Raw genomic sequence first — 134,886 nt, forward strand, 5'->3', positions numbered from 1 at the left:
GGGCGCGCAAGGATTTGGGGGGCCGCGGTGGAGTTTTTTTGACTGCGACGGCGGCAGACCTGATAGGCTTTTTCTTCTTTTTTCCCCTGCGCGCTGTACCTGGATTGTTGGTGGGTTCGGGTCTATCCACACACGCACACCCTCGTTCCTGGCGGTTGTGAAACACTAGGTGGAAATATGCTGTGGACTGGGGGGCTTGGGGCTAGGCTGGGGAGGCGGATTTTCGGATGCGTGACAGTTCAACGGTGGAACGGTTGAGCCGGTGGGGAGGGGAAAAGTTAGGGATATGGAAAGTGGATGCGTTTGCACGTTTATTTTGTTGGGCGTGGGGAGGGCATGGAAGAGGGGAGATGGGCAAAAACTAAGGTTTGTGCTTTTGACAGCGGATAGGGTGGTGCTGTATGCAAATGCAAGAAGGCCGTCTCGAGTCAATTGGTGGTCATGCGCACGAATCAGATGGCATTTCTTGTTTTCTCAATGCGGGTAGATGGGGGTTTAGAGGGCCAAACGGTGTAGAGAGGGAAAACAGCATCACTCGAGTGGGAATAGGAGGCGTGAGGAAATTGCGATGGTCGCTGAGATTCGGCATGGAGGATATTTTTTCTTCTTCTCTTATTTGTGAGCCATTTTCTTTGGGCGGGTGGCGGCTAGCGACGAACGCGATATGGGGGTCCTGTTTGTTTTGTTTTGTCTGCATTTGGTTTTTTCCCTTTGGCATAGTGCCGTGTGTAGTGGGCTTGTAAAGGGCGCTAAGCTGGATGTGAGGCTAACTATGGTGAGTCGGAGGGTCGTGCGAAGGACTAACTGTGGTCCGATAGTCCGCTCTCCCACGGGCGAAAAGGGCATCGATGCATGCAGGGATCAAAAGTAGGGCGGGAGGCAATGGAGCAAGAAGAAAAAAAGAGATTACGCCCTGCATTGCACCAGGGCGCAGCAGTGCATCAAGAAGGAGGGGGAGGAAGCAGATAGACGAGACAATGGTACTCTGCTCTAGGCGAAGGTCGCAGGTCGGAGGCCGAGTGATGCGCGGGTGCGGATCTTACAATGTGCCGAGGCGCTTATTCAGACGACGAGGCGGACAACACAGTCAGCGGACGCCTTTTGGTGCGCGAGCCGGCGGATAGCAGGCGTGATTGGTAACCAGGGTCTACATCAGAATGCGACCTTTTGCGAGCGAGGAGGGGGAGGGGGGCGGCATGGAGAGTCAGCGGTTTCAGGCGTGGCATTGTCGCGGCCCAAGAAAGGCGTGTCGGACAAAGAGGGCTGCCTACTGTCGAGAGCGGTGGAGGAGAAGAACATGCTTTGTGTTTATCGTCAAGGCTGGGATGCTCCTGGCGGCAGACGAAACATGACGCTGCCAAGTCACAGCGACAAGGTGAGGCTCGCCTGCACAGCGGTGGACTGCTAACGAGTATGTTGATATGATATGGTCATGGCGGATGGAGCCTCCGCCGCGATGCCATGCCATGCCATGCTGCCATCATCGGCGGTGTGTTGATGTCATGGCGAGCTAAAGTAGCGTCCAGCGCATTACCGCATCATCCTGGCGCCAGCCAACGGACGATTTTTTTTTCTTTCCTCGTTGCAGCGACGGGTCCCGTACAGTTCCATGGCCGATAGGATGGCCATGGACGATGCTGATGCTGATGATGCTGCAAGGGCATCGGTTGCTTCAGGCGCGCCATGCATGCGCATGTATGTACACTGCCCTGCTGTGAAGCTGTGGTGTACCAGTAAGTACGCCTAGTAATTATTACTTACTCTGCCCCGGGCTGTGTAAGTACCATAGAATGACACTACCGTCTCGTCTACGCAGCCATGGCACCCACGGTCGGCCATGGCATGCAATCCGGCAACACGCATCACGCAGGCATAATGGCAATCGAGGACAGCAGCGTGAATCTTGGAAGCAATAGGCAGAGGCGGCAGGGCGCCAGGGCTGGAAACGAGATTGGGTGCACCCTCGTCCTAGCCCGCTCCGTCGTAGCCGCTCAAGTCGCGGACCTAATTTGACCCCCCGGCGCCCTGCACGCCTCAGCCATCCGGAGCTTCCCCTACCAGGTGCCTGCCTAACCTACCTAACCTGCCTCTCTTAATCCTCTAGCCCGCCCTCTTCCGCCCTGCCCTGCCTACAAGCTTGCCTGCTCCAAACTTCCTCCCATTAAGCTCGTCGTCCCCTTGCACAAAAAAAGAAAATCTCCCCCAAGAGGCTCGACGACGCTCGCCCCCAACCAAACGCCCCCTTCCTCTTCCTCTCTCCCTCCTTCTTCTCCGCCGTCATCGCCCGAACTGCTGCCTCTGGTCGCGTGTGTTCCCGTCGCTCTACCAACCCGATTGCGCCACAGCCCGTTCCCCCAGGCGACCGAGTCCCTCCCTCTATTCACCATGACCAACAAGAGCTACCTTGCATTTCTTGAAAACACCACGGCTTCAGACATGCTCTCGCGCACCACCGTCCCGGGCCTCGCTGCCTTGCCCAGTCTTATCCCCCACCGCGTCCGCAGGAAATGGAGAGCCACAAAGTCCCGTATACGCAGTCGCCAGTCCGTCACCTCGTCCATCGCCTCGCTCGAGACGTCCTTCTCCCCCTCGGACACCCTGCGTTCGCTGCGCACCCACTCGTGGTCCATATACGACGCCCAGTATCTGTTCCTCGCCATTGTCGCCATCTTCTCCCTCTCCGTCAGCGAGGCTCCAGGGCCCTTTGCCAAGACGTTTGTTGCGACGCTGCTCATGACGGGCTTGTGTCTTCCCATTACTCGCCAATTCTTGCTCCCATTGCTTCCTACTCTTACCTGGCTATTCCTCTTCTCGAGCTGCAAGTACGTATTACTGCCTACTACAACCTTTGGTGACTCTGTGTGCTGACTACCATGTCTAGATACATCTCCGAAGACTACCGACCTGCCATTTGGGTCCGCGTCCTCCCCGCTCTCGAGAACATTCTCTACGGTTCAAACCTGAGCAATATTCTCTCTGCCCACAAGCACACCGTCCTTGATATCCTTGCATGGTTGCCTTACGGTGTTGTCCACTACGTATCGCCCGTCATTGTTAGCGGATGCATGTTCATCTGGGGTCCCCCAGGAACCCTTCCCATTTGGGCTCGTGCTTTTGGATACATGAACATCACTGCCGTCCTCATCCAGATTGTTTTCCCATGCTCCCCGCCATGGTACGAAAACACCTACGGATTGGCTCCCGCCAACTACAGCATTCACGGCGACGCTGCAGGTCTCAAGGCCATTGACAAGCTTACCGGCATCGACATCTACACTTCCGCCTTCCTTGGCTCCCCCATGGTCTTTGGCGCTTTCCCCTCTCTGCACTCTGGATGGGCTACTTTGGAGACCCTGTTCATGGGACACGTCTTCCCCAAGCTGTTCCCAGTCTATGTCTTCTACACCATGTGGCTGTGGTGGTCGACCATGTACTTTTCCCACCACTATGCCGTTGACCTGGTTGCCGGCAGTCTTCGTGAGTTTTCAACTCTTCATTTTCGTCTCAATCCTTGCTAACGATATCTCCAGTCGCCGGTATCTGCTACTTCTTCGGCCGCGCAAACTTCCTGCCCCGCCCTCAGGCCGACAAGGAGTTCCGCTGGGACTACGACTTTGTCGAGATTGGCGACCCAATGGACCGTGCTGGCTACAGCATGCTCGACATCTACGAGGAGTTCCCACCCAATTCTGATTCAGATGATTGGGCTACCGGTTCATCGTCATCCTACTCTACTGGCGGTCGCAGCCCAATTGGTGCTCGTTCACCTACTGATGACAACCAGAGCCTCTGGGATGGAGACACAGTCGGATCCGATACCGAGCACACTCTCCGCAAAGACTAGAGCCACACCCATCTACACCTTCCGCCTCATAACCTTACACCCATCTCTAAACTCGCACATCACCTAATAATCTCCCCAGGTGACGGCCTTTACGACCTATGCATTTGACCGGAGTTTTTTGTTTTGCGCAGCATTTCAGCGTTCCATGGATAAACATGGGCATTATGGTATAGAAACACGGGCGTCCTCTACAGTGTAGAATGACGACATGCATCCCTGTTCAGAACCACTCGATATTTTTTTCGTAGTGGATTTCTTCTAGCGCCAGAGAGCGTGGTTTTATTGTAACCCCACTTTTTTCTTTTGATACCCAAGTCAATCGCTTCCTATTGGCAGCTTTTTCTATACAAGAAAAGTTCCATTTTTATACACGTTCGCTTCAGCGCTCAGCCGCTCAGCCGCTTACCCTTTGGTACGCATGGCATATCTGTCCATGGGCAGGTCTTTCTTCTTCTCTTTCTGACGATGATGTTGGGATAAGGGTCAAAGGGGGGGAAAACGGCTGGGATTGCATTGGTTGAATCAACGCATGGATTCCGACACGTACCGGAGCAAGCACAGGGCCCTGGTGGAATGAATTTAACACGGGCCTTTTGTTTCTTCCTTTTTCTTCCTCTTCCTCTTCTTCTTTTTTTTTACCCGTCTGCAATTGCACGGACGCGGTTCATACCACATCACACACACCCTAACGTAATGCTTAATGGAAATCAGTCATGGTTGAATGAAATCAAACAATTCACAAAACATGACAACCAATACAATTTGGTACCAAAGTCTCCATCTCTCTCTTGTGTGTGTTGTCTGCCCACCATAATGCTGACATGTGAAACGGGATCGGCGTGACCTTGTCCTGTTCGCGGACAAGTGCTTAGCTTACGTTATTCATCCTTGGGGGCTGGACCTCTCAACAAGCATGCTTTGCTACTTACTTTACCACACTTGTGTACATATGCAACCCACCATGGCTTACTCAGGTGAGGTGGCCTGGCTGATTAACTCCATCTACTTACTTACTAGTCGTAGTAACAACCCAAAGCACACGAGAACAACTTGACATAATGACCGACCAAGTAAGAACGTGTGTTGTCCAAGTACCTACTATTCATATCTTTCCAACCCCCCTCCGTAGCTGAATCTTAGGACTTGTTTTGGGGGGGGGTTGCAGCTTACACAGATGAGATGCGGAGATCGTTACGCTCGCTCCTATCAGCATAACAGCATGTAAGCAGCCATTGAGCTGAAATCAACTTTAAAGTAGTAGGAGCTTAGATTTGGATTTGGGGAATCAGCTCATGTGGGGGTGTATAGTACTACTACTTAGTCCACTTTAAGCTGAGATAGGAGTCAGTTGGTTGGCTGATTAGAAGCGAGTAAAACGCTCAGCTCTTCTCGGCCTTGAATGGATTGATTGATTGATGGGGGTCTGTCTGCTTTCCAATCATCACCTCTCTCTTGTATGAGGAAGTGCTTGCATTCGCCAAGACAAGACAAGTCTCCACGCGGAACCCGGCGGAAGACTTGTGTATAATTGCGTGCTTGACTAGTGCAATTGGCTGATGATAGCAAGCTTGGTTATGAGATGGTCACACGACTACTTTTTTTTACCTGTTATCTCAAGTATCGTAGTATCATTCCCTTAACCTACCGCATGCATGCATGCATTGCATACACTTTGTCATACACAGATAAGAACCATGTTCGCTAGCCGCCTATGGAATACTCACTCACACTTCCCAAGAGGCTACTCTTTTTTTTGTTCCCTGCCCCCGCTAACCCAAGTACACGTACAACCCACACCACTACCCAGCCTAGAACAAGTCGAGAAGATCCTGGTTACTCTTCTTACCCTGCTCACCACCTGATATTTGCTGGGCTGGCGGTGGCGGCTGATTCGTCTCCATGCTCATGCTTGCAAATCCATTCATAATGTCATTATTGCTCATTTGACCCGCAGGAGCAGCGGGTGCACCACCTCCATCGCCGAATAATCCTAGCAGGTCATCCATATTGGATTGTGCTGGAGGCGCATTTGCCACGGGTGATGATACGCGTTGAGGCGTACCGGCAAGGCCTTCCAATCCAGACGCCCCGTGTGTGGGCTGCTTTTGCAACGAAGCAGGTGCAGAACCATCGAAATCAATGTCCAGGAGATTCTCCACGTTAGTGGGCGCTTGTCCACTAGCTGCGGCGGCAGCTGCAGCTGCGGCAATGGGATTCTCCCGTGCTTCTTCTTGCTGCTCCTCGATTGCCGCTCGTTGCATCGCCTCCGCGCCGAACCTGCCCTGTCCAAGGAAGGCCTCTGGTGGCTTGTGGTAAACTGACGCCAAAGTCGACAGCTCTGCAAGCAGGTTCTCCAGCAGTTGGGGAGGCAGTGACCGTATTGTCGATGTAATCGGAGGCTTGTCTGAGAGTACAATTTCCTGATTAAGTCAGTAGTTGTCCAAACCCCATATTTCAAAAATTGCATACCTTTGTTATCTGTGGGTCACTGGAAAGCAGCCGCCAGTAGACATAAGCTCTGTCCCGGATATCTGGGTTGTCATTGTCTGCTGTAGCGGCTTGTAGGACCTTTGTGACTAAGCCCTGTGCTTGATCTGGCTTCTTCAAGAACAGCTTGACGACAGCTGTGAGGATCTGAAGTTGTGTCTGGACACTGTTAGCTTTGCCCGCGCAGACGTATCACCAAAACTTACCTGAGTGAACTCTTCAGCAAATGTGTCAACGAAATTTGATAGAATCTCGCCAGCGTTGTTGATCTTCTCTGCATACTCTCCAACAATCCAGATGAGAGAAGCCCGTGCATTCGGCTCATCCAGCTCGTCTATGCACTGGCAGAGTGTCGGTATTATACCCTCGTATCCAGGATACTTTCGGAATATGTCCTTGATGACAACAATCGCCTCCTGGACGACATAGTTGACCTTGGTGTTGATAAGGTCGAGCAGTGTGTTGACGCACTTCTCGCTCGCGCTTTCGATCTTGATGGCAACTTGTCCAATGGCCTTGACGGCTCGTCGCACAAAGTCCATGTCCACCTCCATAGCGTACTCCTTCAACTCGGCCAGTAGTTGATCCACGTTCTTATCGTTTGCTATCCGCACCATGATTTCAAGCTTTTGCATCTTCAAGTATGGCGGGTCGTTGTATTTGCAAAAGAAAACACGCATTTCCTTGCTGAGAATGTCGGGCTGCTTCTGAAGGAGGAGGTCAATGTTCCGTAGTGCAACGTACTGTACTTCTGGTGCAGACGACACGAGTGTAACTGTAGTATATCAGCAGCGATCACATGATTTCTCAAATTCAATACGCACCTAGCGGCGGTGCCATCTTCTTCTGGTACGACTTCATCATCTCAGGTGAGATATGCTTCATGTGCAAGAAGACGACCTTGACGGCTGCCAGCACCACACTGGGATTTACATGCTGGAACTGCGGGACAACCCTTTCGCAAATGTGCTCTGCCTCCTTGATATCCGCTGCCTTGTAGTCTGCCAGAGTGGTGAGCAAAGTCACACGACCCCACTCTGTGCACTCGTTCAAGGCCAGAAGCATCTTCTTGAGTTGTGACGAGGTAATGACGAGAGCCTTGGTTTCCGGGGCGGTCTCCTGAATTTCCACCAAGGCTGTAACCGAGTTTGCGACGACCATAGGATTTGGGTCTCCGACTAGTTCCTGGAGCTGCTCGAGGAAGCCATTCTCAATGCACATGGCGGGAGCAAGATCGAACAGCTTAGCCACACATAGCGCTGCGGTCTTTCGTACATATGGCGATTCGTCTCTCAGCGTTTTCCGCAAGGGCTCTTCCATGTAGTCCGTCATCTTATCAACGCGAATACATCCCATTGTCCGTATCGCCAACGCTCGTATGAGGGGATTCGGGTCTTCCGAGTCTTGAACAAAGGTATTCACGGCGAGAATACAGAGGTCGGGGTGTGATTTGGCATAGTTCCTGAGGCACAGAATCAGTATCTTGGTAGTACCCCCGGCGTCGAATGCACGCACATGAGGTATAGATATACCAGCTTCTTCTGGTCCAAGTCGGCGGTTGCGATATTCTTCAGTACATCAGGAAACAGCGCAGACACATCCTTGCCGAGCGTCATTGACATGATGGTCTTTTGAATGGCCTCTTTTCTGCGACAGTCTTAGTGCTTTGCTAGCCTTTTTACTATCCATCGTGGTACCGGGCGCTCACCGTTCGTAGGCATATTGGGAACTAGAGGCAATCGTCAGTTGTGAACAGCTGTACTTGTGCCTGGGGTAAAAGCGTACACCAGACCTGCCCGCAACTCGAATGTTTCTCCCTTGCGCGGCGGCGCAAATGCACCCCTTATCCTATTGACAGCCATATTTGTTGTAAGAAACGCAGCAGCCGATTGCTCAGCCTAATAAGCCAAACCCCTCCGATTGCGGTTCGTTCAGATGTGAATGTTCGTAGACGGTCGATTCGAGGCGGGTGTCGTGATTCAGATTCCCTGATCGTTCTGGACACAGCAGTCGGGAAATTGTCGTCTTTCAAAGTCGAGTGGCGTCGCGGGGGAGTGAATTGCTAAAGGGACAATGTTGGTGGAGCTTCGCGACTGCCACCTTGATGATAAGGCCCGTGCGTTGGGATGGCATCTAGCCCAACGCTTCGATGCTTTCGCCGTCGCCGTCACTCCGCTATCACAGGAGGATCATTATGGTGAGTTGACAAGGGGAATAGTTACTCTAGGTCATGGTTCTGATGCAGACTGATAGCCTTCTAATTTGCCAAATCTACGTCGGCTCTTTGTCGACGCGCGTAGCGAAGCCGAAGAGAGCGCGTACTCCAGAAAGGCTGTATGTTCTTGCTCAGGCACGCGATAGGCCTCAATTGTTGAGCTGATTGATACTACAGTTCTACAACCTCGCCATTTTCATTTCTTCTGTTGCTGTATTCAGTCTGATGGCTCAGCGCATGGCTTCTGCAAAGACGATTACTTCGTAAAATAAAATGCATTGTGCGAATGGCATGTTCACCAAGTTGCACAATGATTCCATTGCCATGGAATGTGATGACGGTCTGGTTCTTTTGAACACACCAAGAACTTGAATTTATCACTTCCCCAAATCCAAAGTCCATAATAGATGCGTATGGGCTGACGTGATTTTATTCCATTTCTCAATACACAAAATGTACATACTAGAACACACATGGACAGCAATGTGTCATGTTCGTCCAATAGCCTCAGCAAAGAACCACCACTTTGTGAGAAACAGGTTTAGTAAGTACCCTCATCAGAGCACCCGCAAAACCCTACCAAAACAAAAGCAAAAAAAGCCCCTTCGCACATCATAAATTCCCAATCCTTCATTGCTATAAATCATAAGCGCAAGATAAAATCATAAAGTCCGTACGTTGCCAAATCTCGATCTGCCCCCCCCCCCCTTCCCCCTCGGCTATGTCGTTCATCCAAAACCCAGCGCCTACCTACACCCAACCCAGTTTCACCCCGAGACACACACACCCTGCCAACCCACTCCCTCCCTTTCCCATCATCATCATCTCAACCCCCCCAAACCCAGAGAAATAACGCAATCAGAGGTTGCCCTGCATCGGAACGTCCTCAGCCCGAACGATGCTATTAGCCATGCCGGGTAAAGTGTAGGAGGTTGTCGCGATACATATGCTGCAACACCTTCCTGCCTGATCGCCATCCAGGTTTTGTCATGTCTGCGTTCGTCATAGTGCGACGCATACTACGTTTCGGTCGGATTTATGAATAGTGTGCTAAGGTGGAAATTTATGCGCCGAGGAAAAACGGGAGGTTTTTTGACTAGTAGTAACTGGAACCCTAACAATAGTAAAGCTAGGGCTATTGTTGTTGTGTGTATGTGTGTGTCAATTCTGTCAGAAAAGTCTGCCCCCCCCCCGTTCTTTGACAGACTTGACGTAACGTTATTGTTGTCACTATAGGAAAGTGGCGAAGGGAAGGAAGGAAGGAAAAAATAAAGTGGTATGATTCTACATTTCATCAATTCGCATAGGGCAGTGGGATATTTGAAGGGGGAGGGATACAAAAAGAGCTACATAGGGCGCAAAGGGAAACAGGATGAAGAAACAAAGAAGAATAAAACAAAGAAAAAAGACTTCTCTCTCGCTCGCTCGCGCAACCTTTAGAACCAGTCCAATGAAGCGCTTTTGCTTCAATCTCCGTAGAGCATTGACATTCCCTCTCTCTATCTCTTCCTCTTCCTTTGCACCCTACCCTTTGCTCCCTACCCCCCCCCTCAAACCATCATTCCCATATGTGTGTATGTATGCTGTTTCTGTGTGATTGTTTTAAAACTTAACCAATGGATAAAAAATTTGGTTCCTGTTGTGGGATTTCAAGAATAAAAAAGCCATCCATTATAGCGGCGTATAACCGCTCTTAGACTCCAAGCCTCACTGTGTTGTTACCAACCTCCCCTAATCATGCGTTACTTCTACACTCTCGTCAAATCCGCCTGGCGTGTGGGTATGGATGGAGCCGTTTATGCGATGTAGTGGCGGCGGGAGAAGCGGCCACGACCGCGGCCACGACGTCCACCGAAGCCACCTTGACCGCCCTGACCACCTTGGCCTCCCTGACCGCCCTGTCCTCCTTGACCCTGGCCGCCGTTCTGACCGTTGTTCTGACCGTTGTTCTGTCCGTTGTTCTGTCCGTTGTTCTGGCCGTTGTTTTGTCCATTGTTCTGGCCGTTGTTGTTGCCACCGTTGTTCTGACCGTTGTTGTTGCCGCCATTGCCGCCGACGGTGAACCTTACACAGTCATCCTGGCCACCACGCTGAGCAACGGGCATGATAACAGGCGCATGGTTGCTGGATGAGGTAAGAGTGCAGGCACGGTAGACGCCATCAGGAAGACCATCAGCAAGGTCGGCGGTGAGTTCACCCTGGCCGTTGGCAGCGGTGTTGACACCCTTGAAGAAAGCAAACACCTTTGGGTCAGGAGGGTTCGCGGTGTTGATGTCGTTATTCAGGTCCTGGACAGTGATGTGCGTGTGGCCAACAATATTTCCGCCCTGCAGAGTCTGGGGAGCAGCGTAATAGGTGTTGTCAGGGTTCGTAAACGAGCCAGCTACCAGATTGTTGGTCTTGACGGAGAATGTGATTGCCTGGTTGGCCTGAATAGTGTCACCATTCTTGGGGTTGGTAAAGACAGTTGAGATCATGTTATCGACAGAAGGGATATCTCCATAGACTGTGTAATGGTTAGAAAATGATGCAGACATGAGGAATAGAGCACACTGACCAATGCCGTTACAAGAACCCTCACGGACCTGAAGACCGTTGGTCTTGGTCTTGCCTTGACAGAAGTTGATAAAGTTGGCATCATCGCTGGTGATGTTAGTACTATAGACACAGGGAATTGTGGGTATGAAAACTTACGTGTTGGAAGGAGCCTGTCCGGCCTCCGCTTGACCTCCAAGTCCGTTGGATTTACTGGCATCCTGAACATTGTCCGCGTTGAGGCAGAGTGCGTTGTTGTTGCCACCGTTGTTGCCGCCGTTGTTATTCTGGCCGTTGTTCTGACCATTGTTCTGTCCGTTATTCTGGCCGTTGTTTTGTCCATTGTTCTGGCCGTTGTTTTGTCCATTGTTCTGGCCGTTGTTTTGTCCATTGTTCTGGCCGTTGTTTTGTCCATTGTTCTGGCCACCGCCCTGTCCACCAAACTGGGCATTGGCGACACCTGCCGCGAGGAGAAGGGGGACGAGAGTCGAGAACCGCATGTTGAAGTCTTGAAGTGAGATCTGGAGTGAGGAAGAAGATAAAAAAGGGTTATAAGGAGTGGCGATCCGACTGGCGGTGGATTACAATAGGGAGCAGAGAAGAAGAGACAGATACGTTCAACGTAATCTGGTAGAAAATAATTAAGAGGAAGAGAAAGGAATGTAACCCTCAACTGCAGAACCGGATTGTGAGAAAAAACAAGCGACTGATGATGGCAAGAAGTCAAATACTTGTCGAGGAAAAGGTCCCTTAAGTGCTTGGCGATGTCCATAGGCTAAGGACAGCAAAAACAACCTGGCAAGGCGGCTCCTCGTTCCTTGGGCATGAAACCCGCGATGAAGGCAGACATGTCTCACACCCACATACTCCGGCAAACATGGGCTCACGCACGGGGCGCAATTGACTGAGGCTGTTGTGGCAGCCACGCCGATACAGGAATGCGCCAGGCATTGAGGAGGAGACGCGAGAAACGGATGGTGTTAGAGGTTGGCCATGTAAAGCACAGAGTGCCGCGAAGGTTGTTCCCGCTAGCCGCATTCGGCTACGGCCCTGCCTCATTGGGCTTGACGCTGCATGGCGCCAGGCACTTTTGCCGATCCTCCTCGTTTTCGAGCATATTGTAGTATACCCCATATAATGCTTTGACTGCGTATTCAACGGTAACCGAGTGCGCCGCAGGAATGTGTAATAGATCCCTATAGCTTTCACCAGCGTCGTAACTAGCCTTGCGGAAATTAGTTGTAGCCCCTCCGCCACGAATATGTGACCCATGCCTCCTCCTCGTCGAGCCTCACTACCACACTGTGGTGTGTGATGTGTGATTCGTGCATTATTGACAAGGCTAGTTGACATTGTCGTCATCTGTCAACAACGGTCGCCACAGGTGACAGGCGGAAGGCCCCAAGGCCGAAAACAGGCACTCCGCAGCGCTCAAGTGTGACCTGAGTCGCACTTTGCACACATGCACACACCAGCACTCGACAATGGCGGCAAAAGCAAAGCCCGTGTGCAATATCTCTGCCCTGTTATCAGCAGGTATTATCCAAGGCGCTAACCCACCCTTCCTGCTCTTGCATCGCCCACCAACAACTTGCAGGCTCCGCAGTGGATGCAACCATCGCCGCACCCGTATCAGCGTAATTCTTGTTTCTTGAAATCCTCCGTGCTCGCGTATACACAAAGTCTTGGTTGTATCTTTCTGAGGCTCGACCCAAGACTTTTCCAAGGGAACAGGTACCCGTTGCTCCCGCATTGGCAAAACGTGCCCTCTTCGGAAACGAAAAGCTGACACGCGTTGCGTTGAACCCGCACAATGCGTTTGGTGTGTACCTTGGGGAAGATTACTGAATCAACGTAAATTACCCCATGCGGATCGGCTTCAATGGGTCCCTCGGCGGGCCTGAGGCAAGGTGGGTTTTCAGGCACGATAGATCTACATCTGTAACGGACTTGCACAAAAACAACTCAAGTTGGATTACTCTGAAGCAGGCTGGTGACGTTGGCTGGGGGGAAAAAGGTGGAAGGCTGGCGCGATCCCTTGCTGAATAATTTCGACTGCGCTTGTTGTCTTAGACTCTAGCCACGCGTTATTCTTCGGAACTGCGAATATCCATGCCTTGGAATTGTCGAATGCTCTACCATGATCTAGAAGACGCTACCTTTGCGATTTCAGACAACCACTTGCCCCTTCATAACCTGAACCGCGCCACCTTCGAGACGGACCTCCGAAATAGACCCGTTTTCATTCATGTCGACATCGATGAGAATCTCGCTACGCCTCCCCATCTCTACGCCTTGCACGATCTCGTACTGGAACGTCTTGTTGGCTTCACATTCGGTCAGTGAGAGATAGGCTGCCAGATCACTGGCAGCACTTCCAGTAGCTGGATCTTCCAACGGACCCTCGATCATCCGCGTCCTCAGTGCCGTCACTCCTTGGTCCTTGTTTGCCACTCGAACAAAAAAATACATGCCAACAAAGGTCTCATCCCAACCTTCATCCAGGCCATTGATCGCAAGGGATTGGCCAGCCAACGACACCACGGCCAAGGCCTCGACGCTCTCCAGCTCAACCAGAACAAACGTCATGCCTTTGACAATGGAAACTATGGGGAAGTCATTCTTTACTTTGATCTTGCCCTGGCTATGAGCTTCTGCCAACTGAGGCTGTACTTTGAAGAGCATCTCGTTGGTATATCTCTTTTCATGAACGTGTCTGTACTGGTCAGCCTGCATGGAGCGCACTCGAGTTTGCATTTGTCAACTAAAAAGACAGACAGAGCACAGCATTGAACGAAGATTCAAGATAGCATCGCCACCACTCGGATCGGGTTGAATAAACCGAAATTCCAAATTCGCAAACACAGACCTGACAACAAACGTAAATAAGGGAATCAAAAACGTACACATCGTGAGGTATCGAAGCCTTGGCCGTCTTCTTGGCCACGTCGTATTGTAGCCGTACCGGTCCAGATTTCAAGCTGAAGGCAGCCTCGATGACGCCATGGTCCAGGCCCTGAGCCTGAGCAGTTCGTCCTAGGACGTAGCACGCCGTACCCACTGTGGGGTGTCCTGCGAACGGTAGTTCCCGCGATGTCATGAAGATGTCCACGGTCCATGCTAGATTGGCTTCACCCTCCGCATTCTCATGCAGGAAAGTTGTTTCGGAAAGGTTGAATTCTCGTGCAATGGCCTGCTTCTGTTCCTGAGTTAGTGTGCGGCTGCTAGGTATGCGCACAATGGCTAGCGGGTTGCCTTGGTATGGCTTGGAGGTGAAGACGTCTAAGGTGACAAAGTCGAGCTCAGTGCTTGTTGCCATTATGCAAGGAGGTGGCGACGTAGGCACTGTGTGGCAGATGTGATGGAAGCAATCCGATGTGCTCTGGAAAACATTTGTGATATGCACCTGCCCTGGTTGGGGTGACTCATCAGGAATACACGTAGGGCGCGCTGCCGACTCCTGCTGACCCTCCCCCTCCCCCATCTTCCCGCTAGTTGCCCACAGAATGCAGTCAAACACCCTAAACCTGGGGTATGGTTGTGGCTTTCAATGGATCTCCGGCACTCTACATTTGTTACCACTGGCAGGTGTCATGACGTATAGCTGGTATCGATAAGGACCCAGCGATGATGGCTGGTCCGATCAGTAATACACCTGGGAGGAGAGTGGGGTCTAGAAGGCACGAGGAGTAGCTAACAGGCACAGGATCCATTCATAGTATTTGAGATAATTGCCCATCTGGACCTGCACCGAAGTCGATCGGATTGTTTGCTTTTTTTCCATGCGTTGCGAGGGTCTGCTCAGCTATACTTGACCTACGGGAAATGCGCTAAGATGCGCTAGAAGCTATTAGCTGGCCTTGACGTGCAGCGTACCTGATATCGGAGGTTGGCCGACGCACAAGATTGCCTGTTTGGTAGCACGGCTTGGGGGGCTAAGCCACGTTCTTAGCTACGCACATACTTTGGACGCACATGGGAAGTTGGAGGTGTTGGAGGCAATACCAGACGGGCGTCCCCCTGAAGTTCGGTACTACAGATGACTATTGTGATGTGTGACGACAAGAGAGCGATTAAGTTCCTGGTAACTTTTTCCATGTCGGACGAAACTCCGCCAATACATGATAGAGCGCAGTGCCCCGCGGAGCCCCGTCAGATTGCGGAGAAGAGAGGTAGCCAAGGGAGAGTAATGATTATCCTCTAGCAACAAGCCAAGTCAAAGGGAGAGTAGTGACTATAGGGAAAAACCCCCGTAGCAATGGTAACATGGTGTTTACTTGAGGGGGACCCAGTGATTAGTGCTTTGGCGTGACGCGCAACAAGTTGAGACTTTACGAAACCGAGAGCGATGTTTGTCGCGTGCGTAGTGATGAGACGACGAGTCTCACGCGCGGGCCAGTTCCCTTATGGTTGGCAATGAACAAAGGCTGAGTGCACGATGTATACTCATTGGGGTGCAGCAGCAGCGGTTGTGTTGATATCAAGGGAGAGGGGGGTTAATAGAAGCTCTGACGAATCAGACCCACGGACGTTTGGCGGGGAGATGGTGGGAAAGCCGGGAAAGCGCGGAATGCTGGGCACCCCCCGCCAGATTGATCGCCACGGAGATTATTGCAACGGCCCAATATGGATTCGAATATGCATGTTTGGCTTGATGCGTCTGCGTCGGTGTACGCCGGCTTGTGCTGTTCACCAAGGCCGATGTCCGTAACATGAAACTGTCATCTATAGCTTACCTCGAGCGCAAGATGAGATCTACACCAGGAGTATGATTCGCTGAGACTACGATGGGCATGCTTGGATACGGAGTATCCCACTCGCCAAGGGATGACAGGTTCTGGACGGATTAGGTGAGGCGGTCCTGGCTGAGGCGACGACGGGGCTAGGCTTGGGCTCCGCCGGAAGCTCAAATGGGGATGCAGTGCGAATATTAAGACTGTGAAGACTATATTTTGCATTGTGTTGCGCTCTGGACGGCCGAAACGTATCGGCAATGCACTTGTTTGCAGCATGAGGAGCATGGTTGTTGGTGCCCAAGGATGTGCTTGCCAAAGCCTATCGGACTCGGTCCGACGGGGCAGCTAGCAACGTCGAACCGTGTCGTATTAGTGTGTAGCGTGGATGCACGAAGAAATTGCATACAAGACGGGATGGTGAGATGCGTGTATGCCCATTGTGGACACGACTGCATCTCTCGAGTGCTTTTTTGTCAGAGAAGCCGCGTGTGGTGGATGGTGGGAAAAGAAAGGCAGAGCGAGGGAGCACTTGCAAGGGCTGGCGTGGGATTGCAGACAGGGGGGTTTAGTGACGAGGGTGCAAGGGTGGGTGCAGGACGACGGCTGCAAGGTACACGGTTACATAAGTAGATGGTCATATGTAAGCGGACAGAGGGATGAAGGGGCGCTGAGTGCTATTAGAGCAGAGTAATAGGTGAAGGTCGTTTTGGGATGTGGTGCATGTCGAAGCAACTATTGGCGGGGCTAGGATGCGAGGGGAGGGTTGGGTTGCGTGCGTAAGTATGTAAGGACGAGGGTCCAGGCAGGACCAGTGACAGACGGGCTAGACCCGGCGACCCAGTGTAAGGAAGCAAATAGTGCAGCGTTGACAAGTGGCTGGGGGGGGGGGGGGGGTGTTAGTGGTGTTGCAGTCACGACGGTTGGAGGGATCATCAGGAGCAGGCCAGTGCAAGAGCAGCAGTGTTTGCAGCAGCCAGCACAGGCACACAGGCACAGACAGGTACAGACGCAGGCGCATGCTAGCGGTTTGGAAACAGGCACAGGCAATGCAATTTTGTGATTGGGCCGGGGCAGAAAATGGCGGGCGTTGAGTGGTGCATGGCGGAGCAGTCGAGGGGAGGGTGCATGAGGAGGTGCATGTGTAGTCTGCAAGGTGCGGCATTGACACGGTCGCCGTTCAGCGTGGAGTTTGCAGCCAAGTGGGACCGATGGAAGCAACGAGAGACAGGCAAAACAGTAGTTTGAGTTTGCCCTCGACACTCGACTCGCACGCCTTTGGGCTTTGGTCGCCCTGACTCGGCCAGGGAGGCTCGATACAGCCGGAACGATGGACCCTGCTGTTGCTGCTTGGCCGTCAACCCGCCATCCGTCCGCTCTCAATCTCAATCAGTCAGCCAGTCGTCAGCCCGCCAGCCAGAACGACCGACCGACTAAGGACTTGTAGTAAGTAGTATCATGATGATGCCGTGGCTCATGCGCAGCGCCGACGGCCGAGATGGAGGAGACGAGGCATGGATGACGTCGCAAGGGTCTGCGGTGGTGGCCAAATGAGGCTGAAAGGGCTGGAGGCTGAGAGGGCTGCGTGTGCTTGTGCTTGTGCTGGCTGGCTGCTGGCTGAGCGAGAGGGCTGCACCATTGTCTGGATCACGATGACGGTGCGGCGAGCGTGTTTCCCAAAGCGTAGTCTGCTGCACCGGGGCAGCGTCGGCGTGGAGCCGGGCAACCTGGGAGCGATGCAGCGCCCTAGGCCCAGCTGGTCATGGTTCTCGGGGAAGCTGGAAGCCCCTGTCACTGACGCCACTCATGCAAGTGCGACTCTGCCCATCACGGGCCCCCCGCGCAGGGATGAGGCCCGCTGCTGCGACCGTCGACTAGAGCAAACGCAAAAACCCTTTCTGTATACCTATCCGCGCTCTGCCCGTGCCTTGTCCTAAGCCTCCCCTTCGGCCACTACATACCCCAAGCTCCTCCCTCTTTTCTCCTCCACCACACCCATCTCCATCCGCGACCCGACAACGGCTGCGTTTGCCCTTCCTTTGTTGACCCTCGCGCCCACAAAGTGCCCGGTAACACGACTAAACGCCGACCCATCCCCACCCACTCTCGACTACTCACCACCACCAACCACCACCACAACAACAACAATAACAACAACCACCGCCGCCATAACAACAACAACAACAACGCAACCACAACCACAACCACAAAACCTCGACCACCGCATCTTGCTTGCTTGCTCTGCTTGCTTTTCTCCCCGTCCGCCTCGGACCTGGTTCCAGTTCCTTCCTTTTATCGGGCTCCGCTCCCGGTCGTCGCTTCCTTTCCCTCCCACCACACTGCGGCCCCCTCCCACCTCCCCCACCAAAACCCCACGTCCACCCAGTTACCTCTTGCTCTTCACCACCACTACCACCACCACCAACCAGCCACTGCAACTTCCGCGGCCTCGACTGCGCTGCCACACGCACTCTAGTGCTGCTGCGGCGTCGCCAATCTGCCAAAAACAAAAGGCGCCCTCGGTTTCCCCTCGCATTGACACACTACAAAGCCTTCGCCATGTCACCCAGTCATTCACGCAACGCCTCGGACGAGTCCAATCATTCCTCCATGGCCTATGTTCTCGAGCACGTTTTGCAATACCCCGGCAGCTATGACATTCCCCTCAAGACCATGTACGAGCTGAACCGCGTGGACCGAGCTCACCCGCTCCCCAAGAATCCATCCAGGTCTGGCAGCACATCCCCCGTCAATGGCCAATTCACCTGGAACAGCGCTGAAGCTGCGACCATGAGCTTCACCTCGTCCCTTATGAACCAGCTCAAGGCCCTGCCCACACGGACCAGCGCCCTGCCTCCCGCCTTTATCGTCAACTTTGTCACCCGCACCTTCATGCCCGACCCCTCAGAGGTCGACTGGAGCCAGGCCTTGACCGCCCTCGACTACCTCAAAGATCTCGAGACCCGCCGCCGTCGCGAAATGGCGACTACCTTTGAAGCTCTCGACGTCCACAGGGACACGTGGGAAGCCGACATGGCCCGTGTTGCGGAGACAGCTCCCGGCATTGCTCTGTGGATCAACAACCTCGAGGGCAAGAACCAGAAAGCCGAGTCATACTACGCCCAAATCTGGCTCGGTCTTCGTCGATGGGTAAGCATTCTTCCTAGTTCCCTTGGCATTGCTTCGTGTACTAACGCCAATTCGCAGATTATGATCAACCACCTTTCAGACGATGAGTTTAGCAAGCTCAACTGCATCAGCTACCTCAACACTCTGTTTCCTCCTGTCCACAGCCAGATGAAACTGCCTTCCCAATATCTGGATCACGAGGCTCTCAGGCAAGAGCGCCAGGTCTTCTTCGACATGATCAGCCAGGTACAGAGAAGGGGCCCGGATGTGCTGCTCCCATTGATCAACCGTGACAAGCGCCCCGAAGACGCTACTGGCTGGCCCTCTGTTCAGCGCATCGTCGACAAGTACCTTCGTGTAGCCCAAAACATGATCCAGGACTGCATATCAACACACGGCCCAGAGTCGTTTGACCGATACATGAATGGTCCCGGAAAAGAGAAGAAGCACGACTCTGGTGTCAGCTTTGGCTCTGAGCGCAGGCCGAGTGTAGGCTCGAGCGTGTACGAAAAGCCTGCGGCTGAGCCCGTTCCAAACTATGCAACCTCGACCAAAGGCCCCAGCAAGTTGGAGAGAATCACCCGCGAGTTCAAGCGCATGCGCGTCAAGCCTCGCCCTGAAGTCGAAGAGATTACTCGCATCAAGGAACGAAGTGCTGCCGACTACGTACCTCAAACCGGCGAGAATGCCGGCAAGAAATCACTTAAAAAGGCACGGTCGCTGGCAAGCCTCAGATTCGGCAACGGCAGCTCCGCCTCACTTTCGAGCCGAAAGGGCAGCGATGCTATGCCCTTTGACGCAGAAGAGATGAAGAAGCACCGCTTGATGTACGAGGCCTCAGTCAGCAAGAAGACCAATGGCCAAAACTAGGCGGTCCATGGATCGCCCACGACTCCATTACGAATTCACGACGAGATCGTCCGGTCACAGACCAAGGTCACATGTCAAGGGTTCCAAGAATGCTCCGGCTGTACCTTTCCCGGACCGAAGCCTGTACGCTGTCCATCAGGTGCAAGGAGGGACCCAGTGTCCACGGAACAGCATACTGGATGTGTACCGTTTCTTTTATTGATTACATATTGTTTAGTCACTTTTCTTCTACTTGTTTTTTCTTTCCTTCTGTTTCTCTTTCACGAGGCATGGGGGAAAATATGCCGAGGTCCTGGCTGCGGCCACGACCGCGTTGCCTCTGGGTTTAGCGGGCGTTATCATGAGAAGCATCAACCTTTGCGGGTCAAAATATTTTCTTTCTCCTTTCGTGTTAGTACGTTAGGACTTATGTGGTCTATGACGGATAAAGCATGGTGTTCAGGAACAGGGTGCATGGTAATGGCGCTGTAGCATATATTTGTTTTGGGGGGTGGCTATATTGCTTCTCGCGGGCTGTACAATACATTTACATCAACGTAGGCGTAAACCTGATTCAATGGCGGGCATACTTCAAAACATGGCAAGGGCGTAGTGTAACGCTGCTATCGAGTCGAAAGTGCTCGAGTAATGAAAAGATATCTACCAGAGTCAAAGAGGCCCACGCGCATACCGTTTTGTGTCTAGTCGTCATGGCGATCCTACGGGTGACTTCCTAATGCATGCAGCCTCGCAGTTTTAAGCCGAGCGAGCATGGGTTGGCGTCGGAACTGCATGGCTCTTTGGAGCACAAAGTTTGTTTTGCAGGATTCGCGTCAAAGCCGACTCAGAACCCTGGCAAATGGCGAGCTTGTTTTTTTCTTTTTCGTCACGCAGTCAATAGAACGGATGGAGGCCGTATGCATGTGCTGCTCCAGACAAGCAAGTAACCCTCCGCCGACCCGCTACGCCTTACCGCTTGCAGGCGCCCTCTCAGAGGTCCAGGCCGTTGCAGCACCATGTGCTATGGACTGACTTGTTGTCTATCGCCCTTCTCCACACGCGTTTGACGACCCTTACGCGAGGCGCAGCAACACCCGATATGACCGTTGACGACCCGAGTAATACCCCGGCTCCCTTCTCGTACGATGCCGGTGATGCTGGGGGTCGATCGCGCCTAGCTGTCCCGTCCGGACAAGTGGCGTACGCATCACAACCATCCGCCCCCGCCAGACGTGCCTTTTTTGATCCCTGGAACAGTTCCAGCACTGGTTATCAGCGTGCCGAAAATCGGCTGTCCGGCTCGACATCATGGCGCGCGTCACGTAACCTCAAGCTGGGGGAGCAATTCAAGGGTGGTCGGCACGGCGGCAAGAAGATCGCAGACACGGTCGGCGCAGGCAGCGACGACTCCGCCAACGTCGGTCTCCACAGCCTCAGGACCGGTGGACAAAAGAGTCTTGCCGAAGTCTGGGCCGCAGGCAAGTCGTGGAAACAGGCTTCCGAAAACAAGGGTAATATATACACTTTGTCTTGTTACCGATATACTATGTACCTAAGTTCTAATATGCACCCAGAGTCAGAGTTTGAACCAGATACATACTCCGAGAGCAACGTTTGTGAAGATACTTCGGTACCTCCGGAAAAACAGTTGTTCGCGGGCCTCTGCTTCTATCTCAATGGCTCGACTGCTCCCCTTGTCTCAGATCACAAGTTGAAGCAAATGCTCGCCACACACGGCGCCACACACTCTATCACCTTGGGCCGACGGACAGTCACACATGTGATTCTCGGCACGGTAAACGAAAGAGGAGGAGCAGGCGGTGGTCTTGCTGCAACCAAGCTTCAAAAAGAGATTGTCAAAATTGGTGGCAAGACCGTCAAGTTCATCAATGCCGACTGGTAGGATATGCAGCTCCTCCATGCAGCCACAGCTTAATTGTGTTGCTCGCCACGTGCTATGATATGTCGTGCTGATAATATGCAGGGTACTCGACAGCATCAAAGCCAATCGACGTCTACCCGAATCGCGGTATTCACCACTAAAGTTTGTGACAAAGTCCCAGAGCACCATCTTCAGCACGATGGGCGCCATGACCACCCCAAAGTCAAAAAATAAACAAATCTCAGGATAAGCCACGGCTGCGCAATGTGAATCTGCCGTTTTTTAATACCGCATTTTTTACAAAATCAGATCACATATCACGTGACAGTCATTGTGTTACAGGGTCCCTCCAACTAAACACACACACAAAACTTTATCGCCTATAAACTTTCAACGTTACTTCAGCATGCGCAATCCGCTGGACCCTTTTGCGCCTTTCAAGCCACATACACACAGGAAATGGCCCTACGCAAGGGAGGCGGGGGAACCGGGCACAAACAACCGTTCGTTGCAAGCCGTTCTAGCCGTTTACTACCCTGAAAGTTGACGCTCAGCTTTCTCGCCTCCCCTTACCTCAAGGCAACAAAAAAACGTCTCATTTCGCGCATATGCATATCACGAACGTCTGTTTCTCCATAGGGGTCCCCGTACCCCTCCCTCCCTTGCCTCTCTCAGCTGCGGTTTACCCGCTTGGAAACTTTGAACCCTTGCCACACACGGCATACTCGGCATACCTCACGGCAAGCCCACGCAAAAAATCGCCCATGTTTTACATAGATAGACTCTTCGTGTTTTTCTTCGTCTCGTGTACTAAGATCTAGACCCTTGTGCCTATCACTTCGTTTTCTTCCCTTTGCCCCGACCCAATCGACTGGACGGCAGAAGAGGGGGTGTAGGCGATACGACTACTGAATAAACCTTCCGAACATGGTATTCTCTGCATACCCTTTACACGCACGTAGCGTGAATACAACGTAGGTTGGTGCAAAGTAAACACTCACATACGCGCATTACATTCCTCACTTGGAAATCGATCTTCACCCCCTCCCCCTCCCCCTCTCTCTCGCTCTGTCTGCCCTTTCCACCCCCCACGCTAAAATGTCTAGTTTGGACGATCTCACGAAACTATAATCTACTTTTCCTTCCGCAATCTTAAACTTTCACTGACAACTTATCCGAGCGTTGGTTTTTTTTCCTCTCTGGCCCTTTAGAACATGCGTTCGCTTTTCTTCCGCTCTAAGCCATTTTTTTGTTACCTGCTCGTATCCGCTGTATGAGTATATTATATATGTATGTGTGTACCTCGATACGGTGGCGCGTAGGTGCTTCTCCTAGAGCGATGGTCTTTCTGCTATGCGGGGGGGTTTTTTTTAAAGGAAAAAAAAATACCCGAGACGAGACGAGAAGAGTTTACCTTTCACTTTTTGATAGGCTGCTGTTTGCGTTGCTAAGGGGGATGAACTTGACGTTTGTTTGATGCTGGAGTATGCCTCTTGGAAATGTACCGAAGTTTTTTTTTCCTTTCAAGCATACGGTTAAACGAAGACCAAAACAAATGATAGCTTTGTTTTCTTCTTCTTCGTTGTTTATATCCCTTTCTTGCTTTTTGGGTGGTTACCAGAGGGCGTGTGTACCTGCCGCACTTCCGTCGTCATTATTTCCTAGTGAAAAAAAAATCTCTTAGACGCCATTTTGTTCGCGTTTGGCGCTGGCTGGGCTTAGCTGGGGCTGATTCTAATGGTCTGACCTACTTTAGCTAGTCTAGCTGCTACCCTTTTTTGTGAGCTTGATTGGCTTTAGTTGGGCTGGTGGGTTTTTTTTTAGTTTCTCTCTATCTCTCTTTTTCAACTGATTGGGCTTAGCTGGCTAAGCTTGTGGCACACAAAGTTTAATTCCTAGCAAGGCAAGAAAACGCGAGGGAGGTTCTGGCTCTGGCTCTCTCTCTCTGTGTGTGTCTCTCTGTCTCTGTCTCAGGCGAGTGAGCGCGCTTTTCCTATTTTGGGGGTGTGTTTCGAGGGTACAACTTTGGTACCGTGGTTACAGCCAGCAACTTTCCCCCACACATTCCCCGGGATTCCCGCAACTGGTTGGGATGTGTACTCCGCGGGGAGGAAAGTGTCAGGTGGTGGGCTGGAGGCTTTTCTGGTTGGCTGACCTGGTTTGGTTTGGGAATGTTTAGTGCCTGCATGCTGCTGCCCGGGGAGCGCGAAGGGATGGGGTGATGTTGACTCGGGATGGAAGATGTATTGCAAATATTCGGGATAGGAGTGTGGATGATTTCAGTTTGGCTGTTTGCTTTTTCTTCTGATTTGTGGCTTGAGGCTTCGGACGCTCCGGGAATATGATATCCGAACTTTCTCGCCTTTCTCCGATACGTGTAGTAAGCTTGCATTCCTTTGTATGTAACCTAGTGACTCCATTTTTCCTCGGCCTTTGTTACAGGTAATTCTAGAACTTGAGTATGGCCGGAAATTATAGTCGTGATTCTTTCTCTGCATAACATCGTCTGTGAGGAAGAAAAAAAATACCCGCTAGAAAGTAGTGTTTTCGCATGTCCTTATCGCACAGCTTGGCCTAGTAATTACTTTACAGAGAAATAAAAGAAATACACAGCTGAAGTGAGACAGCACATATGCACGTATCGATTACGGGATGTACACGTACTTGAGCCGTCTTTTTTTGTCCTATGTGCGGGCGAATACTAGATGCTGTGGTACGTGGGATGGGTCCAATGTCGTGATGATGATGGATGTAGGGAAAGGAGAGGTGGAGCATATAGAATATTTATTCACGTAACATAGACAAGATTACCGAGTTACCTTTTAGCGGCATTGATATTGTCTGTATATTAGACCTGCAACTATCTTTGGTACAGTTCTACAGAAAATTAAGATATATTGTATATTTTATGGAAAAGAACATATGCCACGTAACATGGCAAACATTGCATCGTGCAGATCGAAGTCGACTACGAGCATTTCATGTGCATACATCTGATACAAACGCCACTGCCTATCGGTATCACAATCCCATAAACGCCCTTTTTCCTTGCCTCAAATATCGGCATGTGCTTGTAGATCCCAAACCAACTCATTAACCAGCAGTCCTCGGCTTGGACTTCGCCTCCTTCTTCGCCTTTGCAGCCTCCTTTTGCTTCTTCTTCTTGAGCTCAAGTTTTTCGTCGGCTTTGCGCTTTAGGGTAGCCTTTTCCTCGGCGGTCTTCTCAATCGGCTTGAAGAAACCCTCCAGCCTACTTTGCTGTGCCGTCTTCATGTTTTTTTGCAGCTTGGCCGCTCCATTTCGTACTCTGTCCTCGTTGAAATGTTTCTCTTCTACCAAAAACTTGACCAGTCCCTCCACATCTGGTGCTTCCCACTTGAAGTCACATTCTGGAGCGTCGGCAGGTAGTACGTCGGGCTCGAGGAAGAGAAGTCGTGCATCGGCAAACGGCCAGTCGTCGGGAATGGTGAGTTTCTTGGAAGATTGTGATTTGATGTGCTCGACTACACCCTCGAGATCCTTGTGCTCGCGGATGAGCTTGAGAGCAGTGCTGGGACCGATGCCCTTGATGGGGTCGAGGTAATCGCAGCCAAGGAGGATACACAAGTCGATGAACTGGAGGCTGTGAGTATAAAACCATATGATACAATGTAATCTGTCGTACCTGTTTCTGGTCCATTTCCAGACCCTCAAGTACCTTGTCTAGATGTATTTCTAGAATGGGCTCCTTGCGCTGCTCGCTAAAGGTCAAGTGTCGTAGCAGAATTGGCGATGCAAAAGTCAATGTATCCATATCCTCTGATGCAGCAGCATACACCTTTCCTCCCTTAGCCAGCGCAGCACATTGGGCCTCAGCCTCAGTTGGTGCAACAATATACGGGATGCCCATGAGCTTGAGCAACCGTTGACACTCCGCATTGTGTTCTTTTGTCACCCTGACCGTTCGTCGTGAAAACTTCTCGACATCTTCAGCCGTGCCCGTCTCCTTTGCTTCCTCTGCTGCAGCCTGTGCTTCAGTCTTGCGCTGGAATCGCTTTGCAAGCTCGCCGGATTTGAGCTTAGGTGGAGCACCGTCAAAGACGTAAAGGGGTTTGATGCCATTGTCGACCATGCGCATTGTGCGGTAGAACAGACCCATGAGATGTGATGTGGTCTCGCCCGTTTCGTTCATGAGTTGCTGGCCATCGGAGCGGACTGCGATGAGAAAACTGTAGATGCTCATAGATCTACACAATGTCAGGCTGGGTCAATCATGGTATGTTTGCATCGACGTACGCATCCTGGCCAAGTCAGTGACTGATACGATACAAAATAGTTATCTTGGACATACTATAGCGACCTTGCGACCAAACTGGTTCTTGATCTCGCCTTTCTTGACTGCCTCTGGTGTATGCTCATCGATGAGCTGGTAGAGGTGCTTAATACCCATTGCGGTCGATTGTAGTATGTATTCTGTTGGGTCTTTCGGTTTTGTGGTGTTCAACCGGCGATGTTGAGTGTGAAAGCGTAAACAATTGCGCGGAGGCTGGAAGGTGACGCAGACGATCGTCACGTCGCGTCCGCGTCCTATGGCGCGCAATCACGGTGAGCATTGCTTGGCGTGATTACCCCACATATTGCTTGTAATCGCTTATGGAGGCCTCGCAAACTGCGTGTGGCACATGGGTATTCTGCACGACATTTGAAACATTAGCAGGAACCTGGACAATCCAGTGCCCACATGCTTGACGGGATGATGCGTGGTCTCTTGCCACTGCGGAGTGCTTCCGAACCGCGGTTATGGGGTTTCCGAGGCGGATCTAAGCCGACGACGGATAACTTCTCCTCTCCGGGTATAACAATTCCTTTTTCTTTCTAGGTTCTTACCCGACTGTCATACATCGTCCCAAAATGCTGCGCCCAGTATATAGACATGCTTCCATGCAATTCCGCACCCCGGCCCCGATTGCGGCTATCAGGAAGCGAAATATACATGCTCCCGTGGCCTTTGACTGGCAGGATCCACTCAAGGCGAACGACCTATTGACCGAAGAGGAGCAAGCCATTTCCGAGACTGCAGAGTCGTATTGCCAGGAGCGCATGCTCCCAAGAGTGCTAGGTACATGAGATGCTCAGCTCACCTCTACACTTGGCTAATATTCTCTTCAGAGGCATACCGCAATGAGGACTTTGACAGGAAAATCATTCAAGAGATGGGAGAGCTTGGCCTGCTTGGTGCAACCATCAAAGGCTATGAGTGTGCCGGCGTCAGCAGTGTGGCCGGTGGTCTGATCACCAGAGCAGTCGAAAGGGTTGACTCAGGGTATCGTTCGGGTTACTCTGTCCAGAGCTCGCTTGCTATGGGTGGTATTGAAGAGTTTGGGTCTGAAGAACTCAAAGAGCGCCTTCTACCAAAGATGGCAAAGGGTCAATTGCTGGGTTGCTTTGGTCTTACCGAGCCTAATCACGGATCAGACCCTGGGTCTATGGAGACGATTGCAAAGGAGCATCCATCAAAGAAGGGCTACTACTCGCTATCTGGTTCAAAGACGTGGATTACGAACTCGCCTATTGCCGACGTCTTGCTCGTGTGGGCAAAACTGGAAAGCACAGGCAAGATCCGGGGTTTTGTCATTGAGCGGGACCAGTGTCCACCGGGTACTCTCGAAACCCCGCCAATCAAGAACAAGAACGGACTGCGAGCATCCATCACTGGCATGATCCAGCTTGATGAATGCCCAGTTCCCGAGGCAAACATGTTTCCAGAGGTAGAAGGGCTGAAAGGGCCCTTTAGCTGCCTAAACTCGGCAAGATATGGTATCGCGTGGGGTACTATGGGTGCCTTGGAAGACTGCATCGCTAGAGCACGCACATATGCACTAGAGAGGAAGCAGTTCAAGAACAACCCAATTGCCAAGTACCAGCTTGTGCAGAAGAAGCTAGCTGATGCTACGACCGATGCTGCGTACGGAATTCTCGCGGCTCATCAGGTTGGACGACTCAAGGATGAGGGCAAGGCTGCACCCGAGATGATTTCAATGATTAAGAGACAGAACTGCGATCGTGCCTTAGTCAACGCTCGGACGTAAGTTACAACAAGCATGTGTGTGCACAGCACAAGTTGACCATGACTAGGCTACAGGAGATTTTTGGCGGAAACGCAGTCTCAGACGAATACGGCATCGGACGGCACGTTGCCAATCTGTTCGTGACGCAGACGTATGAAGGACAGAGCGATATCCACTGTGAGTGTCCATGATGAAGCTGCTGGGATATTGGCTGACATTGCATAGCGTTGATCCTAGGTCGAGCAATCACCGGCCTGCAGGCGTTCTGTTGATTAGGGTAACTGATTGTAAAGCATCATGCTTGGCTTGCTTTGACGTTGCTGCACGACCAGAATATTTACTCAAAAATATCATCCAACTACATGTAGCATAGCGTATAGGAAAATGGTGTTTGCTTGGAGATATGTAGTAGAAGTAGTAGGTAGACGCATGCCAAACCCTGAGGCGACGGACGCTCGCCTCGAACGCAGCAAGTATCATGTCCTGACTCCTCGTGGCCACAGCGCAAGTCGCCACTACGACAACCGTTTGACGAGTGAGTGATGTTATTGGATCGTGGTGGGTGAGTGAAGGGGAAGAGCCGTAAATGTCAGCCGTGATGCATCTTCTGCAGCCTTCGATAGGTTGCCACCCAAAAGTGGCTTCTGCGCAGTCATGGCTCGGTGAATTTTGTGGGCAGTGACAGTTGGGCGGCTGGGCTTGTCTCGCCTCCTGCGGTTGGTCCCGACACATGATAAATGCAACCGCCCCTGCTCAGCCCAGTTACACTTCCTCCACACTCACCTTTGCCATTTGTCTTTTACTTGTATACGTGAAAAGGCACAGGTATGTCAAGTTGCGTGGCGGAGGCGCGCTGCGCCGCTGAGACGCCGCACTTGCTTTCTTTGGACCCCCCGCTAACTAACCGCCTTGTCTGTGCAGACATCCCACTTCAACTCTTCAACACCACCGACTCTCTTTACCGCAACTACCGCGATACCGCTCGACTTACCCATACCACCCACACCGCCCACACACAGTAGCCATGGCTCTCAAGCGCATCAACAAGGAGCTCACAGATCTCGGTCGGTGCGTGGCATAGCCGCCCTTTCCCCCTCCTGGCACGAGGCTCGCACTTGGGCTCGCATGACGGCCGCCGGATTGCGGAGCGCTATAGCAGACAAGACGCAGCCTGCGTAGCCTCACGGCCTTGCAGCCCCACAGTCTGGCACAAATACGGTTGAGACGTTTGGCTAACATGGCACTCGTAGTGACCCTCCCTCTTCCTGTTCAGCTGGTCCTATCGGAGATGATCTGGTACGTCACTCTTTGCACACAACGCCTGTGCAAGGCGCCCCTGCCAACACGGCCGTGGGCAAGCAAACTGCGCTGGACACTGATATGCTGACTATCACTGCAGTTTCACTGGCAAGCAACCATTATGGGTCCTGTACGTCCGCCCCTGGGTTCTGCCACTTCCTAAGGCCTTTTTAGCCCGGCACGCCATCCCCTAGCACATGCAGCAACTAACAAACGCAGGGTGACTCACCATATTCTGGCGGAGTCTTCTTCCTAGCGATCCATTTCCCAACCGACTACCCCTTCAAGCCCCCGAAGGTCAACTTTACCACCCGCATCTACCACCCCAACATCAACTCCAACGGCAGCATCTGTTTGGACATTCTGAGAGACCAGTGGAGCCCTGCTCTAACCATCTCAAAGGGTATGTTTTTGGAAGGATGATGGCGTTTTGGACGAGGCCATTGCTGACAGATTTGCCTAGTGCTGTTGAGTATCTGCTCGATGTTGACAGACCCGAACCCTGACGACCCGCTTGTTCCCGAGATTGCACATGTGTACAAGACTGACCGGTCTCGCTACGAATCGACGGCACGCGAGTGGACCAGGAAGTATGCCATCTAGAGAGAGAGGAGAGTAGAGAGTAGAGTAGGAAGGGGAAGCAGGAAAGCATCTTTTTGTCAGGATCTGCTATGGGATACAACGAGTGTGAGGAAGGATGATCATCAAGAACACATGCCTTTTACGGCATGGTGATTGAGGGGAGTTTTCTGTTCTACGACATGCATGCTGGATGGGTTTCATAGTACTTGCTATCAAGACGCTTAGCAGAACAGGTGCATTTCTCTTTTTGCTACATATGAGTGTTTTCTTTTGGTGTGACACGGGCAATGCTAACAGTGCATGATGGGTTGTTTGATGAAAGAACAATAAAAGGCAATAGTATTGCTAAATGGCAGGAATCTATTGCTCTTTCTGGAAAGGCTTTGCAGACTGAACACTATCTATGCTGTCCTGAGGAGAGGCCATGTTTTTATAGTCAGACTCGGGCTTTTTGTCAGCGTCTCTGATTGCCTTTGCCATTGCAGCCAGAGACTTTTGTTCCTCGAGCTGTAGGCGCCTGCCGTACTCCTGCAGCTTCTCGCGGGGCTTGTAGTTGAGCATGTAGGAAGGGCCGACGAGCGGGCCGAGCAGGGATGGTCGCGTGTTCTTTTTGATGTCATCGACCAGCTGGCTATGCAGGTGGGCAAACGTTGCTTGGACATGCTTGATGGCTATGCCTTTCCGGCCGAGGTCGTTTGTGTCATCGGCCGGGTCGCGCAGGCAAAGCATGTATGCAGGCAGGGGTTTCATCGTTCCGTTCTAGTGGGCACGCACAATTGTCAGCAGGTCCGAAACCCGGATACCAGGGTATATAATGGCTGGGAGGGGGCTTCGTCTTACATCGAGTTTTTCCTTGACTGGCTTGGTGACGACGGGGTGTTGCGTCTTGTCGAATAACTCTACGGGGTCAATCGAGATGCCGTATTTCGTAGTGTCGAAGTCGCGGTAGAAACTGAGGAAATTGAGGAGCGCACCAGCTGCGTCTTGTCGTTCGTGGGGTGCATGCTTTATGCTGGCCACTAACATCATGAAGATGGAGTATGATCCGAAGCCACCCCGAAAGACGTCTGATAAGCCGCGGATGCTGAATATGGTCTTGACTACGTAGTATAGTTTGCGCAGGTAGGGGATCTCGTCCATGTACTGCTTCATCATGGCGGCGGACAGTGATGTGTCGTTGGACAAGACAATCTGGACGTCCAGGCCCGATTTGCAGTCCTGGGCGGAGATGAGGGGGTAGCGGGCGTGACGGAGAGTAGATAAGAAGTATGCCTTGTTGGTTTTAAAAGTACGGTGAAATAGGTTCAGAAGAACTTTGAGTCTTCTGGATTGCTCCTTCTTTGCGGGTGGTAGTCTGTTTATCTCAGGATCGGCGACCCACGACGGTTGCATAAGGCGAAAGTCAATGTCTGAGGTAGCAAAAGCCAAGCCATTACGTTCCGAGCCGAAGACTTGGATATCGTATTTTGATGAGGCGGCTTTTACGTGGTTGCGCACTTGCTGGATGACGTGCTGCCTGGCTATCCGCTCATAGTCTTTGGGCGTAACGTATTTGTAAAATCTCTCGATTTCCTTGTCTAGCCTGGAGGGTATTGTTAGAGGGTCGATTTAGCATTATAGGTTGAGGCTGCACCAACAAGTCCATGGCCGAGCTGTCCCGCGCAGTCTTATCCAGACACCACGGCAACGAACTCTCTTTGATGGCTATTGTGCTGACCATGGGCTGGACAACAACACCCGTGTATTCCTTTGACTGTGCAAATGCCTCTCTTGCTGTAGCCAACAGCTTCTCGGACCCAGTAAGCGACTCTTCCTGGCGGGCGCTCTTTGCTGCTTTGTTCTTGGCAATTGATACTTGGGCCTTGTCTGGCAGCCAGCGTCCTTTGACTGTGGTCATCCTCCTTACGTGGGGTGCCGGCCCTGCACTGGGCTTTTCTGTTGTTTGCTGCGCCTCGGTGTCCGACTGCTGAGCGCCATTGTCGTCTTGGGGATTTGCAACCAGCTCACTGGTAGTTGCGCCGTTGTCGAGGACATGTTGCGTGGGTCCGGTCGCAGTCGAGGAAAAACGCTGTAGTAGGTGGGGACCGACAAAATGTTCCCACAGGACAATTGACGGGGTGAAGCGGTTATGGGCGCGGCATATCAGGCGTGCGCGCGAGTGCTGCATAGGGAGCCAGGCAGCGGGGGGAGGGGAGGGGGCAGCGGGCGACAGCAGGGGAAGGATGGCGGTAGGTGTGCAGTGGGTTGGGTGAATTGAAGGACGGTATGCACAACTGCTGACGGTGCCAGGGCGCTAGTCCTGTTTGGGGGCAACAGGCACTCCCGCGGCATCGAGTGTGGCTGCTGGGGCTGCTGGGACGGTTGTACTGGGGGGCCATGCTGGCCATTGCCGGCCCAACATTGGCTGCATCTGGCTGCGACATTTGCATCGCAAAGTCGCCAGAATAGCATCCACATAGTACTCCTACACCCACCCTAGTCGCAGCATCGTCCACGCCGCTCCACTGGCTGCACATGTCAAGGCCCACCTGCGCATTGCCATATGAAAATGGCCTGACATCATGTTGACCGGCCCAGCAAGCCTTTGCAGAGCGGTCAAGCTGGCGGCGCGCGTGTCCATGTCGAAGCTCGACCACGATGGGAATGCAGCAGCAGCCCAGCAGCCACTGTGTGCCCTGGTCCCCGGCTCCAACGTCACAGCCGTGGTTGGTGGGGCATGAACCATCCCACCGCCAGCCAGCTTTTCTCCCCCCATTGCCCTCGTCGGGCTTCTGTGAGCTTCTCAACACCTCTGCCGCCTCTGTTGACTCCCTCTCCTCCTCCCAGAGCCTCTTGTTTGCCCTGCTGTGACTTGCACAATCTGCCCCGCGCCAGTGTCATCGTCCTTGGTACGTCCCCACCACCGCGCGCCTCCCTCTCTCCCTCCGCTATCTCTGCCCTACCACCACCACCACAGATAGCCACCAGAGTGAGGTTTTATGCCCTGCCGCGTGCTGAGTGTCGTCTGTCTCGTCAACCGTCTTCTCCCATCTGCCAATATCCCCATACAACCTCAAATCACCCAATCGCAATCCTTCTGGCCTTACCATCACCACTCGCAGCTTATCGATATCTAACCCTTTGATATAGTGCAACAGGTCCTCAGCCTACAATCGCCATGAGCGCCCCTACAGATACCGCAGATGGCAAGCCCGAGCGACCTCCAATCGCTTCCCAAGAAAGCACTCACCCCGCACTCCATCCCGACATCACCAGCGTACCCGTCACCCCCGGCGTCCACCTCTCTGGCAAGACGGCCTACTTTGACGAGTCCGCCGACAAGAAAGAGGCCAGCAACCTGCCCTTTGACCCGGAGACGGCCACGCCCGGGCCCTCGTGGAGCGCAAACTCATACTTCTCCAACCAGCAAAGAGCCGATGGTGCGGGGCCCCAGGTAGAGAAGGCGACAGGCGCGCAAACTGGGGAAGAGGTCAAGAGCAAGCTGGGTAATACCCCTGGCTCTGCCCCCAAACACAACCTGGCAGACGTGGATCCGCGTGCTGCGCATCCTGGCCTCAATCTCAGCGGCCGTGTCATCAGTGCGACTTTTGCCATACCCTACACCATCGGCTACTCTCCAGGTAACGACTGGGAGCTCAAACCACGACGAGGAACCTCTGCCCTTTTTGATTCATTCTCCTACCTTGCTTCCACCTCGTCGCCTTGGAACCACACCCTTGTCGGATGGACAGGAGAGATCTCGCATGCCACGTCGGCCGCCGCCACGGCTGCGCAGATACCCACAAACAAGGCTGCTGCGCCCATTCCCGTTGACCCCAAGAATCCGAACCAGGCAACCCAAGTCTCGAACGGCTTTCGAATCGGCCCCGATGACCGAGGGCGATTGGAAAAGCAGCTTGAGCGCGACCACGGCGGCAAGATTGTGCCAGTGTGGCTCGTTGACGAAGTAGATGATGGCAAGGATGAATACATTCTCAAGAGCCAAAGCCATTGGAGAACCTATGCTGAGCACGAGCTCTACACACTGTTCCATTACAAGCAGAACGAGCCAGCCGATGGGCGTGCAGCGCGGAAATCGTGGGCCGACTACTATCGCATGAACAGACTGTTTGCAGACCGAATCCTTGAAATCTACAGTCCAGGAGACATTGTCATGGTACACGACTTTTACCTCATGCTTCTGCCAAGTTTGCTCCGCCAACGTCTGCCAAACATCTACATTGGCTTCTATCTTCACATTCCTTTCCCCAGTAGCGAGTTCTACCGCTGTCTGAGTAGGCGCAAAGAGGTTCTCGAAGGTGTGCTAGGCGCCAATATGATTGGTTTCCAGTCGTACAGCTACGCACGGCACTTCTCCTCTTGTTGCACTAGGATTCTAGGCTTTGACTCGTCGTCCGAGGGCGTCGACGCCTATGGCGCTCATGTAGCCGTAGACGTCTTTCCCATTGGCATCAATGCTGTTTCGACACAACGGCAGGCATTTGATGATCCGGAAATTGACGAAAAGGTCAAGGGAATTAGAGAAATGTATGCAGGCAAGAAGCTCATTGTCGGCCGTGACAGGCTGGATGCGGTCCGCGGAGTGGTGCAAAAGCTCCAGGCTTTCCAGCTCTTCTTGGAAAAGTACCCAGAGTGGCAGGGCAAAGTGGTTCTTATCCAGGTCACTAGTCCCAGCGGTCTCCACACGGACAAGAGTGACGGTGCGCAAGAAAAGGTCGTCAATAAGATTTCCGATTTGGCAGCCAAGATCAACGGCACATACGGCACTCTGGACTTTACGCCTGTTCGTCACTTCCCGCAGTACCTTTCTCGTGAGGAGTACTTTGCTCTGCTCCGAATTGCAGACATTGGTCTTATTACCAGTGTACGTGACGGTATGAACACGACAAGCATGGAGTACATCATCTGTCAAAAGGACAACCACGGTCCGCTCATCCTATCCGAATTCTCTGGAACGTCAAGCTCCCTCGGCAGCGCGAGCCACATCAATCCGTGGGACATGAGCGGAGTAGCCGATGCCATCAACAAAGCGCTCAAGCAGGACGAAGCAGAGCGTGCACAGACACACGCACAACTTTACAAGCACGTTGTAGAGAACAATGTTCAGGCGTGGACCAATAACTACTTGAAGAGACTGATGACAAACCTATCGTCGTTTGACCAGACTTTTGCTACCCCAGCGCTAGATCGGGCTAAGCTTCTGTTCCAGTACCGGCAGGCAAAGAAGCGACTATTCATGTTCGACTACGATGGCACTCTGACCCCCATTGTCAAGGACCCACAGGCAGCTATCCCATCTGACCGCGTCATCCGAACTCTGAAGACGCTGGCAGCCGACCCTACCAATGCTGTCTGGATCATCAGTGGCAGAGACCAGGCGTTCTTGGACGAGTGGATGGGCCACATTCCCGAGCTTGGTCTCAGTGCTGAGCACGGTAGCTTCATGCGCCCTCCACGGTGTCAGGAGTGGGAGAACCTAGCCGAGACGACGGATATGACTTGGCAAACAGAGGTGCTCGACATTTTCCAGCACTACACGGAGAGAACACAGGGTAAGGTCGCTTTCGGGCATGATGAGACCATGTTTTATTGACCGAGTGGACAGGTTCATTTGTGGAGCGCAAGAAGATTGCACTGACCTGGCACTATCGCCGGGCCGACCCCGAGTACGGTGCATTCCAGGCACGTGAATGCCAGAAGCATCTGGAGAGGACCGTGGCCAAGAAGTACGAGGTCGAGGTGATGACGGGCAAAGCTAACCTCGAGGTTCGTCCAAGATTTGTCAACAAGGGAGAGATTGCCAAGAGACTCGTCGAGGAGTATGGTGAAGGACCCGGGAAAGCGCCCGAGTTTGTTCTCTGCATGGGCGATGATTTCACAGATGAAGGTTTGTCTTGTGCCCCTAATGGGATTGCTCATTTGCTGACCACGGTGGCAGACATGTTCCGATCGCTGCGCCAGTCGAAGCTGCCCACGGATCATGTGTTTTCAGTGACTGTTGGAGCGAGTTCGAAGCAGACTCTGGCGAGCTGGCATCTTGTTGAGCCGTCTGATGTGATTTCAGTCATTTCGCTGCTTAATGGCTCAGCGGATGCAGGTAATGTTGGGGCGGTGGCGATTGTGGATGGGTCGGTGCCCGAGTCGCGTGTGGTGCCTTAGGGATGCTGTGCGTAATAGGGGGGTCGTTGGCATTTTGTGGTGGAGCACGGAGCATGGCAGAAGATTAGACGTATATAAGAAATTTACAGCATGATGGTTGCGTGGCGTCTGGCTATGGCGCGCAGTAACAGCGAAGACAGCCGCAGTGAGTCAAGAGGCGCATGTTGTGTGTGTGTTGGCTTGACCGACGAGTCTCTGGTTCGGGTGAAGAGGTTGCAGGCTGGACAAGGATGCGATGCCGTTGGGAGAGGCGGCGAAGCGAGCCCCTTGGGACGAGCGTCGCCACTGGAGCCAAGCGGGTGGGTGGCGCCATCGGCTGTGTCTGTGTCTGGAACTCCTCCCCCCAGTCCTCCTCCACGTGAAGGGGCCTGACTCGGCAGCCACCAACCAACCCTCTGTCCGGCCATGCGGGTGATGATCGTCCACTTATCCTTTCGTCCCGAAGCATTGCGCAACAACTCATGTTCGCAGCCTGTCTCCTACTCCCTCTGCCGTGTCACGCAGGAACCATCGCTTGCCATGGCGAAAAAGACGGGCGCTGCAACACGGCCTCTCGGCCACAGCGGCCCACGACTCACTAAGCTTCGACATCGGAACTCCTTCTGCTATAGGCTTGGTCGGTCTGCGTCTTTCGGCTTCACTAGCCCGTATTCATCACACTTGGCCTTCGAGAACCGGCATTGCATGAAACCTGGAACGCCTAGTCCTCCTCCCGTGCCCCAACAACGGCACCTGAGCACTTGCGTCCGTTGCCAGCCATTTCTCTCTCTTAAACCATATCGCCGGCCCTACCGCGCCCCGGATTTCGTTTGCTCGCTCTTCCACTTGACGCAATCCCACCCATTTTTTCCCGGCAAATACACCCACCGGAAGTGCACCGTCGAAGCCACAAACTGATTCGTCACCATCTTCCTACATACCCACATCACTCTGATACACCACCTGCATCATCCAAACAGGGACGCGGTCGTCAAGTGGGTTCCCACATCTTATCCGTGCCACGTTTTGCACTACATCTTGCTCCTTGGTATTCCTCGACTTCACACACACAACACTTCTCGGCGCAACTACCGTAAGCCACGATAAACTCTACACAAAACTTCAACATGGGTATCTTCGAGAAACTTCAAGCTCGTATGTCTCGCCTCGACTCGTTTTGCTTCACATGGACCCCGTTTTTGTCGTGAAGCGTCTTATCAGCATTGAAATGACTAACACCCGCGTCCAGGCCTTGAGTTGCACCGCCTTGAACAGCGCTACACGCGCCGCGAGAAGCGCACTACCTTCATCAGCGAGGCCCAATATGTAGACGGCGAATACGTTTACGCTTCGTCGCCTTCTTCCGCGAAGTCGTCAAGCACCGTCAATAGCAAACGTTTCAGCGTCATGCCTTCCATAAGGATAAAGGAAATTGGTCGCAATGGCACCGGACGATCTTAAACAGCTTGTATGCGCAGTGCGCTACATCGTTATTAATACATGGACGGCAACATCGCGGCATTTTGGTCGTCCAAAAAAAAACTTTACTACGCTGTAGTGCTCGGGGAAAGATGCTGTACAACGTTCTACAAAGTTGTGTGCTCTTGCTGTACAAAAGGCTAAAGCTCATGCGTGTTGGACCCTTAGGGGTCTTGCAACACATGCAGGGAAAACTTAACAAACCAAACTCACCCGAAACCACAGAGAGAAAAAACACAATAATTCAACTCGACACGCAACGACATTTAACGGCAGAATATATCAACCATCGACGAACCGGACGAAGAGCGAGAGACCAGATGAGCGCGCGGTTTTCCACATTACAACAAAAGAGGCTGGTCCACTTGACGTCGATAACGCTTCACTCTTTTGAATCACCCCCATCATTTTTCTTTTTTACCATTTTCTTCGACTTGTACCTATCCAACCGACCTCTGTTCACATCTTTTCCCTTCTTTCTTTTTCTTCATCTTTTCTTTTCTTTGTGTTCAAATAAACCACGTTTTGCAAGCTTAGCCTTCTACTTTGCTTAGCTATCTGAGGAGTGACACGGGAAAAGGGAAAAGTATCCTTGTTTTCCGCTCCTTGTTCTTCTTTTTTTTGTTTCTCGGGCTGATGACCTTTTCGTTCACTCTCGATTTAGGGGAGAAGAAAAGTGTTTCGCCATATGATGAGTAACTGTTGCGTTCAGGTGGAAGTTGGGGGTTCCTCGGCTTGACATGTTTACTTTTGAGGAACCCTGATGATGCAGTCTACCTAACTTCTTACTTTTTTCTTGAGAAAAATTAAATTTATATATTAAAATTTCCGGTGTGGAATGTTCGTGTGATGCGAACTTGCTTTTTCTCGTGTATTGGCTTACTCGCATAGTGTATATCGCCTTTTTCCTTAGCCTGGACAATATCCAATTTTAGCGGCCTTTTGCTTGGTGGTAATTATAAGTACAGTGCTAAGATTTGCCATGTTCTTTGCTTTTTGTTTATGGGGGAGTACGCGGAAATCCCTTACATAGCGGTAATGGGACGGGAAAAAGGACGGAAGGGGAACGACCTCTTTTTCTTAACCCCCCCCTTTACTCTGGCAACCAAGGGAACGAAGAAACAAGGTGTAGAGTACTTCCACTGGAGCAATGTATGAACAATTATCCCGTAGACACAAGTATACAGGTAAACACTTCTCAGCCCAACTAGACACACTATCCCATCCCTCTCACAAAGCCTCTAGCACCTGACATCCCCTCTGCCTACTACATCGAGTCTATAAGCTACTCCCAACCACGCGTTGTAAACTCTCCAGACATATGCACGAACGACACGATACAACAGCTTCTCCCCCTCATCACAAGTCACATGTATCAATCCCCATCACACATACACGTATACAGTCGCTGTTCCATAAAAGTCCCATCCACGTAACCTGTCCAAAAAAACGTACAAGTGATGAACACAGCAACACATTTACCAACTGTGAAGATCCCTCAACAATGCAACGGAAGTTAACAAAAGGGAGGGTTAGTAAGTCTGCGTACTACGCACTTTCCTTCACACACTGGTATATACTAGATTGCAGAAAGTAAACTGCATGCACACGCACATCCTTTCTCTTTTTCTCTTTTTTTTTTCTTCTCTCCCCGCTTCCCGTCTCCTCTCTTTTTTTCTTTGCTATCTCTAACTCGCATCTTTCCCACTTGTTGCATATGCATCCCTCTCTTTTTCCTGCCCACCCGCCCGCTCACACTTATCTACTCAACCCTCCCCCCCCCACCTCAACCGCCTCCAACGGTACAATCCAATGCACCTACACACGCGGCCCCCATCCTGCGAGAAAAAGGGAAAAGATACACATGTTGCGTTTGCGCTTGCTATGCACATGCAAGTGTATGTGGGGAGGGGGGATTTGCAAATCGGTGTGTGATTAGTGTTGAGGGGTTTGTGGAGGAGATAAGGGAGAAAGCTTGGGAGAAGGAGAAAAGACGAGCAGTGAGAATGGGAGAGGGAAGAGCGGGGGGGTATCGTAAGATGGATAGAGGAACGATGTGAACAAATAGGAGTCTGTAAACTATAGGATTGTGGTGCGGGGAGGAAGGGGGGGGGAAGGCGGGAAGGTGGCAAAGCCAAGAAAAAACGGGAAAAAAGCAATATTGAACCGGTAAACACACCCACACAAAAGCAAATATTTAGTCCAGGTTAGTTAGTAGTCGCATAAACCACCAAAACATACATGTACGTCTTAGAAAAGACCACACATTATTAGAAGAAAAACATGAAGAACTAATACAATGTATTTGCCACGTAAACACTATATAAAAGTACTATTCTCAACAAACAATTTAAAAAAAAAAGAAAGGGGGTATCTTTCGATCTATACGATAACTTTGTGCTTTGCTTTACTTTGCTTTGACAACAACAACAAAAAAAGCGGGCCGTGTGCGAAATAGAAACCCAAAAAAGGGAAGGCGGGGGGTGTGGTGAAGGGGGAATATACGAACTGCAAACGAAGCAGTATGTGATAATAATAAAAAAAACATGTCTAGATCCTTTTGCATACTTACCTCATTTTTGGAAGACAACGAATGTCGAACCGTCCAAGTGGACTTTACCGCCGGAAAACAAAACGCCCAAAATATGATGATGTATGAGCAAAAAAAAACCGCCTGGGGTGGAGGAGAAAAGAATATACACGGATTCCACCCCCTTTTGTGGCGTAGGGAGTCGTAATGAAGGTCGTTGGGAAAAAGCCAGATAGATATCCGCACCTGGCAGTATGCGCGCGATCGAGATGTAAAAAAAAGGGAGTCGAAAGGAAAAGTCGAGAGAGAGAGAGAGAGAGAGAGAGCGCAGTCTACGGACTATCGTAGTCGTTGAAAATCTCCTCTGGGTCCTCAGGTGGTAGCATATCAATCGTATCGCTGGTCCTGGGTCCTGTGTATTTCTTTCGCGCACCTGCATACCACCAGACGGTACTAAAGAAGCCGATGAATGCGGCGACGCAAATGGCGTAGTTCATATTGTCGACACGTAGCGGGCGGACGGTCGGGAAAAACAGGACGACGCTGATGAAGATGACCCATGTGACGGCGATGGCGTTGACGGGCTTGCTCCATTTGCCCATGGAGTACGGGCCTGGGTGGAAGACGACGCGGCCTTCATACCATCGGTGAGCAATGATGACAGCGATGTAGCTAATGTCGAGGGCGGGCGCGGTGATGTTGAAGATGGCGGTGATGGTTAGTGTGCTTCCGATACCGATGAGGTCAAGGCAGCTGCAGAAGACGACGACGAGCCAGACAGCGTTGACGGGCGTATGCGTATGCGTATTAACCTTGCTCCAGAAACTTCAAAGGGAAAAACAATGTAAGCGGTTTGGTTCGTTGCAAAGGGAGTCATAAAAAAGAACTTACTCTGAAAAAGGAAACGCAGCATCGCGGGCAAACGCCCAGGCCATGCGTGCATTAGCCAACATGGCCGAGCATCCGGTGAAGAACTGGACCAGCATGACAAAAAACCACATGATGGTTCCACCGGTTTTACCGCCTGCGTTGAAGAAAATCTGGGCCACGGGCAGGCCAGTCGGCGTCGACATGATGGCGTCGTAGTCGGACATGCAGAAGCAAAAGGTTACGGTTAGCATCCAGCCGACGACACCGGACACGAGGATTGCAGCTCGAATCGCCACGGGACCGCGGATGGCGGCATCGTGCGTCTCCTCAGACATGCTGTACAAAGGAAACTAGGGTTAGCATACATGCATGCGTGTCTGGGGCTTTCCATAGGGCTGACTTACTGCGTAGTGCCGTCGTAGTCGGTCATGGTCCATGCAACCGAGAGGAAGCTGCACGACACAAGTTAGTTCCATATTACTTTTTTTAAACCCTTTAGTACCGATACGAACGTACCCGAGAAGGAATGAGAAACCTTGGCTACCCCATCCGGAGCCGTCCGTGACGGTAGTAAAAACCCATTTGGGACTTTGTTTATTGGGCGTGAGAATGAGCAGGGCGATGCAGATGCAGATTGATGCAATAACTGTGCTTACTGTCAGCTTCTATTTTTTTGTGCCCCGCAAAACCACGACGACGACCACCACCACCACTATAAACGCGAACACATGTTAGGCGAACGTACTGTTGATCGGGGCGAACCACAGGATAATGCGGTGCAGCCAATTCGTGGGGAACGAACAGATGGCGCCAAACATGCAGAGCACAAAAATGGCAAGGAGCACCGTCTGGTAAGCTTTCCTGCATTGATCGGTAAGCTACTACTGTGTGTGGCCTAGAATGGTGTGTTACTCTTACGGTTCAAAGACTGGCCCCGCACCATCCAAGGTGTGCATGACTGCTGTTGCCAAGATCATTTGCGAAATGGTGTATGCCAAACTAGCGACACCAGCGGCTTGACCGAGGAAGTTGCACCATCCGATGATCCACGACCAGGCGGCGACGTGCTCGGGGGGCACAACGTGTTTTGTGACATAGTACATTCCTCCGGCTGTAGGGTATGCTGAGACTAGTTCGGCAACTGAGGAGGAGGTTTGTTAGCTTCAGCGGTGAAGAGACAAGTTGGAGTATAATACCTGAGCTGGCGATGCAGTATGCCATGATGCTACCGATGAACCAGGCCCAGACGGCTGTTGCTGGACCTCCTGATGACATTGGAGCTCCAAAGGTAGCAGGCACTGAACCTAGCACTCCGAGAATGGAAATGGCATATGAGACTGTGGACCATCTTGAGAAATGTCTTTGGAGGACCTGCGGGCAGTGTGAGATTGGAGTTTGAACCGAGACCAGACAACATGGCACCTACAGGAGCATATCCAATGCGTACGAGAAGACGGTCGTCATCGTCTGCAATGGTCGCCATGGCGGGGTGTTGGTTGTTCTTGCTCGCGTCTGTTGTCCTGGAGGATTGAGATGAAATTGTTGGTTGGAGTGCCTTGCCGTGCCCGGACGGTGCACCTGGTCCTCTGTTTCCGAATTCTGGATTACCCATGGTCAACAAGACGTCAACGACTGAACATGAGATTTTGGTGAGAGAGTGAGGTGGAAAGGTGGCTCAGTGATGGAAGGCGTAGAAGGGATTTAGAAGCGTGTAAAAGACGTTTGTGGGTCACTGCTGGAGACACACTAGGGACATTGACAGCAGTGGCATAGACCCACACCAGCCCCCGGCGCCAGAAAGCGTACTGCTGCAAGCGGTAGGGATATGGTGGTCGGGGAGGTGAAGGTAGGGACGGGGAGGCGAGTAGTGGGTTTTATCGTGGGCTTAGCTTGCCAAAGGGCCCAAGCCTGCTGGCAGCCACAGGCCATGACTATCCAGTAGCATCATGATGCGAGAACTGACTTACATACTGTTAGGCCTGTAATTAGTACATATGCGTGTACATGATGACACGCGCCGAGTGTGCTGCAGAATTGCTTGCTTGAGGAGGGCGTGAACATGGAAAAAGGCAAGTAAGAAAGTGGGCCGATGAGGAGCAGAAATGGGACATTGTCAATCAGCCTTGTCTCTCTCTCCATCTGGGCTAGTCATTTTTATTTTCTCACTCTCTTGCCAGGGCCCGGCGGATGCTAGTCGCGACGAAGCAACCGTGGATTTGCGGTACTGTCATTTGCGCAGGGTACAAAGACTGGTGCCGGACGGTTGAAAAGAGGAGCGTGCTCAGCAAAATGCTGCCCGCTTCGGCGACCCAGAGTGGCGGGCCGTTTACCTACTACCTTGCATTTTGAGCGACCAGGGTCTGCTTCAGCCCTGGGAATCATCTACCATCCATCTCGGAAGGAGACGAGCGATCGAAGCAAGTCTTTGTTCTTGAAGCTGCATGAGACCCAATTGCTCGCAGCAAGCCACTGTTTCATGGGCGCTCTGATGGTGAGTCAACTGCTGTCGTGTCCAATGTGCCTGTCCCTGAACGGCATAATACGACACGACACGACACGACACGACACGACACCTCAGGCTTCTTGTCGTCGCGTATTCGGGTGCGCTTGCTTAGTTACTCGAGGCCTTTGGCCAAGAGCTTGCCGCACTCCATCGCCGTCGTCAGAAGCTATGACGGATGCAAATTCAAGCTGCGGCTTGCCTTTTGGGCGAGGCTCTGGAAGCGGTACGACTCGGGGGCGCGACTGCGGCCTGCCTGCAACCGGTTCCCCCTGACAGTTCGTAGCAAAACTCGAGTCCAGGCGGTGAGACGCTCGAGGCCCATTGGCCGCCGCGGCTGTTTCTGATGCGAGTCCATCATGGCCGAGGGGACGAGGCGCTTGTCGACGGGTACGTATGATATCAGAGACTCTGGCTGCTCTGCGTCTGCCTGCATATCCCGCCCCGATCCGGGGCTATTATCCACGGGCCTTACATACTCTGCACTGTACGAGTGGAGTGAGATTGTGTCAGAGAGCCTGCAGGAAACGCCCTGCTACCCTCTACGCACGTATGCAGTCCTCTACGCGTACATGCAGCAGCATTCCCCTCTTGTCATGGCCATGGTCAGATCATCCCAGAAACTGCTGCAGCCCAGTGTGGAATTTCCCGGTCGAGTAGCGTAAGCGATGGACGCCCGCAATGGGGCACACACGTGCGTGTGGCCCGCGTGAAGGACCATGTACCGGACTTTGCTTGTTGCTTACCATTGCGCCGGTCCTGAGCCTGTCCCACGTCACCAAAAGAGAAAAAAAAGCGTAGCCACTGTGCTGCCCTAAGGCGCGCCACAGCACTGTCGCTTCTGAAGCCTGTATTACGGTGAGCGATGCTCCGAAGCGCCGCCTAGCCAGTATGCACATGTCCACCTGATCAAGCATCGCCCATGTCGTCGATGCCGTGATGCCTTCGATGCCCCTCGTTGCTGCTGCCAGCAGCCGAAAGAGCGGTGGGAGGGCTGCCCAGCCATGCATCCGAGAAATTACACACTGCCACACGGCCGCCCGGTTCGAGTAAGTTGGCTTGACCCGGAGTACGTACCCAGCACCACCTAAGACGTTTGTCACACTGGAAACGGATATCACGGGAGCTTGCTGCTGCACCCATGACATTGACATGCTCCGAGTAGTTCCTCGGATAAAGACAATCCAAGGGTCGCGGTACCTAAGAGCCATCCGAATTCCCAATCCGGTATGTAAATCTCCGTCAGTGTTCGGTACTGGCTCGCGCAGATGCGAGTTAGGGAAGAAAGAGGCGAATTTCGGTCGCCCCACTGTGGGCATCATCGCATGCTAAGAGCTCAGTAGCTTCGTCAGTAGCGTCCTTGCCTTCACATCATCTTGACCGCGACTTTTTTGATACCATCACGCCAAATACCTAGTGCATTATGGCTGATCTTTCCTTTCACTCGTGTCGGCGTCACAGCGAGATGGAGAAAGGGGAGTACCCGCAGCATTGAATGCCCTTCAAACTCCAACAACTGTCCGCGACCATCCTGACTCGCCATTCACTTTAGCGAACCCATCTGAGCTTCGTCTTCCAGAAGATACCTCAGGCACTCGGCCGTTTCAAAAAAAGCCGCCGAAACCATGTGCGGACCCGTCCGCTAGGGCCGACGATCAGCGTGGCATTCTGTAGCGCGCTGCCCAATGGCGGACCTGCGACACCTTTTGCCCTTCACCACTCGACCTCACTTGTCCACTCGATTCTCTGACTAGCATATGCAGCATTTCTCAATTAGGCGCAGGGTGACCGGAAACCGGCGTCGGATCCGCATACCTTTTCAGATAGCACAGAAAGGCCCATGTATGTCGTAGTCCGGTAAATTTACGGCAATGAGGCCCCCGTTTCTACTCGTCGTGGCTTACAGCTAGCACCATGTCAACATGCAATGTACTCAACTCATCACACACTCACAAGGCACCCAAGTGGCCGAAATAATCAATAAAAGAGCCTATGGGTCAGCTTCCTTTGAGTTTCTGTGCTACTATCCAGGCTCTCACCCACAAGTCAACAACCCCGTCTACAGTGCCTGCGGGGTTAGAGTCGTAAAGCAGAGGTCTCATGTCATAGAACAGCCAGTAATACAGGGATTGATGCATTGGGAAGATATAGGAGCAAAAAGATATCGCGACAAACGGACCTCCATACAGAAAAAGCTTTCCCTTCAGTCACAGAAATTGATGAGACGAGAGTGAAGCGAAATGATTTTAACGACCGGACCTCCAACTGAAGATCATGATCAACATTTTCTATACATTCCAGGGTCTTGAGCTTGCATAACAAGGAAAATACGTAAAAGGCAGGAAAAGAAGGACCGATGCTTACCATGCTTATGTTGATGGTATTGTCCAGTCGGGCGAGAGGGAACACACAGACACGTCTCTTTTTTTGCAAACGCAATTTCTTAAAAAGAAGACAGTATCGCATTATGCAAGCTGTGTAGGATTTGCTGGAACATAGCTGGAAAAGTATTGCCATCCTATCAACTCAGACCGGAAACACGCAGTCACCACTCCTACATTCCCATCCCCATCCGCATCCCCATCACAACCCTCTTCCACGTACAACTACGAAGTGGAGTCGTCGCTCAAAAATACAGGGCGGCCTATCCTTGTATGCTACGTGTTGGGTATATGCTGGATGTGTGTATCGAGGGGGAAGCCTCTTGTGACTCTTTGTACTCCTTCCCCCACTTCTTCTGTATCCACTTTGTGAGGCACACTACATAGGCGCCTTGGAAGCAACCCACTTCTCGAACCACATATCTCTTCTACAATCCACTTCGTCGAGAGCCCGCTTTACGGATAACCCACTTTCGCGTGTGGAGCAGCTGTCAGATGATCTGTATAATATCCACCAAACAAGGGTGGGGTGAGCGAGGAATCAGGGTCTGTTTGAGAGGTGGAAATAAAGAGGCAGACTTGTATGGTTATCAACTGCGCATACTGCGCGAAAGGCGAAAAAAAAAAGACAAACACACACGGTAGCAGTGGGGGAGAGTGCTAGGTGTGCAATGCCTCTGCATACTAACTTGACAAACGTGAACGCATACATGATATGACTGTGATGAATAGAGCAAGGTAGGTAAGCAGTCAAAAGGCACCACGTCTATCCATTCTAGCAATCCCAAAGTATATACAGAAGCAAAAAATATCTACAGTCCACCTCTCACTCTATATACACTTTCCCTCACACTCCGCAACCCCTCATCCCCTTTCCCCCCCTACTATCTAGCAGGTAAACAGCTTCGGCCCAGGAATAGGATAAGTTTGCGCTGTACAAGAATTAGCAACCCTCTCTTCACTCAATGAACTCGATAAAGAAAAAAGAACATACCAGTATAAGCATTATACGCAATCCCCGCATCCGTCCCCTTGTACGCCCCAGGAAAGCTCACCAAACCCGACGACGGCTTCGTGCTACCACCCCCCGTAACCTTAAGCTGATGGCATCCTGGGTAAAACTGGGCACCAGGATACTTATACGCCGAGTGCAGCGCAAGCACCTCATGCCTCACAAGATAGTACCCCGCAGCAAGGCACTTGGGAATAGTATACGAAAGGTATCCGCCCGCCACGCGAATAGCATCCGAAGCCCACTTGTTCGATGTACCTTGACGTCCTTCTTCTTGGACCTTGAACCAGACGGCACTGTCATCGCTGCGTTCAGCACGGATGTGACTCATTGAGATTCAACAAAACAGCAGTATGGAAAGGGGGTGGAAATAGAGGAAATGGAAACGTACGCAGACTCCGGCATATAGGCATCACATCCTGTATCCGGGCACCGTGCCATATACGTAATAGAGGGGCCAACGTGGCTCTCAGGCCAAAGTGTCCAGTAGAGCTTGACTTCGGAGCCTGCAGCGGCTTCAGCGTGGAGAGCTGCGGGGGAGGAGCCCTTGAAGCCGCCAGCGGTGTAGCCGCCGCATTGCAGGTCGGTGAGCGTGACGTCCTCGACGGGGCCGTTGCCCTGGATGGGGCGCGAGATGCGTTTGACGCCAGTGGTGTAGGGGTCTTGGTAGGGCTGGTAGAAGGTGTAGTCTTTGCCGCCGATGGTGGCGTTGGAGACGTAGCCGTGGGCTGCGGCTGTGGCAGCAAGGGCGAGGGTGGGTAGGAGGTATTTCATCTTTGTCGTTCTTCCTTTGTTTCCAAATATATCGAAGGAGGAAGAAGTAGAGTGTGGTGTCAAGGAGTGCAGTGGAGGGAAAAAAGGTCGAGGCAAGAAGATTCTATATAAGCTACTTCGAGAAGATAGATGGATAGAAGTCTAGCTCGGTACAAAACCCACCTCGATGCCGAGATAAATTGATACACACACGGTAGTGAAGGCTCTTATAGTAGTACCACCACACCAACCTCGGCACCTAATTCCTCCACGATACAAAAGCCGATAGTTTGCTATGCAAACATACCACAACAAGCACTATTGCAAATGTTTCCGAGAGACTCCCCACGCCCCTCGGTTCATGCATTGGTGCATCGGGACCAAGGAAGGGGGGAAGGGGGGGGGGTGTGAGAGAAAACATGTAGATTAAAAACTTGGCGCGCTAAAGGGTCATCGTGATGTCGAGTAACATGCACACCTTGCCTATTTTGGGTCCTTGTAAAGTGTTTGGAGAAGCCGTTATCCCCGGTCAAAGCATTCTGGAGAGGTTAAGCGAGATAAAAGGTATCATTCTTTTTGTGAAAAGGCCGGCATCCTGGACAGACGTCATTTGACAGTAGGTTGTTGGGTTTACCAATGAAACAGCCCTTCGCAAACAGAGCCAATACAGTCGAACGTGAATGTACAGTTGACAAGGCTCCAAAGCGGGCATCTCTAGCATCCTGCAATGACAGTCACAAGACAAACTCTTATTTGCAGTCATGATTGGTGGTAATAGCCTTTTTGATTTGGACTCGTCGTCTCGGATTGAAACGTTCACACGTGATGTCGGCTAGGGGGTGGGCGGTTGGCGGGAATCCTGCACCATCGGAGAAATTAATAAAGCTTTCATATAGCACCCAGCCGGGTTGCCGGTCCAGGTTTCACGTGTCACTGTAGTGGCGAGGTTGCCTTCGATACTACTATCAGCCTTTTTCTGCAGCTAGGTTGGAATGCGGCCCGGGGACGTGGAGAAAGGAGAGTGACGCAAGCGTAAACGTTTAGATTGCAGTACACTAGGCGAGGCCTTGGCTCTAACGGCGGGAAGCCAAATGGGATTTGGCATCACAAGGGCCTAGAAGTGATTAACTTTACTGAGAGCTAGTATCAGGTGATATAATGTGGCTTCGTGTTTATGCTCCTGTGGATTTAGGTCGCTGCTTCTACTTTGGGATGACGTCAGTGCACTTTGTTGGGCGTTCTTGCTCCGAAGTAAATGGTTTTGACGCTTGATATGTGCATGAGCATGTCCAAAGGGCCGTAAGTGCCCAGATAGTCCTGGATATGCTCATCAATCACACAGCCAGAAGAAATTGAGGGCAATACTCGTGTGAGTGTGGTCAAGAGCCACTGTGTCGAACAGACCTCGCTCTTGCATTTGCTGGTATCGGCCGAGCATAAAAGCACTCGTCAGAATTCTGAGAATAGATATTAACACAGCCGTAGCAAACAATTGGCAGCCCATCCATGAACTCCTGGCTATATTCGGACATGATCGCATTTTCCAAAATCATACCTTGAGCTCCGAAAATATCACGACCCAGCTGTTTTCGTCCCCTAATATCCGGTTGCGCCTGGTGCTTTCTCGTCCTTCTTCAGGCTGAGGAGCAGCTCCCTGAACCGTGCCTTGTCGCTGCCTGACGCACCACCCTTTGTACCCTTTCCACTCAAGTCGACCAACTTCGCGATGCGTTCCCAGCTGGTTCCACCCGCGGTGGTGTCGTCTCGGTTTGCAAGAAACTCTTCTGCCTCTTTCCGTGTCTTGGCAATCTCCTTCTCCTTCTTGTTGTTGTAGTTCTCGTAGAAATCGTCAATATTTTGCTGGGCCTCCTTGATCGTGCTCTGCTTGCGCTCCTCGGCTACTTCATCGCGATGCTGGATTTGGAGGTCGCGGCGCTCGCGCCACTCTCGAATGACATCGGGCTCTGGGGAGTCTGATCGCTGGGGAGTGAATGATGGGGCTGGCTGGCCGGGAAGGAAGGGCAGGCTTGATCCAGTAATGGTACCGCCAGGGGCCATGTGCTGCTGCAGTCAGTACGGTGCCTAACAAGAAACATCCTCTTGCAACACGTGTTACAACCAAGGATGCAGCGCATTACATACCTCGTTGGTAGTGTCAATGGCAGGGAAGGAGCTCTCGAAACCACTCATTTCCTCACCACCAGCCTGGGCCTGGCTGAAGCCTCCGCCCAAGAGGTCGTCCTCTCCATCCTCGACGGTGGCTGTCCGGTCGTTTTCTGAAGCAAACTGGTCGGCGTCGTCGCCAAGGAGAGCGCGCTCGCGTGAGAGAAAGTCATCGGCGTCGGCAGTGTCGCCTACAAGGTCGAAGGCTGCTGAATCACCGCGCGCTTCGGTCTGGCCTGGAGATGTTCAGTACTGTGTTGCGGAGCTGCTTCGGGGGTTCAATGGCTGAACTAACCAGCGTCAATCTCGTCTAATGAAGGGAATCGGTCGGCCATTGTGAATGTGATGTGTGTGGTGGGTGTAGGGAGAAGCGGTAGCGATGGGATTGGCGGCGATTGCTTGCTTCCAAGTGTCTTGTTGGTGGTTGACCCATTGCTACCGTCACCAGCCAGGAGCAGGCTTGGCGAGTGCCTAGCTACGTTTAGCCCGCATCGCTGTTAGCGTCCCCGAGCTCTCCCTCACCTTCGACAGGCCTCATCTATTGTCTTCTGCCATCATCCGTTCGTCATCACTGTAGTCGCAGGCTCTAGCAAGCCTCAAGTTGATCAACTAGAAGTATCGCCAGCTCCTACAGAGTCTGTCTCCACTGCTTTGAGAGTGTCGTGTTGGTCTGGTCGCGTGCGATTCTTTCTTCAGTAGCTGCAACAATTATTCGTGAAGACATTAAGCATGGCCTTTACCGAGGACAGCCTCAAGGCAAAGCTCTCATCGCTCAACGAGACCCAAGATGCCATCTCGACGGTTGGCCAATGGATTCTCTTTCACAGGTAAAGCCTCGCATACTTGACATTCGCTGCACTCTTGAACGCGTCTCACGCGCATGCGCGCGCACTCGTCGCATTTGCAAGATTGGAAGCTAGAAGCTAATACGACTATCTACAGACGACATGCCGAGCGCATTGCTGCTGTATGGCTCCAACGTATGAAGGAGTCGACGCCAAACAAGAAGCTGGTCCTAATCTACCTCGCAAACGAAATCACCCAGACATCCAAGATGCGCAAGAAGGAGGAGTTTCTCAAAGCATACGAGCCCATTCTCGCCGAAGCAACGACCGTTGCCTACAAGGGCTCGCCTCACGAGATACAGAACAAAATCCGACGTGTGGTCGAGGTCTGGCGACAGCGAGCCATCTTCAACCCGGCCGTCCAGCAAGCCATCGAGAGGTCTATTGACGAGATCGATCGCACAAAGTCCACGCGCAAGCCTGCTCTTGGTGGCTCGCTCTTCTCCAGTTCAACCGTTCCGCCTGAGCTCACTTCGGTCGCTCCTCTTGCAACTGCTCTCCAAAAGGCTGATCTTGCAACCAAGCCCGCTGTCACCACCGCAAACCAAGACTATGAGAAACTCACCAACCCCAACGCTGCCATTCCCTCCCCGCCCATGCATGCGGCAGGTCTCGCTGCCCTATGCAAGAAGTTGGCACTGGCTGAGGGCGCCGTCGCAGAGAGTATCAAGGCGCGCAAGGCTCTCATCACTGGCCTGGAGCAGCTGCTTGAGACGAACAAGACAAAACTGGAGCAAGAGGAGGCGCAGGCAACCGATCTGAAGACCAGAAAGGAGGCGATCGAAAGCCGCAAGCGCGAAGTCGAGGAGGCAATCCTCAAGGGCTTGTCCGCAGCAGAGCAGAACAAGATCTCGACTGCACCTCTCCCCGTCGCCGCAACTTCACCCGCAACCGCAACCTTCCCCACCGGCCAAGGCCGTCCCGAAGTCGAAGAACTCACTCCCCCACCCATGGAATCCTTCACCCCCACCGGCTCCCCCCAGCAAAAACCAGCACCCCGCAACGACCCCGTCCCCGATATAGGCGACGACGTCATGCCCGAACCCGCCGCCCACCCCGTCGTCCCTGAAACCGCACCTGCACCCGGTCACCACACCACGCAACCAGATTTTGCAACCACAATGGGCGACCCCAACCAGCATGTCGCTGCTGATCTGCTCAAGAGCCTCCAGCATGCTAGACCCGGCGCTGACGGTGCTACGTACGGACACCAGGCGTACGAGAATATGCACAAGAAGAGGAAGATGAGCCGGAATGCGCCGGATGATGAACTTGCGGCTTTTGCGGGCGATAGGGATATGGCGGGTATTGACGATAATTTCGCGGAGCTGATTTAAAGGGTTGATCGCAAGAGAGAGGGAGATATACGTCACGTATCAATTGAGGATAAAGAGCTTATTTTTTTTCTATTATCGAGTTTTTTTCTTCTCCAATCGTCAATGCTTTATGTATCATCATACACGTGGATTGTGTAGTTATTCTTGTCATGTCATTACAATCACGATGTTTTCCTTTTTCCTCGTTTCACTATTCGATCTTTCTTTGTGTTGGAACAGAAAACATTGGTATTCATAGATAGTAGTGGTAACTGCGTCAAGCATTTGGAAAAAAAAGAATAATGTACAATTAGCCTCACCTTGAACATGTCATGACATGGTATACCATATTTTCAGCCTTTTTTCTGGTCCGGATAAGAACAACATTACTATCCCAATCACTCCTTCGCACTAGGCATAGCACGATTCTTCTCAATCTCATTCATGACGCGCTGGCCCTCCTCAGTCGTAGCATCAATCACGCCCTCTTCCAGACTCAACATGCCGCCTTGTCCTAGCTTCTCTACCACCTCTTCCGCTTCCTCCACACTCATCTTAGCAAGGACCTTGTTCACCTCATCCAGCTTGCCGCTCTCAAGCGCGCGCTGCAAGCCCGGTGGGAACGACTCGAAAATCTGTCTCGCCTGGACTTCCGCCTCTCGTTCCTCGGGATCCGTTGCAGTGGGCTCCTTGGGCGGGACGGAAATGTTGATTTGCGTGTTTGGATCCACGGCGTGCAGTTGGATCTGTTCGACGCCTGCGCCTTCGCCCTGGGGGTTCTCAGCGCGCTCCTTGAGGATCTCGGCTGCGCGCGTCTTGATGCGGCCGTATGTCGAGTCGACGTCGTCGTTGAACATCTTGCCGGCCTGGTGGTCTTTTGTTTGGATGCGCTTAAAGAAGAGCTCTACACCTTGTCTTCCGCCGAGTTGACGACAGTACTGCAGTAGCAGGCCTTGGTGTACGCATTGTCGGGCGTGCTTGGGTTTGCCGTCGAGCTCGGCATTGAAGGCTTCGACTAGGAGGCCGTCTGTCTCTTTCTCGGATAGAATTTCTGGGTGCTGCATGAGGAACTGTAGACAGGCGTACCAGTCTCCTGCCTTGATCTTGGCAAATTGTTGTGCAAGGGGAGACGCAGTGATGTCATCTTCGTTGTCACCGGTAGCACCGGCGACTGTTCCTTCTTCTATGTCGGCGTCTGCACCAGAAGACTGGCCTGTGTCTGATCTTGTGGTGTCTGGTCGTTTGGGAGCATTGAGAAGTTCGACTGTAGTTTCCTTCTTAGCGCCTGTTGACGATGATGCTGCAGTAGAGGCTTTCTTTTTGTCCTCTTCTGCTTTTTTAACGTTGGAATAGTTGAAGCCCTCGTGTAAGTCGTCGCTGGTGATGTGCCTCTTCTCCTCCTTCTCTAACTCTGCCAATTTTGCAAGCAATTGGCTCTGCAGATCCTGTATCCGCTCCTTTTCTTTCTCTAGACCTTTGATAAACAGGTCGTATCTTGGCTCCTCGCTCTTTTGCTCATCTATATCCTTCTTCACCGCATCTACCAGACTCGCCATCATCTGTGGGTATGTGGGCTTGTCTTTTATGTGCTCATGCACACCCTCTGGGGGCGTTGGTGGCCTGTCTGCGCCACCGTCTTTGCCAGCCTTCATGTCCATCATGCTCTCCATCATGGCTTGGAATACAAGCTGGTCATCGCTCGCGCCGCTGCCCTCCGCCTGTTTGTCCTTGTGCGACTTGAGCGCGGTGAGGAGGCGATCGACGCGCTCTGTAAGGCCATCGTTGATGATGCGCTCATATTTTAGTGTTTTTATTTGGTGACGGCGCTGCTCACGCTCCTGGTGAATCTGGGCTTGCTTTGCGCGGATAAATGACTTCTTGTCGACATTGGGGTGTACTTCGATGTCGCTGTCGTCGGAGAGCTCGAGGGCGTCCTTTGCGAAGAGTTAGAGGCTATCGCAACGACACGAGAACCACATGGCACTTACCCACTTGCTGTAGTTGATCACCATGGCGGACAGTATCTGTGTCGGCTGTTACAGTGCTGTATTTGTTGTTGCGATTCGACGCTGGACTTTGTTTGGGATTGCGGGGTGGTTGAAGTGGGATGTCGCGTTTGGGCCATAGCTCGTCATCGAGAATGTTCGACAGATTTCACCCTCATTCCATCTTCTCCAGTCGCACGCGTTGGGAGGATTATGTAACTTCGTAAGCAATGAAGTCTCACAGTATTCCGATATGCTTTGTTTACTTGCAAAGACCCTCGAGAAAATAACTCGCCAAGTTGGATATCCTTATTCTACTAGATGAGAAGATAGCACCAAACATTTCAGAACATGTAAAGAGATTTTGTGTTTCATCGCACTGAGCTTCAGACATAAAAAAAATAAGTCTGCTGAACCTTCTCACATTGTCCCATGTAACAAAACTCCCTGCAAACCATTCATCCATCCCATAGCCCCCTTCATCATTCTCACCCCCCAGCAACCACGGCCAAGCCTTCGTAAATCTGTCTCCTAACCCGCGAAAATGTCGCCGCATCGTTGGTCCTTGGATCAAAATTTCCATATGCGCCACCATCAATCTCAATTTGACCCGTGGCCGTCTTCCTGACCGCTACAGTGCCATTGACAACCAGTATACCCTCGCCACGGAACTCGGCTTGCATACCATTTGCATTCATGAGCTTTCTGAGATCGGCAAGACGCAGGTCGCCCACATGGAAAGGTTGAGCGACGGAACGAACTGCCGTCGCCATGTTGGCAGGGACAACGTCGAGGACAGGCGTGTCGTTATTGTTATCGCTCGAGACAGGGATAGCGGGAGCATCAACACGGGCCTTCTTCTTCGCAGGTGTGTCGGCTTCTTCTTTCATTTCAGGTTCCAGGCTGGCAGCTGCAAGACGGCCCGTGATGGCCACGACGCCCATGCCACGGACATTCTGCCAACGTAGGTTGCGCACCATACTTCGACTGAGCTTAACACTCCATGCATTAGTGTCGACACTGGCGTCAATTACCATGCCCACAGTGGGTGTGAAGACGCTGACGGCGCTGGCGGAATCAGTGTTGGCATTTAGCGCTATGCGGCTGATTTCTGCAAGTTCAAGGGTTTCGCCTTGCTCTCCGCCAACAAAAATCAACTTTCGCGGTTTGATCAGGGGAATCAGCTGCTGGATCGTGCGACGGTCATGTAGACCCGAGAAATCGACAAAAGCTATCCGACACTGGATCTGGAGCGCTTCAGACTCGATAATGACCTTGGAAGGACCTTCCACCTTGTCGGGGTCTTCCTCTGGCTCGCTATCCGACTCTTCGTCTTCGCCCTCCCGGCCTTCCCTTTCTTTCCGCCGTTTTTGTTGCGCAGTTGCCTTGACATTGTCAACGTTGTTGGCTAGGTCATCCCATCTCCTCTTTTGACCAACAGCATTTTCCTTCTTTGCATCCTCGCCACGGAGTGCCTCCCCGGCTGTGTTGTCCTCCTCTTCGGCACGCGCAAAGTCTTCTGGCCGGATGAGGTCGCCAAAGTCATCCGTCCGGCGCTTCTTCGCCTGGAACGGAAACATTCTCTCTTTGCCTTTCTTGCCCTGCACTTCGTAGTCGTAGACATTTTTGCGGCGGACGAGTACATTGACGCCAAGCTCAGCATCTGTCATACCGAGCTTGTTGCGTGCATGTTGCAGAGCAACAGTCGCATTCAAGGCTTTTCCTCGATACCCATCCCCAGAGCCCTCTGAACTTTCTGATTCAGTCGATGATCGATCATCCACCACGTCCGCGGATGTTTCCAGCAAAGCTGCGTTGTCTCCACCCATTGTAGTTTGTCGCTGCCTTTGACTAGCCAAAAATTGCTGATAAAGTGGGACCTCATCACCCTCTAATGCGGCCGCCCGTACGGTCTTCCATGGAATTTGATCACCCGAAGCATTGATCACGACGGTAGAAGGTGCATCTTGTCCTGGTGACGTGTTACGCTGATTCCACAGGTCCCAGAGATATCTGCCTAGCCCCTTTCTCTGTGCACCCAATTCACCTGATCTTTCGGTAAGGATGACGAGATTCTTCTCATCAGAGGCCAAACTTCGCAGGGCATCTTTGGAGAATCCCCACTCGAGTGTGGTGTCGCTTGCCAGAATCACGCGGGGTCCATCGGCAGCAAGCATACGAGCTACGCGTGTCTTGCGCTCCAGTAGTGTGATGTGCCTGAAATCGAATGGAATCTTGGCCCTGTCCTCATCCTTTCCGCCTTTATTCCTCCGATCCTGATCTGCTGCGCTTGCTTCGAATTCTTTGACAATGCCTTCCTCCATCCACTCCAACATACTCCGTACATAACGCATCGTTGCACCTGCTGTCCGGCTCGCAAGATATATCTTCGCGTTGGTTAGAGGAATATTACTGCCCTCTGCTGTTTCGCGGTGCCAAGTTTCTTCGAGAAGATATGCAAGCTCAAGAACACGGGCACTAGAATCTGAGGGAATCAAGACGGTTCCACCATTGGCCACTGTCTCCCGTATCATTTCAATCAATGCCTCGTCTCGTTTGCTTGGTGGCTTGGCGACTTTGACCATGTCGGTATTCCTACTACTGCAGATCAAAGCAGTTGGACGACGCAGCTGTTCCAAAACTTCCGAACCACCAGTGCCAGGACCTCCGAGCCATGCAGCTCCGGAGAGAACATGCTCTCTCGCCTGGTTCCAGTCGACGGCATATACGACAGACTCCATGCCATGTTGAATGTGCCATATCGAGCCTCCCAGTGTATGTCCAGCGCTGTATGCAGTAATGGTAAGACCGTTCAGTGGCGGCGAGTGAGGCGACGGAATAGGCTGGTGTGGCTGCGAGTATCGTAATGGGTTGATCCTGGCAAAGTAATCGGCGATCTCTTGAGCGGTCGGCGCCTGAAGAAGGATATTGGGGTTCTTTCCACCCTTGAGTGCCGAGGAGAAAGAGTATGCCGACTCATTGAGGGCTTCAGTGGGGATGATTGACGAGGCAAGAGGCGTTGATTCGTAGAGGTCCTGGAGGAGCGTTCGACCGAGTGATATGACGGGATTTGTTGCGTAGACAGGTATTCGCGTGAACAAGGGGAAGTTCTTACAACAGTGTACGTAGGCGCCGAGATGCGCAGTGGTCGCGTGAGTGAGGAGGATAAAGGAGAGTGTGGGAACATGTCTGGAGCATCGGGGTTAGTCGACCTGTATGTATATCGTGTGTATCTCTATGGTGCAGTCCCCCGGGCGCATGTGCAGCTCGATTTGGGAGGCATAAACACTATCTGCACTGACTCGACCATGCGCTCAGAAACCTACCTCTCGATTTCCTTCAGCTGCTCTACGCTAAAGTCCTCGTCCCAACCAACATCTATGAGGATCTGAATGCCACCGTCGAACTCTAGCAATGACTGTGATGCTGGCGACGAGCTTTGCGCGCCCAGCAGGGGAGTGAAATTAAACATGCCGGCCGTCGCTAATATTTTGGTTATATGCGACTCTTAGTCTCCAAGCGCATAGTGGTAGGGCTCGGGCTGGATTCACGAGTCGACACTGTTCCTTGATGAATCTGTATGTAGTAATCGGTGAGGAATGCCCGCAACGCGTCAGAGCGCGACTGCGCCCGGCGAAAGGTTTATCCGCCGCCCGAACACGCAGATCGTCCGTCCAAGAGGGTTGGTTGTACAGCATCAAAGCCATGGCGCTGGTTCACGGCATTTGGCCACGGCTCGACTAATATCAACAGATATGGCATTGCGATTGCGGAAACAAATAGAAATCATAGCACAAGACGCAACAACATGGCTTGCAGGAGGCTTCAGACATGTAAAATCAAGAGGACAATGGAATCGAAGCCGACTAATGCAATTGGCCGCAGCGCATCTCATTCGGCGCTTCCTGATTGCGCCGGCGAGGAGCTTCCACGGATAGAGCCGCTTGGTTGCAAGTGCAAGAGTCATGGCTGCATCTTGGGTTCCTTGTGTGGAGAAGAATGCCACTGGCAAAGGCCATGTTTCTCTCTAGTAATGACAGTCTGCTCGGAGCGAATAAACTCAAAATGTCAGTCGATCATCCGCCCGCACACGCATCTGCTGGAAGTGCCGGGATACCATGCGTTTCACCACGACGGCTGACGGTGGGTATTGGACGGGATTGAGGAGTACGAATCGTCGTCCAGCTGTGGCTGTGAATGAAGCGTAGTGCTTGCAGAGGCCTGCCAGACTGCACACACACACACACACACACACACACACACACACACACACACCAGGCTTTCCATTTCACTCTGCTCGCACCACACTCTAGGCGGAACTTCGGATCGAAGCCGGCATGTTAGACATGCCAACCCGCCGCAGACATGCAGCTTTCGTATTGCCCATCCGACGACCCGTATGCCGCCCACCTCATCTGAGTCTCTCCTGATTGAGAATATGCCAACGCAACCGTCGCAGAAGACGTCATGACAGGTGTCAAGAACCATCATGGTTCTCCCTGGCACGGCGATACTAGTTCCTAGTTGTGCCCACTCGGCCCCAGAAGTCTCTCGAACCTCGCTCAACAATTGCTGCACATGCAGCTGCCGTCTGCAACTATCGGCGGCGTCGACGACCTTGCTAGCGAATGGAACGCCATGGCGATCCTAAGTGACCCCGCAGCGAATCCCCACCACTAGTTGCTGCAAGTCATTCGCCGTGTCTCCTCTCGGCTGCATGCGCCCGTTTCTTTTCAAAACACGAAAACGGGCTAATACCCACAACCCACCGGGGAGGAGAGTGCCCCCCATCACACGCAGGGACACCGGATCTGACCCCTTCTCCAGCTCATCCTCATCCCATCCCCCTCAAGTAACCACCAGACCTGGCCCCGAGGGTGTGATGCGTCATGACACTCGTCAGCTGCGGACATTGCGGTCCAAAAGAGGCTCATTGTAGTAAATTGGAAACGGCAACATCGAAGCAGGTGTGGGCCGCCTAGCTCCACATCGCCATGAGACGGCCGAACCGAAACATGATACTTTTCTACCGACTCATGCTGGCTGGGTGGCTTCGACTGCTTGATTCGCCCACAAGAGTTGGCGGCAAGCTGCACTCCCAAAAAAAGCTACCGCCGTCGCTGAAGAAAAACGCCACAGTATATGCTGCCCAAGTCACATCTCGATTGGGAAGTGTGTCCAAGGACAAGATGTGCCTAGCATGCTACATATGTACATACGGACATAGACGCATGCTATGTCCGTACATGCACTCTGCACTAAACTCACTGACGAGCGTGGCAATTGTCTTTCTTCTGACGACCCCGTCATAGCGTTCGGCTGGGACCGAAGGCAGGTCAGGGTACTGCGGAAACTTGCCAGGAGCCAGCGCTGGGAGCGTGCCCCCTTTGTGCCCGTCGTCCCGCTCCGGCCGCAAAGTAACCAGATCCTCAACACGCAGGGAATCGCCTCGCGCAAAAACACTGCATACTCCAAGATTTAAAAAAAGAAAAGAAAAAGAGGACTATCCTAGATCGTCGGCAGTGTACTCGCCACGCAGGTAGACGCACACATGAAAACTCGTCAGTTAGGCCCAAAGCAGCGCTAGATTGATTGTAAGCCGATTGTGATTGCTACTCGCTTACACGCGTCGTGATTGCGGGGACTGTGCATGCGAGCTTATGACATCTCGAACAGACTTTGGCTGGCCGTTACTTTGCGAGCCTACCAGCCAGGACGGCTGTCGACGTGAGGATCCCTTAGGCCTCGCCATCCCTGACATGTGGCTTGCTGCTGGAAACACTCAACACAGCCTGGTCGATTATCGGCGTGTTATGATCGCCTTTGGTCCTGCCGCACAAGAACGCTCTAGAGCCGCAGCAGCGTGTCCGATTCGACCGGAGCACAAGTGTGGAGAAGTAGCGTCGTCAGGTCACACACGCAAAGCATCGCGGAGATGTAGCACGATATGCTGGGCGTCTGCAAAGTGGGGCAGATAATCGACAAAGGGCGCCTTACTACTCCTAAGTGCCGCGCGCAGTTGCTAGCCGTTCCAGTGCCTGGTGGTGAATTCATCGTGTCTGAGTGGTGACAATCAGCAGCAGATCGAGAAGAGTGCCGAAAGCATGGCCAGCCGAGCTTGGCTGTCAGCAAGTGGTCAATCAAAAGGGTATCGGACGCGTGCAGGGCCTACTAGGGCGTTCACACCACGACCTGCAGCCTGCCCCCTGCTACCGCCGGGTCACCAGCTTCGACGCTGAGAAGCTTGTGCAACCAACGAGGAGGGCGAGGTGGCTAGCAGACGAGCGATGAGATGAAGCCGCTCCAAAGCGATTCATGCACCATTCGATACACAGACTAGCAACATCACGTTTCAATGCTTCATCAGGTTTTGCAGAAAACTCCAGACAATGTAGCGTTCGCGCCAGCGGGATGGACGGGCAAGTCAGCTGCGGCTTTCCAATACAATTGCCAGCTGTGCTCAACACTGTCCTTTGCCTGCCCGGTGCTGGCCTGCGAGCGTCGGTCGAGTCTCTGCTTTAAGTTGATGGCGGCCTAGGGTCATGGATATAGCGGGACTGGTGGATTACTTCTAGGATTATCCTCCATTAACCAGTTTGGAAGCGACTTGGTCCTGCTGCTGCGACGCTACTTTAACACACACTATATCCTCTCGCCTGCCTACCCTACCTTGCTACGTTGCGTTGCGTTGCTGCGTTGCCGCGTTGCCAGGCTCGAGCTGTCCGGCCCTGCACTCTAATACCTAGTCGACATATCCCACCCGTTCGAGCACACACCATCGCCACGCCTTTTATCGCGCCTCCGCACCCTCCCGCGACTCATCTCTTACTTCGGCCCTTTCAACCATCAACATCGACATTGACATCGAAACATCTCCCAGTGAACTGGCTTTGCCCCCCATCCCTGCCTGTCCTGGTCTGTGTTCAGCTCAGCCGTTCATCTCGGAACGACGCTCTTTTGCCGTTAGTTCCTCCCCAACCTTATTGGATGTTCCGCGGCGCCCACGACTCGCTAAAGACGCATTCCCCCCGCTCTCACGCAACCTACCGTGCGATCGCTCGAGGCATCAGAAGCGGACCGCTTGGACCCTCCTACGACACGCTGCCCATCTTCCGCTCCAGCAGTTGCCGCACCGTTCCACAACTAACCTGTGCTTTTGCGAGCCAGCATTGACCGGCGGTAACACAAGATAACTCCTGGTGGCTGCTTTCCTGCATTGCGCCGTGCCGCATCCACACGCACGCACTCCCCCCTCCCCCAGCCTGCCAGTCAGCTAGCCAGCCAGCCAGCGTCTCTTACTTTGCGTAACCATCCGCGCGTAGAAACAACCACACTTCCAATGCATGCTCCCTCCTACCAGTAGTCTCCCAAACGTCTCCGACTCTTGGACCGAATGATCTCAACCAATTCCTTCGGCCCTTCGCCGCCAGGCGCGCACACTCGGATGAGCACGAGCTCATCGCCACAGCCCTCCATGTCTTCCGCTAGCGACTCCCCATTTACCACCCCCAACTACGATTCAAACGTATTCACCATCCCAGATACAACGTCAGAAGAGAGGACAGACGGACGAACAGCATCCCTTGAGGTAGTGCCAAAAGTGGAAGAGACGGAGCTGCAACTGGCCGATGTCAAGGAAGAACCATCTCCGGAAGACGCACCCATCTCCCCAACGGAACCAGTTCGGATAAGACGAGCCCGTGGTCGACCAAGGATACACCCTCCTCGCTCACCAACGACCCTTGCCAAGCAAGCCAAAGCTCGATCAAAGACTGGCTGCACGACATGCCGGAAGCGAAAGAAGAAGTGTGACGAGACCAAGCCATTCTGTAATCGCACACCCAATCCCAACGCCGCCAAGTGTATGCTAACGATGAGTAGGCTTGTCATGTCAAAAGAACAACATTCATTGCGAAGGCTACAAGCCTGTCGAGATTTGGAAGAGCGGAAAAGAGCGCGCCGCAGAAGGTTTGTAGTTCTATCTTACCCCCTTTGCTTTTTTAAAGAGTCAGCCAGGCTAACAATGCAACAGCGCGGAAGCGAAGTCAAGATGTTAAGTTCGAGCTGCCGCCTCTGATGGAGGGCGTTGAGAACGATCTCGACCGCAATCTCCTCCAGCATTTTGTCAGCAGGGCCAGTGCCGTACTCACCTTACACGGCGACAAGTCGACAAACCCTTTTACCAAGATCTTGCTGCCCATGGCCCTCCAGCACGAAGGCTTGATGCACTCAGTATTGTGTCTATCGGCCTCTCACATGTACTCTGTCAACCCATTGCAGGAGTATGAAGACAGGCAGGCTTTCCATCGAGGCAAAGCTCTGCAGCTTCTCAAGCACGATCTCGAACGGCAAAAAGCCGGCGAAGGCGGGGTCATGGTCTATGAAGACTCTAATGTGGCACAGATCCTTCTTCACCTTCTACATTCGATTTGCGACGGCAACACATCGGGCGAATACCGGATGCACATGATTGCGGCAAAGCAGATTGCGATGAACCAGAAGTCCTCCAATCCAGAATTCCAGACGCTCTTCGACGAGTTCTTTTACTACCATTGGATCGCTAGCCAGATCACGTCTCTTGATGGCGCTGAGGTACCGATGATGGACGATTTCAACCTACCTTTCAAGATCAGCCCGGAAACAGCGGGGCTCATCGGGGTATCGGACGGCCTGTTTGGCTTCATTTCCAAGATTAGCAACCTGCGACGGAAGATTCGTGCCCGTATCGATGAGAAGCTTGAGCCCATCATGGACTATGAAGCTCTGCTCTCAGCACATGCTATCGACACTGGTCTGCGTGGATGGGTGTGCCCTCATACACCGGGATCCCCTCGCTACACAATCTCGATGCTGTATCGCCAAGCGACATGGGTCTATCTATATCGCACAACCAAAGATTCAAAGCCTCATCCCTTTATCAAGAGCGCTGTCGATGACGGTATCCGATACATTAACGAACTACCCGCAGAGGGTTGGGTTCAAAGCAATGTTCTCCTGCCCCTCTTTTTGATTGGGTGTGCAGCGTTTGAGGAAGAGCAGCGTGTCGAGATCAACCGAGCTTTCGCCGGACTGATTGCATGCACTGGACTAGGCAACATTGGATTTGCAAAAGAGGTTGTTGATCAAGTTTGGGAACTCATGAGCTCTGATGATCCAGAGGTACAGAAAGAGAGCTGGGACTGGGAGCGTCTGATCAACGCCCGTGGATGGGATTTCCTGGCGACTTGATGTGGGATAGGAGTCGCTGGGACACTTCGCACATGCTTCAGCCAGCCACAAACTGCCTGAGGGGATCGCGATATGCTTGGCGCGTCATTTCCGACTGCTTCTCCTGGATGAGGCCTTCTCACTGTTTTCACAGTGTGGGTCAGGATGATGTAGCCGACGCTGAAGACAGGGTCTGTCGCGGTGCACGGCTCTCATGGCCACGAGAAAGCTGCACCGTGACGCAACACCTCGGCAGCATATTCGGCTCCCAGGGTTTCTTATTCAAACGAGGATTGTAAGGGCGTCAAAAAGGAGTCATGGATTGCTTGGTGGACCGATTGCGTGGTTCTTCGACGGCTTTAACGAGGGTCGGACCGGCAGCGATGGGCTACATGTACGAGCCTCACAACCAGGTTGCATTAGGAGTGGGTCTTTTTTTTTCTCCCCTTTCACACACATACGGCGGTACTGCGTTAGGGTAACGGGGAAAACGGCTTTGTTTTGGTTCAGCACCTTATTTTTGTTCTATTTTTTATTTGTATCTCGCTTTTTCTACCATGAGCGTCGCTTGTTTTGCTTGGCTGCCGTTTAGTTGCAGGATCCTTGCGCATCACAACACTTTGCTTTGGACAGCGTCCATGTAAGGTCGGATGCATGGGTGCATACCAACACGCACACGCACGCACGCACTTACACATACACGCCCGCACACACCTACACACCTACACACATATTTCAAACACACACACATACACATTCACACACACACACACACACCCCAAAGCGTGGCGTTGACGAGGCAAACTCGTACACATGGCATTGCAGCACTTGTTGAATAAGGACCGACTGTAGTTTGCAGGCATTCTGTTTTTTTCGTTCGTTGCGATGACGACACGTATGTATGCATAGGAGGGCAAGGTATATACAGCGCGGCACAGCAACACGCATCCGATATCTCCACTCTTTGCTTGCTGGAATCTGTAACATAGACTTGGGGAGGGAACCCATGGCAGAGCAAGCGATTGACTGATCTACCTCGGTGATTGAAAGTGAGGCACAAGTGCGCATTGCTAAGATGCAGCTGGTCGCTGGGCTGGCTGGCCTGCTTGCTGTCAGGCAGGCTGGTTGGCATGCTTTGGATGCATACTAATGCGTACATGGCTGGCTGCAGGCTCTCACGACCGAACCATGCCACAACCCCCCCGACCTGTCCACCTTGAAGCGGGAACATGGTTCTTTCTTCCTCCAATCCGCGCATGCACCCGCAACCCAACACTCTGGCGGGCATCCTTCGCGCGTTTCGTCGGAACGACGATATTTGGATGCATGGGGAGAGGAGTGGGAATGCGGCCGAGTCAGTAAACCTTGAGGACTGCAGCCACAGACATCTCACAGCGCGCTGGTGCATTTAACCGGCCGAAGAGAGCGGGAGCGTTCCCAGCGACCGCTCCAGAACCCAAAGGTTGGAACAGTAGGCTGCTTCTGTGTTGCTCGCGTACAGTATTACCAGCCTGCTACTGGTACGCAGAGCAGAGCCACGAGACGAGGGACACGAATGCCGACAGGCAGATCGGCCCAAGGTACCAGGGTCAATCTCCGGCAATGCGTGGGGGGAGTGCGCCACTCGGTCTCATGTCCAGTCACAGTAATTGGGCGTGGGCCGGCCTGAGAGGCGCTTACTGGAGGCCTACTCCTACGGTTGCGCTCTTGTCCGGTCCCCAGGTGGTGCAGGCCCCTCGAGTACCGCCGCTTCACCTTCCTAGCGGGCAAGGATGACGGCATGCCCAATACCAGCAACACGAAGTATCATAATCAGCATACAGGCATCAATCGGCCCTTTTGGCCTTTGATGACCCCAGATTGCATCTGACTGGCCAAGTCCCCGCCTCTTCACCCTTTCCCCCCCACGCTTGTCAGGCAGGGTTTGTGTCGTATACTCCATACCATGCGATTGTTGGACATGATGTAACTTGACTCAAGGGACCTACTATTTTCCATTGTCCAGTGTACCTGGCACTAAGTATGAAAATGGCGTTTTCGCAGGAACCCGACCACAAGCATCCTTCGTGTTATGTGCAACGTTGCAGCCATAAGGTACATGTGCGCAACGGTTCATGGGAGGGGGGGGGCATGGTACAAGGGTCATGGATGACGTTCGCCCGAGAGCAAGCCTTAGTATGGGCCTGCCACAACGTCCTTTCGCAGCTTGGTACATGTTGCAATGCATGCACACCAAGCTGAGCCGCTGTTGCTCTTCCAATCTCGTCTTCAATCTCCGCGAGCCCGGGAGCTTATTCCGGGAAGAGCAGTGGACATACATACACTATCATCAGGGCGATAACAACATCAAGGCAAGCAATCACCGTCTGTCACCATCGGAAGGGGGCCTCAATTTCTCTCTCCACAAGCCGACCAGATCGCCCCGTTATCCGTTACCTCGCATTCGCAATCGACAAATCAAGGGTTCTCTTCTCCACGACCCGTTCACAGCGGATCCACTCGTCACGCCAACTTGGGACTGACACAGGCAAGACCCGTTGATGCTTCTCAATAAAGTATCCCGCCGCACGTGCAATTCCCCTTCACCCGGGTCTGGACACTTTAACCCGCCTATGTCACGCATATTATCATTATCAAAATGGCAAGACTGATTACCGTGCACGCACATTTCAAAGCATTCAGGCGATCCTCCGAACGCCTTGGCCTGGAAATTATTTTATCAACTTTTATTTTTATTCTGGTTCGCCGCATAACCGTTTACTAAGCGCACGGTGCCTGCATATCGTCGACCGATCATTATTTTTTTTTCCTTCGCCCCATTATGCATAGACCACCTTTGTCATGGGCAATTAAGAGCAGGAATAGAAAGAAAAGACAAAAAGAATTCTCCGTCGTACAAGGTACATGACCAGAATGGTGGGATGCCGTTCCCAGACTCTGGGGAATGAGGACCGTCATCAATTGTGCATTGTCTCTGCCTGAGAGGTCCGAGGCAACGAGAAGAGATAGGGCTTGGTTTTTTACGCCCGTCACATGCATCAGACATGTGGCTTGCACGTGGTCATTGGGCGCCTTATACCGTTTTGCTCTGGAGTCTGGGTTCGCTCACACCGATGTAAGCTGCTGTGTACGTATGTGTGTATGTGTATGTGGCTAAACTCGCAGGCACACCACGGCGTATGCCGACGCAAGCCATCTGAAGTAATTCGTCAACAAGACCGGTGTGATTTGCGAGAATTACGGGAATAGGGAAAACGTGACTGATTTTCCATGCGAACCAGATGTTCTGGGATAGAGGTAGTCATACGTGAGGCGTTGTCGTTTCGCCTCCCAGTGATGCACCTGCAGCTGACACAGGGAAACAGGGTTTTTTGTGTCAGCTACGCGTGGCTTTCGGGATGATGGTGGACGGCCAACCTGAATGACAGGCCGGGGGAGGGGGCCGCTGGGCCAGCCCTGTTCTTTGTCTTGCTTTGATATTATCAGACCATATCTGAGTATGAGGACGAGAAAAGCGTGGTGGAGGAGTGGTCGTCGTCGTGGTTCGATCGGAAATTGCCGCCGCCGTGTGACTTTGGGCTCATAATCATCTATCAGCCCAAGTCGAAATAAAAACAGTGATTGATATCGTTATTGCAAAAACTCGGTATTGCGTAAGGTAAGACACTCTCCGGGGTTGATGACGATCATATCATGCATGCTAGTGAGCCGCAATAAGAAGGGGATGTTATTTCCCCAAGGCTGACGACTGATCACCACGGCGGGTTGCGGATACAGATGTTAGTGCTGGGTACGTATAGCGGTAGTGGAGGGCGACGGGAGGTCCCAATAGGCTGGGCACGGTATCCGCTTGCCTTGCAACTATCATCGCTCAATATTGCCCAGCCTCAAGCATAACCAAAACTTGCTGCCTGCGAGTAGTTTGTGTGTGGGTGCTTAAACCACATTTGTATACATGGAATAGAGTCATGATGCTCCGCGGAGGCAGAGTTAAGATGCAGGCGGACGACATGAGATGTGGACACGAGATGAGATTGGGAGGGAATGGACATGGACACAAAGATTTCGGCAATCGTTACCGTCGCGATTAGTGCAATGCACCTGACGCATAATCCACCCACCTAGCCACACCATCGCGCAGTGCAACATTGATCAAAGCGCACGATGGACTATCTCCCGCTTTTTTTCATCTATGGCCCTTTTTTCCTGACTCTACGTCGATGCACAACACTGCACGATGATGCAAAACCCGCATACACAAAAAAAACCAAGTCACCACAAAAAAAGTGAGGCAACAAGCCGAGAAAATTGGATCTTCATACATACACAGCAACAGAAAAAAACCGGAGGTAACTACGTACACAGTATATCAAGTACAAATAAACCGGGTCTCCCCATCGGCCCTTTTTCTCTCTCTTAACCAAGGAAAGTGGCAGATGGCTTTCCCGCTTCTCTTTCCCCCCGCTTTGCTCCCCGTTGTTCTACCGCGCGTATTCCCACATAACCCACCAACAAATCTGTATGCAAGCCACACACACACACACACACACACACACACACACACACACACACACACACACACACACAACACGCAGCTGCAACCAACCAACCAACCAACCCTACATATACATACATAAGTACGTCTCGTATGTACGTACCCTCCCCCCGCCGATCCCCCCCAAACGGCCTACCAACCTCCTCTTCGTTCGAAATAGCACACATACATACAAATATAGAGAGCACTGTAACTGCACAAGGAACTAGTCATGATATCGCCTTGGCATGAGTAGTTAGTATAACAATAGCGGGAAAGAGGAAAGGAGGCCGGAAGTACCCTTTCCCTTTCCCATTAAGTTACTTTTCTCAAACCCCTTCCCATTCCCCATCCCCGCCGCTGTCGCCGCCCCCGATCCCCGACCCAATCGGACATCTACAGTCCCAGACGGGAAGATCAGCAACCGCTTTCCCTTTCTTTTTGTCATTTTGCAAGCCATGAATCGCTTGGTGTTGCCTGGGCCCACCGCCGCCGCCGCCGCTGCTGCTGCTGTGCACGGCAGATAGGGACGGACGATGCATGAAGGCCCCCCAAAAAATCCGCAGCTTTCATGGACAAAGTATGAGAGCTAGCGAAACGGATTTCAACGGAAAAGGCGCGCCTTGTCACAAGTAAAGTAACGTCCATGTAGCGTTGTGGGCTTGCTGAATCCAGTGGTTTGTTTGCATACGTAAGTTTTTAACTACCTACGCACGCACGCATGTGCCCATGCGTGCGCGACGATACACTAGCAAGTATAATCATGACCCGACGGGGTATAAAGTCTTGTAGCACAAGAAATAACAAGGATGCAAGTGGCGATACCAGGTGCCTGTTTTTTTTTTCTTTCCGTCTGTTCCGTGCCCGACCAACGCGCTGCGAGTGTTATCGCGGGTTAAGTGGGGTTGCGTTTTGCATGGTGCTGGGGTGTAGTGTGGAGTTCGATTTTGAAGGGGGATCGAAGGGGGGAAGGGCGGGTCCGGATGCGCCCGTTTGCGTCCCCCCTGCTGTCAAGTGTTGCCAGAGCTGTGGTGCTGGTGCTGGTGCTGGGTGGTGAAAGGGTGGATGGGGGGATTGGGGTGGTTGTGAGAGGTGAATATGTAGAAGATACTACATGGAACTGTGTGTGGAAGTGGGGATTTAGTTTGAGCTCTTCTCTTCTTCTTCTTGATTTTTCTTTTGACATGTGAACTTGACTCGGCGGTTAACACGGTCCCGGTACATTATCGTTGGGTTGTGTGCGTTTTGTTGCTTGGGTAACAATGTGCATGGTGGAGTGGTATGACGGAAATGTGGGTTTTATTTAGGCAAAAGAGACGAGAGAGCGATGCAGGTCGCTGGATTCGTTCGTTATTTGTGTGTGGTATTACTTTATTTCTTTGTCATTGTTTTTTGATCATGCGTGAATGGACGGGTAGAAATACTGGTGAATAGAGTACTAGATGTCATAGGTGGATTGCTGCCAGTGATACTTTGATGTATGCATGATGCAGCATCTATAGTTGGAAGACATAGTCGAAGGACGTAAATCTTGCTTGATGCTACATGTGTAATTTACTGGGATAAAAGAAATGAAACTACTTATTCCTTCACTATCCTCGTGTCTAAACAAACACCTTCTCCCTATTCCTACTAACATTCTGCTTACCTACAAACTAGAGACCCCAGAGATTGAACTGTGCATTTATCAAATCTGTGACAATGATTGATAAGACGCTTTTCAAGACAGTGGTACAGGTAGATCAACCTCGAAGTACTGCAGAGATATGAGAAATATGCGTGATTTGAATGTGTGAAAGTGATGAATGAAGCATTATTGTGTCTTGACTATTTTATTTTTACTCGTTCTCAAGGTATGGTGTTAGGATTTGTCATTCCAAAGGTGAACCTTGGAGATATAACATGTTGCAAAGAGAAAATGTGAAATATACTCCACCTCATGGGCTTTTTGAAGTATTGGGAAAAGAGCTACGGTGAAGCCATGGCGTTCTCGCAGTGTGTATTAAGAATGCCATTGATGGTTTTAGGTTGATAGGTAGACAAATATGAGTCTTGATTTGTTGCAATGCTGAGTTGGGAAAGATGCAAATGTGACGTTCGGTATCGATGTGGAAGAAGAACGTGTGGCCGGACTTAGATAACAGAAAGCATTTTCAAAGAATACCTAGGAACTCAAACTGAAAGCAGAAGAAGAGATGGCAAGTTCTATTTCGATCAAGAGAACATACTAAGGAGCTAGATCATTGTTTTCTTCTTCTTCTTCCTCTGTGCTAAAGTGCGGGCACCTCTACACGACTGCATGATTACTCACTGTTCAAGGATATTTTTCAGATGTGTACTATGTGCTACTAACCCTATCCACATAATCATTCACCGTTTCTATATTTCTTAGGCAGTAACAATAGCACGCTAATGACTCTCTCTAACTCCAATCAACAAATCACAAAAGTCACACGTATCACACGTCCACCCGGAAAGTATCTCGGAAGAGCTACACAATTCACTAATCACTCACTAAAAACTAGTCTTGAGACGCTTGGAACTTCTGAAATCGATAGTGCGATCACTAATCACTGTTCGTATTAAAATGCGCGCCTTTTCTCGTACTATTATGCACTAAATACTTACTAAATGTAAATACCAAGACTCAAGGAGCTAACAGTAGCTTGTTTGCTTGGCAAGGATGACAGTGGTGTAATGACGCCGAGGTTGAAGAGCTATAGCGAGGAATTGTAAGTCAACAGAGATTATCATTGTCGAAATTTGATTAGTAAATACTCAAGGGCAAACATTGGCGTGTATAGCTCTGGCACTGGGCAGAGCTAAGAAGGGTGTCGGTATGAGGCTAGTGCATAGTGACAAGACCTTAGATGTATGAAGTACGCGGTACACTTTGCCAATTGCCAATTCTACAAGAATATGAAGCTATTTAGCCACTGTAATTATGAGGTGGGTGTCGTTTGTGCTGTAGAGTGTAGTACTTGTGGTGCTTGACCACACTGAGAGGACTAATGAGTATCTGATGGAGTAGATGTATTTAGCTACGATGTGCATATTTTACTGTGATTGTTGCTAGCAAAACTGCCTGTCGGTATAACGATCAATTCGTTTGAACAAATTCAAGAAGAAAGATGGCATGGAAGAGCACATAGACTGGAGGTATCAGCATCGAGGCCAGAGAAATAACGTATCAATTTTTCCTGGGCCATGCTGTCTTCCAATATAGTCTCACAAACTCGGTTCATCAGGTACGTGCTGCATTTTGCATTAAGTCACGTCTTACATCATCACCATAATGCTGATGATCAGTATGGTGCTTACAGTATACGGGTTCAGTTCTCACATCACGTCTCATTTACCTTGGCCGTGCATATCATCTTGACAGATAGTAGATGTACCTGCATCGAACAAGGTTCTCCTCATTATATTTCTTAATGTGTGTACTGATGATTATCGCACAAGTTACCGTATAGGAATAGTAGGATTTGAACATGGGCAGTCTGAGATCAGCCCCACAGGTTAAGGTTCGCAACTAAATGCTTGTTACATCTAAGCGTGCCGACTACAACCTTAATTCTCCGGGGAGGCCGACCAGACGGCCGTACTTTCTTCATTGGGAGCTGTAGCCCCTAAAGTTAAGTATTGACCGTTGAAGACCTGGCTCAACGGGCGGACGTTGCCAAGGATTGGAAATGACTTCGCTAAAGAAATGACTATTCTCATGCACTGTGCTCGAAAAACACATAATGTTCCTTAGATCCTTCTCCTCCTTCATCTCGCGAATTCTTCCAATATCACATCGGGTATGTTTCCTACCGTCTCATTGGCACTATCACTTGGAACGTCTAGAACCCATCGCCGAGTAGCGTGGAAAGTCGGTCAGTCGTATGCGTAACTAGACGCAGCCACTTCCCCACACGGGAGAGAGCCCAGACGGAACGGCCAGCGGCCAAAACAAGACATTCCCCGATTATCAGATTATCGGTTCGACTTTGTCGTTCACCGGCTGAGACCCGCTGCTTTGGCCACCTTTGATATCTACAGGAACAGATATGGAATACCAGTAAAGATTTCCAGATATCCCTCATTGTTCAGCGATACCAAGACAACCCGGGTTCGGATGTAGGATTTCCAGAGCGTATAGATAGCTAAAAGGACCGAAGAAGCATATTGCGCAAAGGCGGGCTACCCGTATTCGGCAGGTTGGTGGGGTCGTACTTGTGAACTATTCAGAAGGTGGACAAATCATGTTTCAGTCCTCGACCTTGATGAGGCCGTGAGATTTCGGATGCAGAGAATCGTAACGTTATTGAACGATGCCCGTACGCGCGGACGCCAATGGCTTTTGTCTAGCTGTCCAGCGGTGCGATGGGTGTCATTTACCATCCGGGGATGCATGTTCGGAGCAGCAGCATCCGCCTGGGTAAGTCAAGCCAAGCGGTGTCTCCACCTCGGTTGGCAACCGAGGCGGCTCGCATGAAGGAAGGTCTTGTCCCGTGCAAAGAGGCAACGCGTGCCGACGTGCACGTTGCGACAATTATTTACGATCGTGCTTCTCCTTCGACCGTTTTCAACGGTTCGACTATGAGGTTTTAGTTGCAGACCCTGAAAGATGGAGTCGCCAGACAGAATCGAGCCCGACACACCGTCAGCTCAACCGCCCAGTCGGATAGAGACCGACCAAAACTTACCTACACCTGCAGCGCCGTCTGACGACCGAGACTCCACCAATGCATCCCACCACGACGACCATGGCATTTCATTGCGCGAAGTCGGTCCTGTATCTGTGCGACTTGAACATCTTACAGTTTCAGTCGACGAGTCGCCAAATGCCGTTGCACGCCTCTTCTCCAAAAAGAAACCACTGGGCGACCAAACCCATGTCAAGACTATCCTGGACGATATCTCGGCAGACATGCCGTCTGGCAGCCTTACTGCCATCATAGGAGGGAGTGGCAGTGGAAAGACATCGCTGTTGAATTCTATGAGTGGGCGCTTAGCCATGGGAAGCAGATTGGCCACTTCGGGCCGTACGCTGTTCAATGGCAGCGAAGACATGTCGCATATCAAAAGCGCATACGTTATCCAGCAAGACATACTCCTTCCAACTCTGACGGTCCGAGAAACACTCATGTACGCCGCGCAGTTGCGTCTGCCATCATCTGTAACCCAAGCTGAACGGAAACGGCTCGTTGAAGAGGTCATTCTCGAGTTGAGCTTGAAAGAAGCAGCTGATACAAGGATTGGCAACCATGCACACAAGGGGTGCTCAGGTGGAGAGAAGAGAAGGACGAGCATTGGGGTGCAACTCCTATCGAATCCCTCGCTGTTATGGCTAGACGAGCCCACTACTGGATTGGATTCGACGAGCGCTTTCCAGGTTATCAAGACCCTGCAGACACTGGCAAGAAAAGGGAGGACCATAATCGTTACAATTCATCAGCCGCGTTCCGAGATATGGGATCTATTCGACAACGTCATTCTTTTGTCGAGAGGCAAACCTGCATATGCTGGTAGTGCAAAGGAATGCCTACCCTACTTTGCAAAACTGGGTCACGAAATGCCACCATTCACTAATCCAGCAGAGTATCTGATTGATATTGTGAGTATTGACAACCGCAGCGCAGAAGCTGAACTTGCGGCCCAGGAACGGGTCGGCCGTGTGATAGAGGCGTGGAGAGTACATTGTAATAGTAACCCTAATGAGAAGGATGGAGCTGGCACATTGAGTGCTTCAGTTACAAAATCCTTGACGAGGGATAAGCGAGATAATCGCACATCACTCATCCAACAGACTCGTGTACTTACCGCAAGGACTTGGACCGTGACCATTCGTGACCCCATGGGTGAGTAACATCCCAAACAACAAGCACATCAAAGCACCACTAACAAGAATGTCTTCAGGTATGTTCGGCAGTTTAGTCGAAGCCATTGGTATGGCCGTAATCACAGGCTGGATCTTCCTGCAGCTCGATGGCTCCTTGACAGGTATACGGTCTCGTCAAGGAGCGCTCTATAATGCAGCTGCGCTTCAGGGATATCTCATTCTCCTCTATGAGACATATCGACTTACTACCGACATCCAACTATTCGACGAAGAAGCGCGACAAGGCGTTGTCAGCATACCAGCCTTTCTCATCTCCAGAAGGTTGGCCAGAATCTTTATCGAGGACATTCCCGTTCCTCTCATCTTCTCCCTGATCTACTACTTCTTTTGTGGATTCCGCACCCATGGAGGCCAATTTCTTACCTTTTTCGGTATAATACTGCTACACCAGTACATCGCTGTATGTTTCGCCATGACTTGCGTTGCAGTCTCGAGGAACTTTGCTGGTGCAAGTCTGGTCGCCAACCTGGCATACACTCTGCAGTCCATGGCCTGTGGTTACTTCATCCAGTCAAACACCATTCCCATCTATGTACGCTGGACCAAATGGATTGCATACGTCTTTTACGCTTTTGGGGCTCTGTGCGCCAATGAGTTTAGCGGCCATTTCTACGATTGTCCACTCGAGGGCGGACGATCGAATCCTGATTGCAAAGAATACGATGGCGAATTCATCATGGATTCGCTCGGCTTTCCAAACAATTGGATCTGGAGGCCCATACTTGCGCTTCTTGGTTTCGCAATTGCCTTTTACGTTGGTGCTGGTGTGCTGCTTAAGTTCTGGAACGCTGAGATTGCTATGGCGCGCGCAAGACCGACCAACACGGACGCTTCTGCTGGCAAAGAGAAGATGAATGCGCGACCACCCGAGAACGTAAGGACTATTGATATCAGGTTGGAAAACTACGGACTGGACGTCGAGAAGCGTTCACTGCGGAAAAGATCCACAAAGACTATTCTAAACCCAATCACAGCAGACTTCCGACCCGGTTCGCTCAATGTGATCATGGGACCATCAGGCTCCGGAAAGACGTCTCTGCTGAATAGTATGGCCATGCGACTCAAGGACAATACCGGAACGCGATATAAGCAGTATGGATCTATGACTTACAACGGGCTAATACCTGCACGGGAAGTCGTCAATTCAATTTGCTCCTTTGTTACACAGGATGACGACGCACTTCTTGCCTCGCTTACTGTACGTGAGACTCTACGTTATGCAGCTGGATTGCGTTTACCAAAGTGGATGTCTAAAGAGCAAAAGATTCAAAAGGCCGAAGAGATTCTCCTAAAGATGGGTCTCAAGGATTGCGCTGACAACCTCATTGGTAACGATCTCGTCAAAGGCGTCAGTGGTGGTGAGAAGCGTCGTGTTACGATCGCTGTGCAGATTCTTACGGAGCCACGGGTGCTTTTACTCGATGAGCCATTATCTGGACTTGATGCATTCACGGCTCTCTCTATTATGGACGTCCTCCGCGGATTAGCACAAGAAGGCCGCACGCTCATAGTAACTATCCACCAGCCACGCAGCGACCTGTTCAGTCACTTTGGAAATGTTCTTCTCTTAGCTCGCGGTGGACATCCAATCTACACAGGGCACTCAACGGACATGTTACCTCACTTTGCAGGCTTAGGCTATGAATGTCCAGAGCATGTCAATCCCGCTGATTTCGCGCTCGACCTGATAACAGTTGACCTCCAGCACGAAACACGCGAGGCCGCCAGTAGGAAGAAAGTGCGCAAGCTCATCCAGTCATGGAATCCTGATGCCTTCCCCCTTGCTCGTACTGGCTCGATTACAACACCCGCAGAACTAGGTAGCATGGCACGAGAGCCTTCGTCATTCTTTTCGGCATACTCAATCTTGATCCGCCGGTCGACGAAGAATATGTTTCGCCAGCCAGACATTATCATCGCGCGAATCATGCAAATTTTCGGTCTGGGTATCGTGCTTGCACTCTACTTCTCTCCACTAAAGACTGATTACTTCTCTGTGCAAAACAGACTTGGATTCCTGGTCGAAATTGCGCCACTCTATTTCGTCGGCAGTAAGTGCCTCTCTACGCAATAACCTTGAGCTGTGCTAATGTCATGCAGTGCTGAACAATATCGCTGTCTATCCAACTGAGCGAGACGTGTTCTATCGAGACTACGATGACCGCGTCTACGGCGTGGAAGCATTTTTCCTCACATACATCACCACCACGACGCCCTTTGAAATCATCGGCTGTCTTATGTTCTCGGTCCTCGCTGTGTTCGCTGTCGGTCTAGAACGCAATGCGAAAACATACTTCATCATAACCTACAACGCGTTTTGCATTACCAGCTGTGGCGAGAGTTTGGGCATTGCGTTCAACACACTATTTACGCATACTGGATTCTCGGTCAACTGCATGTCTGTCTTCCTCAGTGTCGCACAAGTCATGGGAGGCGTTCTTTCGCTCGACATCCCTGATTTCCTGCAAGCCTGGAACCACCTCTCGCCTGTCAAGTGGGCTGTCGGCAACATGGCACCGTTTACTCTACACGGATTAAAGTTTACCTGTGAATATTGGCAGCGCGTCAACGGACAGTGTCCTATTCAGACCGGAGAACAAGTACTTGACTTGTACCGGCTGAATAAGAATGCGAATATGAACCTCATGGCTCTAGGTATCTGCGCAATCGTGTATCGCTTCCTTGCATATGTTGTGCTGAAGATGGTCAAGGAAAGGTGGATAGGCAAACTGTGGAGGAAGATGGGCGGTGGCAAGAAGAAGTATACAGCTGAAATTACGCGTGAGGCAAATACACCTACACCTGCGTAAAGTAGCAAATGACCGACAAGAAGATTGTAAATATTCAAACTATTCAAATTGCATCTCTACCTTGGTGCAGCTGACCAGAACAAACCTAGACTTCCAAGCTTTCAAGATGAAATTCGTAATAATGTAACCCCAAACCTCAGGTAGCCATAATATACACAAAGGTGGTATCCGCGTACAAACAAAAAGTAGTGACACCACGGTAAATCCCAATCGCCCCGAAAATGAACAAGAGAATTCACACTAAACACCCTTGCCCTGCACGTGTGTAATACCGCGATTAGACCCTATGACCCCACAGATGCAGCGAATTCCCGCCAACCCTGTTCCTTGTATTATCCCAGCCGGCATCCTTCAGCGTCAGCACCTTAGACACAGCATCATTATACCTAAACGTCTGGCCCTTTTCCCACAGCCCATTCCCCAGCTCAATGCACTCAGTAACAGCGGTGCCCTCGAGCTCCTCATCGGGAACTCCATCATGGCAAATCTGAATGAGGCGATTTAGCCCAGTCGTACTAGCCGCGGCGAGCTGCTCAATTCCAAACGACGCGCCAGGCGACAACCACGGACAAACATTGCCCGTGATGCGCATGAAAATCGTGTGCTCGGCCGACTCAACGAGCATGACTCCTGGAGGAATGCCGCCGGCAATCTGCGATACATCTGCCTGTGCAGGCTGGGCGTGATGGCCGTTATTTGCATCGTGGAAGAGCGGCGCGGGACGATGATGCTGTGTCGCTGCTCCAGCACCCATTATGTTCATTAGCGGAGGTACTACTCCTGCGACGACGCCGGCGGCAGCAGGAACGTTTCCAAACGCCAACCCACCGGCGGCGGCGGGACTCCAAAGAGGCGCGGGCGCGGCAAAAGGCTGTAGCACACCTGCCATGGCGCCGGGCGGCGGCGGCGGAAAAGCTACGCCTGTGGCGTGCAGACCGAAACCTATGCCGTACTGAGCGTTGGGAAGGAAGTTGCCGGTGCGTATGGGGGCGAGGGGGCCGCCGCCTGGTGGTGGTATAGCAAAACCACCGAGTAGGAAGGGATCCATGAGGCCCAGGGGATGAGGGAGGACGGGTGGAAACGCACCTATGCCTGTGCCGAGGGGAGGGGCAATGCCTATGGGTAAGGGAGGCCCGTAGATGGGGTTATGCTGGTGGTGTTGTTGCTCGACGACTACTTGGGGTGGTCCTGCTACTGCTGCTGCTGAGCCCGGAGCGGCTGCAGGTACCGCTGCAGGAGGAGCCTGGGGAATGGGATCCCCAAAGCCGTGAATCGGGGGTGGTGGGGGGTCGCGATTGATGTTGGGGTTTTTGCCGACGTTGACAGACCAGGGGTGGCCTGGTGGAGGGCCGGCTGACATTGAACGATGAGACGGGACTAGGGGTCTAGTCGATGAGGCTGATGCTTAGAGTAACGTCTTGGTGAGATGGGCTAGAATGGCATTTGCGTATGTTGTTGTTCGGAGGCAGGGGGCTTCTTTCCTTCTGGCCTGCTGGGTGCGAAGACAGAATGAAGAATACGAGGAAGGATCATGGTGTCGTTCTACTGATAAATACATGTCAGCGTTGAGTGTGCGTTGGTGGTAGTTGCGATATGTGAAGATGGAGGTGACGATTTGGGCGAACACCCTGCAATTCACATTGCACTGTTTTTTTTTGAATGGGCATCGCCCTTTGTAAGGGTTAGTGTGTTGTGTAGAAAAAGTATGTTTGGAAGACGAACACGTCCATGCGCTGACGCTGGGTTTCCCTATCAAACAAACGACCTTAGAACCGCTAACATCTCTTGAATGTAGTGCATGAAATGAAGGATCGATGCACAGGCTAGAGTAATAATTTACAGTTTAGGCGAGTAGCTTGTGTGACCGTGTGTAACGGTAGTCTTCCTAGACCGGAAACCTGTCAGTGATGGAAACTATACATGCGGGCTAGAACGTTTGGCATAAATTCACTTGTAGACCGGGTCATGCACTATCATACAGTCCGACTGAAAGAAGGATATCGTGATAAGGGTTGAATTGAACTAAGGGTATAGATGTATATACATCGAAATGATATGCAACAGAGGTATATACAGTGAAGTGAAATCGAACCTCTAGTTCGAAACAAGACCAGCGGGGAAACAAAGTACCCGGGTCATCGTAGCGTCCGCTCAATGGCGTGTCGCGTGCCATTCAGCACACTTAGAAGGTAGCGACCTTGGGGCCGGGAACAACGTAGCTCTTGAAGTTGCTGTAGATGTTGGCAGTGTAGCCAGAGTCGGTGGACTTGACGTGTCCGGGGATCTTGGTGGTGGGAGAGGGGTTGCCGCTGCCGCCACCAGTGACCTTGATTTGTGCGCAAGAGATGTAGAATTGTGGCGGGCTACCGGGGTTGTGGATACCGAGCTGCTCGATACGGAGGAGGTACTCTCCAGCAGCGACCTGGGAGGGGATGGTGACGGAGTAGGTGGCTGTGGTCATGTTAAAAAGGGGTTCCGAGGAGATGTAGATGCACATTTAACTTACTGCTCAAGTCCCACACGGCCTGTCCACTGGAGAAGTTGGGGCCAATCTCCTTGATCTTGAACCAGTCACCGGAACCATCTGAAGAGGCGGCAGAGCTGGCCTTGCTCATGTAGAAGGAAACTGGTCCTTGGTGGTAGACAGCCTGATCGGCAGTGAAGCTGACGGTCGAGCCAGCAGCAACGGACACAGTGGTGGTTCCACTGCCGCTGTTTCCGTTGGTGTTGCAGCGGAGGTTCTTGTCCGACAGGTCGGTGACAGGGCTGTTGTTGGGCACAGGCCTGATGTTCTGGAACAGACCTCCCTTGACGCCGTTGGCAGTCAGGGTCTGGAAGATGTCTTTGGGTCTGTTAGCAGATGTCTCATCTTACACAGCAGTGTATCCTACAGTGAGCCTGAGCAACCTCAGCGAGAGCCGCAAGGGCTACAGTGGCAACAGTGAAGCACTTCATGATTAAAGTTGGAGAATGAGAGTTTGGTGAAGTGGGTAATGAATGGACTGAATGTGCTGATGATGTTGGATGAGAATGCAAGGCGAACATGCACTGATCTTATATACATTTCTTCACCTACTCAAGGGCTTTGTATCCTATATTGCGCGATTCCGCACATTTCCAAGCCAGTACAACCTTCAGGCTTGATTGGGCCAGCGGTGAAACTCGAAATGAAAGCGCGTCACAGGACTTCCATAATGGGCTTCTCCGTACTGGTAGCGAAGCCGGGACATGAGGCAGACTGTGGATACTCACTGCCGGTGGCGGTTAGCCGAGACGCCTTCAAGAGACAACCTGGTGACACAAGGTCAGGGACACCGTGTGACCTCACAGAAAGCAATATTGCGAATATAGTACTTAGTAATCTATGATGAACAGCCTATGGACATGAACGTGTCAGAGGTGATAACTGAGCGAATAGAAATGGGCAACCTTGTAAACAGTAGTGGGTCTGTGGAGATGGCAAAACCGGATTGGCGCCCATGTGGAACTGAACAATGCCAAATGTTCAAGATATATTAATATGTGGGTTAATATGTTTAGATTGTCATGGATCCAGCTAATGCGGACCTGTCGAACCGGTCGAAGGAAAAAGGAAACAACACCGTTTTCTGAATCGCCCAGCCTTGCGTTTGGAGTCGTGTGCATACTACGCCATCATGTGTAGTTGATGGCCGAGTGTTTGAGAACGCATCCTGTGCACGGATGCCGAGTCAGTGACGCCCTGGTGTGTCCAGAGTTCTCGTCATAGAACCCGACACCAAACGACGCAAAGAGGTATCGTAGAGTTACATCGGATATGAAGATAATGCAGGTGGCTCCGCGCCGTTTTTGGTCTTTTCAGAAATACTTCGAACTCCGTGAAGGCATGTCGACTGTGATTGTCGTTTTGGCGATCGACCCGGTTCCAGCTTTCTTGGTGTTTCAGGACACTGGTTGTGGACGTTCTAGAAATTAGGAAGGAAAATCGAGATCTGCAACGGTTGGACGCCTGTCGCACGCCACTGAGGGATACATACATAGTCGTGCATGCCCGCGGCGTATTCAAAGGAACGGCTCTGAACACTGGTGTTTTGAGACAGTCCGCAACGCACAACACTGCCCAGTCGATATTCGTCGCATTTCAGTCGTACATACAAGATGTGGTCCGAGTCCTTATCCTGATTATTGGAAGCGTGACATCGAGGCTGCTAAAAGAAGAGTGGAAAACAACGAGTTGTTCCTGCCCACGAGAGGCATCTTTGGCAGACGCACTGTCGCAGACGGCATTGTGTTATCGTAAGTAGAGGTTCAAAGTTGGTAGATGCGGATAGCGATGGCACATGGCGAATGGTTGAGGCAGTGTGACCCAGTCCTCGGAAAGGACAGGCAGGAGCGGGGTAGAGGGTGCACGTGATTCGTCACTTTGACTTCTCGCCTCGATATTCAGACGTCTACTACCAATCTAGCAAGTCCTCGCGGCAGTCTGCAGAGTGGGGTAGAGAGTGCACGTGATTCGTCACTTACACTTCCCGCCTCGATATTCAGACGTCTACTATCAATCTGGCAAGTCCTCGCGGCAGTCTGCAGAGCACAGATAGGTAATCCACTTGCTTATCATATAAAGACGGTGTGTTAGGTACAACGTATTTACCGCTCGCAGTAGCATGCTTCCTTTCTAAAACCTCTCCTCCAACCTTCAACTCTGAAATCTTGGAAGCTAACATTGTGTTTGCGCTACAATATATTCAATCAATATGTCTGGAGAACACGCCACCACTACGGCGCCTTGGCACCCTCTTGCTCCGTTGACCGCAGCAGAACTTCAGAAGGCTGCGGGGATCATCAAGGCATCCTGGCCGGCACATACGGACTTGCACTTCAAGGTCGTTACATTGCAAGAGCCACCGAAGACCGAAGTCCTAAAGTACCTGGAGGCTGAGCACGGTGGTAAGCTATTGCCGTCTATTCCGAGAAAGGCATTTGTCAACTACTACATCCGCAATACCGTATGTCGCGCATCGTCCGTGCTTTGCAGAATTAGGTATATGTGGCTAACTATTAATCAAAGAGTAAATTCCACGAGGCGATTGTCGATTTGACATCGGGCCGGATCGAGCGCAATCTTCTCCTAGGACCCTTCAGTCATGCCAACGGAGATAGCGAAGAGGTTATTGCAATTGAAAAGGTTGCGCTTGCAGACGAGAAAGTACAAGCCGAAATTGCCAAACTCGAACTTCCAGAAGGCACAGTAGTTATCAGCGATCCCTGGATATACGGTTCCGATGGCACTGGTGACGAAGCCAGATTCTACCGATGCTTTCTCTATCTGAGGGACCCGATGAACTCGTCCGAGGCAGATTCAAATCACTATGCCATGCCGTTGCCGATTTCCCCCGTAGTTAGCACGGTGACGATGACGGTCATTGGCATCGACTTGCTGCCTACTGGCGCAGACAATACTATCAAGCCGGTGGGCAAGTACAAAATACAACCACCCAATGAGTACATTCCGGAGGCGCAGAAGCTGCGAACGGATCTCAAGCCTCTGAATGTTATCCAGCCTGAAGGCGCTAGCTTTCAGGTTCAACAACAGGGAACGTCGAGTGTCATCTCATGGCAGAAGTGGCAGTTCAGGGTCGGCTTCAACCAGCGTGAGGGTATGGTACTCTATGATGTTCGATACGACAACCGTAGCCTCTTCTACAGGCTTAGTCTGAGCGACATGAATATTCCATACGCAGACCCACGCCCCCCATACCACAAGAAGAGCGCTTTCGACTTGGGCGATGCTGGTGCTGGTATCATGGCGAACAATCTGAAACTTGGCTGCGATTGCCTGGGCTCGATTTATTACCTGAACTCTGTCTTGTCAGATGACAAGGGCGGTGTCATTGATATGCCGAATGTAGTATGCATCCACGAGCAAGATGCAGGAATTGGCTTCAAGCACACCAACTACCGCACCGGCCGCGCAGTCGTCGCTCGAAGCCGAGAGCTAGTACTCCAGAGCATCATTACCGTAAGCAACTACGAGTACATTCTGGCCTTCATCTTCAATCAGGCTGGAGAGATCAGTTACGAGATCAGAGCAACTGGTATTCTTAGCACACAGCCTATTGACGAGGGCGTTGAGGTACCATTCGGTACCGTTGTACACCCTGGCGTGCTTGCGGCTCACCACCAGCATATCTTCTCGTTGCGTGTCGACCCTATGATTGACGGTTACAATAATCGTTTAGTGTACGACGAAGCCTTTCCTATGCCCCGATCAGACTTCAACCCCCACGGGACAGGTTACTACGTCCAGGAGACAGTTGTTGAGAAGTCTGGCGGTTACGACATTGCCTACGAGAACAACCGCACCTTCAAAATCCAGAACCCGAATGTGCGAAACCCGGTCAATGGAAAGGCAGTTGCATACAAGATCCAGGCACCTCCATTCCAGAAACTCTTGTCGGACAAGGACAGCTTCAACTACAAGCGTGCCGAGTTTGCCGACCACAACATCTACGTCGTCAAGCACAAGGACGGTGAGCTGTATGCTGGCGGCACATACACCAACCAGTCAAGGGGAGGAACTGGTGTGCGTTCGTGGGCAGAGAGGAACGACAGCGTCAAGGATACCGACTTGGTGGTATACATTCAAGCAGGCATTAATCACGTACCCAGGATCGAAGACTTTCCTGTTATGCCTTGTGAAATTCTGAAGATTCACCTGAAGCCAGTCAACTTTTTCGACAAGAACCCAGCACTGGACGTGCCACCAAGCGAGCAGGCGTTCAACAAGAGCAGCCTGCTGAGCGAGCAGCACCAGCAGCCGAGCGTGACTGCGACTGTGGGCAAGGACGGCCAATGCTGCGCACCACAGAGTGCGAAGTTGTAGGATGTTTAGGATACTAGATGACGAAAGAGCCTGTTATGAACCTCGGGTCAAGATTGTAAAATAGTAGTGCTATATAGAAATGGATATGACTAGAAATGATGCGAATTGCTTAGGCCGTGTGAATGTTGGCAAGGGTTGGTGAGAGGAGCAGGGCTGAATCGCGTGGCCGCGGTCCGACGCGCCAAGCCCTGGGCCTAGTTCCGTAGCTCGAAGGCCATGGGTGTTCAAAGAAACGTGAACTACCTTTGTCCTTCAAACATCCACACACCTACTTCACGCCCACATTTACATACTCTCCTACCCCGCATCCTATACCTGGTGACCAGATTCAAGGCATTATGGCGCCCAACGACAAGGCGGGTCGAGTGGTTTTCATAGGAAATATTCCATATGGTATGGGACACTGCGGCTTCAACGCGCAGGCGCGCTGCTAACATGGTTAACCAGGTGGAACCGAAGAGCTTATTGTTGAAACTCTCGGTCGCGTTGGACAGGTTAACAACTTTCGGCTGGTGTATGACAAGGAAACGGGACGACCCAAAGGCTTCGGCTTCGCAGAGTTCGCCGACGCGGACGCAGCAGCTTCGGCGGTGCGCAACCTCAACGACTACGATCTGATGGGGCGCAAACTGAGGGTCGACTGGTCCAACGAGAGTGGCTCTGGCGATAACGCGCCCTCGAGCCGCGACCCGAACACGCAGGCACCCATGGGCATGAACGGCCAGCCAGCCGCAGTACCTCCCCCAGCGCAGCCATCGAGCACACTGGGTCCTCTGCCGCCAGGTGTCGAGTTACCGCCCAACCTCACATGCCCCGACGCCATTTCGCGCACGCTGTCTACACTTCCCCCGGACCAGCTGCTTGACATTCTCTCACAAATGAAGGGGCTTGTTATGACGGACCCAGCCAAGGCGACGGAGCTACTGCGACAGGCACCGCAGCTAGCGTATGCCATTTTCCAGTCGCTCCTGCTCCTGCAGCTAGTTGACCCGCAGATTCTCACGTCGCTCGTGGAGACATCGGCGGCTCCCGCCCCAGTGGCGCAGGCGCCGCCTGTTCAGCCAGTGCAGCAAGCTCCACCACAAGTAGCGCGACCGCCTGTGAACTATGGTGGATATCCGCCCCAGGTTGCGCCCACACCTCCACAACCCCAAGCGCCCACTCCGCAGCCCTACGCACAAGCTCCACAGCCAGCTCCGCAAGCACAACCTGCGGCCCTGGACCAGCAAGCGTTGTATGCGCAGGTCATGGCCCTTACACCGCAGCAGATCGACCAGCTGACGCCCGAGTACCGAGCGCAGATTATGCAGATACGGCAGATGCTTATGGCAGGAGGACGTCCGTAGGCAGGGTGTTTTGAAAGAAGCAAGAGATGGAACTTTGTGTTGTTTAAAGGGGCCGCGGACTTTGCGGGCGGATGAGTAGAGGATGTATAATGCATAAATACATACATGGACACTAGTATGGGCAAGCAAAAGGAGGGTCAAAGCCCCCCAGATGTGGTTTGGGAGCTTTGTGGAGGCATGCTACCTATGTAGTACGCAAACGGCAGGGTACGGGGGTGTTGAAGCAAGCAAGAAGCATTGGAGAGCGGCTTGTACACGTCAAGTGGTGGAAGGGGGAGTTGGGTGAGGAAACCGAGCCAAAGGCAGGCGTGGGACGAGTGAGGCAACAGACGGCACGACTCAGCACGTCACGGCACGAGGATAAGATGGTGGTGGGGGTTCCTTGGGCCGCAATTGCACCGGACACTGGGCGCATATTTTTTTCTTTTCTAGGCAGGGTAGGCTGCGCCCTTTGGGGCGGACTTTATTAGTTTCAGACTTGATACCCGATGGAGAAGGCACAGTAGTGGAAGAATAAAAAAAAAGACTGAGCTAATGAGCAAAAAAAAAGGCAGTGGACGCGGCTACTTGTTTTGTTTTATTGTTGCGACGCGAACTTGGCGGCGCATTAGCTCTGATGGAACAGGTGGGACCGTTTAGGCTTGGTGGGAGTGGGCATGGGCATGGGCTAGTGGTCGAACAAGAGGCCAATGCGTGTGGTGGACGGGGAAGATTTGCAGAGTGCAGGTGGGCGTGAGAGGGCTACCGATGGATGGGCGGCGGGCATGGATATCATCAGCGTCATGAGCATGCGCACATGGGCAGCTGCTTGGCACGGTCTTTTGGGGTGACACACGGACGGACAGGCTGTATGTACGCACACACATATAGTAAGTATGGAGACGACGTGGTGGCCGTTGACGCGCCCGTAATGTGTGTGGTGCGACAGTGCCAGCTGCCAGTAGTCCATCATCGCCAGTCGTCAATCGCCAGCCGCCCTCCGCCCTCCGCCCTCGGCCAGCATACGAGCAATGCACCATCTGCACGGCCATGGACCGACGCAAGCAAGACGGGGCGTGGAGATGAGGGCCCCAGCATGCCATCGGCAGCCATGCCCACACACACACGCAGACTGAGCTACTACTACGCATACGTATGATCCGCACGAAGGAGCATTTGCCATAGCGGGAGCCCATTGGCCCAGCCTTGCCTCGCCTCCAGTCGTGCATCGAGGCTAACCCTTGCCGCCAGCTCACTCTCGGCTGGCTGCCGGGGCTTCTCTGCCAGGCTAACAGGCTAAGAGCAAGCACCTCAGCTGCCTCCTACCTCACCATCGTTGGCGACCACGACGCCGAGCGGCTGCTCTGCTTTCTGTCGTCTGGCATTGCGCCTCTCTCCCGCTGGCCTGTCTGCTGCAGCCTGCCCCGTGTAACACTACCATCACGATATGACGATTTGAACGATTCATCTCATCTTTCTCCCTCTCTCTCTTACCTGCCATCTACAGCGATATACCCAGCAGCGCCCGCCTAGAGCTCCATCTCGTTTGCGCCCAACCCATTGCCCACCCGCCCTCCTAATAACCACCCACCCGCATCCTCTGCGCTCACATCGTCACCATGTGGAGCAGGCTGACGGGCTCTTCGGGTGCCTCGCAGTCGCCAAAGGACGACGACGCTCGCCGCCGCCGCACCACCACCAGCGACTCTACGCGTTCTAAGCGCGACCGGGATCGAGATCCAGATACCCGCTCCGTCGTCTCCTCAACATCCACCCGCAAGCCCTCGGTCTCTCGACGCGACACTGCGCCCTCGTCGACGGCCTCCTTCACCACTGCATTTGACGACATTCCGCGCTCACGGGCTGCACCAAACACTGACCCAAACAGCGACTACGACAGGCGTCGCGACGACCGCCGCAGCAGCTACGCAGAGTCTTCAACATCCACCATGCGCGACGACAGAGACAAGAAGAAAAAGTCAAAGGATAGCAAGTCAGACAAGCGCCGCTCGACGCGCTCAGAGCAGTCGGCTAGCGTGACGCAGACGGGCGGCTACCGGGGCGACATTGTTGACAGCCCCAAGTCACTCCAACGCAGCTACAGCGAACAGATGGGCAGCGACGGCCTTTCGCGCTTCCCCGGCCAGGCAGGAGCGCCCATGATGTCGGGCGCTCTCCCCGTGGGAACCAATGGCCCCCAATCATCATCATCACAATACCAAAACCAACAACAACAACAACAAGGCCACCACTATTCAGATCACGTGCAGAGCCAGTTCCCCGGCCAGGATCCTGTAAACTATGCCTCTAGTGCAATGCCTGGCGGCCATCCCTTTGGCGCGGCTGCCGAATTCTACAACGACCAGGGCCAGTCTGTTGGTCAACAGCCCGGCGTGAGGCCCCAGCCCCCATCTGTCATTGTCGGCCAGGATACACCTCATCTCATGTCTGCTTCTGCCCAGCCCAACCCCGTTGCCGACACCGGCTCGGGCGCGGCTGCAGACTTCTATGCCCAAGGCCCTAGCACCTCTTCATCCAGGCCTCCACGACCGTTGAGCTCATCCATGCCTGGTGCCTTCGTCGACGACACACCTGCCCCGCCGAAGCCGCCCCGGCCGGCGTCGTCGTCGAGACCTGACAAGCCAGGCACCTTTGGTACAGCTGCTTCAATGGCCAGTGCTGCTGCCTTTGGATATGCCGCTGGCCATAGTTCTTCTAGTCATGAGCACTCGGCAAGCTACAGCAGCTCGTCGAATGTTCGTCCCCCTTCATCATTCTCGTCATACACTAATACTGCCCCTGCTGCCCCTGCATCTACTTATAACATGTATGGAAACGGCCCTAATACCTCTAATGCTAACGCCAGCAATGGCAACCATCTTCCGTCATACCCCGCAGCCGCTCATGCCAACGATGACATTCCTCCACCCAAGCCTCCGCGACCAAGTAAGCCCGAAAAACACTCGTCTGGCAGCAACGCTGGACTCCTTGCTGCTGGGGCTGCGGGGCTAGCGGCATATACTATGCATCAACACAATTCAAGCACGCACGAACACTCCCATTCACACACTCATACACATTCACATTCGCATGGCACCTCACAACATCACTCGGCTTCTGGCGCTTCCAATGGTCACCAAAACAACGGCCTTTTACCAAGTGCCTACGTCTCGGGCGGCATGGCCCAGCATCACCAGCATACCGGTCCCGTTTCCCGGTTCGTGGATTGGTGGAAGGACTATGAGGATGTGCAGAAGATGGAGGAGTACACCGAGTACATTGGTGTCTGTAAAGGATGTTTTGACCCGCGTTCCTCCGTTCTCGATGCCCCTCGAAAGCACCACTACTACAAACGACGTTCCAACGAATTCATGCGGCCTTCAGGAGGCATTGAAAAGCAATCTCGTTACAACTTGAAGGAGAAGAGGTCACAAAACTCTATTTCGGGTGAGGAAAGACGCAAGACGAGCAACAGCGCTGCAGGTTGGATGGCTGCAGGACTGGGAGGCCTCGGCCTTGCCAAAGCTGGAAAGGCTGTATGGAACAATGCTCGGGACGATTTCGACGATACCTACAGCATCAAGTCTGGACGCTCGCGTGTGTCACGTCGTAGCAGTAGCCGATCCCTTGATCGCAAGGGCTATAGCTACGGTTATGCAGGTGTTCGCCACAGGAGTCGATCTGGTGATCGCATGTCCAACATGTCTGTAGGTGTTACGAGTGACAGGAAGGACCGCAAGGCCCACAAGAGTCGCCGACATTCCAGAGCAAGCTCCAGCTCCAGTTCCAGTTCTGACAATGGCAAGTCTGGCCTGATTGGTGCTGCTATTGGTGCAGGTCTTGCGGGAGCTGCTTTGGGAGCTTCCGCAAGCAAGAAGCGTCACGCCCGCTCCAAGTCACCCAAGAGGGTTCAAGTTGTGCATCCCCGCCGAGATAGCAACGATGATGACCGAAGTAGAAGATCTCAACAACTCCGACACAAGGTATCCCGGAGCTCGACTTCTGGAGCGTCCGTCATTGAGATTGGCCAAAACCACGAACATGAAGGCGGCTTCTTCCAAGGCTTCTTCGCAGCTCCTCCACCAAAGGAGAAACGTGTGAAGCCGGCTAGTCTTAAGAAAAAGAAGGGCGGCTTTTTCAACTTCACCAACGCTTCAACATCTTCAACCGACTCGGATATGGCCTTTGGCACCGGCTATGTGAGGAGACGGAGGCGATCGTCTCACAGCAGACGTCCGTCACCAAAGAGGCGCAACTCGGACGAGCGACTCAAAGCTTCTCTCATTGGTCTTGGTGCTACTGCAGCAGCCATCACAGCAGCAAAGGCTGGCAAAGGAAAACGCAGTCGTGACGTTAGCGTCGTCAAGGAAAACCGCAAAACCCTCAGGGATAGCCAGTCTTCTCGCACTGGTTCACGTTTCGGAGATGATGAGTGGGAGGACCTGCCAGATGATGGCCCCTCTGACTCTGCAAGTGATGGCGGTCTTGTCTACGGTGAACATGTACTGAGGAAATCCAAGAGTAATGATTCTATGGACTCCAATGGCTCGGGTACCAACAAATGGGGTTGGCGTTGGGGATTCGGCAAGAAGAAGAGGAGATCGTCCAACAACCTCTATGACAATATCGCCAATACCTCGCTCATTGCACCTGCCGCAGCTGGTGCTGTGGGTGCTGCAGCAGGCGCAGCAGCTATTGGGGCGACTCAAGCGCGTCCTGATAGCCAGTCGAGCAGTGCGCAGACGCTGCAGTCAGTATATCCTGTTGCGCCTCACGACCCTAATGCATTCTTCGATGCACGACGTACAAGCTCTATCGCGACATCGCAGCCTTTAGTCACCTCGGGGCCTGGTTCTGTAAGCCTTCAGCAGCCCCAGCCCATGCATCAAGTCCACGGAACCGTCTATACCACCCAAGCACCACCACCGGCTAGTTACAATGCCCCTACGGGTCCTCCAGTCTTTTCGCAAGTGCCACCGCAGCCTCAAGCCCAGAACATCATCATTAACAACAACAACAACAATCAATTCCCGCAACAGCCTCCTCTTCGCCGAGCAAACTCTTCACCCATCCAGACGTCTTCATGGAGGCGAGATGCCGCTATTGCAGGACTTGCAGCCACAGCTGGAGCTGCTGCAATCTCTGCATTAAAATCCGATCGTCCACCCAGTGCATCCAGCAATGTGCGTTTCGATTTGACACAAGCACAGACCGAAAAGGAAATGCGTGAGCGACGCAGACAGCAGGAGCGAATCGAAGAAGAGGCTCAACGTAGACGTGAGCAGCAGGAACGAATTGAAGAGGAGGCTCAACGTCGACGCGAGCAACAGCGGCTCGATGACGAGGCAAGATGGGAAGAAGAGGAACTTGCCCGCCGAGAGCAGCAACGCCGGGATGATCAAGCACGACGACTAGAGACGGCACGTCGTGAAGAGGAAGAACGCGTGCGCCGGGAACACCAACGACAAGAAGAAGAAGCCCGCAAGGCGGAAGAAGAGCGGCGCCTAACACTGCTTCGTCTAGAGGAGTCGAAACGCGAGGAAGAAGAGCGCCGTTTGATCCTGCTCCGTCAAGAGGAAACAAAGCGTGAAGAAGAGGAGCGTCGTTTGACTCTACTTCGCCAAGAAGAAACAAGGCGTGAAGAAGAAGAGCGTCGTCTAGCTCTGCTTCGCCAAGAGGAGACGAAACGTGAAGAGGACGAACGTCGCCGTCGCGAACTACAACGCCAGCAAGACGAGGCACGAAAGTTCATGGAGATCGAGCGCTTGGCGAGACTTGAAAATGACCGTCGTCGTGACGAGCACGAGTTGGCAGCACGTCAACTGCGAGAGGCAGAGGAACGCGAACGTCAACAACGCTTGGCTTTCCTAGAGCACCAACGTCAGCTTGCTATCGAGGCCGCAGAGGAGGAGCGAGTTCGAAGAGAGCGTCGTGAGGCTCAGCAACAAGAGGCAGAGCGTATCGATGCTGCGAGACGTGAGGCTGAGATCCAGGAGGACCTGGAGCAACGACGCAGGGGGCGTGAGCTACAAGATTCTAGTAATCGATACCCAAGTGTTCAGGCCCGACAGCTGGAGGAACAACCTGCAGGTGGCTCAATCGCCTCGGCTGCGACTGTCGTACAACGCAAGGAAAAGGAACTGAAAGACAGAGAACGAGAAGCCCTCAAGCCAGAAAAGAAATCCTCTTCTGTTGCTAGTGCTGTTGCTGCTGGCGCCGCTGCAGCAATTGTAGGCGGTGCCATCTCCTCCTACAAAGACAAGAGCAAAGAGAAGGAGAAGGAGAAGAAGGAAAAGGAGCGCGAGCGAAAGCGTGACCGCAGCCACAAGCGCCAATCTTCTTCATCTTCGAAGAGCAGTGAATCCAAGCGCGGAAAGAAGCGAGAGCCGGCCAGTGTCAAAACGATTGAACCCAGCAGGGTTGAGCAAGACATGTTTGATGAAGACATCTTCAACCCAGATCTTTTCAAGGAGCCAGCCCGGCAGGATGCCCGCGAGGTCCTCCGAGATTGGGAAGACCGGTATTCTGCTAAACCCGTGTCCCAAGCCGAATTCTTTGCTCCCCGAGAGCTCTTGGCTGACGACAACCTGCCAAAGGTTAAACCTGTAGACCCTAATGAGGGTGCTGGCGATCTCCAGATGTACTATGCGCATGAAGATGCTCCTTCCGGCCAGCCAATCTTGCCTCCATACCCACCTTCTTACTCTTTCACTGCTACGAGAGATGGGCGACCGACCAAGCAACAGCCGCTACCGATACCAGTACTAAGCCTTACTATGCCTACACCTCCAGGTAGTCGCGCGCCATCTATGCGTAGTGTGTCGCCTTCTCCCGCCCCAACTAGGGAACCTACCAGGGATACGAGAGACGATTACAGGCAAGAAGACTCGAACCGCGCAAGGTCTAGGGTCAGCTGGGGGGAGAACCAATTCCACCACTTTGATGTGCCTACCCCCGAGTCTTTCCGCGAACAATTTGTCTCTGATGGCGATCTCAAGAGGCAGCAGCCAAACTACTCGTCTGATCAGATCACTGTAGAACGCGAAATACCTACGTCCACATACATACCTTATCAACCAGGCACCCCTTCGTCCAGCGAGTCGAAGGAGACCACTCCAAGCACACAATACGTCAGCGATGATAACAGCTCAACTTGGGATAGTGTCGTGAGTGCCTCTGCCTCTTCGAAGGCGAGCGAGAGGAATGAGAATACTCCATCGAACTCTGCCTCTGGATCTGCTGTTTCGAACGTCTCGGCACCCCCACCGCCCCCACCGCAGAATCAACAGGATGAGTACGATTACAAGCGCATCAATGCATCACTCCTGAGTAACCCATTTTCTGACACGAATATGGCACCTTCCACAATTGCTGCATCACTCATCTCAGCTCCGTCAGCCATCTCGGCTCCATCAATCATCTCAGCTGCGCCATCGACAAGCAGTGTACAGACGGCGTACTATCAACCTGAGCCAGCGTACGACATGCGCATGATGCCTGATAGGAGGACTGTGGGGCCTGGTTTTATCGAGGGCGAGATTCCGGACGACCCTGTGCCGTTGCATATCCCGGGCAGTTTTGAGGAGGCAGAAGAGTCCGAGCCACCGACACCTACGATGGAGAGTTTCGCAGCTGCAGCGAAGAAGGACACAAAGGGTAAGAGTACTGACTCGAATGTAGTTTTGCAGGATGTCCCTCGGCAGGTTGAGCCAGAGCCTTCCGTGGTTTCTAAGTTGTCAAAAGGGAAAGGGGTTGAATCAGACACCAAGTCGAGCAAGAAGGACAAGGAGAAAGACAAGGAAAAGAAGAAGAAGAAGAAGTCCTCCAAATCTTCGAAGCGAATCAGCGTTGATACTTGGGAGTTGGACGAACCTAGTCCACCGACAAGCCCTATCCTCGAACGTGACCCTCGAGATATCGAGCCATCAAGAGCTGTCGAGTCACCAAGAACTGTCGAGCCATCCCACTCTGGCGAGTCGTCACGGACAGCTGACCGTGGCCAAGACTATCAACCATCAAAAAGTGCATCTCGCAGCGATGAGGGTAGCAGTGCCAAGGTTTCCACCGCTGCCTTGGCCGGTGGTTTCGCTGCTCTGGTAGGCACTGCTATATCTCAAGACCGAGACAGGATGGCTTCCGAATCCGAACGTGCCAGGCGTAACCTGGAGTCGGCAGAGAAGCCCTCATCCCGTGACTCGCACTCGTCTTCATCCAACAGCAACCATGCTCCTGAAGATCCTGCAAAGAATGTTACCATTCCCAGCTACGCATTCGGGGGAGTGGATGAATTGGCCGACAAGACGCCTAAACGTAGGAGCGAGAAAAGGAGCAGTAGCAGCGGCAAGTGGTCACCATCAGTTGGATCGCCTCTGAGGACAGAGATGAAACAAGAAGACTATATGGGTGCTCGCAACAACTCTGATGGTTCCAAGTATCAGCCACTTGTTGAAGCGCCAAAAGTGCCTACTGCAGCTCCATTTACAGGCACATCCGATCCTACAACTTCCCGTAGTGTAGCTGACTCTGGCTACTATGCCCCTGACGATTTCACACACCCCGAATCCACCGAGAAGGAGCCTGACAAATCCTATTTCGCGGGCTCAAATGGCAATACCAGAGACAGTCAATCGCGCGTCTCAAATGCGGAAAGAATCAGACGTTCTGACGATGAGGACGACTACAGACGGCGCAACTCCTTCGACGACGACATTGGTTCGATCGCCTCGCTGAGCTACAAATACGAAGATCCCGACCGGGAAGAGCGACGCCGTAGACGTCGTGAAGCCAGATCTGAAACCCGTGACAAGAGTCGCGACAAGAGCCGCGACCGCGACTACGATGTGGGCGAAGGCGAAGAACGAAGGCGAAAACATCGCCGTCGCGAGACAGACGAGGGCGCTGACGATTGGGACACGCGATCTACATACTCGGAAGCTCGCTCTGACGTCAATGGCGAGCGCAGGCGTAGACATAAGAGGAAGGATTCATCGCCAGACAGGAAGACAAGGTCTCGCTCAGAAGCAGCGTCTGAACACGGTGACTTGTACGACGAGCCCAAATCTTCCCGCAGACGTTCTAGGCGGGAGGACGATGACACTGCTTCCTTGATATCTTCTTTTGCAGGATGGGATGACGACCGCAGCTCCCGAAAAGAGAAGGATAAACGATCAAGTGGTCTCATGGGTCTCTTCAGCAGCAAGTCAAGAGAAAACCTGGCGGAGGCTGCCAGCAAGTCTTCCAGGTCGAGAGATGACAACGATGAAGAGCGCAAGCACCGGAGACGGAGACATCGGTCAGATCGTGGTTCTACTTACGGTTCGGATGATGATGATGATGATGTACGTTCCACTATTTCAAGTACTAGCCGCCGCGAAAAGAGGAGCAGAAGCAGTCGCAGCGAGAGAGATGGAGACAGGGCGGATGCTTATGATGAAAAGGTACATCGCTCTTCTTATATGCGATAGCGCGAGTGTTCGCAATGTATTTAGAATGAATGTTGATGTTCTGTGCTATAGGATCGTTCCCGCGCTCGAACCCCGCCCCCGCATGCCGATGAACAAGAACGCCATTCTTTTTTAGACCATCGGGCAGTGGCCGCAGCAACTCCACGTCCACTGCCCGTAGGTGAGCCTGTAGATCAGGTACCCAAGGGTAGTGGCATCATCCCTGGAGATCGGGCCGAAATTCGTCTCCCAACGTTCGACGACGCCCAACCCCTCACCGCCTCCGACCTTACCGAACGGCCCAGGACACCGCCTGAACTATCATTTGAAGATAGCCGCGCGTTACTGACTCGTCTTACTGGACTTCAGCCCTGGCTACTCGAAGCGTTCCCAGACGAGCTTCCTCCCTTGCCGCTGTCAAGGCCAAGCTCACCGACTAGGTCGCCAGAGGTAGTCAGTCCAGTAGCAAGCTTGGCCAAGCGTCGCATGTCCTCGACTGCAGTGCCGCTACGCTTCCGCAAACCTTCTGGCCCCCCTGCGGTTCATCGTGACCTTCATGCTGAACCCAAGTCGGTAACAAGTCCTCTCTCTGAGCCATCTCCAAGTCGTTCTCGCCATTCCAGGTCACATTCTACAGAGTTCAAGTCTTCGCGTGAATTCCGACCACTGTATCTTGTAGAACGTAACCGCAAACCCGATGAGATTGATGAAGTGCTACCACCTCTCCCGCCAAGTACCGCTTCTTCAGTGGTGTCTGGTGCTGAGTCAGATGGAGAGTATGAGTCTGCCTTGGAATCACCCCACGAGCGTGCTGGGCTTTTGTCCAACCACCCATATTTTGATTCTTTGGGTACCATACCAGATCTTGGCCCACCTGCACGCGGCCCAGAACTTCAACACCCAGAACTTGCAGCCCGTGAGATTGAAGAAGTACAAGAGTCTGGACAAGCAACTCCCAAGGCCTCTGATTACTTTGCAGGCGAACCGTCCGAAAAGGAGCACTCTGGTGGCCCAAACTATGAGTCTCTCGCTGCAGCGCTTGAGGAGGCCAAGGCACAGAAGCAGGATGAGTCCACTGATGATGCTTTCATGTCAACAGTGACTTCCCCAGAATTCGCAACGCCGCTTGAGCAAAGCGCTCCTCTTGACGATAGAATGATGCGTGATTTTTCTACCAGCCGCGGTGAGCCTTCGTCTTCGACTTCATCCAGACTCCAGGACGCTGCTCTTGGCGCAGCTGTGGCCGGGGTTGCCGCTGCAGCAATCAAAGACCACTTTGCCTCACTCAGAGGGAGGAAGTCCAATGATGTGGCTGAAAAGGTTCAAACAGTTGCCCAAGGCAAGCAGCCTGAATCCCAATCTAGTCGAGAAGCTGCAGACGAGCCGGATGTCAAGGGCAAAGGCAAGCAGAAGCAGGGAAAGTACGCCAAAAGGGGATCTATTGCAGAGTCTACAGTTTCTACTCTAGTTGACTCAGGAAACTCACAGTACACGCCATCGTTCATCGACAACGAGGATGATTGGAACAGGGATCCCTCTGAGTCTGTTGTGACAGACAATGCTACGCTTATCGGTGAACCTTCTACTAGCTCGTTCGACGACAAGGAGCGATTTCGACAAAAGATTCTGGACAGCACCGCGCCGCAGCAAGACCAAGATCCAGAGATCAGGCGTGCGACTTTCGACGAGCCTCAAGTCGCCGCATTGAAGGAGATTGAGCCTTTTGAGAAGCCAAATCTGCAGCAGGACGTGTCCAGTGAAGTTGCTCCTGATACTCCCAAGACTCCGCTGGCGAATCGCGAACTTGTCGCCGCTGATGTTGCAGTTCCCGAGCCGATTGTTGAAGAAGATGCCGCAGCCATCACCCCAAAGCCTAAGAAGACAAGGAAGGAAAAGAAGAGCAAGAAAGGTAAGCGCGGTAGCCAACAAGTTGTCGAGCCCGAGTCTGAGCCATCTTCTCTACCCGGAACTCCTGTTCAAGAGGAAGAGAAGAGCTTGACATCGTCGCAGCGGCCAAGGGATGTGATTGAACGGGAGATTCTACAACCTGCTTTCGAAAATGTTGACACGCCAGAAAAGTCTGAATCACCGGATGTCCCAGCTCAGCCCAAAGTCGAAGAGAAAGAGCCATCCCTACCCGAAGCAATAGTTCAAACAGAGAACATTGTAGCCCCTCCAGAGCCCCAGCACGACACAATTGAACGCGAAACTGCCCAATCCACTTTCGAGGATGTTGACCCAAAGGAAAAGCCTACTATATCGGAGACCACCACTCCAGCGCCCCTTGACAACGAACCCAAGCCTGAGGTTCCACTGAAGCCTCTCGGCCGCCCAGCTCAACCACAAGTCCAAGAGCGACCCAGTACTGCCGAGACAACCGAAACACCAAAGGCATTCGTAGAGGAGTCTCGTCGCGCCTCTACAATCGAAGGCCATTCATCGGCATCAAACTCTGGCTGGGGATCCAGTCTATGGGGTAAGATTGGCTGGGGCGGCAGCAAGAAAAAGGCTCCAGCTTCACTTGCATCTTCTTCGCCTCCTTCGTCGCCGAAACCGCAATCATCAGTTCTCGCTGCCCTGGCTGCTGCGAGGGAGGAAAAGAGGCGCAAATCGTCAGGCCCTCTTTCGCCAACTGTGCCGGTGGGCGAGAAGAAGGCGGTCGAGATTGCACCGGAAGCGGATGTCGAGGATGTCCAGGGTAAGATGGAGGGGGTTGAGGACGTTTTGCCACCCGTTGCGGCCCCTTCTGCAGCTGATGAGAAGTCTGAGCCTGTTGTCTCCGAGAAGACAGAAACGATTGCGAAGGAAGAACCTGCTGCCCCTGTGTTCGTTCCGCCACAGACCAGCTTCTTCACTGATAGTGGGAAGCCAGCATTCAGTTTCCCGACGACGGTGGCGAGAGCTACGGAAGAGAGAACTACGTCTGATCAAGATAGTACGCTTCAAGAGCAGAAAGCGGAAATCAAGGAGGATGTCCCTGCTCCAGCCACCGAGGAGAAGACTCAAGAGCCCCCTGTATTCGTCCCACCGCAGAATGCCTTTTTCACTGATGACGGGAAGCCCTCTTTCTCGCTCCCTCCATCACCTGCTAAGCCCAGCGAGCGTAGCATCTTGACTGAACCTGCAGCTGAAGCTCCCTCTGAAGAACCAGTCTCACGCGAATCTCTACCCGCAGAGAGCGAGAAGAAGGTCAAGAAAACCAAGAAGAGCAAGAAGGCAGAGCAAGAGGCTAAGGAGGCTGAAACATCGTCCATTGTTGAAGCCCCTACGCCTACCACGGAACGGTCACTAGAAATTCCTGTCAGCGAACCCGCTCCCGAGCCTTCCGTCAACGTGATCCCAGCTGTTGATGAGCCAAAACCGACTACTGAAACTCTCACCTCGGAACTCCCATCGAATTTGCCTGTCGAAGAAGCCCCCACGAAAGATCAGGATGCAGTAGTTTCAGAGCCCGCGAAGCCATCTTCTGTCCCTGAATTGCCAGTCAAGACGAAGAAGGAGAAGAAGAGCAAGAAAGGCAAGAAGAGCGGTGTTTCGACACCTGCACTCGAAGCTGAACCTTCTACCGTTATCCCTTCTGAGATCGCCGAGGTGTCTCGCGATGCACAACTCTCAACTACTGAAGTGCAACTCCCAGGACCTTCAGAGATAGATGCAGCCAGCGTCCCTCTTCCAGCGCAGGAGGTGGATGACGACCTCACTCTACCACTGGAGACGCAAATGGACAGGGTCGTCCCTGAGGTTACGGAGGTGGATCCCGTCAGTATCCCTCTTCCCGAACAACAAGCGGACGAGGAACTCGTCGAGCCGCCTCAGACACAGACAAGTGAAGTCACTCTGCCCGCTCAAGAACCGCAACCCGAGACAGCACCCGCCGAAGCAGTCGTCGTCGAGACTGAACCCGTCGCTACCCCAAAGGCCAAGAAGAGCAAGAAGAACAAGCGCAAAAGCGGTCTAATCACACCTCAGCTTGAGACTGATGTCGTACCTGATTCTGTCATCCCTGCAGTCGAGCCTTCCGCACCAATTGCCGAGCCCGTCGAAAGCATTAAGATTGGCCAATCTCGTGATATCGAAGAGCGCGTGCCGGATGTGATCAAGCCATCTCAAGAGGACAAGAGCCTTGATGCTGCGGTTATTCCTTTGCCCGAGGATAAAGCTGATGATGAGCTTTATGCGCCTTTGGAAGAGCGGGAGGTTCGTGCTGATGATGCTGTTCCTGTCGATTCAACTAAAACCGAGCGTGACGTTCCTTCCACTGAACAAAAAGCGGAGCAATTCATCCCAGAGCAGTCTATCGACAACACAGTATCCGTGCGAGATGTACCAAGCCAGGACGTTCAGCCATTGCCCGTTCACATCGATGCTCCGGCTACAACTGAGCTCGTCTCCAAGCCTTCACAGCAGGCCGCCTCAGTACCAGAAGAACCTTCTACGCCTTCGAAGAAGTCCAAGAAGAAGAAGAGCAAGAAGAGCAAAGCCGAAGAAGATGTGCCTGCCACGCCTACTGTTGAAGCAACTCGCGAGCTCGAGCCTATCACCGAACCCGCACACGTTGAGCCTGCTTTCGAAGTCATCTCAGAACCCGTTGTCTCTGATACTCAAGAGCCATTCGCCACAACGACAGCACCAGCCGAGACCGTCATTGAGGAGCCAGTCTTTGGCCCCGTCAGACCCAACGAGGAGCCTGCACAACCTGCCACACCACTGGAAGAAGAACCCGCAACGCCATCGAAGAAATCTAAGAAGAAGAAGAAGAGCGCCAAGAAAGACAAGTCTGTTGATTTAGGATCTTCCCTTACTGAGGAAGTATCTGATTTCAAGACTGAACCTCAGACTTCTATCGAAGCTGCTCGAGATACGCCGGTTGTTGATGTCCAGCTAGTTCAAGATACCACGGCTCAAAAGGAGGCATTGTCTGCCGAGATCGAGGCTATTACACCTACCGCCGAGCTAGTAGCTCTTCCTAAGACCGACGATAAAGATTTGGATGAACCTACGAGGGAAGAGAAGGTCGAGGCTGTCAAGGAGGAATCTAGTGGGTCCGCTGCTGAACTTGTAGCACTTCCTGCAACCGACGACAAAGACTTGGAGGAGCCAGTTGAGAAGGAGCAGGTTGAAATTGCCAAGGAACCCGTGACACCTGCTGCCGAGTTCGCAGCCCTCCCCGACGTCGATGATAAGGATCTAGAGGAATCTGTGGCTACGGAGCAAGTTGAGACTGCCAAGGTGGAGCCTACCATAGCCCCCGCTGAGCTCGTTGCTCTTCCTGAATCTGATGACAAGGACCTGGAAGAAGCTGATATCACTGCCCCTAACACTCAGGTGGAGTCTAGCCAAGATGTCTTTGTCCCCGCTGTACCGGACACGCCGGTTGTTGAGGCTGAGCCAGTTGAACCAACGCCGAAGAAGAGCAAAAAGAAGAAGGGCAAGAAGGGGAAATCTGTAGACTTTACCACCGAGCCAAGCACACCGGTTACTGAGGAGCCTATGCCGCAGTTCGATAACGCTTTTGGACCTGCTCAAGACAAGAAGCTTGTTGAGGTTGAAAGCTCTGAGAAAGACAAGGAGGCAGAGGGTGTCCGGGACGTTCAGGTCGAACAGCCTTCTCTCCCTGCGGGAAGTGGTCTTTTCAACGACACTCCAATTGAGAACGAGACGAATGAGAAGGCAACCCTTGAGTCTGCTAAAGAGCAACCTGCCCCACAGGAAGAGCCATCCGCAGAAGCTGGCCTTCAGCCAGAGTCTGTTTCATCCGAAATCCCGCTAGAGGCTGACGCACCTGTTGCTGTACCACTCCCCGATTCACCCAAGCTCGAGGCCTCAGTTGATGTTGACGATGTCCCCACCACTCCGAAGAAGGGCAAAAAGAAGAGGAAAGATAAAAAGAGCGAGTCGATCTCTTCGACTCAACCTCCTGTCATCGAACCGGCAACGACCCCTTCAGAAAACGTAGACGCTCCTCAACCCAGTGTCGCTTCGACCGAAGAGCCAATCGCCCAGGAAGCAGTATCTGAGCCTGCTACCTTTGAGCCCCTCGACAAGTCAAACAAAGATGTCGTTCCAGAACAAACTTTGCCAATCGCCATCGAGGCTGAACAGCAACCGCAAGAAGCTACTGAACTGGTAGAGGCTGGACCTGTTTCTCGTGACTTGGCCACAGAACAGGTTGCCGAGGAAGCTACAGCTCCTCTCTCGAAGAAAGAGAAGAAAAAGGCTAAGAAAGCTAAGAAGGCTGAGCTTGAGAGCGAGGCAGTTACGACTCAGGATTCTGTTCCCGAGACTACGGCTTTGGAGTCTGCACCCATCGATACTGCTAGCAGAGATCTTGCGCCCCAGGCTGAGACCGAGGCCGTGGTTGTTGTGCAACCCGAGACTGAATCCCATGATGTGGAGCAGAAGAAGCCAGAGATAACTACCGATGTGCCAGAGGAAGCTAGCGAGTCCCAGGACCGATCAAGCGCACCCGCTGAACTCGATATCGCTACCACCATTGAACTTCCTGCATCTGTTCCCGGTACACCGGCTGTAGAGAAGACTTCTCTTTCTGGCCTTGGGGCTTTGGAACCTGCGATTATCAACGAGCCTACAACCGAGCAGGAATCTACCACCCAAGAACCTCTTGAACAGCCTACTTCTCCCATGTCAAAGAAAGAGAAGAAGAAGGCAGCTAAGAAGGCAAAGCGCGAATCTATTGCAGGAATTGAGCCATCTTCCTCTACTCCGGTCGATGAGACTACCCAGAAGATTGCAGAAGAGACTAAAGATGTACCATCCGTTGCCTCAGAGCCGGTCACATTCGTTGCTGTACCCGAGACTGGGAAATCAGACGTCACTCTGACTCCTTCTGAGGAGCCCTCAACTGTTACCCCCGTGGCAAAGGAGCCTGTCGAGCAAGCTGTAGAGGACACTACCCCGATGAGTAAGAAAGACAAGAAGAAGGCAAAGAAGGCTGCCAAGCTTGCTTTGGCGGCCGAGTCTGAGCCTTCTGAGCCTTCAGTCGTCACCGAACAGCCAGTTGAGGAGATCAAAGATGTCACTTCGAAGGATGCACAGCCTGTGCCACCGCATACTCAAGAGGACCCTGCTGTTGTAGCACCATCGTACGAGCAAACCTCTGCAGAATTGCCTAGCCTACCACCGCAATCTGCTGATGAGACCTTGGAACGTGATACCAGTGCTCCAGTTGTTCCAGTGGCCTCCGCCGATCCCGACAACAAAGACAAAGAGCCAATCGTCGCCAAAGAAGCAGACGCTGTAGTAGAGCAGGAGCAACCGACAAGTTCAATCTCTCATCCCGAAACCGCATCCAAACTCCCTACTCAGATTGACTCCGGTATCGCAACCCCCTCGACGCAGGCCAAAGAGGATGAGGAGGCTGAGCCAATTGAATGGGCAAACCTGTCAAAGACGGCAAAGAAGAAACTGAAGAAGGCAAAGCGTGCCTCTATCGCTGAGAGCGAGCCGGCTCAACCGGAAGCCAGTACCGATCAGGCATTGAAGGAGCCTTCTGCTGCTGAACAGTCTACTACCCTGCCGGTAGTAGATGAGTCCGCTGTTGAGGCAAAGCTAGCACAAGAACAGCTCCAGCCCCCAACTACAGTCGATGAGCCAACAAGCGGCCCATCTTCAGCCGAAGAAAAGACCACCACCGATCCGATTCCTGATGAAACCATAGACGATGTTAAACTACCTGACAAAGAGCCTGACGACCCTGCCCCTTTATCGAACAAGGACAAGAAGAAGGCGAAGAAGCAAGCTAAAAAGAGCGAGTCTTTTTTAGCGGATGAGACGACTGAGGCAGCCAACTCTGATACTCAGTCGTCTCTGTCGATCCCTACACTTTCGGAGACTCAACAACTACCTTTCTCGGGGATACCGCCCCCATATCCCCAAACTTTTGCGAACGAGCTTGTTGATAGTAGTGATGATGTGAAGAAGGAAGATGATGTGCAGGAGGCATGTGGAGAAGTAGAGAAGAGTGAGGATGTTGTGGAAGGTGTCGTACGGGAGGAGCGGGAAGAGAAGGAGAACGACGTTGCTATCGAAAATGCCAAGCAAGAACCAGAGGTTTTGAAAGAGGAGGTAGTGAAGAAGGGTGTAGAGGACGTGAAAGAGGTGGAGAAAGAGTCGTTGGATGGTGAACAAGCTGCTGTATCGACACCGCCAGAAGAGACCACGACCCGTGATGTTGAGCCGGTGGCTGAGGAGAAGAAGATTGAGGATGAGAGACAAGAACCGGTTGTTGAGCAGCCAGCATCTGAAGTGCCTTACATTAGCACTGCGCCTGAACCTCCCCTCACTGAGCCAATGCCAACCACAGAGGTCGTGCCAGCCGCTTCTACTGTAGCCTCTCAGGACGAACCTACTGTCGTGTCTATCGAAGATTTGCCTGCTCTACCAGAGACTCCCCAGCCTGAGGAGGAAACCAAGGAAGCTTTGGAAGAGACCATTGCATTGCCTGTAGCACAGCCAATTGACACAGTAGCTGAAGTCAAGGATGAGGTGCTCAACTCATCGGAAGAGATGGGCCAAGACAAGAAGAGTGAACGCGATATTGGCGTTGATGAACTGGTACCGGAAACGAAGCTCCCAGAATCTGAACAGCAGCCTTTGCCCGCTAAGGATGTGAAGCCTATGGAGGATGTCTCACGTACTGAGAGCGATGTCGTCATTCAACAGTCCGAGCCTGAAGTCCCGGCGGATGCAGTGAAGCAGCCCGAGACTGCTGCACCGGAAATCATTGATCGCAACATTGACATTGCAGTCCCATCCGACCCCGTTCTCTCCGAAGCTCAGCTATCATCAGAACCCGTTGTCGAAGAGCCAAGTTCTCCCAAGAAGAGCAAGAAGAAGAACAAGAAGGCTAAGCAGCAGGCTCAGAGTGAGACACATGTTGAGGCTATCCCTGAGGCTCAAGAGATCTTGCCTGAGCAGGCCCAGAAAGTCGAGGATGTTCAACCTGTGATCTTCATGCCTGCTGAGTCCTCCTCTGATGTTCAGCACGCACCAGTTGAACAGGAGCAACCTTCCGCAACACTTGACGAAACGGTTCGACCCTCAACGCCAATTACCGAGGATGCCGTGCAGACGCAGTCCAGAGAGGTTGTGCTCGAGCAGCCAGAAGAGCCTGTGACGCCAACGCTTTCGAAGAAAGACAAGAAAAAGGCTAAGAAGCAGGCTGAGGTTGCGGCACTTGCTGAGGTTGTCCCAGATGTTCAAGAGAAGACGGAGGACCAAGTTCACGTTCCAACTATTGAGGATATCGTTGAAGCACCAAAGACTGAGCAGTCGGAGCCTACGCCAGATACGACAGCCGAGTCTGCACAAGTTGTTTTGGAGACGCCTTTGCTGGAAGAGCGTGTGGTTGATGTACCGGCTGAAGCGACTGGTGATCAGCCCATTCAAACGCTCCCCTCCGAGCTTGCGCCCGAAATCGCGTCTGAAATCGCGACCGAAGCTGAGCCACTTCCAGTCCCAGTTGCAGAGCCTGAGATCCCTCTGGACGCTGCGTCGCTTTCCAAAAAGGACAAGAAGAAAGCTAAGAAGGCGAAGGCGTTGGAAAATGACATTCCTAAGGCTGAGCCTACCAAGTCTGATGACAAGGCAGTCGTTCAAGAGGCAGCTTCTGTGCCTCTGCCTGAGGAAGAGAGTGTTACGGAGCTTGTGCAAGAAGAGGAACCGCCCGTTGCGACTGAGCCTGCCAGGGAAACTGACATTGTGCCGGAACCCATCATCGAACAACCAACTGAAGTGGCACAAGTCGACAATGTGTCAGCAGACCTGCCACAAGAAGTTCCCGTCGCAGAGGAGTCATCTGTAAGCAGCCCGATCAAGGATTCCATGAGTGGCGATGCATCCAACGTCATCCCTCAGCAGGAGGTTACCGTCCAGAAGCAACGTCAGATCGAGCCTGAACAAGCTACTATTCCGCCTGCAGAATATGCTGAACCTATCATTGTTGAACAACCCCTTTCGCCTTCGACCTCCAAGGAGGACAAGAAGGAGGCAAAGAAGTCGGAAATCGAGACACCAATCGTCGAAGCTCTACCTGAGACCGAATCTGCTATCATCGCCACGCCAACTGTGGACGATGTTCCCGCTCCCATTACCAATTTGCAAGACCCTGTGGTAGCTACCTTCGAAGATCAGTCCAATGCTCGAGAGATTGAAGCCCGTCCAGAGGCTGTTGTCGCGCCTGAGGAGCCTGATCCAGTGCTCGTCCCTATTCCAGAGCAAGTCCCCAAAGAACAAATCTCGGTACCAGCCCGGAACGAAGAGCCGGTACCTGCTGAGGAGACCAAGGAAGACGTTGCTGTGGAGGAGCCCGTTCTCGACCGCAAGCTGAGAAAGAAGGAAAAGAAAAAGGCTCAAAAGCAGGCGGCTGCTCTCAGTGCTGAGCCTGTCGTTGAGAGCGAGACTACGGTCGAACCAATTGCTACGCCTGCGGTCGAGTCCTCTGTACTTCCCAGTGTCGTCGAGCCAACTTTGACTGAATCTGTTCAGCAAACGCCTCTACCGGAGCCATCTCCAGTCCAAGTTCCTCTTCCCGCACCTGAAGTGACGCAGAATGTGTCTGAGCATGCCATCGAAGAATCAAGTGCAGGACCCGTTGAAGCTCAATCTCAAGATATCGACTGGGAAGATGCAACGGTTCTCTCCCCCAAGAAGTCGAAGAAGGCTAAGAAAGACAAGAAGAACAAGACTGAGCCCGTTGCTCTTGATGTAGTTGACGACTCTGCTGCCGTACCTTCGACCCTTCCCGAGCAGACACAAGCACCAAAGGTATTGGAATTAGGGCCAGAGACCGCAGAGTCACAGTCGCAGCTATCTATCACTCCTCAGGATCAGATCAGCACTATTCCAGAGTCAGACAACTATGTTAAGGAGACTGTAGTCGAGCCAGAGCAGCCTCTTCCTGCCGTTACTGAAATCCCAACACAGCGCGAACACCCCGAAGAACCGGTGCCATCGAATGAGGTAGAGTTTCCTGCATTGCCAGAGAGTACTCCTTTAGAAGATGCCCAGTTACGCACTGATGTTGATCTTGAGGTTTTGGATCAATCTACAGCACCAGCAGTATCCGATTCTGTGCAGCAATCCCTCATTCAAGAACCTGCTCCAAGTGTCATCCCCGCCGAAGAGACTATTGTCGAGCCTATCATGCCATTTGCGGGGGCTGAATCAGTTCCTATTCCATCGACAACTGAGAGAGAAGTCGTATCTGAATCTTCTTCGCCTAAGAAATCAAAGAAAGACAAAAAGAAGAAGGGCAAGAAGAGTATCTCTTCGGCTGATAGCACTCCGCCGATTGAAGCTCCCGAGCCAGTCAAGGAAACTCGGGAGACCACTGTCAGTTCTCAAAATCCTGTTGAGCAAGCCGAAAGCCAGCCGAGTGTTGAGCCGGTTGTTCCACTAAAGCCTGTAGCGCCTGGAGTTATTGACAGTGAGGTATCGCGAGAAGCAGGTGCTGTGCCAATGACTGAAGAGTTTTATCGGCAAGTTGGACTAGAGCTGCCCAAGACCGAAGAGACGACTACAGAAACTCTACAGGAGACGCAGGCCCTAGCCATTGCGACTGACAATGTTCAGACTACTGCTCCAGCAGAGCCAATTGTGGAGCGACCCACGACCGTACCAGGTCTCGGTATTATCGATATCCCAATGGAAGACAACACCCCCGATGTTGTCAGTCAAGCTCCCGAGCCTTTCACTCAACGCGACGAAGCCAAGAAGTCCACTGAAGAGGCCACCCACCCAACAACTGAGCCCTCCCCATCCACCAAAGCCATCCTTGACCTTCGATCTGAAGCATCTAGCACCAAGCTTACTTCAGATGAGAAGCCTGAAAGTCCCTCTCCCACCCAGTCCTCTCCTATCCTCAGTATGCTAAGTAAACTGAGGAAGGATAAGAAAGCGAAGAAGAGCAAGCGCATCTCCGACTCTACTCCGACGACTCCTGCAGCTCAATTTGATGCTGCGGTTGAGACGAAGGAAGCGGTTGTTGAGAAGCCTGCTCCTGCGCCTGTGGTTGAGGAGATTGCGAGAGCTAAGGAGGATGTGGTTGCAGAGCCGGTTGTTCAAGCGCCTAAGAGTGAGACTAGGGAAGCCGTTCAAGAACCTGTTGTGGAAGAAACACGGGAGTTGTCCGAGCCAGCTGCTCAACAGCCAGTCGAGAACTTGCCTACTACTTCTGAGGCTCTTCCAACTGTCGAAAAGAGTGGCCAAGAAACGACAGTCGAAGAGCCGTCAACGCCATCGAAGAAGCGGGAAAAGAAAGACAAGAAGGCTAAGACGACAGAGGCTGTGGAGGACGTTTCGTCGGTTCTGCCCGAGACGAGCAGCTCGGTCGGCCCAGCACCAGCGCCTGAATCGAAGAAGCCTTTCCATCCCGTTGCTGCAGCCGAGCCTGAAATCGTCAAGCAGGCACCACTATCGGAGGTTCACGAACCGAGTGTGACAAAGACAGCGCCTCCGCTACTAGTTACTGAGCTAGAGCCGACTACTTCCTTTCTTCCGGAATCCAGCGAGAGCAAGCCAGAGAGCGAGGACAAAGACAAGATCACGACACGTCCTGTAGCCGAAAACACTCCACAGACACACCTTTCATCGACCGTTGAAAACGTTCAGCGTGAGGCACCATTAGATGTCGAACCACGAGCTCCCGCGGCTGAGACTGAGACAATACCTGAGGCCGAGGTTACTCTGGAGAAGACTAAGAAGCAGGAAGAAAAGTCAGAGAGCGCTGTAGCACCAGTACCTGAGCCAGTATCCAGAACGATTACTCCACCAGCCGCACTCGCTCCCGTCCCTGCTCAGATACCAGAAGGAGCGCAGCCGCCGACACTCCAAAAGAAGCCATCCAAGAAGCACAAGCTAGCCGCACTTTTCGAGAGTGGACAATCACAGGGAGGCCCAGCCGTTGGGAAAGGCCTACGCAAGGGAGCAGCTGGGAGCGTGAAGAACCTCGCTGAGCAATACGAGACTCAGGCTCGATCTATAACTCCCATCTTGCCTCCCTCCCCCGAAAAGCGTCCTCGACCTCCCGTCAAGAATCCTTTTGAACCCGAGAAGCGGTCTGTATCACCTGAGAAGCGACCTCCATCTCCCGAGAAACGGCATTTGTCTCGAGTCATCTCCCGCAGTCAACTGGGTCTAGGATCACCAGGGAGATCGGACTCGAAGTCACCAGCAAGAGAGATTGACTTTGCAGCTACCGTCGCTGCTGGTCTGCGAGAGTCTGGCTTTGATCCTGGATTCGTGATCAACGACAGATCGTTCCATCGTTCAAACTCTATCTCAAGCAACCACGACATCAATCCAGATGACGATGTGTTTGCCGCAAGGGAGAGGGCTAGCAGATCCCGACTTGGAAGCTTGAGTCGCCCTTCATCTGCCTCTGGTTCGCCAAAAATGCGGCCAAATCGACCCGCCGAGCCTGAGGTGCTACCGCCAATTGAAGTGGCCATGGGATCTGCACCTGCGGTCTCTTTTGACCCCCTAGATGTTCTCAACGACCCGATTTTCTCGGCACGAAAGTCACCTCCCGGTGTACTTGAGGAAGTCGATCCCGATGAACTGGCTGGTTATTCCTCTCTCAGGAGGAACAAGGGCAACAAGAAATGCAAGCCCTTGCCAGAATCGCCCCCAGAGGCCACTCCAGCCGACGTGCAAGAAGAAGCTTCAACAAAACGAGGCAAAAAGTCAAGGAAGGACAAGGAAGATGCTTTGCTTCCGCAGGACAGTGTTGAGTATGCAGCCGCAAGAACTCCGGCGATTGAGACCCTCCCCCATGGGTCTCTTGCTGTTGAGACTTCGGCTGACTCCACCGTTCGCGAAGCTAAGCATGACCAGCCTTTGCCGATGGCGACCACCGAAGCTTCTGATGCGTGGAAGATCCGGGAAGAGCAAAACAAGGAGGACACTCCAGGCCTGCCAATCGCATTTGACCAAAACCCACGTTCATTGGCTATGGGAGAGCTTCAAGAGTACCCATTCCCAAAACTTGAGTCGGAGAAGGATGCGGTACAGCCTCCGATGGAAGAGTCGCATAAGAAGGAGTTGGAGAAAGAACGGGATATGGATGCATGGGCCCCGTCTTCGGATAAGAAGGAAAAGAAGAGCACGAAGGGAAAAGAGAAGGTTGAGCAGGGTTTGGGGGACACAGTAACACAAGTTCAGGAGGACCACAAACGCAGAACACACCCGGTATCTTTTGATGAAGAGCAGCCAAACGAGAAGCGTCTTCACAAGTCGGAGTCTTCAGAAAAGACTAAATTTGCGGCTGAAAGGACAGCATCGCCATCACCTATGGAGGAAGCAAAGGAAGAGCAAGTTGAAAAAGGCAAGCAGCGTTCGACAGAGCCAAAAACACCAACAGACACACGTGCAGTTCCATCGTATACACCCGCTCACGACAACGAAAAGGTGATTGACGACACTCCGACAAATGGCAAGGGGTCGTTGCGGGCAGCCAAGAAATTACGAAGTGATTCACAGCTTAGACAGATGTCGCCTTCAAAGGAGGTCATCCAGAAAGAGCCATACAAATCAATTTTCGGTGATCCCAACGAGAAGAAGGCTGAGGTTAGTGCGCCGCCTGCGATGCCAACGGCCAAGCCTGAAAACACGTCCGGCAACACACCTTTGGCGTCAATTACGGAAACCAGTCCAGATGATTCTGCCATGCGCAAGGGTTCACGATCCTGGAGTGACGTAGGTCAGACAGAGCGAGCACTCAAGTCAGCTCGTCGCAAGGAGAGTCTAAGGATGCTCTCTGATCGCCTCAGATCACCTTCGCCGCACTCTTCAGCCCCTGGAGGGCCCACAAGTGTACCTCCGCCAGAATATATGACTGGCAGAGTGACGCCTTCAAGGGCCTCATCAAGGGGCTCGTCAAGGCGCAGAACCAGCGACGCCGTCGATCGTGCAACAGCTCTCAGCCCTGCACGCCGGATGCCTCGCTCCTCTCCGAGCGCAGACACAATGAAGTCCGTTGGTCAGCAGCGTTCAGCCAGTGTGCAAAGCCAACGTTCTGTGGGCAACATTGCGAGACTCAAGTCCCCAGATTATGAACGTCCGTCAAGCGCTTTGAGCAGCCATTCCTCGCACTCTCTGCGACGGATGGATCGACAAACGTCAGGTGATCTGAGGTCAGCTTCAAGACTTGGCGAGGCCAGTGCGCAGGACGCTAAGAATGCGCAACCCACCCTCCCGAGCACTGATGCGGCTGGGACCACAGCAGTCATCGCAGGCGCGCCCAACTACGACCCGGTCCGTGGTGAAGGCAAAGTCCGCCGCCGGTCTAGCATGGCGGAAACCTTTGTAAGTTTTCTTGATGCCAATGCACCTGCTGTTTCAATTGCTAACTGTCATCTCTAGGAAGCATGGGGCGAGGCTCAGGGCTCGTCCGTATCGCCCTCGCGCCCACCAAGCGTGCGCAAACGACAAAGTATGCAGATCCTGGATTTGCAGACGCAGCTTGAACAGCTTGCGGCACAAAATTCATTACTTGAGTTTTCCCGGGCAAAGGCCGAAGAAACCCTACAGGCTACTCAAAACCAGCGCCAAGTTGACGAGCAGGTGGTACAAGAAGAGATTGAAGCACGTGACCGTGAGATTTACAAGAGGGACATTGACATTGCGCAACTCAAAGATACGCTCAAGCGACTGCAGGAAGAGATTGCACGTCTAAAAGAACTCAACAACTCACTGACAGAAGCTAATCGCAATCTCACCAACGATGCCAACACGCGGTACGCCCAGCTTCAAGAAGAAAACCGCAGTCTCATTGAAGAGGCCAATACCCGATACGCACAAATAGAGGCCGAAAAGCAGGCCTTGATCAACGAAGCTAATGAAAAGTATGGAAACCTTCAATCTGAAGGGCAGATGGTTCACGAGCAATGGCAAACCTCGCAACGAGAATTGGAACAGCTCCGCCTGCAGCACACCAGAATGCAGGAAGGGTTGGCGGAAGCAGTCCGCGACGAAATTGGGGAGGCGCTTGACCAGCGCAAGGCTGAGATTGATCGCCTGACGGCAGAGCTGGATGCCGCACGCGAAGAAATCAAGACTCTGCAAAAGGAGATTCTGGCTGCCAAGAAGCCCAGCGAGAGCTTCCTCACTGTTCGCGATGAGGATTACTTTGACAGCGCATGTCAGCAGTTGTGCCAGCATGTGCAGCAGTGGGTGCTGCGATTCTCCAAGTTCTCCGACACTCGCGCATGTCGTCTATCGTCGGAGATTCAGGCCGATACCAGATTGGACCAGGCGACTCGTAAGAAGATCGACACCCGTCTAGACAATGCCGTCCTAGATGGTTCGGATGTCGACGCACTGCTTTCAGATCGTGTCAGGCGACGAGATGTCTTCATGTCGGTTACCATGACTATGATCTGGGAGTACGTGTTCACCAGGTACCTCTTTGGTATGGACAGAGAACAGCGACAGAAGCTCAAGGGGCTGGAGAAGACCCTGTCAGAAGTTGGCCCACCACGTGCTGTAGCCCAATGGCGAGCTATCACACTTACCCTGCTCTCGAGGAGGGAGCCATTTGTGAAGCAGCGCGCTCAAGACACGGAGGCTGTTGTACATGAGATTTATAGCACGCTCACGACGCTTCTTCCACCGCCGTCAAATATGCAAAAGCAGATTCAAGAGTCTCTGCGCAACGTCATGCGCTTAGCTGTTGACCTGTCGATTGAGATGCGCACCCAGCGCGCAGAGTACATTATGCTGCCGCCATTGCAGCCAGAGTACGACACCAACGGTGACCTCGTTGCGAAGGTCACGTTCAACGCCTCGCTCATGAACGAACGATCAGGCGAGACGACATCGAATGACGAACTCCAAGCACGCGGTGCAATTGTCAAGGTTGTACTGTTCCCTCTAGTCGTCAAGAAGGGCGACGATTTTGGCGAGGGTGAGGACGAGATTGTGGTGTGTCCCGCCCAAGTATTAGTACAAGGGTCGAGGACCAAGAAGATGGCGAGGGTGGCGAGCGGTGCCATGTCCATTAATCGTCCGGATTCGAGGGGAAGTCGGATCAGCCGCGTCACTAGTGTTGCTCCACCTGAAAGCACCATCATGGACTACGAGAAGCCGGGAAGTAACATGTTCTAGGTCTGTGGCAGATGATTTTTTTGTTATGATTTTCTTTTCCTTTGTCATCCTATCATTGCATGCGTATGGACTTTTTGGATTTGGCGCTTGGCATGTTACGCATTATTACCCTTTGAATGATTTTTCCTTGTGTTTGGATATTTGGATTTTGGATGGTCAAGTTTTATACCAGTATTGTTTTGAGCGGATGTGTACGTCTAGTGATTGTAGGTTATATCCGGAGCTTGAGAATACGGCAGATAATGATCATTCTTCAACTTCATCTTGAAATCGTTAGCCGTAATTTGGAGACCTCGTACCCAACTGAACTGTCAATGTTGGCGACACATGCGTCTTGGTCGGCTGTACGTCGGATCGACTTCCTCGGCTGTCCCTTCAGCTCAAGACGCGTTAGCCCTGTTTTAGTCGACCCCGCTTCCTTCCCCCCTTTGCGAAGCAATTCGAGCTGCTCCTTTCCACCGTAGCCAAGAGAACTCGAGCTGCTCCCTCCCATACTAGGCAAAGGGCAATTTAAGGCGCACCGACGCCATGTAAGACGCTCAAGGTCGCTGCGATCAGCGCAGTTTTACTACATACTTTCTCCTTTTTTTTTCCCTACCAGTCAAGCCATCTTTTGTCATCCAAAAGCCAGCCACAATGCCAATTCGAAGCGAGTGGAGCCTTGCACGCGAGGGTACGTGTCATGAAGACGTTCGGCCGCTAGACTAAGTAGCCGTTGAAACATCGATTGACATGGTTATTCAGGAATCACGCGCGACACCTTGGTCAACCTGCTCAAGCTAACGGCCTTTAATCCTGCACTTACATTGCCAGTCTTTTTGCTCGCACGCTACACGCAGCAGGGCAGTTCGCTTGCATCTCAGCACTCTAATGTGTTCAAGCACTTGAAGACGCTGCTTGGCCTCGGATTGTTCAATACGGTCAGTACTTGGCTGAGCAACCGCGTCATCAACAATTGGACTAGCGATAAGTATGACTGGAATCGCGAGGTTGTCGTTGTGACAGGTGGAAGCGATGGAATTGGCAAGATTGTTGTGCAGCTGCTTGCTGAGAAGGGGATTAAAGTTGCTGTGCTGGATGTTCAGGACTTGACGTATGAAGGTATGTCTGACGTATCTATCAGTTTCTTGAACTTCAATTGCAAGGAGGAAGAAGAAGATGTGTGATACTAACAACCCTCAGCTCCTCCATCCGTCAGCTTCTTCAAATGCGACCTCTGCTCGCCCAAAGCCATTGCAGAAACCGCGTCTGCTATCCGCGCCGCCCTCGGCAACCCCACGGTCCTCATCAACAACGCCGGTGTCGCCCGCGGCAAAAACATCCTCGACACCACGGAAAAAGACATCAACCTCACCTTCCGCGTCAACTCGATGAGCCACTACTACCTCGCGCAGCAATTCCTACCCCACATGATCAGCATCAACCACGGCATGATTGTCACCGTCGCCTCCATCGCCGCCTACATCCCCGCCCCCAACATGGTCGACTACTGCTCCTCCAAAGCCGCCGCCCTTACCTTCCACGAAGGCCTCTCCGCCGAACTCCTAAACATCTACAAGGCCCCCAAAGTCCGCACCGTGGTCGTCTGCCAGGGCTACACGCGCACAGCCCTTTTTGAGGGCTTCGACCCGACCGGCGCGCTGTACCCGGAGACGGTGGCTGAGTCGATTGTTAAAGCCGTGCTGAGTGGAAAGAGTGGCCATGTTGTGCTGCCAGAGACTGTGTGGGGGGTCCTCCCCAGGCTCAGGGGAATGCCGCTTTGGATGCAGTATGGGATTCGCAAAAGAATGGGTGGGTTGATGAAGGAGTGGAAGGGTAGGCAGGTTGTGCAGCCTAGTGAGGTGGATGAGAGTACCGTGTTTGTGGGTAAGGAGTAGAGAAGGGTGCGAAACGGGGAGGTGGGTTTTTTGGGGGGAGGGTCAGGGTGCGTAGGTTGGTTAGTGTATTTTGCCTTTTTTTGGAGGTGGAATTAGTTGCAGTAGTTTATATCCAATACGCGATTATTATCATTATTATTTTGAAGGCTTGTTTGGTGTTTGTATGCCTACATTGTTCTGGTGCGCCATATATACCCTCCTTCGGTACTTTTTTTTTTGCTTATACCATAAGATAAGCTTGGGGGAAATCTTGGTACCGTTTGTTTCGCATACACCAGATATCAAGCTTTTGCATTTTAGATTTAAGGAAACAGTGCAAGGCTTTGAGACTGTGTGGTAGGTATTGAAAAGGTGTTTAGATTGGTAAAGATCTGCTACTGGATAAGATGCAGAGAGATGTCGAGATAAAGTGGAAGTGGTTTGATGGGGGGTGTCCTTGTTTCGGTGGTATTATAGAATATGACGTTTTGTGCTGCAGGGGAAAGCTTGATTGAAGTTTGAGATTGAGACGGCAAAAAAAAACCTCAATTTGAGTTGGGTTGGTTAATGGGAAGATTGTTATAATTTTTGCTTTATGGGGATTGCGGGAATCGTTTTTACTTTCTATTTGACTGTGAGATATGGCGGGGTTTTGATTCGCTTTGTTGTCTGTACATCTGTACCTTGCTATTTCTTTGAATTCTTTTTCTTCTTCTATTCGACGGATTATGTTTGTAGCACTTGGTGGCTGATGTAGCGAGTATGCTTGCACTTTCAAATAGAACAACTTGATTTATGGGATGATAGATACGATTGCGATTACTCTACCGTAACGGTTTGTGGTGGCGGTATTTGCGAACGTAAAATCGGTATTGTAAGTTGCGGGTCTTATGCAATATAATTTGAGTACTTACGTGGTGCAAAGCGCGTGTATCAAATTCACACAAGCAATTTCCTAAAAGAATATTTATTCTGGGCTGTCCATGTGTTCGGCGGCAAAGTGGATAGATGTTTCCTCGCACCAGTGTATGAGTGGGCCAGTTGTTCTTGAGACTTTAATGGCTTGAAGGTTAAGAGCTAGTTTTACCTGAATGGTGCGAATAAGTCGCGCTATGTTTATATCACTGTAAGTATATTGTTCACTTGACGAGTTATGTTTTCTAATAAATTTAAGCCGATTTGATGTATGTAGATTGCTACAGGTAATAAATAGACTTTCTTATCGTTAAGAAACCAAGAGCTCACTGCCAACTGATGTCTATATTCGGCATAGAGCATAGCTTACTTGACCCGACATTCTACTCGATTTGTCTAGACCAGTAGAACGCAAAGAGGAAACAAGCGCTATCATGACAGTTCCCTAACAGTGAACAGGCCTTGCCCCGACTATGTAGCGCTATCGACAGCCTAGGCGAACATTCCTAATAGCAGGAATGACGTGGAGCAAGTACCTTGATGCTATAGATGTGACGAACTTTCTGGTAGAGCGAGCGGATGTTTCCTTCCCGCTAGATATCTGTCTCGTGTTCAAGAACCCATGATAAGCCCCCTTGCGCCACGTAGATCCATCACACCACCCCTTCTAACACCAACATAGGTCAAGAGGACATTACCACCAAGCATCGAATATCCTCATTATCCTCATGAGCAGAGAGAACCTGCAGTTATATCACTGTGAAATAAACAGCAAAATTGACGTCAAAGGTCATCCTATTTGCATCGCTATCACAACCATCATCATTCTATCATCGCCCATCTATTTCCTTCTCCAGCAACCCAGCCCTAGCTCCCCATCACTCTCCCAAGTTTACCCCCTGAATAACAAAATTTTGCATCCCCAAACATTTTGAAAAAAAAAGCCTCGCGCTATCGTACATATTGGCTAACGAAAAAAACTCCTCAAATAAACAGGTCTTCGATAAAAGTAACCTCCCTTCTGCTCGGATATCTCTCGGGAAATCAACGGTGTGCAATGTCATCCGTTTACTATACCTAAACGGGAATAGTGCATGAGCGGATAAGCAATGCAGCTGGCCGCCTCCGCGGTCAGTGTACATACTATCGGAAGCGAACGTATGTCTGACGGGGCGATTAGAGGTGCCAAGTCCCGAGAGATATCCGGCCGTTTGGGAACGTGTGAGTGCATGTGTCAATAAGATCGTACGAAGAAAGTAGGAAAGGGTTTTCATTTGCTGATGAAGAACTAGAAATAAGTATATATGGAGGGAGGGAGAGAACGGGAGATTTGGGTTTTTTACATCAGTAGATTTCCAGGAGGTTTCCTAGCATCTCTTTTTCGAGCATCTTGGAATTAGACTGAAGATATATCAAACACTTTGATCTTTTATCTTTTGGGTATCTTTCATATTTCGAATCGAATTCTTCGGTACAGGACCCTCGAGTGGTCCTCCAAATACACCCATCATGGCTGCAGAAGGCATACGATTCCCAGCATCAAGGGACTTTGCTGATGCTCCCTCACACTCTCCCTATAACGACAACGATGCCGCCTCCGAAAGAACAACCGTCGAACCCCTCCACCGAGCCCCAACAGCCGAAGATCTCGTCAACCTCCCCACACGTATCCTATCCAACAATGCCGCTCTCGAAGAATACACACAAGAAACAGTCTCGGGACAGATGGTCCGAGAAGTGCGATCCAATGCCGGCAAGGTGGAAAAGTACGATTTGGTCACGTTCGTCGTGGATGACAAGGAGAACCCCAAGAACTGGAGCAAGGCGTTCAAGTGGTGGTGCACAATGTGTGTCGCTTTAACATGTTTCGTCGTGGCATTCAACTCTGCGGTCATCACGGCCGACCTCGAAGGTGTGAGTGCCGAGTTTGGAGTCAGCGAAGAAGTGGCTCTTCTCACCATTTCGCTTTTCGTCGTGGGATTTGGTGTTGGTCCTATGGCTTTTGCGCCTGCATCCGAGATCTGGGGCAGGAGGCCGGTTTACACTGTTACACTTGCAGTCGCCGTCATCTTCACGATTCCTGGTGCCGTCGCAAAGAACATTGGTACTTTGTTGGTAACTCGGTTTATTGCCGGCGTGGCTTTCTCGGCGCCCATGACACTTGTGGGCGGCACATTGGCGGATATGTGGAGGTCAGAAGAGAGAGGTGTGCCCATGGCTGTATTCTCAGCAGCTCCTTTTTGTGGACCGGGGGTTGGTCCCCTAGTTGGTGGCTACCTCGGTGCAGCCGGTGGCTGGCGCTGGCTCTACTGGATTCAGCTCATCCTTAGCGGTATCATATGGATCTTGATCTCATTCACGGTTCCAGAGACGTATGCGCCCAAGATTCTCGCGAATAGGGCAAAAAAGATGCGCAAGGAAACTGGTGACGATAAGTACGTCACGGAACAAGACCTCGATATGCGACCTTTCAGCCAGCGCCTCCAGCTGTTCCTCCTGCGACCATTCCAGTTGCTCTTCCGCGAACTCATCGTCTTCTTGATCTCCTTGTACATGTCCGTACTGTACGGTCTTTTGTACATGTTCTTTGTCGCCTATCCTATTGTCTATCAAAAAGGCAAAGGTTGGGGCGCAGGACCGACTGGCCTAATGTTCATTCCACTCATCTGTGGTGTTTTCCTCTCCGCTGCATGCGCGCCCCTCGTCAACAAGCATTACCTCAAGCTCTCAGAGAAGTACAACGGTCGCCCACCGGCGGAAGTACGTTTGATTCCCATGATGTGCTCATGCTGGTTTATTCCGATTGGTGTCTTCATCTTCGCATGGACCAGCTACAAAGATCTCCACTGGGCTGGCCCTGCATTTGGCGGTGGAGCGGTCGGTTTTGGCTTCATCTTCCTTTACAATGCGGCAAACAACTATCTAGTCGATTCGTACCAGCACCAGGCAGCTTCTGCGCTGGCTGCCAAAACATTCCTGCGTAGCTTTTGGGGCGCCGCGGTCGTTCTATTCACAAATCAGATGTACGACCGCCTTGGAGACCAATGGGCAAGTTCTTTGATCGCTTTCATCGGTCTTGCTTGCTGTGCAATCCCCTTTGTGTTTTACTTTTACGGCGTAAGGATCCGGGCTCACTCGCACTACGCATATAGTGAGGAGGCCGAGAACAAGGCCGAGAAGCAGGTTGTGTAAGTGGCGATAAAAAAAAGTGGTGCAGATACGTCACGTGACGACATGATGCATTGTTTGGCGCGAGTAGTTTTTTGGTTGTGGGAAATACCTATTTCTATGTTGCATTGCATGGCGTTTGTACGGATTGTATCGAATACAATCCTCTTTGTATGTATTTAGCATTCAATAATCATCCATACTCAATCGTTATCTTTGTTCCTATATGCGCGTTACGCCCCTTGGGCGAGAGGTGGTAAAAATGTGAGTGAAAATCGACACATTGAATCATGGGCTAGCAAAATCTATAATATTGACGCGTGGATCTTGGGGTGCAGTGATGTCATATACAGGTGTGATAATGAGGATCTTGTCGAGGGAGATTTGGGTGCGAGCCAGCATGAAGTCGTGTGACTGGCTGTGCCGGATGCCAGCCGGCGATCCTGAAGTTACCGGAGTGGGGCTTCAGCGAGCGGAAAGCCCGAGCGAACAACACTCCACCAAGCGCGCCTATCCGGCCCATCTTGACTTCCCACGACTTTCCCCCGAGCTTCGACCATGGACGAGCTCAAAGACCAGCACAATCCACATGCGCCAAATGGATTTAGTATGCAAGACACGCCGCCACGAGCTGACGTGGATGAGATCTTGAGACGGAAGCGGAAAGCGAGAGAATACAAGGTACGCTATTCGGATGCGTCGTGTGCAGTGCAGAGTGTAGGAGTGGAGCGCATGGAAGAGCGAGAGATATGGAAAAGAGGAGGTCGCGATGGCTGCTAGATGTTAGCACCGGGAGTTGCAAGCAGACGGCCTCTCTGGTTTACCGAATTGGGCTATACGACCCGGCGCATTCTGGCCCCACGGAGATGCGCTGACTCTTGATTCTTCTACAGGCTTGTTATCCGTGTCGACAACGCAAGGTCAAATGCGACCAAAACGTGCCATGCAAGACGTGTGTTGTTCGCGAACATCCTGAACTATGTACCTACCACCCGCCCAGCGAGTCGCACCCGCCTGCGAAACGGATAAACCTCGCCGTCGGACAGAGCAACGGACACGATTTTTCCAACGGCCTGGTTCATATACATGGCGGTACCGTCACACTGCCACGAGAGGTGCGCACACGAGTACAAAGGGGAATGAGACGCAGACTGACCGTGGTAGGATTGGGAGCGCATTTGCGGCAAACTGCAGCAGGCTGAGAAGTCGCTCAACGACCTGAAGAATGCCGTAGGCAGTGTCGCAGAAATACCGCCACCAGTGAATGGCTTCTCTCCGGGAGATGGATCCGGAAACACACCCTTAGCTGCTGCCGCGCCCATGGATGGCGAACAAAGCCACGTTCGAACGCAAGGGATACACACGCGCAACGACATCACTGGCCAAACAATACACATCGGGCCCAGCTCAGTCCCGGCTCTCGTCATGGCTTTGGGAAGGGGGGACACGCAATGGGCGCCGGGAGTGCAGGATTTGTTAGGCAAGAAAAGCATGCTGCCAATATTTGGGCTGGACAATGAGAGCGCTACATATCCGTTTGTCGATTTATGGGGGCTGCCTCACGGATCGATACTACGCGCTCAAGAGCTAGCCAACGCCTTACCGAGCGACTCTGAATGTCTGGGTTTCTTCCGGAGTTATCGCGAAACCGCACACGTAGTCTATCCCGCCGTGGCCGATATTGAAGCCATCGAATCCGATCTCTTACTCTTCTTGATCAACCGCGCAAGTTCACAGGGTAACAACGGCGTAACCGACCAGCAGATCCACGGCAAAGACTTCCACTGGATCGGTCTTGTTTTTGCGATATTGGCATCAGGATGTCAATGTTCCAGCCTTACAAGGAGAGAACGGGAGCTGACCTCGCAGGTCTATGTGTGCTGCAGCTTCGAGTGCTTACGCTTCACCAACTTTCTGTCACATGCGAACATCGAAAACATACAAACCCTCCTTATCCTTGGAAACGTCATCTCGAACAACATGAACGCTGGGGTCGCTTGGAGCCTGATGGGCTTGACTGTTCGCCTTTCCCAGACACTAGGATTACACCGACAATGCCCACCATCAACGCCAGTGCAACAGAAGGTCATTCGGAGCAAGGTGTGGTGGGCACTACTTTGGCAAGACTCGCTACTTTCAGTCTCATACGACAGGGCTTCGTCAACCACTACCATCGACCACACGGTACCAATGAGCCAGCACACGGCACCAGGAACAAGAACATATGTCGAGAGCATGTATCGCTTGTGCAAAGTAGGTCTTGATATTGTGCGTGAGCGTCAACGACCACAAAACTCGCACGATGCTTTGATGAGGATCACCGAGCACCGGAACGAGCTTCAAGAAATCATGATAGACGCAGCAGACTATCTGAAAGATTCGAGAAGATGCCGGTCTATGCGAGATCAACTGGAGCACTGGGCATTGTATCTCCACATTTCATATGTCACCTCGGAGCTGTGTCGACCAGCCATCAGTCCAGCCACAGCCAATTTTGACCTTTCGAAGACACTGCGCAAGACATGCATCGACAGTCTGACCAATACTGTTGAGGCGTTTCTCGGCCTCCAAAACATGACGCCCTTTGCAACACGATCGTGGTCTGCTGTGCACCGCTCTCTCAGTTCAGCCCTTTTGCTTGGAATTCTCGGTGAGCATAATCGCAATGAACGCGCACGAGGTCTTTTGCAGAACGTGATACAAGTCCTCACGGATGTTACCAAGGATGTCGACCCTGCTGAGCTCGCGACGCCTATTACAAGATCTGTCTCGGCGCTTGAGCGGCTGCTCAGTATCACATCAACGCACACACGCAAGACCAGCGAGACTGGCTCGCAAGCATCACCCACCATGCACGTCTTTACGGCGCAAGACATCAACAACGCACTTAGTAACGACAATGAAAACATGTTTTCCCAGTCTCCACTGCTCGGTTTGGAGCTGGACTCTTCTCCATATGCTCTCATGGAGAGCATCGTATGGGGCGCGCAAAAGTCGCCGTGAGAGAACATGTGCGGGGGGAGGATGTATTGGCAAGCAAAGGCGATTCATGATACCCAAATAGGCTTAAAGGCGGCAACTCGGGATGGAGCGGGCGATGGCAATCGCATCATCCCTGGCCTCTTTTTTTTGTTTTTCCTTGTTCCTATGTTTAGCTAACGGTCAAAAAAAGTGACGAAATAATCTTTTTTGTATAGTTTTGCAGAAGCGGTTGGATAGACACTATGAAAGTGTAGATAGACACTATGAAAGTGTATTTTCTAGGAAGACGGACGGATCGGCGTACAGAGGGCATGAAAGGAATAGTTAAAATGATTGGCACCAGTGCTTTACTGGCTCTACACCTACGTACGATGGTGCTTGGCAAGACACATGTCCGTGGTACTTGGCTTGGGTGGTGGGGAGTGCTTGCTGCCTGCCGCTAGGCCAGCATGACGTTGCTTAAGCGAGCGATTGCATACCGGACCCTTGCTGTCGTGATGATTGCATACCTCTGCCTTGTAGCCCGCGCCTGTCGCTTTTTCTTGGATGGGCTTTGACGCGCAGTTTTCCTAGAGTTCACGACCAGCTCAGCTCGTCATCGTATAGCCACACCGCGTCCTCGCCATGTTTATGCTCCGAAACCGTGAGTGCCGCTTTGTTTGCTTGCTTCTTGCTCTCACCTACGCATGCCCCTCCCCCGCCGTTGCTGCGACGACACTAACTTTGTAACACCAGTGGGTAAACTTGTCTTTGGTGATAATTCCAAGGAAACCATCGTCGAAATCCCCCAGGGCCAACTTTATCTTGTTCGGCCTCGCTCTGTCAAGGGCTATTCGGAGCTTATCTTCAAAGACGCCGCTGCCACCATCCGCCGCACGGGACAAGAGTTCCAGTACCAGCTCGTTGTCCAGCGCGCATACGAGGAGGGTGAAGAGGACCTGCTTGCCGAGGAGGACGAGGACGCAGCGTTAGATGCGCTAGCTGGAGACAAGGACGAGAAAACTTTCCTGCTTGACGAGGACCTCCGCTTGCGCGACGACGTACGCTCCACCGGCGAGAAGATCTTTGCCTGGCGCGACCTGAGTGGAGACGTTGACGACCTCTGGGAGTTTGTCTGCGATCCTTCAGTCAAACCAGAAACTGCTGCCCTCTTTGAGCGTGTTGCCCTGCAGTGCCAGTACGAGAGAAAGTTCAGGCGGAGTCACGAACACGCGACTGAAGACGACCTTGCTACACTCGCCTACTACGAAGAGCCCATTCCTGACGCAAGCCCTCTTGCTAGCCCTACGAGCTCAACAACCTTCGTCCGACCGATCGAGCCCCCAACCACCGAAGACCTCTTCCCTAACACTACAAAGGAAAACATGAAGAAAAAGGTTGCTGGCAAGGCCGCTGTTCCGGAGCAGGAAGATGCCACCGCCGCTCCACCATCTGCCGCGCAGCCACAGGCTCTCGAAACCTTGGTTGAGGGCGATGCCGAGCTTCACCTCTTTGATTTCCCCTCGGGCACGTTCATTAGACAGGATCCCAAGGTCAATGTTACTGTGACGGAGATCGGCGACTGGAACTACTGGTTACACATTGTTGGTGAGGAGCGGGAGTGGCTTGGACAGCCCATTGTGGAGGATATCAACCCGGTTTTCAACTATGAATACAAGTCGTTCATCTTCAATCACTACCTAGAAGACGGCTCTGCATACTCATGGCTTCTAAAATTCAACGAACAAGAAGAACTCGAGAATGTACAGCAGGGTGTCATGCAAGCACTTTGGGAGCACTTGAACAAGATGAAATGGGGCAAAGCAAAGGACACTGATCGCGAGTACGTTCTGGAAGCATTCCAGGATTTGACCATGGAGGATGTTCCAGAAGAGGAGGAGGAGGAGGTAGAAGAGGAAGAATATGAAGAGGAAGAGGAAGATACCAACGACCAGCGTAGTGAACACTACGACTTAGACGAATCTGAGGACGACGTCGAGACTCGCCCCAAGGACGGAGACGAGAATTCACAGTTGGCTGTAGGCTACAAGCATGACAGGTCGTTCGTTGTGCGAGGCGACAAGATAGGTGTTTTCAAGCACACTCCCGACAATCAGCTGCAATTCTCCACCACTATTTCAAACATCAAAACTCCAAAGGGCAAGGCTTTTAATCCCCACAAGGTCATGCTTCATCAGCAGGATCGGGATATGATTCTGCAAAATTTGGAGAACCCGAACAACCTCTACCGGATGGACCTTGAGACTGGCACTGTTGTGGACGAATGGAAGGTGCACGACGACATTCCGGTCAAGGTCTTTGCACCAGAAAACGTATGTATAATCATGATTTTCAAACATTGCATCGTGAACTAACAGCATACAGAAATTCGCTCAAATGAGTGGCGAGCAAACCTTCTTGGGTCTTTCCGACAACGCCCTCTACCGTGTAGACCCTCGCTTGGCTGGCAACAAGCTTGTTGATGATCAGCTGAAACAATACGCCACCAAGAATGCGTTCTCTGCGGCCGCGACTACCGCCAAGGGTCACATTGCTGTAGCGTCAGAGAAGGGAGATATCCGTCTGTTTGACAGACTTGGTATCAACGCAAAGACTCTTATACCCGCGTTAGGAGATCCAATTATTGGCATGGATGTCTCTGCAGATGGTCGTTGGGTACTCGCTACTACACGAACCTACCTTCTTCTCATCGATGCGCTTCAGAAAGGCGGCAAGAACGACGGCAAACTTGGTTTTGAAAAGTCATTCGCTAAAGACGATAAACCACAACCCCGACGTCTCGCACTCACACCCGCACACGTCGCCCAATTCCAGCACGAAACCAAACTTCCAATATCCTTCACCACTGCACGCTTCAACACGGGTCTTGACGAAAAAGAAACCACCATCATCACGGCTACTGGTCCCTTTATCGTTACCTGGAGCCTCAAGAAGGTTCTTGCCAATCGCAAGGATCCGTACAACATTAAGCGCTACTCTGAAGAGGTGAAGGCCGACAACTTTAAGTTCGGCTCCGATAAGAATTTGATCGTTGCACTACCAAACGAGGTTGATATGGTTGCGAAGAGGGCACTGCAGCGACCAACGAGGGAGAGTATCGCAACACCAAGTCGTGTTGGGGCTGCAAGGAGGAGTGGAGTGCGAGGAAGCTATCTCGGTCGCAATGACATTGTCAACAGTCCTTATTGAGTTCTGTGACAGGGTGCAAGGTACATCACCTTCCGTGGAAAAGATTGGGAATGGTGTTGGTGAGGATTCCCACCAGCATAGGCCGTGGGCGTTGGCGTTGTGTTACCTTTCCTTCTCCCTGTTTCTAAGCTACGCGGACCGCGCTGCCGATGAACTGGACTACATTGCGATTCCTTTCCCCTTACAAAGATATTGGAGTTAGGTCTACTAGAGACGATATAGTGATTCCCATGTCCCACACGTACCTCCATTATCCTTCCAATGGATAGATTGAGGTCAATGAAGTTGTCGAGATGGACATGCTCTTTGCCCAAGCCCCATCACGACAGATAGGCAGATAAGCCGGTTTGATAAACATGCAGCAGGGGTACCAGGGGAATGACGTGCTTTCAGCGTAGCCTCACCTGTTTCTTTTGTCAGATATTGCACCATTGCCCACGTGCCTGAAAACCAACATGTCGCAAAAATGGCACAATACAACGTTACAGGAAAGCCCAAATACAGTAGTTTAGCCCAAACCAATCACAACATGCACAAAATAGCTTACTCGTCGACCCCGGGGAGTCTTGGCGGGTACCTCGATTCAACCTCGGCACATGGACACAACATCTCCACATCATACCGCCCCAACTTTCCCTTGCCCCCAACCTCGCTCCATAAGACGTTAACCCCGGACCTTGTTCTCCCCTCCGTGCCTTCTTCGTTATTCCCACCAGCTCCCACGAAAACGCGCACATTCACGTGTATATATATATAAACGTTACCAGCTTATCAGTACCATAATCCCTAACCTCTCGCCCTCGCGACCGATTTAACCCGAGAACGCACACGTACACGCACACGCGCGCATACACAAGAAATCACAATGTCTGAATCCCTGACTACGAAGCAAGTTGCCGAGCACAACACGGTGGAGACGGGCTTGTACATTATCATCGATGGGGATGTGTATAAGATGGATGAGTTTGTCGAGGAGCATCCTGGTGGTTCTAAGATTCTGAAGAGGGTGGGTGGGAAGGATGCTAGTAAGCAGTTTTGGAAGGTATGTTTTTACGTATCTCTCTTTTTTTTTTCTTTCCGGGAGGGGGAGGGAGAGAGAGAGAGAGGGAGAGAAGGGAGAAGGAGTGGAGATGTGGGCGCTTTTGGTTTTTGGAGTGAGAGAGTGAGAGAGAGGAAAGCTAACAGGGAGATAATAGTACCATAATGAGCATGTGCTGAAGAAGTATGCGCCTAAGCTTAAGATTGGGAGTGTGAAGGAGGAAGCTAAGTTATAAGTTGTTAGATGTGCAAATATGAAATTTGGAGTGTTTTTTTTTTTCGTATTACGCTTTTCTTTGTGCTGTGTCGATGAGGTTTTGCGCGCGTGTCATGATGTGAAGTGCAAAGTGCCATGTATATGTAACTACTTGACGAAAGATCAATAAACTACAAATTACAAAATTTCGGTCCACCCCATCTTCTAGGTTCTAGGTACGTTAAGATTGGTATAATGCTTTCTTCCCCCTCTCTCCCTCATTCTCTCCTTCTTTCTCTCTCTCTCTCTCTCTCTACCACCGCTAATAATAAACAATAAGACTTCGCACGCAAAACATATAAATGCCGTGGGTATCGTGATTGTGAGAAAGGAAAAAAAGGAAATGCCTCCAACAAAACAAAAAAAGAAAGAAACCGACCCAGAAAAAGGAAAAAAAGATATACGCCTTGCTCCATCTCGATTTTGCTGTAAATAGCAAAAAAAAAAGATAAGAAAAGAACAAGGCGAGAGCAATGGTACGCCGAGCACTCCTTCATCGCTGCGTTAGAGAAAGAAGAGCAGATAGTAACAGCGCACTCGTAGGAGAGAACTGTATGCAACTCCCTCATCGTCATCATCATCGTACCGCCTCACACCCAAAAAAAAAGCGCCTAAAAGCACGTCCACCTCTTCCTAATCCCCGGTCTCGATCCCGGTCTCGGCACAGGACTAGTCCTCGGTCTCACACCTTGATGCTGTTTCTCTTTCATCGCCTGTAAATCGTATTCTGTCTCTTCGCCCTCATCTTCGTCGTACTCGTCATCATTGCTGATGCGATAGCGCCGCACCGACCCAGCATCTTCGTCAGTCTTGGTGTAGAATTTTTCTTGAGGACCGGAAACGCATCTGGGGGTTATTCTGCGGAGGAAACCGCGGAGGCCGCTGTTTGCTTTGTCGATTCTTTGGTATTCGCGTTGGCGCGTGCAGGGGGATGTCCAGTGCATGGTTGTGTTTGTTTTTTTGGCGGCAGCAGCAGTGGTGGTGGCGTCGTCATGGAGAGGGGCGGGCTCGGTGATGGGGCGATGGTGGTGGTTGTGCGCGTCGGATTCTTGGACGACGCGCAGAGTGTCGGTGCTGAAGCGCGTGGTGCTGGTGTTGCTGGGGAAGCCGAACGCGTCGCCGTGGGAGAGCGTGGGGGAAGGGAGGCCAGAGTTGGTTTGGTAGGAGGGGTTGGAAAAGATGCTGCAGCTGCGGAAGTGTAGGGCTAGCACGTCGTCGATGTCGGCTGTGGGTGGGGTTTGGAAGCTTTTGACGCGGTAGTGGCGCGCTGGTCGCGAAGGGTCGACTATGGTGCAAGAGGTACGCCTAGACGAGGGTTTGGAGCCATGACCGCGGCTTTTGGATCGGTTGGTTGAGTTCTCGGATGAGGTTGTGGATTGCTGGCGTAGAGGTCTTGAGCACTGCTCTGATACGGGTCGGCGGGTTTCCATATTCGCGACTTGGACAGAAGACGAGGATGGCTCGAGAGCCGATTTCTTAGACCTCCGTTGGTGGATAGATGTCGTGTTGTTCCTGTGAAGTAGCACTGGTTTTTCGCTGGCCATGTTTGAATGTTGAGATCCAGCGAATCCACTATCTATTCGGACCATTGTCGATCCATGTAAGAGGACGGCTTAGAAGTAGCAGGAAAAAAAAGGGCCGTGACGTAGATGTGGGATATATTGATCGTTAAGATGCCGTTAATATCGACTTAGTCGTTGATAATCTCGGATGCTCGTCTGCATTGGTAGTTAGTATCCAAATCAGGCAAGTTCTGTGCTCAAGGGGTAAAGACGCCCATACCAGCAGCCAGTGCCAACACGCGATGTGAAACAGAGAGAATATTGATAGCGGACGCAAAACGGACGCAAAACCTCACTCATAGACAGGCGCAGGCGAGAGAGAAGAAAAAAAGAGAAGTAGAGACGGAGAGCAGAAGAGGAAGAGGCCGAAGTCGCAAACGAGGATATGCGAACACCAAGTAGTTTGTTGGGGGCCCAGTCAAGTGACGCAGTAGTATGCGCGACTCGCCTGGAAAACTATTGGAATCAACCGACACGATCAGGTAGAACAGGCGAGGAGGCGGCTACGACTAAGTATATAGAGAAGCGGCTCCGAACGACCAAAACGTAAACGTGAGCCGTTGGTTGGCTGGTCCAGACCCGTACCTAGTAGGATTGCAGCGGCGACCGAACGGCCTTTGCAACAAAGCGTTTTCCGCGGCTGCTGAGCCGAGCGCGTGGGCGGGCTGTAGCGAGGGAGAAGAAAAAAAAGAGGTCCCAGTTCACCGCCTCACAAGATTGGTTTGATCGTGCGCGGGGACAAGGTATTTGAAAGCAGACTTAGTGGAGCGATATGAGAAATAAAACTGGGGAAGGGGATTTGAGGTTAGCTTCCGTGCGTCTTGAGACAGAGCATGACAGGTGCACTAAATATGTCACAGACGAGGTCGCACGCAATCGTAGAAAGAGAGTTTAAACAAAGGATCTGGGGTGGGTGCGTCTCTCTCTCACTTTCGGCCAGTATGATGACGATGTCATTGGGCCTGACATGTGAAAAGTGTATGTGTGTGTGTGGGTGGGTGTGAGAGAGGCAGATAACGACAACGAGGCGGATTCATAGGCTGGCTGTGGCTGACCTTGTGACAGGTTGGGGTAAGGGATGTGCGGTCCCAAAGGATATCAAGTGGCAAGGAGCAGCAGCCTCGTGTACTGACTAGAGCCACACTAGACAGGCCGGCTGGAAGTCTGCATGGACGGCGGGAAGGACCGAATCAAACAAGAGAGCGACACACCAGTCATCGCGAAGCCAAGATGCACGCGCCCGACTCAAGCAACTTACCTGGCGCGGACAAGGTTGATGGGCGAAGGGCAAGGCTACCAGTAGTAGCGTTACGCATGGCACACGCGTAGTCGATGGTGGTGGAGGGGGGAGGGAGGAAGGGAGGGAGGGGCCGTAAGGGTCGTGACACAAGGACCAAATCCCACGTTGGCGGGACGGCGGTTGCATGTGTGCTGTGCATGGGTCTAAAGATATACTTACATATGTACCTTTTTTCTCTCTCTCCCTGCTGGAGATTTGCCGCCAGGTGGCTATCAAGTGCGGTGGAAACGCGGCCCGCCGTCTTACTGCTTACAGGCCCCTCTCCGCTGCAACCAGTCGTATAAAAAAAAGCGCCAAGGGGGGGAATAAGAAGAGGGCGCCAACAGGGCCCCGCCAATACAGCAGACATGGCGCAGGGACTTGCGCCAATGATCATGTCATGCGGCGTGGACATTACCAGCAGCCAACACCCACGCCCCCCAAGATTGCCGGCACGGCTTACTTGACTTGGCTAGCAGTAGTTGCATGCAGTCTTCTGGGAGATCGGCTTCGCACGTGCGCTTCTCACGAACCCGTCGTCGACTCCACAGGCACACACCGCGCAGGTTGGTCTACCAAAGAGCGGTATGATTTGGCACCTGTTTCGTTGCTGACCCGCCCTCATGATGGCCGTTGCTCAATAAAACACAACTTCAACACAGACACATTGTTTAAACTTTCCTTCTCTCTCCCCCGCCGTTTCTCACCGTAACGCTTGGTTCGTGCATCGTTCTACGTTGATAATGACCGTGTTAATGCCTTTGGCCCCCTTGTTCACTGGATCTCGTGGTAAAACGCCTCAATCATGCTGGCAACCTGTTCAAACGCTTCGAGACAATGCCAATGCCCGATCCCCTGTAGAATCTCCAGCTTCTTCTCGCTGCTGCCAATCTCGTCGAACATTTTCTTGCAACCCTCCAGCGGCGCGCTCTTATCTTCTTCGCCTGCGAGGATAAGGACAGGCACGCCGATGTCGCCGTACTGAGGCACCTTTGCATTGATGATGACTCGGCAGTTGGATACGTAACCAGCTGGGTCCTGTGACAACAGCAACTCGCGGATCATCGCTTTGGCAAGCGGGGAAGCTTTGCTCCCTACTGCCGCTTGCGGGATGCTATCTGCCATAGGCTGCATGCCCTCTTTTTCCACAGTCGCAATCCGTTTCTCGAAAATAGGTCCTACTCCCGGGTTGGGATAGACGGGGCCGATAAGGATGGCTGCAACAATGCGGTCACTACGCTCAGCAGCAAGGTGCGCGCCCACGATACCATAGCAGAAGTTAGCTCATCATCTCTTCTTTCTTTTCTTAAAAACCCCCCAGAAATGCTTGATTGTGCTGGACACAAATGGGAAAACATACCCTCCCATGCTATGCCCCACAAACACGGCTTTGTCCACCTTCAGGGCATCCAAAACGCCGACAACATCCTCGCCCAGCGTGTCAATGCTTTGCTCGACATAGGTATACGGCGAGCGCCCAGCGCCCGTGTTATCAAAGGTTATGCAGCGGAATCCGCTTCTAACCAGCTTCTGGCATACTGCATAGTAGTAGTTCTGCGACGAGCCCAGACCATGCATGAAGATTAGTGTCTCCCGCGTCTTTCTATTTGTCGGCGACAGATCAGCATAGTGAATCCGCTTGTATCCAAGATGAAGAAATGGCATCGTAGCTTTTGGTGTGTATACATGTATTTGTATGTGATAGGCGCAGGTTTAAGAAACGTGTTTGGTTTATTTCCAGCACTCGGCCGAAGCCGCAAAAAAGCGGGATGATCCCTTGACGTCATTTTTCTGGGACTGATGATAGGCATCGATAAGGGGTCTACGCAACGACTTCTGCTCATGCAAAGTCAAACTCCATATATCGGATTTGGTGATATATCGAAGAAAAAAAGCCACTCAAAGGGCTCCTCAGCCTCGAAATAGGAGGACAATAGTTCCCTCGGAATATGTATGTCACATGACTGAGCACAAAGCTTTACTTTCACAATTGCATACTTTTTTGGATCTGCACCTACCCCCTATCTCCATTAACTTTTGTGATTTTCACATTGCACTATTAGCCCATCAACCCAACTAGACACATATGTACTCAAAGAGAAGAGAAAAAAGAACGCTTAGCAAAATAAATCTTTTATAGATTTCAACCCGCATTCTGGACAGTCAACCCGTCGGCGACGTCAGCCGATACATCTCCTTCAGCGCCTCCATACACCTCTCCCCAAGCGCCGATTCATTCAGCACCTTGGGATCATGCAGTAGTGTCCATATGAGCTGCGCTAGCCCCTCTCTCGTCGTAGCCTCCTTGAGCGCATCCCGTCCTTCGTCCGCGCCCTCGTTCAGCGTCTGTGACACGCTCTTCGCCCGTGAGCGTCTTCGCCGGAAAGCAAAGATGCTCCGAGTCATGCCCTGGCCTGCGTCGCCGCTTACGTCCCAGAGTGCCACGCGGTTGATGAAGTGCTTCATTGCTTTTTCTTCAAACTGCGCTTTGCGGGGTGCGATGGCGGCATCGAATTCTGGGTCTTCGGGATAGGATTTTGGGTCCCAGAGTCGGAGGAGGTAGCGGAAGGCTCGAATTTCTGCGTCTTGGACGGGTAGGCTGTTGAGGTCGAGGGTGAAGGGGTCGTTGGATAGGATGGAGGAAGACGACGACGTTGGCCGTCCGCTTGTGGTGCTGGTGGGTGTGGAGACTTGCTCTTGCTCGTACTTGAGATCGAGAGCTTGGTGTGTGTCGATGATTCGGTGGAGGGCTACCCTCTGGTTCTGAGGCACGGCATCGGTGCCCTGGAAGACACGTGGGTATTCCCTTAGCGAGTGTTCAACGGGTGCGGAGAAGGAGCGTGAGGAGACGCTGCTCCCGCTTCGGTTGTTGCTGAGGAAGTGTGGTCGCTTGGAGTGTGAGATGGTGGCCATGGTTGGCAATGTGATGTGTGGTCGCTCTCGTAAAGTGGTGGATCTAGACGTATACCATTAAGGGAAAGCGCAACACCTGTTCACTATATAAACAATTGGCAAGGCACGTCAGGCAGAAGTAAGTAAAGGGAGTCAACAGTTGGACAAATCAACAAGAATGAGGAAGAAGGAAAGAAGGAAAGAAACACCAGCAGCAAAAAGCCAGTCAGCAGACGGCTGGCAGGCATGCCGACTATCCAGTAATTGAGCAGCGCACAAGCCGGCAGCCGAGCGTGACGCAATCTCCTATTCGGATATGCAGTGAGCTGTTCACAGATTATTCCCTCATGGACGGCCTTTTTAGCACGGCCGTGATGTGTCGCGGAACCCCAGCCGTTTATGCGCTTGATTGGCAACTGAGCCACTGCGCCGTTTGAGCCACGTTCTCATGAGCCACTTCTGACACGCTGTGTGGTTGAGTGACTGCGCCGCACGCTTCCGGATGATGCGGGTCTGCAAACGACCGTGGTGGAGTCGGCGACACGCTCGGGCAGCGCTTTGGTCCTGCCGCTAACCCGCCTTGGTCGGCTATTCGGCCACCGCAGCGAGTCGCTGAGGGCGGAGCGTATGGACAACCAACATACGCTGACACGTTAGTGTGCACCTTACCTCTTCTCGCTAATCCCTACAGTGCGTAATAAACCTAAACCCGAGCGTCCTGAACTATTCCCTTGCTGTGGACACGCTGAGACGGTAAATCAAATCTTCGTCGCATCACTCATTGCTGGAAAAACACCACGCTCTTCTTAATGATTATACCTCTATATAGTATAGCACTTACCTTCTACCGCAGCTTACCGCAGTACATCATCCTGTACTAGCGGGCCCACACACATCAATTGTGCCATGTATGCGGTGAGGACATGCACCTAATCTGGCCCCCTTCATCCTCATGCACATGACCTATAGCCAGCTAAACATGTAACATGCACATGTATCAAGTTATATATATATCGTATATGTACACATTGATATCGAAAATACTTAAGTCATCTAGACCGCCCTGTCCATGATGCTCTTGGAACGCCTCTTTTGCGAACCCGGCTTCTCGGTGCACTAAACGCCTTGCAATGCAGCCTATAACCAGCGTCCAGACCTCGTAAAGAACATGACCACCCTGGTGCGACCAACATGTCCCCTTGCGGCACCCCTCCACAACACAACAAACTTTATCATGATGGTAGAACAGGCTCCGTCTTCCCGTTTGGAAGTATGTGCTGAGTAGTCGACATACGCACTCCCGATGGCCGGTCCGCCTTCTTTGCTTCTATCGCTGCGCTCTGGACATCCGCCTCCTTCTGGACATCCTCGTTTCCACTCGTGACGTTGGGTAGTGTCTGGGCCTCCTTCAGCGCGTCGTTGACCATCTTCTTCGCCTCGATTGCCAAATTCGGTATTTCCTCAGACTCCTTGTTCTTGTTCAAGTACGACTCGAGCAGCGCCTTGAGAGTCTGCGCGCGCACAGGCTTTGCCAGGTAGTTGTTCATGCCGCTTGCGATACCTGTACCAGATTCTTAGTCTACCGGAACAAACTTAACCGAGCGCAGCACTTACACTTTTCACGGTCACCTTGTATGGCTGAAGCCGTCATAGCAATGATGAGAACGTTTCTTATCTCAGGATTGGGATGCTTCCGGATGAGTTTGGTAGCTGCGCGTTATTAGTACATGCAAATTGAATGCACAGTAGAAAAGAGTCATCATACCTTCGTAACCATCACAATGCGGCATTTGCACATCCATGAGGACCAGATGGAATGGTCGTCCATTCTCAGATGCACGCTCCAGAGCATCTATTGTCTTGAAGCCGTCCAAATATGCATCGCATTTGAACCCAAGTTTTTGCACAAAGCTGATGGCGATACGCTGGTTGATCAGATTGTCCTCTGCAATACAGACCCGTAGGTCTCGTCTTGGAACAGTAGACAGGTCAATGCAAGCACCTGAAGTATGTTCGTGACCATTGTTCTCCTGGCTAGAAAACCTGGCCATAGGATCTGGTTCTCTGCTCCTCTGCTGCTGATCCCCTGCACGTGCTTTTGGCACCTTCTTGAAACGTAGCGAGAAAGTGACAGTTGTTCCTTTGCCTGGCTGGCTATCGAGGCGTACTGTTCCATGCATGACATTCTCTATGAGAGCTTTGCAGATACTGAGGCCAAGACCTGTGCCGCCATAGCTTCTGGCAGAGCTAGATTCAATCTGCGAGAAGGGAAGGAACAATTTTTGCTTCTGCTCGTCTGGAATGCCGATTCCAGTATCAATGACGCTGCAAGTCACATCTGCCCACTCGCTGGTCTCTTGATCAACGACTGCACGAACCGTGACCGACCCTCTTGGCGTGAACTTGTAGCTATTGGATAGTAGGTTCATAAGAATTTGATGAAGCCGGACAGGGTCACCCATGACAAGCATTTCCGGATCTAGTTCCAGCTGTTCAATTGTCTTGAGGCCTCGCTCAGCATTTGTGTACGCAAGCGCACGAACAACCTCGGCAATGGTCTCATTGAGCGAAATCGGCATCTCCATGACGTTCATCTTGCCAGCCTCGAGTTTGGAATAGTCAAGCAGATCGTTGATGATCGAAAGCAGCGTATCAGCACAGACACGAATCGAGTCTGCATATCCTGATTGCTCTCCGTTGAGAGGCGACGCCTTCAACAGTTCCGACATGCCAATGACTCCATTCAGGGGTGTGCGCAGTTCATGCGAAACATTGGCTAAAAAGAGACTCTTGGCCTTTGCTGCTTCCTCCTTCAATTTCATGTTGCGAATGGCATTTGCTTCGGCCTCTTTCGCTTTAATCTCTGCAGCTCGTGCCTGCGCCAAGGCCCGTTTCTGCATCTCCAGCATTGCCTCGTTACTTGCAGAAACCCTCTCAACCTCCTTGAAGAGTAGCGCATTCGCCAGAGAGATGGATATCTGGTTGACCAGCAATCGAAGGACTTGCGTGTTTCGTTCGGTGAACGAGTTTGGCGGACCTTCGACATAAATCGAACCCAAGAGATGGTCACTGTGTACGATAGGGATACAAATAACTGCTTTACCTTCGGGGTTGCGTCGCAGGTACGAGTCTGAGACGTTGGAGAAACGGTCGTCTTCTAGCAGGTTCTGAACAAAGACGGTCTCCCTAAAGCGCAACGTGTAGAGTGTCACCTGTCTAGCGACCACATCGTCCACAGTGTCCAAAGGCTGACTGGCAGGGAATGATGTAACACCCGAACTGAACCCACTGTCATTGTCGGGCTCGTTGGTAGCTACGCATGCGATAGACCACTCAATCTGTGGGTCCTCGACGACAATGCCACAAAGTGTTCCTCCAGTGGATTCCAAGAGAATCGAACTCATCTTGGCCATGAGTTTATCTACCACTAGCTCACTCGAAAGAACCTGACTTGACTCAAGGATAGAGGAAAGATCTAACATGTCGAGACCAACAGCCGATAGGCCATTCTGCAGACCCTGAGCGGACTCTTGGCGACGGGTGCCCTCTGGGACAATCCAGTTCTGCGTCCGATCAACAGCCGTTTCAGTCCCCAGGTCATTCTGTTCGAGCCGGAAGGCTGTGTTGTTTGTTTCAGTGATCGAAGTCTGGACACCAACGTCCTGAGCAGTAAATGGAGCACTGCGACCGAGAAGAGCATTGTGCTTGCTCGCGAAGTGATTCGCCTTTCCAAATGCTGACATTCTTCTATATGTCGAGAGACAGTCCTTGATCGTATGACGGGCTGCCCTATGAGCTTTTTTCCGTATGAGAAACTCGGAATATAACTCGAGAGCAAATGCTTCGTCTAGTGTGAAGTTGTAAGTCTCGCTATGATCCATGGCACCTTCGTAATTTTGCAGCGCAGATGTATAGTCGAGACTGCTCTCTGCTACAAGGGCATTGAGAATATGCCTCCAGCCTCGGTAGTTGGCATCAGTAATTGTACAGCACACATCGAGCAGCTTCAGTGTATCTTGGACATGGCGAAGCATTTCGTCTTTGCGAGCGTTCTGGGGGTCCGCTCTGAGAACGGCCATATATGCCACTGACAAATAATACCGCACCGAGTAGTTTGACCGTTCACACCACATGCTGCTTATCATGGGCAGTAATAGCTCACCAAGAGCAATAGCCTCCGGATTGAAACCGAAGAGCACCAATACTGGAAGTTTCATAGCAAGGTATATCGACTTTGGCCGCTTCGGATTGCTCGCTGTCTTTTCAAGGAAGCTGATGTACTCTGCTTCATTGTGTTCGTGATCGGAGAAGATCGATGATGCGTCGTTTGTGTCAATCTTTCCTTGAAGAGCTCGCGCGTATTGGCGGCTGGCTATCAGAAACACACCTCCTCTTAAGTCTTTTCCCCAATTTTTCATGTCTAGAGGTGTTTCCTCGATCCAAGCCTCTAATTCAGCGACGTCATGAGAAGCCATGATTTTGAAATAAGCCCGAACACCAACATTCAAGAGCGTGAGAATACGATCGCCCGCAGTCAGAGAAGCCTGTAAAGCGTCCTCCAGAAAAGGAATCAAATCGCCAAGTGGCCCTTCCAAGTGGCCAAGAAACAAAGGCTGTAGAGTCTGGGCTCTGCCTAAGGTGTAGTAATCTTCGGGGAACATCTGGAAAATCCGCTTTGCTATATCGCCCATGTCCACAGCAAACTGTACCATGTTGAATCGGCCACCAGCAATGCTGCCAAGGTGTACGTACGCAAGCGCTACCTGTGATATGATGCCTCGGTCAAGGTGCACTTGGATTAACATTAGTGTTGCTTGATAGAACAGTAAGCTGTTTGACCAGAACGCCGCACTAAGGAGCTCAACAAATACAGGCCCAATGGTCATCAGGACGCGGTCGTTTGTTAGCGATTGGGACGCAAGCAGTTCGTTCTTGTCAGTCGTTTGAAGCATACTGTAGAGCTTTTGGAACTGTGCATCACAG

General features: G+C 52.1%; 40 protein-coding genes across 40 annotated transcripts in view; 23 read left to right on the top strand and 17 right to left on the bottom strand.

Annotated features, from left to right (window-relative positions):
* Positions 1–2,385: 2,385 nt before the first annotated feature.
* COCVIDRAFT_39536 (hypothetical protein) lies at positions 2,386–3,844 on the top strand (the record flags this gene model as incomplete). Its single annotated transcript, XM_014699059.1, has 3 exons — positions 2,386–2,822; positions 2,882–3,477; positions 3,531–3,844. The coding sequence occupies 3 exons, from the start codon at positions 2,386–2,388 to the stop codon at positions 3,842–3,844; spliced, it is 1,347 nt and encodes a 448-aa protein (XP_014554545.1).
* A 1,808-nt stretch (positions 3,845–5,652) lies between these two features.
* On the bottom strand, positions 5,653–8,193 carry COCVIDRAFT_17710 (hypothetical protein; the record flags this gene model as incomplete). The annotated part of the gene is made up of 7 exons (XM_014699053.1): positions 5,653–6,264; positions 6,314–6,490; positions 6,538–7,106; positions 7,156–7,793; positions 7,847–7,978; positions 8,040–8,060; positions 8,117–8,193. 7 exons carry the CDS (start codon positions 8,191–8,193, stop codon positions 5,653–5,655), a joined length of 2,226 nt encoding a protein of 741 aa, XP_014554539.1.
* A 287-nt stretch (positions 8,194–8,480) lies between these two features.
* Positions 8,481–8,813, top strand: COCVIDRAFT_28367 (hypothetical protein; the record flags this gene model as incomplete). The annotated part of the gene is made up of 3 exons (XM_014699060.1): positions 8,481–8,528; positions 8,585–8,665; positions 8,724–8,813. The coding sequence occupies 3 exons, from the start codon at positions 8,481–8,483 to the stop codon at positions 8,811–8,813; spliced, it is 219 nt and encodes a 72-aa protein (XP_014554546.1).
* A 1,529-nt stretch (positions 8,814–10,342) lies between these two features.
* Positions 10,343–11,581, bottom strand: COCVIDRAFT_104633 (hypothetical protein; the record flags this gene model as incomplete). The annotated part of the gene is made up of 3 exons (XM_014699061.1): positions 10,343–11,052; positions 11,104–11,189; positions 11,241–11,581. The coding sequence occupies 3 exons, from the start codon at positions 11,579–11,581 to the stop codon at positions 10,343–10,345; spliced, it is 1,137 nt and encodes a 378-aa protein (XP_014554547.1).
* Positions 11,582–13,250: 1,669 nt separating this feature from the next.
* On the bottom strand, positions 13,251–14,400 carry COCVIDRAFT_104611 (hypothetical protein; the record flags this gene model as incomplete). The annotated part of the gene is made up of 2 exons (XM_014699062.1): positions 13,251–13,797; positions 13,988–14,400. The coding sequence occupies 2 exons, from the start codon at positions 14,398–14,400 to the stop codon at positions 13,251–13,253; spliced, it is 960 nt and encodes a 319-aa protein (XP_014554548.1).
* Positions 14,401–18,373: 3,973 nt separating this feature from the next.
* Positions 18,374–19,813, top strand: COCVIDRAFT_104570 (hypothetical protein; the record flags this gene model as incomplete). The annotated part of the gene is made up of 2 exons (XM_014699063.1): positions 18,374–18,964; positions 19,022–19,813. 2 exons carry the CDS (start codon positions 18,374–18,376, stop codon positions 19,811–19,813), a joined length of 1,383 nt encoding a protein of 460 aa, XP_014554549.1.
* Positions 19,814–20,891: 1,078 nt separating this feature from the next.
* Positions 20,892–21,924, top strand: COCVIDRAFT_28371 (hypothetical protein; the record flags this gene model as incomplete). Its single annotated transcript, XM_014699064.1, has 3 exons — positions 20,892–21,303; positions 21,367–21,691; positions 21,777–21,924. The coding sequence occupies 3 exons, from the start codon at positions 20,892–20,894 to the stop codon at positions 21,922–21,924; spliced, it is 885 nt and encodes a 294-aa protein (XP_014554550.1).
* Positions 21,925–24,767: 2,843 nt separating this feature from the next.
* COCVIDRAFT_104673 (hypothetical protein) lies at positions 24,768–26,103 on the bottom strand (the record flags this gene model as incomplete). The annotated part of the gene is made up of 4 exons (XM_014699065.1): positions 24,768–25,289; positions 25,339–25,900; positions 25,950–25,954; positions 26,005–26,103. The coding sequence occupies 4 exons, from the start codon at positions 26,101–26,103 to the stop codon at positions 24,768–24,770; spliced, it is 1,188 nt and encodes a 395-aa protein (XP_014554551.1).
* A 461-nt stretch (positions 26,104–26,564) lies between these two features.
* Positions 26,565–27,993, top strand: COCVIDRAFT_104600 (hypothetical protein; the record flags this gene model as incomplete). The annotated part of the gene is made up of 4 exons (XM_014699066.1): positions 26,565–26,772; positions 26,823–27,738; positions 27,789–27,898; positions 27,947–27,993. 4 exons carry the CDS (start codon positions 26,565–26,567, stop codon positions 27,991–27,993), a joined length of 1,281 nt encoding a protein of 426 aa, XP_014554552.1.
* Positions 27,994–28,745: 752 nt separating this feature from the next.
* Positions 28,746–29,623, top strand: COCVIDRAFT_104652 (hypothetical protein; the record flags this gene model as incomplete). The annotated part of the gene is made up of 5 exons (XM_014699067.1): positions 28,746–28,789; positions 28,972–29,017; positions 29,121–29,150; positions 29,240–29,423; positions 29,484–29,623. The coding sequence occupies 5 exons, from the start codon at positions 28,746–28,748 to the stop codon at positions 29,621–29,623; spliced, it is 444 nt and encodes a 147-aa protein (XP_014554553.1).
* A 339-nt stretch (positions 29,624–29,962) lies between these two features.
* Positions 29,963–31,769, bottom strand: COCVIDRAFT_28376 (hypothetical protein; the record flags this gene model as incomplete). Its single annotated transcript, XM_014699068.1, has 3 exons — positions 29,963–30,361; positions 30,443–31,184; positions 31,240–31,769. 3 exons carry the CDS (start codon positions 31,767–31,769, stop codon positions 29,963–29,965), a joined length of 1,671 nt encoding a protein of 556 aa, XP_014554554.1.
* A 990-nt stretch (positions 31,770–32,759) lies between these two features.
* Positions 32,760–35,761, top strand: COCVIDRAFT_17718 (glycosyltransferase family 20 protein; the record flags this gene model as incomplete). The annotated part of the gene is made up of 3 exons (XM_014699054.1): positions 32,760–35,154; positions 35,208–35,489; positions 35,541–35,761. The coding sequence occupies 3 exons, from the start codon at positions 32,760–32,762 to the stop codon at positions 35,759–35,761; spliced, it is 2,898 nt and encodes a 965-aa protein (XP_014554540.1).
* Positions 35,762–36,867: 1,106 nt separating this feature from the next.
* COCVIDRAFT_39547 (hypothetical protein) lies at positions 36,868–37,201 on the top strand (the record flags this gene model as incomplete). Its single annotated transcript, XM_014699069.1, has 2 exons — positions 36,868–36,895; positions 36,990–37,201. The coding sequence occupies 2 exons, from the start codon at positions 36,868–36,870 to the stop codon at positions 37,199–37,201; spliced, it is 240 nt and encodes a 79-aa protein (XP_014554555.1).
* A 2,880-nt stretch (positions 37,202–40,081) lies between these two features.
* COCVIDRAFT_28379 (hypothetical protein) lies at positions 40,082–42,231 on the bottom strand (the record flags this gene model as incomplete). Its single annotated transcript, XM_014699070.1, has 8 exons — positions 40,082–40,574; positions 40,641–40,955; positions 41,024–41,071; positions 41,136–41,265; positions 41,365–41,480; positions 41,538–41,760; positions 41,816–41,990; positions 42,046–42,231. The coding sequence occupies 8 exons, from the start codon at positions 42,229–42,231 to the stop codon at positions 40,082–40,084; spliced, it is 1,686 nt and encodes a 561-aa protein (XP_014554556.1).
* A 1,247-nt stretch (positions 42,232–43,478) lies between these two features.
* On the top strand, positions 43,479–44,451 carry COCVIDRAFT_104580 (hypothetical protein; the record flags this gene model as incomplete). Its single annotated transcript, XM_014699071.1, is given in 5 exon segments — positions 43,479–43,780; positions 43,921–43,977; positions 44,034–44,168; positions 44,285–44,346; positions 44,366–44,451. The coding sequence occupies 5 exon segments, from the start codon at positions 43,479–43,481 to the stop codon at positions 44,449–44,451; spliced, it is 642 nt and encodes a 213-aa protein (XP_014554557.1).
* Positions 44,452–46,388: 1,937 nt separating this feature from the next.
* On the bottom strand, positions 46,389–47,286 carry COCVIDRAFT_104581 (lytic polysaccharide monooxygenase; the record flags this gene model as incomplete). Its single annotated transcript, XM_014699072.1, has 3 exons — positions 46,389–46,432; positions 46,495–46,808; positions 46,904–47,286. The coding sequence occupies 3 exons, from the start codon at positions 47,284–47,286 to the stop codon at positions 46,389–46,391; spliced, it is 741 nt and encodes a 246-aa protein (XP_014554558.1).
* Positions 47,287–48,861: 1,575 nt separating this feature from the next.
* On the bottom strand, positions 48,862–49,763 carry COCVIDRAFT_28381 (hypothetical protein; the record flags this gene model as incomplete). Its single annotated transcript, XM_014699073.1, has 3 exons — positions 48,862–49,326; positions 49,408–49,664; positions 49,724–49,763. 3 exons carry the CDS (start codon positions 49,761–49,763, stop codon positions 48,862–48,864), a joined length of 762 nt encoding a protein of 253 aa, XP_014554559.1.
* Positions 49,764–50,157: 394 nt separating this feature from the next.
* On the top strand, positions 50,158–51,610 carry COCVIDRAFT_28382 (hypothetical protein; the record flags this gene model as incomplete). Its single annotated transcript, XM_014699074.1, has 2 exons — positions 50,158–50,255; positions 50,371–51,610. 2 exons carry the CDS (start codon positions 50,158–50,160, stop codon positions 51,608–51,610), a joined length of 1,338 nt encoding a protein of 445 aa, XP_014554560.1.
* A 377-nt stretch (positions 51,611–51,987) lies between these two features.
* Positions 51,988–53,601, bottom strand: COCVIDRAFT_104602 (hypothetical protein; the record flags this gene model as incomplete). The annotated part of the gene is made up of 2 exons (XM_014699075.1): positions 51,988–53,523; positions 53,578–53,601. 2 exons carry the CDS (start codon positions 53,599–53,601, stop codon positions 51,988–51,990), a joined length of 1,560 nt encoding a protein of 519 aa, XP_014554561.1.
* Positions 53,602–54,062: 461 nt separating this feature from the next.
* COCVIDRAFT_17724 (hypothetical protein) lies at positions 54,063–57,046 on the bottom strand (the record flags this gene model as incomplete). Its single annotated transcript, XM_014699055.1, has 2 exons — positions 54,063–56,763; positions 56,901–57,046. The coding sequence occupies 2 exons, from the start codon at positions 57,044–57,046 to the stop codon at positions 54,063–54,065; spliced, it is 2,847 nt and encodes a 948-aa protein (XP_014554541.1).
* Positions 57,047–58,364: 1,318 nt separating this feature from the next.
* Positions 58,365–58,517, bottom strand: COCVIDRAFT_104668 (hypothetical protein; the record flags this gene model as incomplete). The annotated part of the gene is made up of 1 exon (XM_014699076.1): positions 58,365–58,517. A coding segment is annotated over one exon (153 nt), but the record flags the coding sequence as incomplete, so codon positions are not given.
* Positions 58,518–60,353: 1,836 nt separating this feature from the next.
* COCVIDRAFT_104639 (hypothetical protein) lies at positions 60,354–60,767 on the top strand (the record flags this gene model as incomplete). The annotated part of the gene is made up of 1 exon (XM_014699077.1): positions 60,354–60,767. A coding segment is annotated over one exon (414 nt), but the record flags the coding sequence as incomplete, so codon positions are not given.
* A 281-nt stretch (positions 60,768–61,048) lies between these two features.
* COCVIDRAFT_28385 (hypothetical protein) lies at positions 61,049–62,802 on the top strand (the record flags this gene model as incomplete). The annotated part of the gene is made up of 3 exons (XM_014699078.1): positions 61,049–61,403; positions 61,456–61,542; positions 61,607–62,802. 3 exons carry the CDS (start codon positions 61,049–61,051, stop codon positions 62,800–62,802), a joined length of 1,638 nt encoding a protein of 545 aa, XP_014554564.1.
* Positions 62,803–72,299: 9,497 nt separating this feature from the next.
* Positions 72,300–76,012, top strand: COCVIDRAFT_104598 (hypothetical protein; the record flags this gene model as incomplete). Its single annotated transcript, XM_014699079.1, has 3 exons — positions 72,300–73,161; positions 73,220–75,253; positions 75,303–76,012. 3 exons carry the CDS (start codon positions 72,300–72,302, stop codon positions 76,010–76,012), a joined length of 3,606 nt encoding a protein of 1,201 aa, XP_014554565.1.
* Positions 76,013–76,289: 277 nt separating this feature from the next.
* On the bottom strand, positions 76,290–77,372 carry COCVIDRAFT_28387 (hypothetical protein; the record flags this gene model as incomplete). The annotated part of the gene is made up of 1 exon (XM_014699080.1): positions 76,290–77,372. One exon carries the CDS (start codon positions 77,370–77,372, stop codon positions 76,290–76,292), a length of 1,083 nt encoding a protein of 360 aa, XP_014554566.1.
* Positions 77,373–78,194: 822 nt separating this feature from the next.
* COCVIDRAFT_104556 (lytic polysaccharide monooxygenase) lies at positions 78,195–78,967 on the bottom strand (the record flags this gene model as incomplete). The annotated part of the gene is made up of 3 exons (XM_014699081.1): positions 78,195–78,463; positions 78,519–78,854; positions 78,904–78,967. 3 exons carry the CDS (start codon positions 78,965–78,967, stop codon positions 78,195–78,197), a joined length of 669 nt encoding a protein of 222 aa, XP_014554567.1.
* Positions 78,968–80,745: 1,778 nt separating this feature from the next.
* On the top strand, positions 80,746–82,874 carry COCVIDRAFT_104597 (hypothetical protein; the record flags this gene model as incomplete). Its single annotated transcript, XM_014699082.1, has 2 exons — positions 80,746–80,997; positions 81,060–82,874. The coding sequence occupies 2 exons, from the start codon at positions 80,746–80,748 to the stop codon at positions 82,872–82,874; spliced, it is 2,067 nt and encodes a 688-aa protein (XP_014554568.1).
* A 338-nt stretch (positions 82,875–83,212) lies between these two features.
* COCVIDRAFT_104559 (hypothetical protein) lies at positions 83,213–84,220 on the top strand (the record flags this gene model as incomplete). Its single annotated transcript, XM_014699083.1, has 2 exons — positions 83,213–83,267; positions 83,322–84,220. The coding sequence occupies 2 exons, from the start codon at positions 83,213–83,215 to the stop codon at positions 84,218–84,220; spliced, it is 954 nt and encodes a 317-aa protein (XP_014554569.1).
* A 1,598-nt stretch (positions 84,221–85,818) lies between these two features.
* On the top strand, positions 85,819–93,663 carry COCVIDRAFT_39560 (hypothetical protein; the record flags this gene model as incomplete). Its single annotated transcript, XM_014699084.1, has 1 exon — positions 85,819–93,663. The coding sequence occupies one exon, from the start codon at positions 85,819–85,821 to the stop codon at positions 93,661–93,663; it is 7,845 nt and encodes a 2,614-aa protein (XP_014554570.1).
* A 15,175-nt stretch (positions 93,664–108,838) lies between these two features.
* On the top strand, positions 108,839–110,766 carry COCVIDRAFT_39561 (hypothetical protein; the record flags this gene model as incomplete). The annotated part of the gene is made up of 3 exons (XM_014699085.1): positions 108,839–108,966; positions 109,024–109,093; positions 109,192–110,766. 3 exons carry the CDS (start codon positions 108,839–108,841, stop codon positions 110,764–110,766), a joined length of 1,773 nt encoding a protein of 590 aa, XP_014554571.1.
* A 636-nt stretch (positions 110,767–111,402) lies between these two features.
* COCVIDRAFT_104665 (hypothetical protein) lies at positions 111,403–112,643 on the top strand (the record flags this gene model as incomplete). Its single annotated transcript, XM_014699086.1, has 3 exons — positions 111,403–111,439; positions 111,511–111,867; positions 111,949–112,643. 3 exons carry the CDS (start codon positions 111,403–111,405, stop codon positions 112,641–112,643), a joined length of 1,089 nt encoding a protein of 362 aa, XP_014554572.1.
* A 2,403-nt stretch (positions 112,644–115,046) lies between these two features.
* COCVIDRAFT_17732 (hypothetical protein) lies at positions 115,047–116,729 on the top strand (the record flags this gene model as incomplete). The annotated part of the gene is made up of 1 exon (XM_014699056.1): positions 115,047–116,729. The coding sequence occupies one exon, from the start codon at positions 115,047–115,049 to the stop codon at positions 116,727–116,729; it is 1,683 nt and encodes a 560-aa protein (XP_014554542.1).
* A 534-nt stretch (positions 116,730–117,263) lies between these two features.
* On the top strand, positions 117,264–119,708 carry COCVIDRAFT_17733 (hypothetical protein; the record flags this gene model as incomplete). The annotated part of the gene is made up of 3 exons (XM_014699057.1): positions 117,264–117,386; positions 117,599–117,820; positions 117,870–119,708. The coding sequence occupies 3 exons, from the start codon at positions 117,264–117,266 to the stop codon at positions 119,706–119,708; spliced, it is 2,184 nt and encodes a 727-aa protein (XP_014554543.1).
* A 603-nt stretch (positions 119,709–120,311) lies between these two features.
* Positions 120,312–122,876, top strand: COCVIDRAFT_39565 (hypothetical protein; the record flags this gene model as incomplete). The annotated part of the gene is made up of 3 exons (XM_014699087.1): positions 120,312–120,330; positions 120,423–121,999; positions 122,052–122,876. The coding sequence occupies 3 exons, from the start codon at positions 120,312–120,314 to the stop codon at positions 122,874–122,876; spliced, it is 2,421 nt and encodes an 806-aa protein (XP_014554573.1).
* Positions 122,877–123,741: 865 nt separating this feature from the next.
* Positions 123,742–124,150, top strand: COCVIDRAFT_104680 (hypothetical protein; the record flags this gene model as incomplete). Its single annotated transcript, XM_014699088.1, has 2 exons — positions 123,742–123,918; positions 124,073–124,150. 2 exons carry the CDS (start codon positions 123,742–123,744, stop codon positions 124,148–124,150), a joined length of 255 nt encoding a protein of 84 aa, XP_014554574.1.
* Positions 124,151–124,781: 631 nt separating this feature from the next.
* Positions 124,782–125,759, bottom strand: COCVIDRAFT_104642 (hypothetical protein; the record flags this gene model as incomplete). Its single annotated transcript, XM_014699089.1, has 1 exon — positions 124,782–125,759. The coding sequence occupies one exon, from the start codon at positions 125,757–125,759 to the stop codon at positions 124,782–124,784; it is 978 nt and encodes a 325-aa protein (XP_014554575.1).
* Positions 125,760–127,156: 1,397 nt separating this feature from the next.
* COCVIDRAFT_104624 (hypothetical protein) lies at positions 127,157–127,723 on the top strand (the record flags this gene model as incomplete). Its single annotated transcript, XM_014699090.1, has 1 exon — positions 127,157–127,723. One exon carries the CDS (start codon positions 127,157–127,159, stop codon positions 127,721–127,723), a length of 567 nt encoding a protein of 188 aa, XP_014554576.1.
* A 62-nt stretch (positions 127,724–127,785) lies between these two features.
* Positions 127,786–128,676, bottom strand: COCVIDRAFT_104608 (hypothetical protein; the record flags this gene model as incomplete). Its single annotated transcript, XM_014699091.1, has 2 exons — positions 127,786–128,245; positions 128,372–128,676. 2 exons carry the CDS (start codon positions 128,674–128,676, stop codon positions 127,786–127,788), a joined length of 765 nt encoding a protein of 254 aa, XP_014554577.1.
* Positions 128,677–129,174: 498 nt separating this feature from the next.
* COCVIDRAFT_104616 (hypothetical protein) lies at positions 129,175–129,924 on the bottom strand (the record flags this gene model as incomplete). Its single annotated transcript, XM_014699092.1, has 1 exon — positions 129,175–129,924. One exon carries the CDS (start codon positions 129,922–129,924, stop codon positions 129,175–129,177), a length of 750 nt encoding a protein of 249 aa, XP_014554578.1.
* Positions 129,925–131,135: 1,211 nt separating this feature from the next.
* COCVIDRAFT_104644 (hypothetical protein) overlaps positions 131,136–134,886 on the bottom strand; it is a gene marked incomplete at both ends in the record, with an annotated part of 7,534 nt that continues 3,783 nt past the window's right edge. Inside the window, 3 exons of the mRNA XM_014699093.1 lie at positions 131,136–131,464; positions 131,518–131,613; positions 131,669–134,886. The exon at positions 131,669–134,886 is cut by the window's right edge and continues 69 nt beyond it. Of these exons, the coding sequence (XP_014554579.1) occupies positions 131,136–131,464; positions 131,518–131,613; positions 131,669–134,886 (3,643 nt within the window). The remainder of the gene's footprint in view (positions 131,465–131,517; positions 131,614–131,668) is intronic.

The sequence above is a fragment of the Bipolaris victoriae genome (genome assembly GCF_000527765.1).
Source record: "Bipolaris victoriae FI3 unplaced genomic scaffold scaffold_67, whole genome shotgun sequence".
Lineage (NCBI taxonomy): Eukaryota > Fungi > Ascomycota > Dothideomycetes > Pleosporales > Pleosporaceae > Bipolaris > Bipolaris victoriae.